Source organism: Pipistrellus kuhlii, unplaced genomic scaffold, assembly GCF_014108245.1.
Source record: "Pipistrellus kuhlii isolate mPipKuh1 unplaced genomic scaffold, mPipKuh1.p scaffold_m20_p_1, whole genome shotgun sequence".
NCBI lineage: Eukaryota > Metazoa > Chordata > Mammalia > Chiroptera > Vespertilionidae > Pipistrellus > Pipistrellus kuhlii.
The window spans coordinates 29,230,224-29,362,913 of record NW_023425404.1 but is presented as its reverse complement, the minus strand read 5'-3'; the positions used below and the strand labels follow the sequence as shown (position 1 = coordinate 29,362,913).

The 132,690-nt window shown below is 41.8% G+C and overlaps 1 protein-coding gene across 16 annotated transcripts; it reads right to left on the bottom strand.

Moving 5' to 3' along the window:
• Positions 1-24,389: 24,389 nt before the first annotated feature.
• On the bottom strand, positions 24,390-115,390 carry TRIM9 (tripartite motif containing 9). 16 transcript variants are annotated; one of them, XM_036437053.2, is made up of 14 exons: positions 114,277-115,385; positions 68,423-68,518; positions 66,367-66,489; positions 60,009-60,119; positions 59,024-59,177; positions 53,362-53,406; positions 50,237-50,394; positions 48,584-48,722; positions 36,276-36,464; positions 33,767-33,808; positions 33,328-33,351; positions 32,007-32,310; positions 29,503-29,665; positions 24,390-25,281 (listed from the first exon to the last, which is right to left on the bottom strand). In XM_036437053.2, the coding sequence occupies exons 1-14, from the start codon at positions 115,096-115,098 to the stop codon at positions 25,219-25,221; spliced, it is 2,433 nt and encodes an 810-aa protein (XP_036292946.1). In that variant the 5' UTR covers positions 115,099-115,385; the 3' UTR covers positions 24,390-25,218. The 16 variants fall into 16 exon arrangements, with proteins under 16 accessions (XP_036292946.1, XP_036292975.1, XP_036292988.1 ...); XM_036437082.2 differs by having other exon boundaries at positions 32,061-32,310; positions 114,277-115,383; XM_036437095.2 differs by lacking the exon at positions 36,276-36,464 and having other exon boundaries at positions 114,277-115,390.
• Positions 115,391-132,690: the final 17,300 nt, after the last annotated feature.

Here is a 132,690-nt window from a genome sequence, read left to right as displayed (position 1 = left end):
AGCGCGCTGCTGGCACCCTTGGGCTTACAGATGTGTGTTTGCTGAGCCACTGTTACTGCCGTTCTTTCTCACCTGGAAAGGAGATGCCATCAGCTTCGGAAGGGATGTTGGAGGGCCAGCGCGCCTTTACTTCAGGGGTCCCACCTCCCTGGTCAGGCCTTGGCATTGCCCCATCTTGGATCCCAGAGCTCAAGAGGAATTCCCGGCTCCCCCTTTTCTTTCCTTTGTTTTCTGAGACTCAGAGATTCGGGTTTCTTGGCTCCTCAGACCCCTGTTTGCCTTGTCCAAAGTGCCCTCCTATAGAGACAGCGTCAGGAGAATCAGAAGTTTTGAGCTGGACTTCGGGGTGATTGGGAGGCAGGCGCATTTACCTTGAAAGACTTTTGAAGTGGAGGGGGGGGGGGGAAGGAGCATAGAAAGAGTGTGTGTGTGTGTGTGTGTGTGTGTGTGGAAAATGAAGGGGTAACTCACAGAGCCAGTCACCTTGTTTACATGAAACAAAGCAGTCTGTGTTAACCCGCAGTACAGGCTGATCTTTGCACCGTTCACAAATACAGGCTTTATTTGTACATGTGGGTTTTCCTTTCTTTCTTTCTCCATACTTCTCTCCCCCCTCCCGTCCCCAAAACCTTGGAAAAGGAAAACTCATGGAATTTTAGAATGCCAGAGGCCTCTTCTTTTTCCATTAGTATTCATCTATTGTTTTAGAAAGAGTCCATTGTCAGGACTGAATTAAAAAAAAAATCTTAGTGGAATTGACAAATGGGCTTTACCTGTAATAATAAACCAAAGCTGATGATGGTATTGATAGTGGTGTTGGGGGGGGGGTATGGGGACGTTTGTGGGGGGCAGGATTACTTAGTCAGGCTCATTGCAACCCTCACCATAAGAATGAACATTCAGATCACATAGGTCTGGTAAGAGATCCAACCTCTTGTACCCCAAGCTTCAGGGGTTTAGATCCTCGGCCTTTGGGGCAGAACTAAGACTGATTTGGGCCTCATGCAATACCTGCAACACTGGTGACCCGCAAGGGAAAGCATTTATAGGAGACATGGGAAGAAGGTGTGGCCATCAGACGAGGCCAGAAAATGCACTGACTGAGTGGAACTGCATCAAAATTATCTTAAATATACTAGTCCTTGTGGTCATGTTTGGGGGTAAGGGGCTGCAAGAGAAGGCCCCTTGACAGATTAGAAATCTAAAAAAAAAGTGTTTTTAAAATCAGCTTTGAATACCTCTTTGATGGTCACAGCATTAAGCCAATTTTGAGTCATTTACATGCTGGTGTGAAAGTAACTGGATGGAAGAATAGGTTGGAGCAGTGGAATGAGTAGATCTTATTTCCAGGGAGACCCCCCAAGCAGCAAAAGGAAAATAATGTCCAGGCACTTGAATGGGGAGTACGGAATTAGGGGGTGCAAAGGAAGAGCTGGAAGACTCTAAAGGCAAATTTACTGTAATTTAGTTTTGCTTAGAACAGTTTCAAATACGTGGATCCTAAGAAATCTACTTAGATCGATGTACTAACTTCTTATAGGAAACACAAGAGGATAATGAGCTAATAGACACACTATTTACTTGGTTCAGTACCAGTTCAGTGAGCCACACTGAATCTTTGTAAGTTCCTTCCTAGAACAGTCTGAAATTTCTAGAATATTATTTTAAAGTGCCATACGAAGGCAGAAAACACATATAACATACAGACAAGTATGTGATGGCCATACACACGATTTAAATGATAATTTCTTTGCTTTTGATGACTTTTAAGGAAGCTAGAAAAAGGGGAGAGAAGTCCTCTATGCCAAACAGGAAGACCTGTTGAGGCTGTGAATGATAGTGTTGAGGACTGTGAATGAGCAGTGAAAGTAAATGTTGGCTCCAATCTAAGGATGTGAGCCACAGGAGAGAGCCGGGCGGGGTTGCTCTAGTTCACCAGGAGAAAAGGAGTCCCTTTGGACTTCAGGAGCCATCAGGACCCTGTCACCCAAGTGTCTCCTGGGCACGGTCATGTGGGTGGGTCACTCTGTGTCCAGAGGCTGGACAGGTACGTTTCTCCAACCCTGACAAAGGTAATTCTAGGCCTACCAGAGAGAAATTAGGTGGAGGAAGGGGTGTGTTCCTTTGACTGGTGTCTTCCTTTAAATTTAAAATTTTCACAACCTTTTTACAAATTTTACAAACTTTTCTATAATTTGCACAAGCCTTTTCCCCCATTCAGAAATGACCATCATTAGAATGACTCCATTTCAATAACTCTTAGCCAATGATAGCCAAAAGCAAACAAGGGTGATGTAAGTCTGTGGGGTCTTGTCAGGGCCTGGGCAGCTTCAGTCTTCAGTGGCCAGTCCCAGGAGGCCGGGGAGCTCCAAACCAGATCCAGAGGGTAGCCTTGCTGGACTGGCTGAGGTCCGACCTGGAGGGGCCAGACTACAGTCTGATTTCCAGTGCCTTCCCTTCTGCACCTTGGACAGGGTCCAGGTTGGGGTCTCAGGTCTGGGCAGGACTTGTCCCTGTGGCCTTCCTTGCTGCATTTGAAGCACGGGCCTGGAGGAGGCTTAGCCCCTGACTTTCCCTTGGTTAGAGGACCAGCACTTCATTTGGGGTTTGTGAGAGTGGTCAGTAGGAGCTAGAAGGCCTCCTACTGGTCCTCTTGCCTTTGTTTTTGAATTTGGGTCTCCTCGTCTCTATTAAAGGCCAGGCTAACGAGGTCTTTCTGAGATGTTTGTGGACCTGTGTCTATTTTTCGAAGTTTGTGGTGTATATCGGGGCTTATTGGGATATAAAAATGGTTCAGAAGAAGGGTTCCCTCTGGGGAGGAGGGGTCCAAGGTGGTACATTTTTGTAAGGCCTTCATGAGGCAGGAGAGGAAGAGAGCTGGGTTTTCATCGGGACTTTTATTTTATTAACTTTGTCATAATTGACTGCCTTATGGGAAGTCTTTTTGAGTCTGGCAATGAGACACATGATCATATGGCTAGGGAGCCAGCACCCTAGAGAATTAACCTGACAGTCACATCTCAGGTCTATTTGGGGGACTGAGTCAGTGCCAACCGAGTTGGCTGCTGTGTCCTGTTTATGAAGGACATCGGCATGGTCCTGAGCTGCTAGCCAGATGAACTGGGGTGAGAGAAGAGAGTAAGATGACATAGATGTCATACGAGGTCAGGACATAGGCCTCAATCAGGTACTCAAATTCCTTGGCAAAGTGGTTGGGTCGATGGAAAAAGAACCTAGTCTCTTTTCAATCTGGGAAATGGTGGACATGGAGAATGGAATATGGATTCAGACTATGCCCTCAGTTCCTGATATCTCCCTCAGGGTAGCATGGGCATGGGAATAGAACAGCTGCTGAGAAAAGCTGCCTTTGAGAAGGATAGGTAGCACAGGACTGACATAGAGAAGGTTGGGATCAAAGGGTGAGAAAGGCCTGGACTTATGGAATCTCTGACTATTTTCCATTGCAGGGATAGCAATTATCTAAATCACGCAATGTGTTAAAGTCAAAAGTGCCAGAGGCTCCTTGTACTATCTTCAACTTTCTGGATTCTCTTCTATTCTTGCTTCTCTCGAGGAGTGTTCTTTGCCTCTTCGTCTTCTAAATCTTTGACTTGATTCTTTGCGTTCCTCTAGTTATGTTTAATAACATCCTGGACAAGGGGGAAGTTATTGGTCTTAGCAAATGGAATGTGGTCTAAGCGAAAGGGAATGTTGGTTGCTAAATTATCTAAAGGCCAGTTTCCAAGGGGAGGCGGTAGTGATCTGATTATTTGATCAGACTTAACACTGGGGTTTGCCAAAAAGTGGAATATAAGTGTAACTGAAGTTTGGGAAACCCAGAGCTTATGGTCTCCCAGGTCTAGTGGAAATCTGACACCAGCTTGTTCTGTACACCTTTAGGATACCTCACAGGACAAGTCCGAGCTGCCCACTGTTGGAAAAGAACCTTTGGAAAGTGTGTTCGTCTGGATCTTCAGAGAAGCAGAGGAGAAGATAGGATTAAACATGCCAGGATTCTATTGTATTAGAGCAAATGTCTGTAGGAGAGGAAATGGGGAAGTTAGCCTGGGAGGGGATGTAAGTCTGACCCCAGGAAAGGGGAGAGGGAGGGAGGAGTGTGAGGGAGCATTTCAGACTGCAGTGCCATCCCAGGGAGACCCAGAAAGGCCACTGGGCAGTTATGGAACCAGTCAGTGGCAGAGGTGTCCCCAGGCTCTCTTAGTCACGGATGGGAGCAGCTCCTGGGAGGCGTGGCTTCTGCACAAACACAGTGAGGATATCTGAGGCCCCTAAATGTGCTCCCTGCCTTTGAAGGTCTGTGAGCCCATTCTAGTGACCGTCACAGAAAGATATTAGATTGACAAACATGGGTTAGCAGCCCCTATGTTTCAGAGTAGACCTAATTGTGTTGACATACTACTTTCAGGTTCATCAAAGCTGCAACGAGCACTTTCCGAGGGCTCTGGCTTGGGTCTTAAGATGCACTCCCTCAGTTAGTCTTCTCACCTCTCTGAGGCAAGCTCTGTTTTTCTCCCCATTTTACAGATGAAGAAACCAAGGCTTAGACACATTAAGTAGTTTGCTCAAGATCACTTCAAAAGGAAATGGCTGAAGAGGTTTTTCAAATCTTTGCGTATTGTTTTCCCTCCTCTGAAACAGGATTTGGGATCTGTTAAGTAAACCTGAATTCTGCCGGCACCTCTAATGACCTACTTACCTTCTCCAGTTGGCTTGTTTTGTACTGTTCTCTGGCCTTTTGACCTACTTTTAATTCGTCCTGAAATTCAGGGAAATTTCTGATGTCCAAAGTGGCTCCACAAACAGGTCCTTTGCATTCCAGAGATGGACAGTGTACAAAATGAGCTGAGCTTTCTGCTCAGTGAAGGGATTTCAGAACATCCCACACAGTGTATTTAATGTATGAGTCTGTCAACCAGGGTTACTACCTAGGTGCTGCTGTTATATTTAGTGAGATGACTGAGAGCCTGCATTCATTCTACAATTGAATACCCTGAGAATCTGTGGGCAGCACAGCTAACCACATTGCCATCTCTATAATTGGCTGTGGCTGTGACCATTCACTTGTTAGCTGAATATGTTTGGTTTCTCTTGAAGCAAGCAGGTGTTCCTGGCAACCTCAGGAACTGTCACATTTAATTTGCTCAATAACACAGTGGTTTGACTTGTTAGGTGTGGCCCAGGGGGAGCTCCTGAGACGCCAGAGATGTTTAACATCCCTTGCTCCTCAAATCACTTACAATTCTAACATGCCTGTTGTGGAATACGCTGAGACCAGGGAATCCCTTAGTGCCTCAATTCCGATGTCTGCAAAGTAAGGCTAATGCTCTCTGTCCTATTCCCTCCATAAGACAGCCCAGCTCGTAAAATAAGGATGATTGGAGAAGTGCTGGGGAATGTCGGCAGCATTATTTAGATGTCAAATTTTGGGTTGGGATTATATTTAGAAACATTTTGAGAAGTCAGTGTTTGACTTTTCTCTTGGGGGTTTACCTTTGCTCGATCTACCTTGAGGAGCCACTCTAGTGCTTGAGCTTTGAATCTCCGAGGAAGGATGTAAGCCTTCCTGGGCTTGCCTGCTGGCCTAGGTTCACATTTGGGAGAACCCTAAGGGTGGGGGCCAAGGGTCTGAGAACATGACACAGTGGATGCAGAGGGAGTAGAGAAGTCAGTGTTCTTGGCAGGAGGAGCCTGGATCCTGCTTCCCCAGAGAGACAACAGAAACCCCTGGAAGCTGGAGCATCTGAGGGCAGCCTGGGGCTTTGCTCTGCTTTCAGAGGTGTTCCAAGAAGCAGCAGGACCTCAAGGAAGACGCAGTTGGTTGGAGGCTCTCAGCAGTTGGGGCTTAGACATGTTCAGACTTCCCACCCTAAGTGAGGGGCAGCCCTGGGCTGAAGAGTGAGTGCCCAAGGCTGACTCAGAGAATACCCCAGAGGGGAGATGTCTAGGCCTGGGCTCCCCACCCCCGTCCCTCACCTCTTGTGCCTTGGTCCCCAGTGGAATGGACCAATGGACTGAGATCACATTTCCCCCCTTCCTGGAGAATGAACGTTCACATTAGAAATTGATTAGAAATTTATGTATGTATATAATAAAGGTGCACTTCTTGCACACCCAAGTCAATATACCATTTGTATTTGCTTCACCTTCTGGTACTCTTTTTAAAAAACATGTATTTTATTGATTTTTTTACAGAGAGGAAGGAAGAGGGATAGAGAGTTAGAAACATCAATGAGAGCGAAACATTGATCAGCTGCGTCCTGCACACCTCCCACTGGGATGTGCCCGCAACCAAGGTACATGCCTTTGACCAGAATCGAACCTAGGACCCCTCAGTCCACAGGCTGATACTCTGTCCACTGAGCCAAACCGGTTAGGGCTACCCTCTGGTATTCTTACTCATGCAACAAGACTTGTGTTTCAGAAAAGACTTTCAATGTGGGAATGAACAAGGACATAAATTCAGAGAAACCTTTGCAAAGAGCTATGACCAAATGCTGACAGAAGAAGGGATGTGCGAGATGTGCTAAGCATAGGGTTTCAGCAGATAATTCCCCTTCCTGGAGAATAAATGTTCAAATTAGAAATTGATTAGAAATTTATGCATGTATATAATAAAGGTGCACTTCTTGCACACCCAAGTCTATATACTGTTTGCATTTGCTTCACTCTCCGGTATTTTTACTCATGCAACAACACTTGTGTTTCAGAAAAGACTTTAAATTTGTTATGGGAATGAATGAGGACATTGATTCTGGGAAACTTTTGCAAAGAGATATGACCAAATGCTGACAGAGGAAGGGATGTGAGAGATGTGCTAAGTGTAAGGTTTCAGCAGATAATCATGATGTGTCATGCACTAGAGACAGCCTCCCTGTTACCTGTCTCTTTGTCATACTAACCCCTCATGAGGCCCGGTTTTGACTTGCCCTTTATGTGAGATTGATTGATTAACTTCAGGATTTACCATAGGAAAAGTATATAGCTCCCCTACAAGTATTTTTGGTTTTTAGAATTTTGTTCCCTGAAGAGGTAAACCTAAGGAATCACAAACACTAGCCTCCCAAATGTCAAGTACTTTAACTCCTCTTAGCTGTTTAATCACCTATCTTTAAAACTCTAAGCAGTAAAGTGATTAGAAAATGAGAGGTAACATTTTTTTTTTCCACTTAAGATATATAATTTAGAGAAAAATAGCTTCCTTTTCACTTAGTATTTTTCAACAGGGAACCTGGGAAACTGGGTGATATATTGAAAACTGTGGAGAGCAGCTACAGCGTTTTGGACAGGTTCAAGCCTCGGACTAATGAGAGGGCACGGTACTCTCTTTGCAAAGCCATGTGCAAGTCCCAGCTTGGAGGGCAAAACCTTTCCAGCACAATTATAGCCAAAGGCTATAGTTGTAAGCTTGACCTTATGGTTTGGACCTGTGGTCCCAGGTGACTAAGTGAGGTAGGCTCGGGAGGTGCAGCAAATGCTGCCAAAACAAGCTTGATAGAGTTCAGATGCATGTAATTGAGTAGATTTTAAACCTTCGAAAACATTATAAACATCTTGACCCCGCCCTTACTTTGCCTCTTGGAATCTGGCTATAAAATAAAGACTTGGCTTGCAGGCAGTGGCACTGTCCATCTGAGAACAGTGTCCTACCTAGCCCCAGCTTTATTCTCTTGTCTGTCTTCTTTAATCCTTCAACGCTGGTTCACCCTGGCAGAGCTAGACGCAGCACAGAAAACTGATCTCACTTAGAATGAGAGTGTTTTCTCTCTGCATTTCTTGTTGTCTTAGATGTATCATAGTTTATTAAACATAATTTTGCAGAACATTACCTATCTCTATTTTTCAAATTCAATGCTTTTGTTAATGAAAAACAACAACATTGAAACCTGTAAAGATTTTTTTAATGAGTTTACTTGAGTCAAAACTGTCGACATATGCCGGGAAGCAGAACCTCAACGGATTGAGATAATGCTTCAAAGAATGATGGGTTACATTTCTCTATTTATACACCGAAATCAAAGGAGGGACATAGGTGGGTGATGGAGTAAGGGGGCGGGAGAAGGCAAAGCGGTGGGAAACTCCTGGGATTGGATAAAAAGTAAAATGATGGAGGTGTACTCAGGTGAGTACAATTAACAATTAATTGGAACAATTAACATGATAAAGAAGGAATTTGAGGCATCTGTCCTGGTGCCCACCACATTTGGTTGTTCCCCAAGGGCTCCAGAAAAAGGGAAGTTACAAGTTACCCAGACATCTCATAGATATGTTATCTTAGAGGCAAAAAGGCAAACAGGCTCAGTAAAAAGGTCAAAGTTGATCTTTGGGAGAATATCTTGATGTCCTTCCTGATCAGGAATCAAACTGATGACCTCTTGGTTCATATAAGTCTATGCTCAACCACTGAGCCATGCCAGCTAAGCTACAAGAACTTTTAAACTAGGTCAAGGCAACCTGCTCATATGAAAATACAAGGCAGAATGTACTAGAGAAAAAACAAAACAAAACAAAAAACCAATTAGCCCAGATCTTAAAGTGCTATCTAAGTTCAAGGAAGGAAGGACAATTTTGTATTTGTCTTGAAGCCAATTGACAACAGATGTTTCTCTTTTCTTCCTGGAAGTCTTATTTATTCCTCTACCCTCTTGCAGGATAGTAACTTAGTTATTGAATCATTATACATTTCCAGTTTAAGATGAAAATATGACGATTACTTTCTTCATCATTTTTCGTGACAAATTGTCTTGTATTTCTGACAAAAAGATTCAGTTCGAGAACGGCAGAGACAGACTTACACAAGCAGGTGGAAGAATTTGCCATTTGAACTTGACATCTCAGGCTATTGAGTATTTCTGAAAAGGATGTGATTGCAATTTTAATTGCTGCTTTATTTCTTCCTTCGCTCCAGAGGTTTATGCACTAAAACAGTGTGAAAAAATTACCCATATTCTGAAGATAAATAAAAATTGATTATTCTCATCACTCTAGCTAGAGCATAAAGTAGATGGTACTCTCTCCCTTTCAAAATATAAATATAAATGTAAATATATTGAAATCTAAAATAATTTATTCTTATCTAGAACATTGACGCAAGCCTAATATATAAAAACTCTGGGTCGTAACAACCAGACCAGTAACGACCAGAGGCTGACCAGTGGGAAGTCAGTGCTACCCACCCCTCAATCAAGTGGTAAGGGGCTATCAGGCAGGCAGACAGAGGGGCTAGGGGTGATCAGGTAGGTAGACGGCCCCTTGCAGGGCTGGCCCTACCCCCCAGCAAAGAAAGAGGGAGGCCCACTAAGCCATTGCACCCCAGCCTGTCGCCTACAGAGGGAGGCCACGGGTGGCAGGAGAGAGGGGGGCAGAGCTGCACAGGTGGCAAGCAGTGGCAGCGGCGAGGGTGGGGCTGTGCCTGCAGCCCATGGAAGGAAAGTCCCGATAGGCCCTGATCTCAGGCCAGGCCTAGGGACCCTACCCGAGGGGTCCCAGGTGGTGAGAGGGTGCAGGCTATGCTGGGGGACCCCCCTCTGCCCCAAATGCATGGATTTTCATGCCCTGGGCCTCTAGTCTTAAAAATAAAAAGACATGGACCTTTACGCTCTTATGCCAGATTTGGCACACACAGAAGTTGGATCTGCTAGTGGCTTGGACTTGCCAGTGAACCATATGAGCTTACAGTAGCAGAGTACTGGACCTCTGCACTGCTCACTGGGGTCTATCCCAGGTTTTCAAGCTCACCGGGGCATGTCTGCAAAGTGGTGAGGCAGGCCTGAGTGAAGTCAGAGTGCCCTGGGCAGTTGGAGTCATGGGGAAAGAAAAGCCATGCCCATTGCTGGGCCTAAGGTACACATAGGCTTGTCTAGAACTGTGGGTGGCTAGCTAAGGCTGAGGAGCATCTTGGGTGAGAACTCACCCTAAGAGTAGAGAGTCTGTTGATTAGCTTGAGCCAGGAAGAAGCCCTCGTAGTCAGGGAAGCAGGAAGCCATGACCTAGAAGTATGAGCTCCATTGGACAAAGGCCAGTCAGTGAAAAAAAAAAGAATTTTCTTGCTTAGCTTTATAAAAAACGCTCAGATCCCAGAAACACTGTTTTATCTTTTAACACAAACAGGAGAGTTATCCTTGCATTTCACTTCCGCACAGTTTAGGGGAGGGTCTGGGGCAGTTCAGTGGGCTGAGGTGCTGCCAGCCGGATTGTGGGCCTGTGGAGACACCTTCTGGAGACTCCCAGAAGTACAGGACTTGGTGTGCAGGGGCGGGAGGGTTGGAAAGGCCCGTAGGAGCAATACCAGTGACATTTGCTGGATTCATGAGATGTCCCCTGATTTAAAAACAAACAAAAAAGTCTCCTAAGAACTAGAAAAGTAGGTATTCTGTTCATACTATTAGTCAGATTCTCAGAGATCGAAATTTACTAAAACAAGCATAACTGTTTCTCTTGGTGTGCAGGGAGGGGCAAAGTAGGTTTACAGATATGAGTATGCGAAATATAGAGTTTACTCTTGTATAACTTATTAATACCGTATTATTTGCCACATGAACAAATGTAAACCCACTTTTGTCCCATCCTGTATAAGCTCTTTGAAAACCCCCCTCTTTGGGTAATATTTTTATAGCAGTAAAACATACTTACAGACAGATATATCTTAAGTCTGTATTGCAATGAATTTTTACAAATGAGGAGCTTGTGTGCAACCCACCCAGACTGAGCCACAGACATTATGAGCAGCTGGAAGCCTCGCTGGTGCCCCTCCCAGTCACTATTCCATCCTAGAGGCAGTCATCATCCTGGTTTCCAGCACTGCCCCCCTCCTCTGGCTGTGTTAACCCTTGTGTAAATGGAATCGGGTGGTGCATCTCCATTTTGCCTGACTTCTTTTACTCAACATCATGTCTGTACGCTTCTTGTCCAACATCACAAGAAGCGTACAGACATGATGTTGAGTATGTTTTCATTGTTGTATTGGATTCCATTATACGAATACAACACAATTTTATTCAGAATACATCCTGGGCATTTTGCTTTACTCTCCAACCTCCAAATTGCTTGATCTCGAACATAGAGGCACTTTTCGCTTAACACAGGTCCTAGTTCTGTAAGATAAGGGAGCTTCTCTAAAGACTTGACAGTGTATGTGTGTGGTGGTAATAGAAGAGAAATAGCTCACAACACAGGAAGTATCTTGAAATCAGATACCAGGCATCACTGTGCCCGAAGACTATTAGGCAAACACTGTCAGAAGGAATTCCTTTCTGGCAGTTTCTTTCTCTGGGTCCTACTCTGATTCCGTGTTCCTGGAGACCACCCTTTTAGAGTGTTTTTACCCACCTTTTTGTTCTCTTGAGACCCTCAGCTACAATCTCTGGGCTGCCAGGAGGAAAAGGAAGTCCCTCAACAACAATAACAACAACAACAAAACACCAAAGAAACAAACAACAAACAAACCCCTGTGCCCACACACCATCCGCACAAAGAGGCAACACTCGTGTTACTGCATCAAAATAGTCATCTCCACATCCTCTCAGTCAGCCTGCTGGGCTGGGCTGGGCCCTTCCTTTCACAGAATCAGAGGTCCCTTTAAAGGCTTTTAACAAAAGAACAGAAAAAAAAAAAAAAAAAAAAAAAGCACTTCCCCAAAGCATTTGTCTATAGTGTCCTCCGTTCAGCAATGGCTGCAGTTTAAAAATTCTTACCTTCTAGCCATCCTGCTCCCAACTCCCTCTCTTTTGTTCTGCTTCACGGAGAAAAATAATTCTTGTCTTCAGCAATATCAGCAAAACACCCTTAGCGTGGCCGGCCTCTGAAGGTCTTCCCTCCTCAGCCCTCATGTGCCAGCACCCCTCTGCCTACAGTGGTGTGTGCCCTGAGAGGCATGGTCCTGAATGGGCACAACAGGAGGGGGTGGGTGCCCTCTTGGCTGCAGCAGGGCATAGCTCCCTGGGTATTGTTCTGTGCAGACCCTGCATTTCTGAGCTGAGTGCTGATGGGTAGGGTGACCCCAGCTTCTTTTTCTCTCCCTTCAAGGGGATCGTGCTGCTCTGCCCCAGAGCGTGGAGTCTTGGTTACTTCAACAAGTTCCCATAGCCTCTTGGTCATGATTACATTGTGCAGTTCAGCTTTCTTTATGTTGGCATTGGTGGTCTAGATTCTTTTTGGCACTGTCCAATAATGGGTAGGCTTTCCCATGCTGTTGAAATTTTTGTATTTTAAGAAGCTTGTATTGATAGATGCTGGCTGGGTTGGCTCAGTGGTTGAGCATCGACCCATGAACCAGGAGGACAGAGTTCGATTCCTGGTCAGGGCACATGCCCAGGGAGGGCTCTATCCTTACTGATATGCAGGAGGCAGCCAATCGATGATTCTCTCTCATCATTGATGTTTCTATTTCTCTCTCCCTTGCCCTTCCTCTTTGAAATTAATTAAAAAAAATTTTTTTTAAAGAAGCTTATAAGGATATCTTAGTGGGCAGTTGTAAGAAACTGTACTTGAGATTTTTACTCTGATATAGCAAAAAACTCGGAAATTGAAGACTGGAAAATTAATGAGGGAAATGGTAAAGAGATTGAGCTGAGTATGGCTCCTGAGGCATGGGGTGTGTTGTAGCTACTGGAAGCTTTCAGTGCCTTGGGTACTGTATCTGGGTGAAAAGTGGTGGGCACGGAAAGGAAAGTGAGAGGGCGCCAGAGAGACCCCATGTTTACTTTGGGGTTTCACCTGGGACTCTGTTCTCTGTCCTTGAGGATTCTCAATGGGCAATGAAACTTAGAGAAAAGAGCCTCTTTACCCCAGCTTGGTGATCCTCCAAGAGGGCAAAGGTCAAGGGCCAGGTCTCTATCAGAATTTCTCCAGGTCCTCGACACAATCCTTAAACATTTTATTATTATTATTATTGTGGCAAAAACACTTACATCAGAGCTACTCTTTTGGAAAAAGTTTAAGTGTGTAATTCAGTATTGTTAACTGTAAGTACAATGCTGATAGCAGATCTCTAGAACTTATTCATCTTGCTTAGCTGATGCTTTATGCTTATCGATTAGCAATTCCCCAATACCCTGTCCCCAGCTTCTGGCAACCATCATTCCATTCTTTGATTCTATGTGTTTTATCATCCTCATGTTCACTGCAGAATTATTCACAATGGCCAAGCTATGGACACAGCCTAATACCCATTTGTGGATGAATGGATAAAGAAAACATGGCTATATACAGACAATGGAATATTCTTCAGCTTTCAAAAAGAAATAAATTCTATAAGATGCAACAACACGGATGAATCTTGGGGGCATTATATTAAATGAAGTAAACCAGTCAGATAGGGCAAATACTGCATGATCTCACTTACATGAAATATCTTAAATAGTCAAATACAAGGACACAAACCATCTAAATTTATTCTAGAAAATGGGGAGAAGACTTATTTCTCTCTACTTCCAGACATCTTTTTCATGCCATGCATGCCACTCTAGTGAACAGAGGCGCTGAGAAGCTTGATCAGTACCAGGTGCCAAAGGACGGTTGTTTTGCGTCCATTTACTCAGAATAGCTTATAAGGGACAGAGGGCACGTGGGACAATATTGAAGCAGACATGTCTTCAAAAACCTCATATTCACATAAAGTACTTTTCTAACAAAATTTAAAACTTGCCAATTTTTTAAAGTCTAGTTTTGAAGAACTAACAAAACACATCATTTTAAAATTGGACTTTTCGTTTGTTGCTCCAAATCCCAAATGGACAACTTTGAATGCAAAGAGGGAAGTGGCACAGCCCTGGGGCTGCGGTGTGGGTGTGGATTAGTGCTGCTTTGCCCTTTGGAGAATAAAGCAGAATAGTTAGGAGTGAAGGATCTAGAACCAACATGTGGGAATTCAAATCCCAGCTGCGTCACGTACCGGCTATGTGAGCTGAGGCAAATGACATACACCTGATGTTTAAGATGAGGGAATCATAGTAATGCCACCTAACAGGGCTGTTGTGTATATTAAATGAGTTAATAAGAGTGAAGTATTTAGAATAGCACAGGACACACTGGGAGCCCTAAAGTAATAGTAGCGATTATTACTTGCCCTAAGAAACACTGGTGTGCCGAAACCAGTTTGGCTCAGTGGATAGAGCGTCGGCCTGTGGACTGAAGGTTCCAGGTTCGATTCCCGTCAAGGGCATGTACCTTGGTTGTGGGCACATCCCCAGTGGAGGATGTGCAGGAGGCAGCTGATCGATGTTTAAGTCTCATTGATGTTTCTAACTCTCTATCCCTCTCTCTTCCTCTCTGTAAAAAATCAATGGACTATATTCTTAAAAAAAAAAAAAAAAAAAAAAAGAAAGAAAGAAAGAAAGAAAGAAAAGAAAGAAACACTGGTGTGAACTTTTAAAATTATTCAAAGCCAAAACCTTTTGTAAATCTCACCCCTGCCCACATGCACTCTGCAAACATTCTAGTATTTAATTATATGCTGACCACTTTCCATTGCAAAGATCAACAAGAGCTTAATTAACAGGGATCCCAATGAGGTGCTGCATCAGGCACTTCGCCTATTTTCTAACTTACTCCTCATAGTCATCCTCTCCTGTAAGTATTAATTACTTCTGGTTTGTGACAAATTAAGGCTGATTAAGATTAGATTAACTTTTCTACACTTGTATCTAGTAAGTGGTTGACCTGGGCTGGGACTGACTCGGAAGTCCAGACATTGAGATCAGCAATACCCCAAGGATGATTTTTCTTTCTTTCTTATCAGCTGTGTGGATCTTTCTGCCCTGCCAAAAAATTCCCAGTTCAGTTTTGTGTAGCGTAGAGGCAGTAATTTCTTGTGTTTATTGCTTGGAAAAGATGTATTAGGTAATATTGGCTGTGGCTCCAGTTTCGACTGGGTGGTGGAAGCTCTGTTGTTTTTTGAACCAAATTCATTGTGAGCATTTGATATTCTGAGACATAAAGTCAATACTGAAGAGAATTTCCTCCTTCGCTGTGTATTCTCTGCATAGATTGAATTTGAGCCTCCTTGCTTCCTGCCATTTCTAAAACTTTGCTTTTGTAAAACGAAGAACACATGCCAGCGATGAAAGGCACAGACGTAAGCAGCACTCATTCATTCAAAGCATGACAGAGATAGGAGCTGTCACTTGGCTCATGTTGCTGCCAGCACCATGCCCTCTTGCCTGTCAGAGCAGATGCAGTGGTTGGGGTTCTAAGCCATGCTGTCCTGTCCTCCCTTCACCAAAGGCAGACACAGGGCACAGGCAAAATCAGACCCCGTATTTCTGGAGTCAAATCTTGAGCAGAGACAAAAAGATGAGAAAGACGGGGAGCTTTTGTGAGGTGGATGGGGGAAGGGTGGTGGTGGATTGGGGTTTGGAGAAGGCTATTTCTCCGTTCCTGCCCCTCAATTCCCGGAGCTGTCCAGGTTCCCATCATTCTGAGCTAACTTGTACCATTCTAGTGCCTTCCTTCTGTGCCTTTAGGTCAGCCAGAGTCAGGTTTGGGTCTTTGGTATCCAAAGCCTCCTAATGGGAGTACCTGGGCTGCGGAGCCCTGTGTTTTGGCCCTGCCCATCTGCCCACATTATCTGGCCCCCTCTCCTCTCTCATCCCACCTGTCAGGTGCACTGATTCTCAGTAGATCCTTGGACATAACTAGCTTGTTACTGCTTCCAGGTTTTTACCCCTGGCCCTTCAGCCTGTCACCTCCTCAGAGAGGCAATTGCTGACCACCCCAAACTTTCTATCTCATTAGCCTGTTTGATTTCCGTTATTTATTACTATTTGAAATTATCTTGAGCTTCCTTTCTTCTTCCTTCCTCTCTGTCCCTATCTTCCTCTTTATCCTCCCTTTCTCCCTTCCCTACCCTTCCCTTCTTCTTCTCCCTCCTTCCCCTCCCTCCTTCCCCTCTTCCTCCCCTTCCTCCCCTTCCTTCCTTCTTTCCTCTCCTCCTTCTTTCTTTCCCTTCCTTCCTTCCTTCCTTCCTTCCTTCCTTCCTTCCTTCCTTCCTTCCTTCCTTCCTTCCTTCCTTCCTTCCTTCCTTCCTTTGCATTTCCCTATTAGAATATCAGGTCTAAGAAGGTAGAGACCTTGTCTATTTTGCTCACTGCTCCCCCCGGTAGTTATAACTGTTTAGTACTAATATTTATTGACTGAATGAGTGTGGTGTATATGATACATCCTATGTGTAGCAATCACAATGTCCTGTAACCAAGTGGTTAAGAGCACAAATCCTAGGGTGAGGCTGATTGAGGTCAAATCCTGGCTCTAACACTTGCCTACTGTGTGACCTTGGGCAAGTTATTTAGCCCTTCCGTGCTTCAGTTTTCTCATTTCTAGAATGAGATAGAAATGCTAATAATGCTAATAATAAAAATGCATAAGCCACATGAGGATTAAGTGAAATGATTCACTTAAAGCCCTTCATATATTGCATGGAACACAATAAGATTCACCATATGGCTACTAATGTTATCAGAGTATTTCTCAATTGTAAGATGCCTTTGTCAGAGACTATAAAATGCACAACTGGCTTAATATTGGCTCTTTTGAAGACAAGCAGACAAATACAACATTAAATGTACACAACTTTTTAAAAACCTGGTTTGTAATAGAGTGCATTCATTCCCACAAATACATGGCATTTGCTTCTTCAGAGTGACCAGCACAGCTGAGGTATAAAACGCCTATCAAGTGTGGCCATAGGCAGTTACATGTGATATGATGGTAACACCTGCTCACGATCTGGACCTTGTTAGCAGATTTGTGATGCTGAAGAATAATTTTAACACATATCATAGAATACTGTGGGTTGTGTGGGGATTTTTGTTTGTATTTCCCTTTTGGCTGCTTGGTTTGTATCATTGCTTTCAATTGAGTTATAGACATAAAGTAAAGGTAGCTGGAAACTTTTGACAGATTTGGACATCTGAATGGTAGTTCATGACATGTCAGCTGGTACCAGCAAATAAAAATCTGTGATCTGTTTCCAGAATTTTGGCAATTATTACTTTCTTCAGTTGTATTATCCAGTGTATGAGTATTAATTTTGCACATATCCAAATTTTAAAAACTCTATCTTGTATTATAGTGGAATCTTTTAAAAGACGTTTTTAAGTGACAATCATGTGAATTTAAATTGATCAGCTACCAATGCAAATAACACAGAAGTAGCAGACTGATGAACTGCATCCTATTAATTTCTCAAATGTACAGGCAGTAACCAGCGCCTGACTACATGCCACCCACTCAGTCCTTACGTCTGCATTCTCACCCTTGGTGCAGGTTGAACTCACCGTGGGAACTTAAAAACCCCCGCATTCTCAGGCTGCATCCCAGACCAATGAAACTGGTAGCCTGGGAGCAGTATTTTTTAAAAAATATATATTTTATTGATTTATATATTTAAATAAATATATTTATTTAAATATATTTAAATATATTTTAAAATATATTTTATTGATTTTATTTAAAATATATTTTAAATATATATTTTTAAAAAGATATATTTTATTGTACAGAGAGGAAGGGGGAGAGATAGAGAGTTAGAAACATCGATGAGAGAGTCACTGATCAGCTGCCTCTTGCACACCCCCTACTGGGGACATGCCCTCAACCAAGGTACATGCCCTTGACCAGAATCGAACCTGGGACCCTTCAGTCCCCAAGCCCACGCTCTATCCATTGAACCAAACTGGTTTCGGCTGGGAGCAGTATTTTTAAAGTTCTCCAGATGATTTCCATATGCAGTGCAGGCCAAGAACCATCACTTTGCTAGTAACGGAGGCATTTCTTCCGACACACGTAAGATGTATCTTCATTGCAGAGCTGTTTAAGTGTGAAATACAAAAATCGAAATGCAAACTAGCCCGGCCGGGTGGCTCAGTTGGTTGAACGTCGTCTGTACACTAAAATGATTGCGTATTTGATTCCTGGTCAGGGCATATATACCCAGGTTTCAGGTTCAATCCCAGACCAGGTGTGTATGGGAGGCAACAGATGGATGTTTCTCTTGTAACAATGCTTCTCTCTCTCTTACCCTCTCTCTCTAACCAATAAAAATACCCTCTTTTATAGTGTCTTTGAAAGTTTCTACTAGAAATGCCCCAGGGATGATTAGGTTTCCTTTCGTTACTGCCACACACCTGCAAGAGGACTGAGGATGAAGCCTGAGACTTCTAAAGCGAAGAAGCACCTGTGAAATGCACTGGCCGTCATTGCACTGAGCCTGCCCCTGCGGGAGTCCCGTTTTCTCCTGTTTCTTCTGAGGCCCTGCTCTGACATCCCCGCTGCCCCTGGACTGGCCTCAGTGCTTCATCCGGTCCCCTGAGAGTCTCTGTCCATTCCCCAGGCATGGAGAGCAGGTGCTCAATTCTCTTAACACCAAGGGTCCCCTCAACTTGGTGATGGACAACTGGCTTCACACAGTGTATGTATCGTAGGCAGTAACTGCACCACATCTTAATCCTTGGTCTTAGTTGGAATCGTGAAGACCTAGAATTTAATAATGGCATCAAGTTTTGGCTGCTCCTTGAGGTTTCTAAGATTGATTTCTTTCTGATAGAAATTCGTAATTTTCTCTGCAGGTCTGTCAGGTCTGAGTGCGTCACTGTGCCTAGATAGTTAAGGTTCGCATATTCTGCAAAGCCTGAGTGGTATTGCCAACCATGAAGCCGGCCTCTTGAGAAGCTGCAATTAACCTTCACTTGCTTGTTATTTTAAACCTGCCCAACCTATACGATAGGAAACTTATTTCTTCATATCTGATAGCCACACAGCCTACCAGGCAATCAGGAAAATATCTGAAGTGGAGTGGTTTTCTCAGAGATCACATGTGGAAGTCATCATTACGAATAGAACCATGGGGGTCCTCACTCTCCTCAGATGACTGGTTCATTATAAACTCATTAACTATTAGGTTGAAAATACAGCCCAGAAACAGAGGGCAGAGTAGTTCATATTTAATATCTCAATCTTTCCTTAAAGGGAGCTTGTTAAATGGCAGCCTAACATTAAATCAATACACTCCATAAATCTTTAGTACTAGATGTGGGTTTAGACAGGGGAAAAAAATGGATCAAGTTAACTGAAGAAGAAAACAGATGGCTATGATGTATAGGCAAAGATAACAAAGAAAGGTTTGCAATGTAAAATGTAAGTTGGAGAGGATCCTAGAAAACCGGTAAACCATTTGCATAAAGTAATTTACAGTGACTTAGGACTCCTTGAGAGAGAGTAGATGAATATTAGCATTCTCTTCTGGTTTGTTATAGTTTTAAAAAATTTATGTTTAACACTTTACCATCTGGAAAATGTTGTGATTAAGGTTATAGTTTTGCTTTCCAAATAGTTAACCAATTTTCAAATAATATTTTTCAACATTTTAAAATAATTTTCATTTCCTCCATTGTAATTCTCTATTCAACATCTACTAAAATTTCTATGTCTGAGTTATCTTGTAGCTGAGTGTAGGAATATTACACCACTTTGATTATTGGGGATTTGAAATAGATTTTAATGTGTCCTACAAGTTAAGTTACTACCTTTTCTCAGAGTTTGCTTGCCTACATTCTTTCATTAATTTTTTGCAGGAGAATTTAACAAACATTTTGTCAAATTCCAAAAATAGGCATTGTCTCCCAAGAAGATGATGGTAAGAATTTTTATTGACACTCAAATGGGATCTTAGTAATAAAAAAGGGAGGGACCCTGGTCGGTGTGGTTTAGTGATTGGGGTGGCAGCTGGAGCAGGAAGGTGTCTCAGGTTCGATTCCTGGTCAAGGGCACATACCCTGTGGGTTCAATCCCTGGCTCCAGTCAGGGTATGTATGGGAGACAACCAACCCATGTGACTCTGTCACATCAATGTTTCTCTCTCTCTCACTCCCTCCTTCCTATCCTTCCTCCCTAAAAAAAAAAAATCAATGGAAAAAATATCCCGGAGTGAGGATTAATAAACAAAATGTGATGGTGGAAAGGGATAGAACTGTGGACTATTAATGAATCGCACACAAATAAAATACCATAGCACTCACTCATTATGGGCCAGGAATTGTTCAGACTGTTTTACATATATTATTTGATTTAACCCTTGGAAAAGTCTATGATTCTCTCCACTTTAAAGGTGTGGAAACTATACGAGTTTTCATTGCTTATTCCAGGGCACGCAGCTGGCACACCTTTGAGCCAGGGCCAGGGCCAGGGCCAAGGCCAGGGCCAGGAGTCAGTCACTGCTGGAAACTGCTCTCAGCCATTGCACTACTCCTTCCTCTCAGGCTTGTCTGCTATGCAGAGTGCAGAGGTTACAGCAATTAATCCTGTATTAACATGTCTTTCATCTTTATTGTGCAAAGCACTCTTACATGCTTTATCTCACGTTATGTCCCTCTCTTGGTGCAGGACATATATAAAATCATAGTTGAACTTATTGCACTTAGAGAATTTTAGCCATGGTAGAGAGCCCTGGTTTATAGCTTCATGAAGCTTCTCTCTTTAAGATGGTTTCTTTAGCTTTATAGTTTCCTTCATCAAACACATTAAAAATCATGGTCATACATCAAAAGATGGTTTGGTCCTGGCTGGGTGTCTCAGTTGATGGGAGCATTGTCCCATACACCAAAAGTTGGCAGGTGTAATTCCCATCCAGGGCACATGCCTAGGTTGCGGGTTCGATCCCTTGTTGGGGGCACTGCAGGAGGCAACTATCGGTGTTTCTCTCTCACATTGATGTTTTTCTCTCTCTCTCTCCCTTTCCCTTCTTCTCTTTCTAAAATCAACATTTCCTTGGGTGAGGGTAAAAAAAAAAAAAAGATGGTTTGTAAGTTGATAAGCAGGTAATTAACATTTTAACATTCAACCTTGCTTATTTATGAAATTATTTCCATTGTCTTCATTAATTATTAGAGAATTTAAGAAAAATTGTTGGGAGGAAAAAGGCAAGATTATCAACCACAATATTAACCCTTTTGGGTTTCATGGTATGTTTACTTTTATCTGTGGGAGAAGAAAAAATATGTGAACAAGATTCATAACCAGAGTATGTGAGCCAAGCATGTCAAACTCAAAGGCCATCACAAGCCAAATAATCAAGACATGCGGCCCGCAAGCCCAAAATTTGACATGCTTGATGTAAGCACTATTTTTAATTGCTTCCTTAATGATAGCCAGGTATTCTACTCTCTCCACAACAATGGCCCTCAGAAAAGGGGCAGGTTAAAGCCCCCGCTAGGAAGGTAGAGAGTGTGGGGAAGTGGGAAGGGAAAGAGAAGAAAGGGTCAGGGGTCAGCTGCTAGGTCCTCGTCACCCCTCCCCTTCTGCTTTGGGCTTTAGAGTGATGTTTCCCAAACTTCTCTCATGATGAGAATCACCTGGTGTTGTTAAAATACAGATTCCTGAATCCCAACTAAGAAGTGCTGAACTAGAATTTTTGGGAACATATAGGTAAAATTGTATACTTAACTAAGTGCATACTTAACCAGGTGATTCTCATCATGAGAGAAGTTTGGGAAACACTGCCTTAGAGGACAGGCTTGGTAAGATAGGAATGGACTGTTGGCTGTGGTGTGAGGGAGGCTGCAAGGAGAGTCCTGGTCATGTCCACATGGCCCTTCACTCAAAGTGTACAGTTCAGTGATTTTTACTGTATTCACAAGGTTATGCAGCCATCCCCACTTTCTAATTCTGTGATACCTAACTCTATCCCTGCAGCTTCTCTTAGCTTAGCACAGCTGCAGCAGAGTGGAGGAGATGATAAATGCAAAGGACCAGACTGATGTTTCTGTGCATTTATTTGTTTATCTTTTTGTTGTTAATCCTCACCCAAGAATAGGTTTTCCATTGATTTTTAGAGAGTGAAAGGGAAGAAGTGAAACAAAGAGGGAGAGACATCAAGGTGAGAGAGACATCGATTGGTTGCCTCCTACACATGCCCCGACCAGGGCCAGGTGTGGAACCTGCAACTCGGTGCCTTTGACTGGGAATCGAACCACGTCCCTTCAGTCCAAGGGCCGATGCTCTCACCACTGTGCAACTGGACAGGGCTGTTTCTGTGTATTTAATTAGGCGCTTCCATTGTTCAAAATACCCCACATTCTGCAGGCATCCCAAAAGTTGGCTCTTCAGATGAAGACAAGATGTAGGTAGCCTCAGTAATGTGTGATGTATGTCAGACCTAAGATTCCATAAACACCAATCTCAGTGGAAGCAGCTGGCACATATAGTTGAAGAATATATGCAGGTGTCTTTAGCATATGAATTACAAAAGTAATGTGATCTGAGAAGCTCTTTAGCCAAAGTTCCCTTGATTCATAATCAGAAATCCTGATTCAAAAGCAAGCCCTCCTGTCTTATCAATAGGTCGACTATTGATTAAAGCACACGTCAGAGGCAGAAAAAAACAGGATCTCATTTCCAGAAAATGAGATGATTTCTTGTAAATCACTTAATCGCTCCTCTGAGAAAATAGCAGGAATCAGAAGTTCCATTAACCTTAACACCATGAGAAGAGTAAAAAACCAGACAAAGTGTTCCATTAGGAAGTGAACAAAAGAGAGGAAAAAACAGAGGAGAGGTGGGGCCAACAGGAGAAGAAGAAAAAAACATTGGGGGAGGGGCAGATGATGAGAAAAGAGGGAGGGGCAGAAACCTGGCAGAGCCGCAGCTGCTGCCACCTGCCTGATGCCCCGCTCTGTGAGAGAAGCCTGGATCGTATCCCTTTAGGACCTAAAGTTTAGGTGATGCTTCTCTTTTCTCGAAGAACAACCGCAGTGTATTTTAAGAAGCTACTAACAATGCAAAGGAGACCAATAATGTTGCAATGACTTAAAAACAACCATATTGTTTAGCCATCCGAATGCACACAAAAACAATTGTGTTATTTAGCCACATAAACATTCAGAAGAATGTTGAAGGGACGAGGTTTGAAAAAGTCAGCGACACTGTGCTTTGCAGTATGCGTCTGTGGCTTCTTTAGGAGCAGCTTTGTTAAAGCCAGTCACCAGTGGTTGGAGGGAGACCCCACCCGCATCTAAACTATTAAAGTTTCACACTAAGTTAGGACTGAGGGACTGAGTGCTCCCGGGAGACAGTGCCAGCGCCCAGGAGAAAAAGGGGATAAATAACAGGTGCTTTCAAGAGCTCTGCGGGACTTTCCAGCTACACGTCCCTGAAGAAGCATTGCTTTGACCAAGGCGAGTTGTCATTCCCAAACAGGCAGGAAAAATAAGAGATTCCAAAGACACATATCATGTTCTCTCATAAAAATCATTTATTGGCACACCAGAAATGTCATTTTTTTCCTAGTACAGCAGCTTCTATTCTTGCAATTCTGTGTAAACTACATGTTACAAGTCACTAGAACTCTAATTAGCAGGATGGATTTCATAAAGGACAAGGTAACTATGAGTCTACAGCGGCCCAGCTATCGAGTCTCATTGGAGAGTAAATCAAATATCAGACTAGTGTTGCCCTGCAACGGAGATTTTCTGTAGCCGAGGGAAACCAGGACGGACAGACACGGGATAGCACCCATTCAATAAATTAGGTACACGTGACTAGAAAGCTGGAACTGAGAGAACGCATCTAAACCAGGTAAGCACAGAACTAAATCAGTAGCTATTTACATATATACTTTTTTTTTTGCCAAAACTTTAATTTGCTAGCTTTTCCATCCTACCTCTTCGCTTTTATTTGTTATTCTTGGTGTGTGTGTTGTTGTTGTTGTTTTCATGGTGAATTCCTTGGCTCACTGGAAAATATTTAGACCACTGATCAGAACATCCTTCCAGATCCTACATTTTCTAAAATGTCATATTCAGCTAAAGAATCTGAAGGGGAACTTACATGTCAGTCTCTCTCTCTCTCTCTAGAAGGAACAAGCGTTATTATTTTGCTATCACTCATAGCAACTGCATACAATTTCATTTTCTTCCAAACATTATTTGAACGACTCCAGGAAGTCAGGTTGAGCGTGGCAGCAGAGAGGATGGATTTTTCTCAACAGTCACAGGCACAGAGAGTACACGGGGGTGAGCATGTTTATCCTGAGAATGCGCTAAGATGGACTGAGACCGAAGTCCCCCACTGCTGAGGATGGGCCCACCTCCTTCTGGCCACTGTTCCTCCTCTCTGCCCCCCATACATTTTTAAGGCTTAGTATCGTTGCAGCATTAACAAATAAGAGTGTTGACATTGTTTCTACCAAAGAAGGGCTCTATGATGAATAGCAGCAGGTACCCTAATTAAAATAGCACGGTTGAAAAGGCATTGAGTTGGTGGGTTTCTGGTGCTATGACCAAAATACATGGATTTTTAGTATCATGGCAAGGGGTGTGAGAGACCTTGCCAATGAGCCTCTCTCTCTCCCTTATTTATTTTCTTTCTAGTTATAACAATTTGTTATCATTTTGTTTTTGGGTTGTTCTCCCTAGGAGGACAGAGACCACACCTGTGTACTCACCACTGTGTCCCGTGTCCCTAGAATAGTGCTCGGTCCATAATAAGCTCTCAATCAGAAATGTGTATTAAAGAAATGAACCAAATTGTTAAGTGCCTTGGTCTGCTCATGTCTGGAGACTTTTCAGTTTCATTCAATGACCAGGGGTCTGGCCTGTCCTAATGACCCAGCAATCCTAGCAATCCTATCCACAGTGTAGCTGATAGTTTTGTGCTTCAATGGATAGGAAAACTTTTCAAAGCTACCTTCACTCCGTCCACCTCCCAAAGATCAGCTATGCAGAGCTAACACTGCATGAGAGGTAGCAGGGCAAGAGCATTCTAGGCTCCAAGTTCAGTTCCTCCTTCCCTACCTCTCCCTACCACCTCTGACAGAAAGCTTAAGAAAACAATTTCCTCTTGGCAGGGCCAGTTCCATATGTCACTGATAGCATGATCAGCAGGGAAACACGAGGCAACTCACCCACATAGAAATGAAGTTAACTAAAAGCAAAGTCTGAAAGAGGAAATGAAGTGACATGTGGGTTGTCTGGGTCCTTCGCTGGTTGGAGTTGCTGAATATGGGAGCGAACGCAGGCATTACAGCAATGGAGAGGGTGGAAGCGAAGGGGCGGAACTGTGGGGTGTAAAGACCATAGAGGACCAGCTTTGCTCTCCTCCTTCTTCCTCTCCTTCCAGCTTTCTGGCATCTCACCAAGCTCCGGCTGAGCTCCTTGCAGTTGCTCCTCAGGCGGAGGTGGGAGCAGGCAGCTGGCGCCTCCACAGCCGTCCTTAGGCTATTGATGATCTGCTGGAGTAGAAGTCAGGGACTGGGAGTCCGGTGTGAAGTGTGACCTGCGGGGAGAGACTGTGAGTCTTGGAGGCATAGCAGGACCCCTGCCTCCCCTTCTCCCTGCACCCTCCTTCCCAGGGCACAGTGGGTGTGTTCCTAACTCAAAAGGGATCTGGTCACTCTTCTTTAATCCAAACTCTAGAGCACGTTGAAGAGAATTGCAGTAGAATTCTCCCCATGCTAGGAACCTGGTCATCATGGTGGGCTCCCAGATCCTGGAGACACTTGATACTATGGTTCTCATGTTAAGATTCTGGAGAGATTGTGTTCCTTATGACTAACGACCCAGGCATTGATCTGCAAAGCCTGTTGGCCACATTGTAGTGATCATTGCCAAATTCATGGTTAGAGAACAGATAAGCAGACAACCCTTCCGTTATTACTTGTTCACTTGCTATTCCAATTGGGGATTGCATAGGTGATTGTCAGGTGTAAGAAAAATGGGCCCTTAATGCAATTTCGCTGACTTCTGTCCAACCTCATACAGCAATGGACAAGGCTAGAATCATTTCGCACAGTACTGCCATGGTTCCAGTTCTTACCCTCCTCTTCCCCAGCCCAAGAGCCTTGATCTAAAGATACTCAGAGCAGCTAAAACTGTGGGAACTTTGGATTAGGTTTTCCAAAGCTCACTTCTAGGATATTTTATGGTTTCCTTTTTTCCAGTGTACAGGCTGAACTTGATAGATTAGATTTCAGCCTCCCAGGAAAACGCAACTAATTGCAGGAAGAGAGAAGAGCAGAGGTCACTGGGCTGGCATCACTTCTATAATACATCCTGATAAACAATGGATTTTTAAAATAGTTCCCAACATTGTGGTTCTGAGTAGAGCAAAAATTACCTGCAATGTTTTGATTCTCAAGTCCTATCCTTTTTTTAAAAAAATAATATATTTTATTGATTTTTTACAAAGAGGAAGAGAGAGGGACAGAGAGTTAGAAACATGGATGAGAGAGAATCATTGATTAGCTGCCTCTTGCACCTACTGGGGCTGTGCCTGCAACCAAGGTACATGCCCTTGACTGGAATCAAACCTGGGACCTTTCAGTCTGCAGGCTGACGCTCTTTCCACTGAGCCAAACTGGTTTCAGCTCAAGTCCTATCTTAACCTGTTAACCGAGAGGGACATATAAATACGTCAAACGTAAACAATATCGGGTACGGGTAGGACATATGAATACGTCCTTGAAATATATGTTGTGCCCTGAAACAGGCGGGACATATATTTCCGAACAACAAAGGTATTAGTCATCCATACATGTCTCGACATGAATTTAAGACACGGAGGGAATCAGTATAATTTCGCTATTGAGAGTGGTGGACGTGTTCTGGGTGAGCAGTGGCCGGTACGTACTTACACTTACCTACCTATTTTCATATTATATATTATTTACTTATATTTTTTATATCTCCAACCTTTATATAATAGAAAAACATATAAAATTGATCCAATCATCAATAATTTGTCAGAAAAGTTTAAAAGTTTTTATGTATGTGAATGAGAAATATGCGTAGATGAATCTCTTTTATTATGGAAAGGGAATTTATCTTGGAAACAATATATATCTACAAAAACAGCTAGATTTGGAATGAAGTTGTTTATTTTGAGTGAAAACCAATCTGGAAACATACAAAATATAATTTTATATACAGGCAAGGACACAAATTATGGTTCAAACTACCCACAAGAAAAACAATCAAGAATTGTTTTGGAGTTAACACATGACTTACTGAATAAAGGGTATAGAATTTACTTAGATAATTTATATATGTCAATTCATTTGGCTGAACTCTTGTGTCAAAACAATACAGACATTGTTGGAACAATGAGGATAAACAGAGTCAGAATCCCCAGTGAAATAAAAACAAAAAAATTACAGAAAAATGAACATACAGTAAGAATCAAAGATAAACTTATGGTTTTAAAATGGAAGGATAAAAAAGATATACTGATGCTCAGTTCTATTCATAATGATGAAAAGACAATGACTGAAAAGAGAGGAAGAAGGCAAGAAAAACCGAATGTTGTCCTGGATTATAACAAGAATTTGGGAGATGGGGTTATGGTGGCCTACACGGCTGCCCATAATAGGGTAAAAAAATTTTATAAAAAAATTTTTCTACAATTAATTGATATATGCTGCCTCAGTGCATATATTATATACAAAAAAGATAAAGGTTATTTGGATTGATTACACTTTTTGATAGAGTGTGTAGAGAAATTGGTAGATAACAACATAGTGAAAACCCACCCAAAGACATCAACAAGCAGCTCTACATCTAAACCATCATGCTTAGTTGAAAGGCATTTTCCAGAACAAATGAAAAGCGATATAGTAAAAACTAAATCCAGGAAATGCTAAGTTTGCTACAAAAAAGGTGTTAGGAAAGAATCTACATCCTGGTGTCTGGATTGTAAGGTAGCAAGCAATATGTATCAACAATTGTTTTAAAATATATCACACGGAAGTTGAGTTTTAAATTTTTACATCTATATTTCAATTTTTTAAACACAATATTTCTATTTTATTTGTGTGCTTTTATTTATTGTTCTGTAATTGTTAACTTTTTTATATTTTTTATTGTGTATAGAAATAAAAAATATATATTTTTGTAATCTTTATAATTGTTTGTAAAATTTATAATTTTTTAATTCAGTGTTTCCATTTTTTGTTGGTATTCTTTTCTATTTGTAATTTTGTATTTTCCTTTGTGCTTTATATATAAATAAACAAAAAAATATTTCATTTATTTTAATTAAGTATAAATAAAAAAAATAATAATATAAAATTACGTCCACTGGGCGTGACGTACTGACACGTCCTAGTGAAAGAGTATGTGCCCGTTGTACGTTGCGTAATTAAAAAGGGAACTCCCCGGTTAACAGGTTAAGGCAGCCATTTGCTGAGTGAGATTCACGCTGACAATGGGAGTTCCAGCTCAAGAGGGAAATGAAAGCCCAAGTCCTAGCTGTGGCTGGCAGGGCCCACCCCTTACTGATCATTTCTCCCACTGCCCCCAACCCCAGTGGCCTTTTCTTGCTTGTTGAGGCCCCTCAGGCCTTAGAAACTTTGCTCTGGCTGTTTCCTCTGCCTGGAAAGCACCACATAGCTCCCTCCCTCACCCCCTTCAAGGCTCAGCTCACCTGTGAGTGCATCAAGGCCTACCCACACTGACCACCCTGTTTAAGACGGCAATACCCTCCAACCCCAGCATTCTTGATCCCCTTCCCCTACCTCGGTTTTTGTTCCCTCTCACTGACTGCCTTCACACACATTCTATATTGAACATGGTAATTGTGCTTACTTGTCTGTCTCCTTCAACTGGAATGTGAGCTTTTGGAAGGGAAGATTTTTATCTGTTTTTGTTTTTGCTGATGATTAATACTTATAATAGTGCCTCACACAGTAAAGGCACTCAACAAATATTTGTTGAATGAATGAATGAGAAGGATCTGTTATTTTCCTATCTACACCCAACAGCCAATCAGGAGTGAGTATGCAAATTAACCCAACAAAAATGGCGGGTTAATTTGCATGTGAAGGCGCTGAGCAGCTGGGGTTCGGGCAGGACACAGGCATTCCGCACTGCCCCAGCCGCTCAGGGCCTCTGAGCAGTGTGGGAAGGGGGAAAGACAACTCCAGGCCAGAGCAAAGGTGGTGCCAGCAGCCAGGGGAAGAAAGACCCATTCTCGCATGAATCTTTGTGCACCAGGCCGCTAGTTCACAATAAATCAGAAATAACTACTTTTTTGTGTGTGTGTGCAGGGACTGTTTTCCATCCTCATACATCAAGTAAGAGTGCAGAGAAGATGCTCAAAATTTCTGGTAACAGTGCTAATAGCTTGGTCTTACATCCTCTCGTCTCAGGCACTCATGGGACTGCATGAGGCACTTGTTTCCATGCCAGATGGTTCAGGAGTCTCATTTCTACTAAAGATGAAATGAGGGCTCAGAGGGACAGCTATTAGTAAACCACGAATAGAATTCCAGCTTCCCACTTGCTGTTAACTAGACTGTGTCCAAGTAGAACGAAGGGGCTTAGGCTGGTTTGGGAGCATGTCAGTTGTAATGTTGACCCCTTTCCCTCCTCCTTTCCTGCCTGTCTGGATCTGGACCTGACACGGTCCGCTTCCCTCTCTCAGGGGTGGACTTGCCCGCCCACGGGCAGCTAGAAGCAGAGCGAGCAGAAGCTGCTTCTGCACCCACAGCGCGAGGCTGACCTGCACGTTCCTGTTCAGGCTGACGGCCGGGAAGAAGAGGCCCTCCATGTTCTCGAAGGCGATGGGCCCTTGCTGCTCGTCGTTGACAAAAAACGTCAAGGTTTTCCTGTTTAGGTCGAGGAGGACTCCGATGGTGGCCCCTTTTCCGATCCCTCCCTCAGTTCTGTGAAAACAACAACAAAAAGCAATTGGATTTCCCTTTCCTGTCACGGTGCTGGGGGCTCCCTGTTTGTATGGGTAAGTGTTCTTTGGATTGTTTACAGGTATCGCCTCCTCCCTCTCAGGAGCCTTTTAAGACAGCCCCCTCCTCCCTAATCGCTTCTCTTTACACGAAATGTTAATATCACAGATACATTGTGCATCTATGTATGTGTGGATGCATATCTGTGCTTTATATATTAAAAGGTAGGGTTTTTTGCTTACCTCCCCCTCTCCCCCCCAAACCAGTTTTCATGCACTTGGGGGAAATATGGCCCCTCCTGAGAGCGAATGGGTTCAACAGCACTGCTCTGCTGTTGCTGAGAGTGACCTCATTCACACAGTCACCAGCACCGAGACTCGGCTCCGCAAACAACGAATTGAAGACCAAGAAAGAGAGTAGCCGTTGGGCCGGCTGAGTTCTGCCCACAGCTGTGTCCTACATGCTGCACAGAGGGTGTGGATTCAATATCATTTAATCAAGAAGGACTTAATTTAAAAATCAAAATAGAGAAGAATTTAAGCCGAACTTAAACATATGCATGAAAAATTGGATTTGGGGGCCTTAGGCTACCCTTGAAATAGAAAAATTCATTCCAGGAAGATGGTAACTTTGCATGCTGCATGGGCATTGAGAAGTTGGAGGCTCTCCATGAAGTGACAACAGCGAGGAAGGAGGCGCTCCCCTGCAGGAGACTGAGTGATTTTAAAGAATCTGAACTTCACAGTGAATTGTGTCTTATGCTTCAATGGATGGTTTCACAAACACCGTTCAGCACGGATGAGCAGCTCTGCCACTTCCCCTGGTTGAGGGCTGGCAGTATTTAATTCCCTCCTCCTGTCCGCAGAGCACAGACATTTAAGAGTGCTGGTCTTTCCCTCTGACATGCAGAAAACGGACTACACACAGCTGTTAGAAGACAGGTTTACAAATTGTGACTTGTATTCACACCTTCAACAATGACAGCACAAGTGCCACGAATGTGCATGCAAGCAGGCGTGTTCAGCTTTAAGAATGTGTTTCTCTGCATAGTGTGACAGTGGCCATTATTCACCCCTTCACTTCAAAATGAAGAAGCTAAGAGGGAAAGGTAAGCATGGTACAGGGGTGGTGGATTCCGGGATCCAGTTACAGAGGGATCCCCCCAAATGTAGGTCACTGAAGAAAACAACTGAGCTCCACCTAATAGGGTTTGACAGCAGGCTGAAAGGGGATGCGTGCTCCCTTAAGGAGAGATTAATACATACCAGCCAGGGAACAGGAATTGGAGGCCCTTGGAGACCCTGGCTAGAGGCGGAGCAGCAATGAGCATGTAGCAAAGGCTGGAAAAGTGTAGGCCACTATCCTACCACTGACTCGCTCACTTTCCTTTTGATTGGACTGATTTATTATTATTATTATTATTATTATTATTGTTATTATTATTTTAAGAATCACCAATGAGAACGTATCCTGGGAAAATCATTGAGCATAAAGAGGACAGGGTCCATGAAAGATACTTATCTAAGAAATTCATAAAAAATACATTTGAGGAAGAAAACACAAACCAAATAGAAAGGAGTCAAGGAAAACTGTCACAGTGTGGGTGACAGCTGTCACCGTGTGGGCTACATTTTGGTGATAGAGGAAAACCTAAGGATAGTGCTATGTTCTCCTTCCCCACCACACTGGGTGCCCTGAATCTGTACAACTAGAAGAGACTTCTTCACGTACAAAGCTATCCAAATTGGCATCCACAAGATTTAGTTTATTAACTGGCCTCTCTGCTGAGCAGTGGTATTGGGAATAATCATAAGAAGAGAAACAAGAGCTTCTATTTTCAGATGCCTCTGATGTAGGCATGTTTGCACATTCCATTTAATCTTGGGAACATTCCTGCATGGAAAAATATTAATATCCTCATTTGGTGGATTTAAAAATTGAGGTTTGGAAAAACAAAATAACTTGTCCAACACGGCTTTTCTGCTAAGTGGAACTAGAGTTTTAGACTCCTGGAATGTTGTCCTCTAATGGGTGTGCCTGGGGATTCTTAGTGTCCAGCCAGGGGTGGGATATTACAATGAAGAGCCTAGGAAAGAGCTCAGGTCTCTGCTGTTACGTGATCAAACAAGCAAACACAATACCCACCAGGATGTCCTCAGTTAAGACTAGCAGGACTCCTCCTGTGCTACTTAACGAAGACCGCCTGCCCGACCTCCACCTCCACCTCCTTAACGTTGTCTATGTAACAGGTCTTTGAACTTGGGCTCTCGTTCTCGACCAGAAGCCAACGTGAAGAAGGCTCAGTGTGGGGGCTGCAGGGTACCTGTTGGTGTGCGAGTTGTTGTGCATGAACCAGCTCCGGTTATTGTCCACGTACATTGCCCAGGCTTTGTCGTCCTTTCCTAACATCACATCCTTCATCACGTCCATGCGGGCCACGCCGAAGGCAGGGTCGGGGTGGTTGTCGTAGCGATCCACGGTGATCTCCCAGTAGTGGACCCCCTTGGAGAAGCCGGTCTTCCCCAGGACCACCCGGTCGTCGTAGCTGCTGCAGGTCACAGTCAGGTTGTCGTTGGAGAAGATGATGTCCGAGTGTGCGGAGCCGGGGTCAAAAGCAAACCAGGCCACTGGGGACGAAAGGAAAGGAGTGGGGTTAGTGAGACGGATCCAGCGAACCCAATACTATACCAGCCTCCTGGGCGGCTGAGGGGCGCTGTGTCCCATTGTCATGCTGCCATGCAGGAGGGAGGTGTCCGGGGCCAGGAGGGGTCGTGAGTGGGTAGACAGGGGCCATCTCCTGGGAGCTGGTACTCTCTGTGCCCAGAAGCAGACGGAGGACACCCGACCGATTTAGCAGCGGTGGCCTGGCTCAGACCGCACTCCCAACCAGGGGATCCGGGAGTGCAGTAGCATCGATTTTGGAAGGTGCAAGTGCCTTCCCCCGGTGACTGGCAGACAGTACACCAGAGACATAAAGAGAGGGACGCCCTTAGATGCCTGTGTGACCCTGAGACAGGGAGGCTGGGATCTAAGAGTCCTAAATGGAGGAGGGACAAAACACACAGAGACCAGGAACTATTCCTTCGGCAGAACTGCTCAAATGTAGTCATTTTGAAAATGTCCTCGGGGCTAGTAAAAACTCAGAAAAGCTGCGATGCTGTCAGCGACATGAACGGGTTTTCATGAGTGTTTGTGATGTGGACACGGGACAGGTTGCATCCTTTATAACTCAAACATACAGTTTGTAGCAGGTGTTTGGGACATGAGGTGCAGACAGAACGATGTCTTTGTCCACCATGCTACGCCCCAAGTTCTAAATGCCGCCGGCCGATCACACACTCTAGAGCACATGTGTCAAACACAAGGCCCGCGGGCCAAATCCGTCCCGCCAGGCCTTGCAATGTGGCCCGCACCACGCTGTCATCACTGCACTTCGCTGCGTTTCCATCACAATGACAGTTTATGACTGTTCAGTAAACCATTCGGCCCGCGATTTAGGCTGGATTTTAGATTTTGGCCCCTTCTCTGATTGAGTTCGACACCCCTACTCTAGAGAGAGGTCACTGCTGACTTACGGAACCCGTGAGCCGCCTCACAGGCACTGTGGTCTTTGCTATTTGTAACAGAGTAAGTTTATTTCATACCTGCCAGCAGCTTTTTAATGTCAACTGTGGTCATTCCAAGTGAAAGGCATGGGAGAGAGAAATAGGAAGCAAAATGGACATTGATAAGAAAACAGAGCTCTTTTGATAGGCTAATACCCAAAAAATTGGCTCAATTTTAAACTCTAGGAACATAACTCAGTCTGACTACCTCTACCCACACTTAATGCTCTTAAAGAGTGCTTGGCATTGATGTATATGTAAGGAAACTGGCCAGAAAAAGTAATCTTTGATGTGCAAAATTAAAATACAGGTATCTTTTCCATTTTTCTAAGTATTTGAGAAGCTATTATAATGGTATTTGAATGACAATTAGACAATTTTATTGACATAAAAGAAGCTATTGCCATTTATTTTGTGAAGGAAATTGAGCATACCAATCACACAAGAAAAAGATAACAATTACAATAGGTATACTTGCCTAATTGAGAGTAAGGTGCAGATTGTGGCTCAAAATTGCATCCTAAAAAGAGATACTACACATCAAAGCTATGAAGCAACAACCACGTTGATAAAAATTATTTGTTTACACTTAAAAAGCACCTGCTGAATACAGTCACCAGAGGCTTGATTCATGAAAAACCAAAGCCCTTTCATGTTAGTTTATTTGATGAGTCAAAATGGCTTCTCTGCTTTTTTGAAACAAAAAGTACCTCTTTTTTCCCCCATTTCATAAATCCTCCTCTAATTTATTCTAAATTGGACAGCTTAAATTTTCTCCTTCTTCAAATTCAATTTTCTCCACTAAAGTTTCCATATTAAGAAGGATTACTGTTTAGAAATGAGAAAAATTCATCCCATTGAAATGGGAGAAAACATTGGATCTTGATAAAACTCCATTCTCCATCACTATTCCATGCACTTCTAACTCGGGTTAGGCCTTTGTTGTAACTGGGCCCAAGTGAAATGATATGCATGTAACTAAACGGGAAGTGTAATCTATGCTAATAAATACATCTGATAATTATTAATAACGACACGAGTGAAATGTAATAAAAATGGCCTCATCTTCTCCTCAGACTGTTTTACTACGTCCTTCACATCTAAGGAAGAGGAGGGGGATTTGGTGGACGGTGGGGGTGTGAGCGATCTCAGAGATAGTTTAGAGTTACCTGTGGAACTTTTCCAACTACCCCTTTCTTTAGGATTCGGTACCCCTCCCTGCCCCATGAGGAGTTGCATTGGGTGGAGTAAGCAGTCTTGTATTAACGTGTTCAAAGATGTGAGAACTATGATTTCAAGTGGTGCCAGACACTGCTTAGAAAACGTGCTTGTGATGAGCACTAGGGTATCCCCTAGAGAGAATAATTTTTTTTTCAACTCATAAGACCTTTAAAATATTAATTTGTAAAACAATTGAAGGATGATTTTCAAAAGAATTAGAAGGGAAGTTAGAAAGGACTAATAATTGAGTTAAAAGCAACATTTAAAGATTTTGAATTTACTTGTTTTTTTGGTTACTCTGGAATGAAATTGCATACAAAAGAATAATTTTCTCCTGAGAACACATGGAGTTTTAAAACCGAATTTCATATCCAGCTTTGAAGATAAACTTGTAAAATCTCAACAGGGCTTTTTACATGTTTAAATGAATCAGGCCTGTGTGCAAGTCTTTTTCAAAACAAGTTTTGTGAAATATTTTTACACTACTTTAAACACACTGTCAAACATTCAAGATTCAACGATACAACCAGAACAGTGCAAACAGCCATCAATTACCCCGAAACCCACATTTCATTTTATTCTTGAGACAATATACATTACAGAGACTATTACAATATTCCCGTACATTAGACACAAGGGAAAAAAAATTCCATAACAAAGCATGTCTGAAAACCAGTAGTGCACAGAAAAACAATAAGAAACGTAAAAGCACAAAGAAAAATGTCATTTTAAAAGAGAGCTTGAAGTCTCTGCATCCTTTTTGCACTGTCATGCTGTGGTCTTCATTCCAGGATGTGGGATGAGCAAAAAAGAATAAAATAATAAACAAAAGAAATCTTTGGAAATGTGAAAAGTGCATCATGGGTATCCATGATTACAATATAGTCCTGAAGAGATCAAATAGGTCTGCATCGTAGATGTTTAAAGTGTCTACTTGCTAGACAGTTCCCTGCATGGTAACACAGGTCTAGCTCCCCTGCAGTCAGCCTAGTGCCCTGTCACACCTGCTTGGCTGTGGGAAACCTCTGGGGAGGCCAGACTTTTCAATGACTCAGATCTTTGGGTCTCAAATTAGTTGAGGGCTTCTAATTCAACTAGTGGTGGTCCCTCCCCTTTGCTTGTTAAAAAACAAACAAACCCCAAACCCAGCCTTGAGCCCAACTGTTCCCACCAGCGAGCACAGGCTTTTGCAGAAAATGTTTTTACTTTCTGCCCTCTGGCTTGCTTGTTTGTATGATGCATTCTGCTGTTGGTGTGCTTTGTCTTTTTTTTTTTTTTTTCAATAAAGATCTCTTGAGTCTATGTTTAATCAGATCACTCCAGGGGGATGCACTGATCCAGTGCCCCAGACATAGCTGGTTTCCTGGATACAGCAGGGTTGCAAACCTCTGAGGCCTCCCCTCAGCCAGCTCCTGTGCCATGCTATGCCATTGCATACGATGACAGAGCAGGATGCCCATGGTGGTACCAGCTTGTGCAAAAAGAACAACTTCACTCATCGCTTTTCAATGCCATTGTATTGATACATTGACCACAACTCGATGTTGGGGAGGAGGGGGAGGAAAGAGGGGAACCCTCACACCACACAAACAAGACCACCACAAAGCTCCATGGTCCAAACGCCCCTCATATCAAAGCAGGCCACAAACATAGAGACTCGTTCATGGCCCGCTCCACGCACATGAATGGCAAATACAAAACAGCTATTTCAGAAATGCCTTCAAGGCACAGAGATCAAGAGGAAAGGTTAGAGGAGCTCAGCTCACCCGGTGCATTGAGAGACTGTAAGGAGGAATGCAAGCTCAGCTGGTGGGGTGAGGACCGGAAATCAAAGTAGGATCTCCCGGGAAAGCTGGGCTGTAGATTTAGGGTGGAGGAGAAAGGACTCATTCTACGGAGCGGCAATCTTTCCGAAGGCACTGGAAAAGGGGGTGTCTGTTCTTCTGAATCTGTGTCTAAACGTAAGATCAATGCAAACTACAGATCAGAAATCTGCCACCTGCCCACGCACAGTTCCCCAAGACCTGCCCTGCCAATGCATCTGTACAAAGCCTCTGTTGCCACAGGCTTTTCCTAACCCCAAATGGCTTGGGTGGGAGGGAATTCTAGGCAGGTCAGAACCCAAGACCAGGCAGAGGACATCACATACAGTTGTTTTCATTTCCCCCAAATTTTTCACGGTAGAGAAAGTTTCCTTTTAATTAAATATGTTTAGAGTCGAAATTAAAAACTTTAGAGGTAAACTTTATCCAGTAGTGACCAAGGTTTAATACTTCACCCTGTTCAGCTAGTTCCGAAGTTACTACCTCTTACAGGGTTTCTACTTAGGAGGTGATGATTTTTACCAACTTCCTGCTATTCCACATTTCCCCTCTTCTCTCCATATATAGGTTTTTTTTTTTTTTCCATCTCAAAATGGATGACTTTTCTATACCAGCACACTCGAGATGGGCTTTTTGGATAGGCGAGGAAAATGGGGCTGACCATTGTGGAAGGAGTCTTACCTTTGTTTTTGAGTTATGATCAGATCCTAGGGATGCCCCTTGAACATCTCTGTTTCTCTAATGATAAACACACTGTGGGCAATAGTGAGGTGAATTGGTGGCACAAAAAGGTCTTTATTTTCAGATAGTCAGGTCTGGTCTGAAGACCACTATTATACCAGGGAAAGGACTTATCAATTACTTGATCTGGCTTTAGAGGGCTTATCAGGTAGTTTCTCTAAATTCCTAAATTCACTCCTTTCTCTTTTGTCAATCAATAACTGGTTCTTTGCTGTCAGGTGGTCTGGGCAGAGATTGATGTTTTACCAAATGGGGGCTTCTTAGAACATAGTTTGATAGTCATAACTTAGCAACTACACATGACATGATGGTAAGAGTCAATGTCTAAAACCAACGAGGAACTTTCTTCCCATTGAAAAAGTAATTTTACTTCAATGGCCAGAGGGTGTTCGTGAGGATATTTTTCTGGTTTGAGACTGCTTTGAACACATCCTTTATCCTGTGAAAATGCTATTATGTTCAAGCAAAAATAACGGGAGTGCATGTTTGTGGAATATGATCTTCCTTGAAAGGCTTAGAAGAGGAGCCTTGGTGGGTTTTCATTTTAATATTGTCAAGAGTTGCCTCATTTTCATTTCTGATCCTAGAATATTAAAGTTAGCTTTTTAGGCTTTAGACTTATTCTTGAGGAGATTTTGTTTTAAAGAAAAGTATAAACCAGATTTTAGAGAAAAGGAATTGCTGTTTATAGACCTGAGGCATCATGGTCCCAATGAGAATATATTTAAACTTTCCTCTACCTAAACTTTATATGGTTTGGATGTTTTGACATATAGGATCATTTCTTTGTTTAGAAATAGTAAATCAGAATTAATTCCTGTTATAATTATCTCAGGGAGAAATTAGTCTTTTAGTTTAATGGGAAAATTAGAAAAACAACAATACAAACTGATGTGGACTTTTTTTAGGGAGAAAAGGCATTTACAGTGATATTCTTGTCAGTAAAAGATCTTTTATTGAAAAAAGGTCTGTGGTAACAATTGATTTATTATATTGAAAATAGTTGTTGCTTTAAAAATTAAGAGAAAGGGCATATATAGTAAAATTATTGTAATTCCAGAGTATATCAAAACCCCAAGTAATCATCTGAAAATCAGTGAAAAGATATGTACTGAATCCTGATTTTGGGAACATATATGAACCCATCATGGACTGTACTTACCTTTTTTATTCTTAGCACCAGGAAGAAAAACTTAGAGTACGTGAGGATACTGAGGGTATATATCATTATTTATGGGATTAATAACTCAACAATAAAATAGTACTGTCTTTTTATCCTTTTATGTGGATCTATTGTTTATTGATGACCCAGTTCTCCTTGACTCCTCTCATTCTTGAAGTATGCCCTCTATTCAGGCAAGATTATTTAATAACCACATTATCCAACTGTACATTTCTGTCTTTGAGTTTTTCCCACCTATGGCTACTCACACCCTACCAGCTGGGCTCTTACCCTATGTTCTCTAAGGAGCATCTCAAATGAATTACAAGAGAGAGAACACATTCCACATGAGTGTCTTTATGCCCAGCGCCATGAGCACACAGTGCAAATGTTTAATTGCTGCCTATGAGCCATCCCTGCCACTTGATATTAAGTTGCAGGAGTCTTTGAAGGAAGACACATTGTGGTAACATGTGAGGAGCAATCATCAGACTCCCCCTTGAAATCCCCTCCATTGAGAAACTCATCACCTCAGGGCAGCCCATTGGTGTGTAGTTATTGCTTATACTGGTTTGGAAATGCCCCTTTGGAAGCTCCAGTCATCATTTGTAGCATTACTACCTGAGACCACACAGAACAGATCACTAGTATTTGAAGGCAGTCACCAATCCCCTTTAATTCTTTCCTTTTTTTCTGGGATAAGTCAGAATCTATTTCTGATCTTTCTATGGTAAGGTTTTCAAATCTTTTATCTTGTCATGCCCTTCTGGACATGTGTAAAGACATGAACCAAAGACAATAAGACAATTTGGGGAACTGTATGCCACTCCCTTGTTTGGTCAAATCACATAACTCACATTGTGCATACACACAGCTAGTCATGTGTGTGTTTTGTATTGTAGCATGGGATACAGGAAGTATGTACATCTCCTTTACCACCCTCCCTTCAAAGCACAAATACTGAGACCTGAAGAATGCTTCTCAGCCATTAGTATTCTATTAGTCAAGACAAACAGGAATGAGATGATCTTTCCCTCCCTCCAGAATACATGATGCAAAGCCATGTTTTAGTTCATAGCTAATATCCAGGATGCTTATCATTGGTTTTTAGCATGTAGACCATTAGAGAAAGACAAGTAGATCTTTAAAAGGCTTGATGTCCCTGTCATGTTTCATCCCATGCAGTGATCCTGTCTGCTAAGTAAAAACAGGAAAGAGCAACGGAAAGCAGGAAAACACTATGGCAGCTGAATACCAGTGTGGTCACTCTAGGCCACATGTGTCAAACACAAGGCCCGAGGGCCAAATCCGTCCCGCCAGGCCTTGCAATGTGGCCCGCACCACGCTGTCATCACTGCACTCCGCTGCATTTCCATCACAATGACAGTTTATGACTGTTCAGTAAACCATTCGGCCCGCGATTTAGGCTGGATTTTAGATTTTGGCCCCTTCTCTGATTGAGTTCGACACCCCTACCTAGGCATATCCGTGACACTGGGACTAGGTCAGGCCACTTTCCATCAGCTCTGACATGGACCATCGTTTTCCTCTTGCCTTTGTCTGGACTGCTTTCCCTTCTCACCCAGGGTTTCGAGATCAAGCATTCTCAAAGCAAAGCTCAGCTGGTGGACCTCATTTATTGCCTATTGACTTTTGGTTTTGAGGTGAAAAAAGACTATCTGGGTGGTACTTCTGTTTGGCTAACCGTATATTTCTTTGATTCCTTAGCTAACATTTATTGAACACCTACCATGTGCCAAATATTGTATTAGAACTAAGCAGCTAGGGCACATGAACTGGCAGGAAAGCTGAGCATAGAAAAAGAATAATTTTTTTTAATGAAAAATGAAAGTCTGTTGTATAGTATTGATTCATTTTTCACTCTTCTGGGAGTAGAACTTCTTGACTGATTCTAACATATACAAAGTACTAAAGATTTCTATGGACATCGTAGACTGTGGAAGTGTACAGTACAGTATTGGAGGTGTGCTTTTTGAAATTCAAAGAGAAAAGGCAAACGGACAGGAGATCCTTTTGAGAGCGTGTGCTACTCCAGCTGCGTCTGTGTCCTGGTGGGTTCCTGGCTGTCTCCCTGTCTGCTAGTGAACAGGTTGGTGACTTTGGCAGCCCTTGGGCACCAGCCCAGAGAGATGGCTGCATTTCAGAGTGCAGTAAAGCAAGGAAGGTCACTAAGGATGGCACAGAAAGCATTAAAGGTGAGTTTCAGTTCAATTATAAGCCAGCTGGAAAAGAATTTGCATTTCTTGGGAAGACTTTAAAAGAGAGAAAGAAATGAATGAAGGAAGTCAAGTTTTCTTCAATGGCCTAAAGCTCATCCAGTCACAGTGATACCCACTGGTATATAATTTACAGTGGAAGGTGGTATTTTAAACTTTCGTAAGTGTGGCATTAATTGCAGTTGAGAAATGAGAAACAAATCTGTTTTTGAAACCTTTTATAGGAACAAATGGAACAACCTCTTACTGCCACTAGGACGGCTGCATACTCCAATTTACAATACCATGGCACTATCTATAAGGAACTGGCATCAGAAGAACCCAAAATTTCTACATTTAAACAGATTAAAAAAAAAAGGTTCTAAAGAACTAACCTGCTCCCCGGAGTGTCAACTGCAAAGCACATCCCTCAGAACAAAAAATAGGTCTTGGATCCAATTCAGCTCAATGGGAAACTTCAGGAAGTTCCCTGGGACACCATGCATGTTATCAGAATTAAAAGAACCAAGTGTCTCTCCTTCCTGGGCTCTGAGAAAACATCATGCCTTTCACCTTGGACGCTATAAAATCTACCCAAATTTGTTCAGATAGGATGCAGTTTCATGAGGATTTTGTCCTGAAAATGCATGTCTCCTAACTAAATTATGTTGGGAGAGGCTTTAGGAAAAGCAAAACAGAGGCATAGGAAAAGTATCTACAGTGAACCTGACTTTTCCTGATGTGATCCCTTACCAGCTGCCTTCCATGAGTGTTGAAATTTCAGTTTCACAGGCAGACCTCTAAGACCCAGGAAGACCCTCTGAGGGGGCGGGAGCTGTCTACACCTGTTCATCGTATTTTCTGAAGTAGTTAACAGCTCTCAGGAGTAATTTTGAAGAGAAAAGCCACAGGAAAAAAAAATCACAGAGGGTACTTATTATAGGTCATCTGCTCTCAGTCTGTAGACAAAAACAACAAACAAACAAACAAAACTCCCAAACACCCCAAGACAACAACAAACTGAAATCCCGAGAGATTAAAGGACACATCCAAGCCTATGACAGGACAGGAGAGGCACCCAGGCAGATCAATTCCTGGTGGATAAAATTTTGGGAGTGCCAATGCCATTGTTGCTTTTGGAAATAAATAAAAGGTTAGTTTATGCTACATGGGCACATACCAGTGGTCTCACTAGTGACTGAGGTTTGTGAATGTACTCAGTAAGTACATTCTCCAAACTCTGTCCTTACTGAGGGTTAATCTTCCTCCTCTAAATAGAATAATTCTCTGAACGGTTTGGAAGACAAACATACCACTCCTGTCTTTGGAATTTTGGCCATAGCGGGTGGGCAGGCCGGGGCATTCTCTGTGTTTGTTTCTGAGATCAGATGAGTTCTCCACCCCCCACCTAGATTACAGCTTCTCTAGCGGAGGGATCCCAGGACATCAGGTTTTGAGAGGGCAGTACTTATGCTGGCCCCAAATCACCACAAAATACCTATATATAAAGAGATTTAGGACCGATGCATTGGAGGCCATTCTGGGGCTACTCTCTGGGCTAGTTCCTGTGAGGTGTGGGAGGAGCTATCATCCTAGAAGGGGTTGTGTGATGCTGAGTCTAACGGGCCAAAGGCATTCTGATCTTTATGAATAATGCCTTCTCAGCCCTCTTTTAGAAAGCAGTCTCTATGATATAAGTTGAAGACGCCAGCCCTTTTATTTTCATTAGACAAAACAATCCCGGAAAGTGCTGGGGAGATGGCCCCTACGGACATTCAGCTAAGAAAATGCTTAAGAACACCTTCTCAGGGCTCGGAGCAGCTCTTTGCTGAAGTGCTGGGATTTACAGCCTTATCGGTAGTCTCCAAAGTGTGGCCCCAACATTCCTTTTCCTCCCCAGGCAGCACTGTCTCTGCGACCAAGAGCAGCAGCCGCTGGTACCAATGGTTGGAGGACCTGCCTCGAGGAATGCTCACTGGGGATGGGGTTGGAGACTAGCACAGAGATGTGATTAAGGACAGGCCCTGAGGGAGAGCTCAGATATTATCCCGGAAATGACCACCTCACACCTTCTTTTAAAAGCAGGAATGTTGTTCTTTAAAACAAAACAAAAAAAACCTCTCCGCATGACTCTTTGGAAGGGTTCAAGTCCTCTTCCTGCCTGGGGTTTCTGGATAAACACGTGAAGCAGCTACATAAAGCTGCTTTGTTTTGACAAGATGTTTCAAACACCTAGCAGACACACGTAGGAGTGCTTTTCTCTCTTGCCTTTCCTTTAGTTGAGAGCAAGTAGCGCTGTGCTAGTGTCAGACTTGGGATTGCTTTCTCCTCTTTCCTTCCCTGTAGCGGGAGCAAATAGCACTGTTCTGAGGTCAGACTGCACTGGGCTGCACATCGGAGGCCGCAAGGCCTGGGTCTGACAAGGTAGTAACCTTCCAGAGGCTGCACCTTCCCATAGGTAGAGTGGTGCATTAATGATAGTGATAGAGTGTGTGGTAGGTAGAATAATGGCTGCCCCAAAGTGTCCACATCCCAATCCTGGGAACCTGTGATTGTGTCACCTCACTTGGCAAACAGACATTGCAGGAAGATGTGATTAAGTGAAGGATCTTGACCTGGTGAGATTATCTGGAACTATCCAGGTGGGCCCAAGGTAAGCGCAAGAGTTCTTACAGAAGGGAAGCACAGTGGTCAGAAACCAGAGAGTGGAAGATGCTATGCTGCTGGTTTTGTAGATGGAGGAAGGAAAAGGAAAGACACTGGATTCTCCCCTGGGACCCCCTGAAGGAACGCAGCCCTGCTGATACCTCCCTCAAAGCCCAGTGAAGCCCATTTAAGATTCTGATCTCAGGAACTGCACGATGTTAAATGTGTTTTAAATTGTCAAGCTAGCGGTAACCTATTAAAGCAGCAATGGGAAAACAATACATAGGGTAAGTCTGGAATGTTGCAGCAACAGAGCCTGGGTGGGGGTGGGATGGGGTGGGGGAGAGATTAGACATTAGCAATGGGTACAGAGGTATAGTCTAAAGTCTATGTAGCTGTCATTTTTCATGGGATATTTTAATGAACAATAAAGAGGGTTCTTAAGAACACAAAATGAATCAGAGGTTGTTTTTTGGGGGGGGGGGTGGAGGGCTTATTTATATTATAATTCCATACCAGAGCCTTCTGAGGTATATCTAATACTTCATTACCAAAGATTCCAGATAATACATTAACTTTTAAATGTGTTAGTGGAAATATTTCTAAAATGCATTATGTAACTCCTCACCCAGAACATATGTCATAGAATGTTCTTTTAAAATTTTTTTTTTTTTGTCTATTCAGTTTTTCTAGTTATCTTTCCTGCTCGATGCTACCAATAGCCTCAACTCACTCCTCTTCCAAGTCCTTCTTCTCTCCTCTAATGTGATGCTTCTAGTGCTCTTCATAACTGGGTCAGGGCAGTCGGTGAACTGTGCGTAGACTAAGAGGAAGTGAGAACCGAGTGGGACCCAGGGCTCTGCTGTGAGAATAGCACAGGCGCTTCTATGCCTGAACCTTTTTTCCTCCCAATCAGAGATCATAGTGGCTTACTTCTTGGTTGTAAGATGACCATCCTGATTGCAGGGTAGACAGCTTAGCTTTAGAGAAGTCAGGTGGTGCCATGGTTTTTAGATGCTCTGAGTCAGGTGCCATGCGGTTCAGGAAGGAGGAGGAGTAAAACCCATACGTACTAGAGCGGGAGCATGCCTTATGCATCTCTGTGGTCCTGGGTCCCAGCCCAGTGTCAGACAGCATCGAGGTGCTCAGTTACTGCTTTTGAATGAATGAAGTTCTTTTCACAGTCGCCTTAATGCAGATTTTGAAGTTTTAGGCTTACACACAGTTATTCCCTTTGGATTTCTCTCTCCCTCTCTCTTCTCTGGGAAGTCTTCTCTTCCCTCTAGATCATGTGCATTTCCCTGCAATATGTTGTAATGTATTTCATGTGGTTCTAAGATGTAAAACAGCCAGAATATTATTCCCATGAAAATATACATTTGAAAAACCTTCTTTTAGTGCTAGCTGAAATAAGTCAGAGGAAGACCAAATATCATATGATTACACTTATCTGTTGAATTTAAAAAACAAAACAAAGAAAGAAAGAAACAGACTCATAGATACAGAGAACAGACTGATGATTACTAGAAAGGAGGAGGGAACTAGGTGAAAAATGTGAAGGAATTAAGAAGTACAAATTGGTAGTTACAAAAGTACAGCATAGGGAATACAGCCAATAATATTGTAATAACTCTGTATGGTGCCAGGTGGGTAAATATTATTGGGGTGCTCACTTTGCCAAGGATATGATTGTCTAACCCTATGCTGTACACCTGAATCTAATTCAAAATTATATTGAATGTAAATTGTATTTGGAAAATAAAATTGAAAAATTCAAATAAAAGAGCTAATCAGATAAAAAAATCATAAAGAAATATAACCCACTTGTAAAACCTTCCAAAACAAAACAAAACAAAACAAAACACACACACACAAAACAAAACAAAAACAAATAAACCCTCTTTTAGAAAAATTTTTACTTTAGAAGAGGCTGCTTGTAAGTCAAAATGAAACTCTAAGTAGTAGAATTAGTGTAAAAAGAAATAGTTCATACATGGCTAGTATAAAATCTATTTGAAAGGCAATTTGGAAACACAGATCAAGGGCCTTAAAAGTCCTTGGTCATAATGCCACTTCTAGGAAGTTGTCCAAAGAAAATAACCGTTTCACACAAAGAGTTGTGTTAAAATATTTATTATATAGCGTGCAACCCTTCCTGTTCTAATCCTGTAGGTGTGGTGAGCACAGCACCACCTCTGCGGAAAGGCTGTGGGGAGCAGCTCCCTGGCGCTGAGATCTGAGGCTGGCAGAGGGAGCTTCTCTTTTCAGCCAATTAACAAACAGTCTGCATAAAGGATGTGACCCTAGGAATACTGCCTTTGGTCTATTTCATTTTCTCTCCAGATTTATGAAATAGAAAAAAGTATAGACTACTTCGATAGGCAGAGGAGAAAGAGAAAAAAGTAAACACAAAATTTCCCTTTCTTCTTCTTCATGTTTATTTTAGGAGTAGTCTCCCAGACTGAGTCCAGAACTCTATGTATTAAGAAGACATTGTTACACAATGTCATATATGTATATATATCACCAGGGTTGTAGGCTGTATTTTAAAATATTGTTGACATTCTTAGTTGCTTGCAGTTCAATTTCTTCTTAAATCAGGGTAATTTGGTTTGGAATACAACTGACCTTATTTGTATGGCTGTTTTAGGTACATCCCCAAGAACTTTGTTTGTAGGGAACTACCCAAACATATATTTGCCTTTTCTCTGCTCTTTTAATAACACATTCTTTATTATTTCTATCAAATTAAATTATTTTTCATTGCTTTTCTGACCTTCCCTATACAAGTTATGTTTTCCCTTTCTCCTCTTTCACACTGTTTATCATAACTTGCAAATATGCAACTATTTGTGTATCTATTTCTTTAAGGCCTGTCTCTCTTCCTAGGCAACAGGGAGAGGTCTGCTGATACTCTATACCCACAGCCTACTACACGGTGGGTAGTTATCAAACACTGCCCAACAAATAGATAAATAAACACATCTGATTTTGAAAAAAATTATGAGAATTCATAACAGTGTGGGCATCTGATCTTCCCTAATGTTACCTTTAGATCAGCAGAAACTTTTCTGATCATTCAAAGGATATAAGTGAAGTGACTTAAACCTCAGACGAATGCATGTACATACAAGTTTGACTTGCAAGCACCTAGGAATTCTATTCTGTGACACAGACTTTTTTGATTTGAACTTTGGAAAGGGGTTAACTGTTGCTAAGAAGAATGCAAAAGATTTTTATTATATTAGAAAGCCAAAACCAACCACCCCTTCACCCCCAATAGCAGCAAAGAAAAAAAAAATCTCTGAAGCAAACTTTTCCAGGAATTATAGGAAATAATATTAGTAAAGCACAAGTTCAGTTAATATATCAACACTCCATTAATGGCATCTTTCTCACTGATTTCTAAAAAAACAAACAAAGAAGATATAATTTTTAATTCTATAGGCTTTCTGTATTGTTACAGATTAATTAAATTAAAAAAAACTATTCATTATATTTTTTCTTGCTTTCTAAATCTTGCCTCGCTGTTTGAATGGAGGGAGAAACAAAGAGAACAAACCAAAGTTATGGAGAAGGCATATGTGTGTGAACTTTATTTCATCATGAGAAAATCACTTCTGTGTGGTAACAGAGGATACTGGTTATCTACGCGACGCTAAGGTTGTCTTTGTAGTTAGATACATACCTTATATTTGTATACAATATATAAAATTCATGGAGGAAATTATGTCTACAGCACAGTCTCTTTGTTGGAAGAGGACTTGTTCCGTTAGTTTCTTTTAGAAAATGACCCCCAGTTCTGTGACTGTGGTACCAAGGATCGCAGTTCCGACTGTGTAATTTATTAGACACCACAACCTTACGGACATTAAGTGAAAGCTACAAACTACCTCCTCCTGCAGGATGAAAAGAGAGACGTGAGTGCTCAAGCTGCTAAGCTAATAATAACAGATTTTAGCGGAAGAGTATGATTTCCACGATGTATTAGGAGTAGAAGCAGTGTCCCAGTAAGTCTGAGACATGGGTTAGTAACATGAGTAGCAAATGGTCTCCCTGCTCCCACGGCATGCACCTTGCTCTTCAGTCACACATCCTGTACACATGGAAACCAGGCCGCCACCCTGCAGGGCCTGCTGCATTGCGTCTAAGAGGAACTCTCGGAGGGCACTGGCAGTGACCATGGGACCGTGGGGAAAGAGGCAGCTGCTCTCAGGCTGATAGGTCATCCCGGAGAGAGGATGCCAAAATGATCATCTCAGGGAGACTCTAGCTGCCACATCCCTGTCATCCAAACGGAAATAGACCACGTGGGCATCTTCCCTTGAAGAAATCCTTCTCTCTGAATAGCATCCCTCACAGACTCACGACTACGCCCCACCCATGGTTTTCATGGCCAGGGGCCTACCAACCGTGCTGTGGAATTTGAAGTTGTGCTTGTTTTTAACCATGTGAACCATTTTAGGGGTGACTGGCATGGGCTGAGATTTGTGGAAAGTGTATGTGTGTGTATGTGTGTGTGTGTGTGTGTGGGGGGGCTGGAAAACACACTACCATAGTTCTTTTAGCTAACATCTTGAATTTGACTCAAATCAACATGCTTAGTTCTGCAGAGGGAAGTTAGGCAGAATGCCAGTGGTGTGGGGGTCTTCCATGATTAAAACCACACCCAAAGGTATGATTAAAATCACAAACACCTCTTCATAGGCTGGAGTTCATGTGTTGCAATTGCTTTTTAAAATGAAAATGTTAAAAGCCTCAGAGATGATGCCTGGCCATCTGAGCTGGATGGCTTCCCTTTGATGACCCAACTATTCACAGACCAAAATACCTAGAAACTGACTTTCTACGGTGGCCTGACCACACCTAGAAGGACTGGCAAAGACGAAATGGCAAGGTAACGCGGAATTGCTGGTCCCGTCCTGTCTGGCGCCCATGGGCAGCCTCAGTCCTGGTGCTGCCGGCCTGGGCTCGAGTGCGAAATGGAAGCAGTCCATGCCGGGTGAGCCAGAGTGGCCGGCCGCCCTCTCTGAACCGCTCCAGCACCCCACCCCTGGGAACCACGGTGGGTCAGACACCTCCGCAGCTGGGAAGAGCCTCGGCCCACCCTCGGGAACCAGCAAGCACTAACAGGCCATTCAGAAGCATCTGGGCGACAGCGGCCCAGGATGTGGATGGCGGAGCATGGGAGCCTGCCCTAGAGCCTAGATATTATAGCATCCCTCACAGACTTAGGGCCTCATATGCTGGGGGGACAGTCAGGCCTTGGAGTTCCAGCTTCTTCAACGGCGGCTTACTTAGAGCGTTATCAAAGGGAGCCGCCGGCCCAAGCCATCTGAACTGCTGCTGTGGCCTCTTTGGTTTGACACATCCACACACCATGGGCCTGGGCCAGGGTGCAGAGCGAGTCACGGCCACCCCGCGGGGCTCTGTGGCTTAGATGCCTCGTAGCTCTCGCTCGGACGGACACTGCTGAAGGGCCTTACCCTCGGACGTTTGCAGGACCAGGGTCTTGCTGTACTGGCTGACGCCCGTCTTGTTGAAGGCCTTGACGCGCGCGTTGTACGTGCTGTTGAAGTGGAGGCCATCCACGGTGCACATGGTCTCCTTCCCAACATACACCTCCTGAGGGCCGACAGATAACGGGACGCCATTTAACTAACGGGAACCCTTGGGAGGCGCGTCAGGGGGTGGTGTTCCCAGTGCTTAGGGGGAAAAATGCTTTGGCCTCAGACCCGGATTTGACTCCTGGGAGCTCTCGGGCCATCTAATTGACCTCTTTGAGCCTCAGTTTCCTCATCTGGAAAATGGTTATAGGAATACTCAGCTTATGAGGGTTCGTGTGAGGATGGCATACGGTCACATAGGCCAACTGACGAGCATGGTGCCTTGTAGTTTGCACGGCAGCTTAAAGGATGGGACTCATTAGCACCGAGGGCTTAAAAAAATTAAAATTGTGTGTCATAGATAGCATTATGCTTGTGATGATTAGCACAGCATTTACACAGTGTTTTATACCTATGAGCTCTTTATCTACCATCAGTGTGATTTGTAAAACACAGATCTGAAGACGTGAGGGTGGTCTCCACACTGTGTTTATAACTCCAATAATGACTTCAGGACTGTGGCAAGGACCACCCACTGAAAGCCATAGGCGTAAAGGTTTTCACGGTACAGAATGAAGGGGGAGGAAACAGGGAAGGGAGAGAGAATGACATTTCAAAGGCTTAAAATAAACCCTAGCATTATGCATGGTTAGCATAGGTTAGGCGTCTACCTCCCTCTTTAGCTGCACACATTGCAACATTATGCTGATGTAATGAGTAAAAATAATTCACGTTCAAAGCACAGCCTTAAAACGTCAACTCTCTGGTGGGACTCTAAGAAGATTGGAGTCTGGGATGGCAGCGTGCTAAGGACTTTATATGGATGATCTAAATGACTCTTAAGAAGGCAGGGGTTACATGTTATTATTATCGTCCCCATTTTACAACTGAGGACATGAAGGCTCAACCAGGCGAGGAATGGGCAGCCACCAGCTCGTGTGGAGTTTGGACTTGAATGCAGGCATTCAGCTTCCAGAGCTCACAGCACTGCATGAACTTCCTCTTAAAAAGAGCAGGACCATGTCCAGCTGCCGTGGCTCAGCGGTTGAGCATTGACTGATCAATCAGGAGGTCATGGTTCGATTCCCGGTCAGGGCACATGCCTGTTGTGCAGGCTCGATCCCCAGTCAAGGGCGTGCAGGAGGCAGCCAATCAATGATTCTCTCTCATCACTGATGTCTCTCTCTTTTTTCACCCTCCCTTTGTCCCTCCCTCTTCCTTCTTCTCTGAAATTAATAAAAGAAGAAGAAGAAAAAGAAGAAGAAGGGGGAGGAAGGGGAGGAGGAAGAGGAGGTGAAGGAGGAGGAGAGAGAGGAGGGGGAGGAGGAGGAGGAGGAGGGCAGGACCATTTCTATTCAGATACTCCTTTCTTCATCTCTTATATGGTACTAGGAGAAAGCAGGCCTCAGTTGAGGGCAGACAGACCCTGCCAGACAGCATGTCCCCGGGAGAGGAGAGTGGGCCTGAGCCTGCACGGCGGGGCACTGAGGAAGTCACCGGTTTTGGTTAACCAGGAACAGGCTCTCTGCTTACCCGGAACTGACCACCACTGCCGTCATCCAGCTCCAGGATGTATCCCTCGGCGGGCACTGTGGACAGAGGCGGCTGCTTCCAGGACAGCGTAGCGCTGTTGTTGTGGGTGCAGCACTCCTCCAGCTGTAGGATGGGGGCTGCTGGGACTGGAGAGGAAGCTAAACAGAAATTAGTGTAACCCTGGTTTCTGTTGTACTGCAAACGTTTCAGTGTCTTGGAATGATAAACATTCCTCTGATAAAACAAGCGACAAGACAAAGTATGTGGCCTCCGGAGGGGGCGCGGGGGGCAGACCTGCCCAGGATTCCCTCCCTGCCTCCAGGAGTGGGGCTGCTTCCTGAGCCACTGTGCTGCCTTCTGCCAAGTCCAGGGGGTACTTCCTCCCTTAACTCAAGAGGAGACGAGTACTCTGTTCTCACTCCCTGAGCATCAGACACCACCTCTAAGAGAAATGGTTTGCATGGGGGAGAAATTTCCAGTCCAGCCCATAAAAGCCTTTCTAATCTATACCATGGCGGATAAATCTATCATAACATTTATTCTGAGCCCTACATCCCAAGTTTATAAACTTGGAATTGCCTATTCTGAGAAATATCTCTGAAATCACTATAGTTCTAAGGTCCTGTTCTTTTAAACCAGGGATTCTATGCAAGGCCTTGTGCATATACGGAGCTAAAACAGTATATTTTTGAAAATTTGGTATCAGTTGACACAAACAGTGACTTCTCAGTTTTGAAACTTCTGAGGAACTTGACATTCTTTCAAGGTAGCTCTACCTTGAAGACAGCACTAGCTCAAGTCCATTCTTTCTGCAGGTATAGAACTGTCAACTGGGAGCCTAGAGACCAATATGGGAGCGACAGAGCCTGTCAGGGAAGGTCAGGGTGTCCTTGTGACCTTGGGGGAATCTGTCACAGTGTTACTAGTCACAACATAGACCTGTCTTCATTTTGTGCTGAGTCTTCTGTGTTACTTAAAACTGATTTCAGACATTCAGACATAGAAATGTTAGGTAACAAATCATGAATCATTCAACTTCCTATATAAACTCGATATATATATATATCTGGGGACAATGTTTTTACCAACTGCTTAACAATTACTTTTCAGCACCAAAGTATGAATTTATTTTTGTAGCACTTTAAAATAGGAGATGAGCCCTGACTGTTTTGGCTCAGTTGATAGAGCGTCAGTTGGTGGACTAAAGGGTCCCAAGTTTGATTCAGGTCAAGGGCATGTACCTTGGTTGAGGGCACAACCCCAGTAGGGGATGTGCAAGAGGCACCTGATTAATGTTTCTCTCTCATTGATGTTTCTAACTCTCTAGCCCTCTCCCTTCCTCTCTGTAAAAAAAATAAATAAATAAATAAGAAAATAAAAAAAAATCAATAACATATATTTTAATAAGTAAATAAAATAAAATAGAAGACAACAGTTTGGCTCACATCCAGGGACATTTAGATGAAAAAAAAGCTAATTGTGGAAGAGGTATGCTGGACCCAAACTGGACTCTGAATGGCATGCATTGAATTAAGTCTGCTCCCTTTGCCAGTCACACCAACCCAGAGGACAGTTAACAGCAATATAGGAAACGGGTTCTATGTAACCTACGAAACAAAAGCAAAAGACTGTGATACATTATGAGAAAACCATGCCTGAGTTACTATAGCAAATGTAATTAAAGTAAAATTATGGTTAATTGGAGGTGATCAGTTTAGGAAGGGACATCATGTTTCAAGTGCCAATGGCACAGAGTGCAGGTGGAACTCATCAGAGAACAATGGCATCCGGAGCCCCAGAAATCCCAGAACATCTGGCCATGAAGAAAGGAGATACATTCATCACCTGTTCAATAGAAAGACTACGGGACTGGATGGAGGAAGGAAGAGAGAAAAGACATAACGCCCTCTAACGATTCTAATGACCAGCTACACACAAACAGGCATCACCTATGAGTTGTGATTAGAGGGTTAACTTTAGGTTATTATACACATTAGGAACTTACTTTGTCATTTAAATATTTTCCATGTAAAAGAAATATACTTTAGTATATTAACTGAGGAGTAAGATATAATACGTTCAAGCTAACCATTCTTCAAAGGGCTTCTAAAGACAAGAAATGATTCTTCTTGGGGATATTTGATCTCAACTGGCCATATTGCTTAGAACATCCATAAATCAACAATTCCTAAAGGACTCTCTTTATTTCATTAGCCCCCTATAGCAGTCTCATTTTACCTTTGTTCATGTTTCAAGAAAGTCTACATGTCATCGATTTTAAAATCAAAGAATAAGATCACAATAAGAAACCAATAAGATGGTTTCAACCTGAATATACAAATGCTTGTGATGACTGATAAGAAACTCAAATTTTCTATATGCACATAGGTATAGTAAAATGCTAATTGAAATACACAGTGTCATGTATAATTAAAGCATGTGAACATCATTTATAAGTCCTCAGTGGGTACACTTTAAAAGACCAAAAGAGTAGAAAAAAAAATCTAACAGCTCACTAGTTTTCAGATCTTAACATTGTCCCAGGTTTAAGCAAATAAGCAAACAAGAGAGAGAGAGAGAGAGGGAGAGAGAGAGAGAGACTAACTAGAGAAAGAAAGACTAAATGAAGAATCCAAGAAACATTTGTATATCTAAATCTATTTCTCAATGTGCTCAGAATTATTTTTTTCTTTTCTTTCTTTCTTTCTTTCTTTTTTTTTTTTTAATATATTTTATTGAATTTTCACAGAGAGGAAGAGAGAGGGATAGAGAGTTAGAAACATCGATGAGAGAGAATCATTGATTAGCTGCCTCTTGCACACCCCCTACTGGGGATGTGCCCACAACCAAGGTACATGTCCTTGACCGGAATCGAACCCGGGACCTTTTGGTCCACAGGCCGATGCTCTATCCACTGAGCCAAACCGGTTTCGGCAGAATTATTTTTTCTTTTTCATTATTTACCCCAAAGTGAAGTTGCAAATAAAAGGCAAATGTGACAACATTAAGGCTGACATTTTCAGAAAAGCATTTGACAGTGGGTGTTATATTACCCCGTTTAACTTTAATATTGGGTATAAAATAAATAGTCTACAAGAATCCAAAGTATTTCCAAATTAATTTACCTTTTGTGGTTTGACAATGGATAGCATCACACTTCCTGTGCTGAACTACAAGAAAAAAGGTTTTATTTTATTGAAACTCCTGTCACTGAAGCTACCATAGCTATCTTAATCTTGACACTTTTGTGATCATTCCCAGACAACCTTTTTTTTTTTTTTTTTTCTAAAGAACTAATTTCTCCTCTCTGATCAGAATTCTAGAACTTAGCATTCTTTGAGCCCATAAAATCCAGCTTCAGGCTAAAAGCCTCCCCTTAGAGAGAAAGGGGCAGCTGTTCTTACTAACGTCCTTGAAGGGGCCTGGTGGATCTATGGCTCGAAATTAAATTTTGCAACGGTGTCTTCTTATACCAAAATTTTCAAGTGTTTTAACTTTTTAAGTCCATTTCATTCAAATTCTTATCTCACATTTTTCATATTCATGTAATATTTCCCCCCTAATCCTTCAGAGAGTGAACAGTCACAGCCACTCAGAATTCCTCTGTGAAGGCAGCAGGAGTATGAGGACATGTGCAGAATGGAAGTGGGCCTCCCAGGATCGACATGAAACGTAAGGATAGGTGGTGGCCTTGAGCACATACTGAATGCAGGATGGTGTGGTGACGTTTTACGTGTATTCACTCATTGAGTTTCCACAACAACCCCACAGTAACTGGCACTGTTATTATCTCAGCTTTGTAGAGGAGGAAACTGAAACAGAAAGGCTTCATGGCTGTAAGTGGCAGGGCTGGGATTTAGAGCCAAGCTTACGTTGCATTCTACTGTCTCTCTAGTTGGCTGGTTAGTAACAGTGCACCAGAGGGAAGCCCCCACACCCAATTCCAAGGGGAAGTTTCTTTTTGGTTTCTATATGGGGACGATAAAGCCTCCCAAGACCCGATGGCATGGATTAATGCAATGTTTCACCGCGCAACCCATGGTGGTTGGAAATGCAATTTTGCCGAGTCACCTTGTCTGAAGGTTCCTTTGTGAACCCATTTCTTTTTATGGGGGCTGAACAATACAAATGGCATCTGAGGGCAAGTTTAGATTATAGAGCACATGCGTCAAACACAAGGCCCGCGGGCCAAATCCGTCCCGCCAGGCCTTGCAATGTGGCCCGCACCGCGCTGTCATCACTGCACTCCACTGCGTTTCCATCACAATGACAGTTTATGACTGTTCAGTAAACCATTCGGCCCGCGATTTAGGCTGGATTTTAGATTTTGGCCCCTTCTCTGATTGAGTTCGACACCCCTATTATAGAGGAATAATAAGCTTTTTCTGGCAAGCCATCACTACTACACTGTTAAGGCTACACATGAACACAGGTCTTGAGGACATGCCTTTTAGGCCCCCAAGCCAGGAACAGATTACATGCATGAATAGATTACATGCAAGTAATTGTGTGTGCTCATCTCCACTGCCAAACCTCTGGGTGCACTTTCTCCATGATTTATAGGAGGGTCTGTTAAGGTCACACTGTCTTTGCCCATGACCTTGGTGCCTACTCAGAGCTCTTACATTCAATATGAGTTTATAAAGTCAAATGTGTCTTAGGTGAGTAGAGGCAGTTAGGGGATTAGCAGCTGTTGGTATATGTGCTAAAAAGGTGAGAGGGAGTGTTAAATTACTTTAATCTGGTTCAGAATGAACACATTTCACCACCCAGACTAGTGAATCTTGAGATACTCTGTACACTTAGATAATTCTAGGGTAATATTTTTCTGGGAGGGCGTGGTATCTGAAATCTATTCTGAGCCAAGCAGCAAAGCCCTTAATAGATTAGGAAAATAATCTTAAAATTTCCTTTCTGTGACCTGGGAAAAGTTGACAATACCAACTTAGAATTAAGGAAAAACTAAACAACCAAACAACTCTCTTAAATACCCCCCAAAAACCAACCACACACACAAAAACGAATAAAAACAGAAAACAAAGCTTAATCTATTATTTTTTATAAAAGAAAAGTCTGAGATCAAACACCACTCCCAATAGTATAGAAAGAGGCTAAGATAATTTTTTAATCAAAATGCAACCAGAGAACATGTCATTAAAATCTAGGGATGTTTGAACAAAGCAGGTACCAGCAATCTCCACTTAGATCTCAATTGCTTGGGGGTGATATGAAATCAGAAAGAGAAGATTAGTTAAATCCTTAGTTAATAGAATAATTTTAGGCAGTACATTCTTGCTGAATAGTAGCTGGGCTAAATGGAAACATGTAAAAACCAACAACAGAACTATCTTCTTTCATATCAAGAACAAAAAAAGGCATCTGAGATGAAAAGCCAAAACCAGAGAAATGCTAAAATTTTTACTCAAGAAGAAGAAGAAGAAAAAAAAAGAAAAACAAAAGAAAAAGTAAACAGAAATTTTAGCTGATAGTTTGAGTCATAACTTTAAATGTATATTTTAAGTAATTTGGAAAATATTTTAATTTTCTACTATAATCCACAGTTAGAAGACAATTGGAACCATTAAAAAACACTCTCTTGCACATATTGTTAGTTTAAAAATGGTCAGATTCCTTAAAATGTTATTTAAATTTTGGTCATTTACACATGGATTTTGAGGTGCAGTTTCTTGAGATTTTTTTTCTTTTTTTTTTTTTACTGATAAGCTATGAAAATGCAGTTAAATGACTGCAAATACACTAAAAAATAAAATCTAAAGCTACACTGATACAGACGTGGAGATGTTAACAGATATCAAATAAGCCAGTCTTCACAACAGCCAATCAAGTTCCAGGGCATCATGAGCTTTGGCTTTTTCCTTCCGTCGCAAGCATCTGATGGATACAAATTATTCAGGTTCTAAAGAGGAATGGCTCTCACTGAATCAAACTTCAGGAGCACAAAACAAAGCATATAATGAGCTCTGCAGAGGGACACCAATCAGAAGTAAATTAAATTAAGATGAAGTGTCAAAAAGAAAAGGAAAAGGGAATAATCCAGCCTCCCACCCAATGACCTATTATTTCACCTTCATACACGACTGTTCTGCATAATTTCGTGTCCCGGGCGAACTTCGGCGGGTGTGTGTGCGTTTGGCCTTTAAGTGCCTGGCACCCCGCTGTGTGCACAGAATCATGGGCTGTACTCACAGCTGGGCCATGCTTCTCTCTGGCGCAGTCGGAACAGCCGAGGGACGATGCTTTAATAACGTGATCTGTGAGGCCTAGCCCATAAACCTGAAGTTCCCAGACCAGATGAAGGGCCTGTTCACTCCAACACAACGGTTACCATCCTACCAAGTGGCTGGACTCCATGGTGGGCAGAAGGACATGACTCAGAGTGACAGCGAATGGCGGAGGAGTGGCTCTGCCAGCAGATGGAAGCTCTTCAGAGTCCGGAGGCTCTTACCCTCCACCTGTCCCTCCTCTCCTGCCCATCACCAAGGCGAACTGGGTTGGCTCACTTTTTTCTCTCCCACCAGAAGCCCTTACATTGTCCTTTTGTGACCTATTTTCTCTTTTGAGCTGTGACATAAACCTTGAACGATTTTACCTCCTTGAAAGAATTGGGTACAGAGATGCTGATGGATGGGGATTACCTGGGACTCTAACCACTACTCAGATGGCTGTATTTCACAGGCCACTGCATAGATCTTAAAGGAAAAAAAATATTTTTATCTATTTAAAAATTTTTTTTTTTATTGATTTCAGAGAGGAAGGGAGAGGAAGAGATAGAAACGTCAATGATGAGAGAGAGGATTATTGACTGGTGGCCTCTTGCATGCCCTACTGGGGATGGAGCCTGCAACCTGGGCATGTGCCCTTGACTAGAATTGAACCCAGGACTCTTCAGTCCACAGGCTGATACTCTATCCATTAAGCCAAACTGGCTAGGGCATATTTATTTATTTTTAAATACGTTTTTATTTATATTTAGAGAGACAGGAAGAGAGAGGGAGAGAGGGAAATATCTGCCTCCGACACACCCCCATTGGAGATCTAGGTGGCAACCCAGACATGTGTCCTGATCAGGATTCAAACTGGTGACCTCTCAGTGCATGGGACAATGCACTGAGAGGTCACCCAACTAAGCCACATCAGCCAGGGAAGAGAAGAATATTTAAACAGCAAGAAAAAGTTGCTGCAACAAAACTAAGTTTCTTAAGTTTCAGAGAGGAAGTTAGTTATTCCTCGAAGAAGCTGCTTAGTAAGGCACTAGCTTTACAGTGCACACTGGAAGCTGAAGGTGTGGATTCCGGAGCCAGGCTCCCTGGCTTGAAACCTGGGCCTGGCACTCACTAGCTGTGTGAATCTCCACAAGTAACTCGGTTTCCTCAGCTGCCTAGTAGCACCGTGAGAATAAAGGAGTTAATCCATGGAAAGCACTTAGAAGAGTGGTTTGGGAAGCAGTCTATAAATGCTAAACATTCTTGTCACTGCAGCAAAGCATTTTTGTTTGCAATCTGTACTCTACTTCAATATGAATGAGGGCATTGTCCCGTAGCAATACATATTGGGCAACAAAATGAGAAAACTGAAAACTAAAAGAGGGTAAAGACCCATTAAGAAGCTAAGTTTCACTGCGTGATATGAGCCAGCAGTACATGGCCTACACCTTGCAGAGTTATATGGTTCTGTCTGTCTGATAAAGGAAGCATGTAGATTTTTGTTAAAGTCAGTGTCTTTTAAATCATTTATTATGTGGATGCTTAAATTGAGAGAAGCAAAGAGCAAATCAATTTCTTGCGGAAACATCAGAGAGTGATGAATCATGGAGAACAGATCATGGCTGCCAGGGGTTGGGGATGTGGAGGGAGGGGGTGACTGACTATAAGGGAGGCCCGAGGGAGATCTCTGTGGTGATGCAATACCTCCCTTGCAGTGATGGCTACACACCTGACAAAATGGCATAGGACCAGACACACACAGCGTGCCAATGTCCATTTCCTGATTTTACTGTTATTTGATAGTTAATATTTTTCAAATGGATATTACTTACTCTGCCATTAAAATATCATTGCATGATTGGTTTGAGTTTTTATTTTTATTTGAAAGAGTTAATTTTCTTACGATAATTTTAAGTATTTTTCCTTTCCCTTGGGCACACCTAAATCTCAGAGATCTGGCCATAGCATTTAATCACATAAATAAAAACATTAACATTTATTTCAAATTTTCATTTTCTTTCTCTATCCAGACTCAATTTTTCTGACCAGTACTGGCAGGGCCCTGATCCTCTCAACTTTCCACTAATCCATGTCCAATCATTTGCTCACTATTTAACCATGTGGAAGCAGTCATTGCAATTCTGAACTCTCTTGAGTTTTGTCAATATTTCTGGGTTACTTTTTGCAATAAGATAACATTTATGTACTGAGATGTGCTCTCTCTCTTTCCCTCCCTCTTTCTCCTCCCCCCACCCCAATTTTTTTGTTTTTGTTTTGTTTTTTTTGTTTGCCAGCTATTCTGATGCTGAGCCTCTGAAATCCCGAAGATTCTCAAACTGGCAAGCATTGAGTTTGTTCTGAGAGGTAGGTTACACAGCTTACAAACAACATGTCCATTACACCATAAGAAAGGAGCCCTTCAAGGTTTTGTAACATTAACCATAGGCATGTGTGTTTACCTTCCCGCCTCTCAGGTGATTTATAAACCCGGCAGCTGCCTTTCGTTTGCCTTGACCCTGCTTCGAGCACCAGTCTCTACGACTGGGAGGACGCAGGCACCCACCTTTCATCTGCACGAAGTCCAGCTGGTGAATGGACTGCAGCAGAGGGCTGTTGTCCAGACTCAGGTCGAAGTCTGTGGTCATCCTGGGAGTGAGCGTGCCTTTCCCCCACTGGTCCTCAGTCAGGTGCACTCTCCTTATGAGGGCGTCAGAAATCTAGTCACATCAAAGACCACAGCCTAAGAAGTACACCGCCACCGTGGCCAGAGAACACTGCCCGCAACCCGCCCCGCGTGTCACCAGCCACTTCCTTGGGACTCACACCCTCCTGACTCTGTGCAGGCAGCGAGGAGCCGGTTAGGCTGAGGGTGACCTGTGAGTTATCATGCAAATCTCGACGCTTTTGTGAGTCGAGATATAAAAATCAGCAGCCGTTAATGGGTCTAACAGACAAATCTGGATGGATGATCATGCTATGTGTGACCGATCAGCTTAAAGCCAGCAACACTAAATAAAGATATGCTGGTGACTGATGAATCCTACTAGACCCAACAAACCCTGATTCTCACCTGAGGTGTGGGTATCCTGTCAAGACTTGGAAATGAGCTTTACAAGTAGTTAAGAGAGGCTGCCTACGATAATCTATAAACTCTTTGGCAAAGAGCTCTTTTATTTCTTATATTTAATCTCTGTCATTCTCGGCCAGTTTGGCAGAAAGTGACTTGCAAGTGATCTAAGTATTCCTTAATGAAAGGTCCCTTACTCATTGGGATTTGAAAGTTAAATAAAATTCAACTGACATTCATAGCATCTCACTAAAACAACGAATTCTGAAGAAATCATGAGACATCCAAGAAATTGAAAAACTTCACTTTTTTTTTTTTTTTTTTTTTTTGTGGGAGGCGGGGAAATCACCGACATATTGACAAGTAGGAGGTGTCAAGAAGATGGACAGCTTTCATACTTAGAACCGGTGGGAATCTGGCCTTGGTAGAGTCAGTCTCATGGGACACTGAGACTCTGAGGCAGAAACGAACTGATGCTTACCTGCAAAAAGCCACTCGGGTCATTCTCCTTTATCACCTCCAGGCAGTACTCCATGAGGCCTGTGGTCTGGCGCAGTTTCACCGTGCAGTGAGAGATCTGATCTCGAACCACCTAGGATCGACGACAGAACAGAGTGGTCCAAAAAATGCCAGAGAGTAGAAAGGCATCAAACTGAGAAGGTGGAAAGCTGCCTCAAACCAGAATCCAAGAGCATCCTGGAGCAAAACTAAACGGATGAGACTATGTTGTGGCAGTGCCTGCTGTGGACAACGACCCCAGGGGACTGCGTGGGTAATGGCTCTTACAGGAACTTGTGACAACAGGACCCTCCAGACAGGCCTGCAGACTGAAATCATGAGGACCTGGCTAGCTTGGTCCCTCAGAGGACATCGTCCACCGGTCCCCCTTCCTCTCCTCTTCTGGGAAGCAGATGACCCTGAGCGGCTGGAAGTGGGGGGTCATGGAGAGTTTGTGAAGGAGCTGAGCCACCTGAGGTTCAGCTGCGGCTCCCGCTCTGGATCACAGTCCCCCCACCTTCTCCCACCACGGCTGGTCCTTCTAAACAGCAGACATCACCATCTGAACCCAGTTCCTTTCTCAGCCTGACTCTTCAGGTGGGGGTGGAGGTGGGACTTGCCAAAAGACCATGAACTGATGACCAGGAAGCCGGAGAGAGATGGCTGCGGAATTGAGTTTTAAGAATAACCCATTTAGAATCTGCTCCTTTTGGAAAGCAGTTTTAAAGGCTGTTGTCCTATTTGCCAAGCTGTGCGTCAGCTTTAACCTAGAAAGGCAGCTTCTGCCTCTGGGAAGTTGTCTCTGCCCGGTGTCAAACAGAGGACAGCCCCAGAAAAGTTTCTTTCTTCAGAGATGGTCATCCTGTGTGTCCTCTGCTCAGTGGCCCAAATCCTGAGGTCGTTTCTGAAGCTTGGAGTTGAACAAGGCTTTCCTAGGAATCGCACTCACTCACATGCGGATATTCATTCTACCTTGCAAAAGCCTCAAAAACAGCCAGCACTCCAGGTTTTATAGATAATAACTAAAAGGAGTTTAAATAACAATTATTTAATGTCTTTCCATTTGTCATAAATTACTTTAAAGGTTATTAGATATACTTTCTAAAACAATTGAAAAGGAGATAGGGAAAAAATCAAATCATCTCACCTCTCTTTATTTTTTCTGTTTAATAATTACTTTTTTCTCATAGTGTGCTCATCATAGCATCTGGAGGAATGTCACTAATGAATTTTTAGTCTAAGTAAATATTAACATTTTATTTCTCCTAGTTCAAGAAATTCTTTTAAAATATAATATATACTATCCCATCACAGTTTTAAACAAATTCCCGTAATTATGAGGTAATCTTTTTTTTTTCTATTTGAAGTACAAATACTTTAAAGATGCATGCTTAAATTTATTCTTCACAGGTCATTTTGGTCAGTGGGGGAGTTTCTATGAGTTCCATCATGTCTTAAAGCAGTGTTTCCCAACCTTCTCTCATGATGAGAATAGTTAGGTATGCAATTTTACCTATATGTTCCCAAAAATTCTAGTTTAGCACCTCTTAGTTGGGATTCAGGAATCTGTGTTTTAACAACTCCACCAGGTGATTCTCATCATGAGAGAAGGTTGGGAAACACTGTCTTAAAGCAAGATAACCTATTAATGCTTGGAACTGACTCATGTGTGAGTTACAGGTGACGCACCTTGGCCATTAGATTCATCCAATACAATAAAGACTCCTCCTGGTATTTTCCTAGAGTTCAATGTTATCTCCCATGCCACCAGACAGACCTTCTGTGATTTTTGCTCCTACATGGTGGGTGGCAGAGGACCACAGAATTTGCCAAATGAAACCGAAAGGAATTGCCCATAAATAACAAGCTTACAATCAATAATAATTGTGGCTTAATTCTTAGAGTTGGGCCCCTAATGAGTTCTGATGAGAGCTGCTGAAGGTTAAAAGTTGTTACCGTGTTACCTAATTTTTCCAAATGTCTTCATTGTAATAGATTAACTGAACTTCTAGCCAGTAGTAGTTTTATTGGGATTGAGCTAATTATTGACTTAAATTTGTTGTGTTTTCTTTCTAGCAATGGCTGTAGCCAGTCAAACGCTATATAATTATTTTAAGATTCTTTGTGAACTTGAGCAGATATTCCTTCTTCCCTCTTTTTTCCTCTTTCTTCTTTCTTCCCTTCTTCCTTCCCTCCCCAATCTCTCTCTCTCTTGCCTATTATGAATCAATGGTAAAATAGCTTAGATAAGCAGTTTGACAAGCCAATAATATAATTAGTGTAAATTTGTACTCAGTGATATGGCCATATAATTAGTTTTTAACAAACATAATGGGATCATACATAGTAAATAATAACAAAGTACATAGTAAATAATAACAAAGATAATGATGTAATAATAATAATGATTCTAATAAAATCCAACAATGTAGTAGGATTCAAAATTAAGCATTCTGCCAAAACCGGTTTGGCTCAACGGTAGAGCGTCGGTCTGCAGACTGAAAGGTCCCAGGTTTGATTCTGGTCAAAGGCATGTACATTGGTTTCGGGCACATTCCCAGTAGGGGGTGTGCAAGAGGCAGCTGGTCGATGTTTCTCTCTCATTGACGTTTCTAGCTCTCTATCTCTCTCCCTTCCTCTCTGTAAAAAATCAATAAAATATATTTAAAAAACAAAACAAAAACAAAACAAAAACAAAACAAAATTAAGCATTCTATAGATAATTACAATTGGGATATGGAGACCCTTTATAAATATGAAAAGCTCCATAAAACAGTAAGATTTATCAATATCCCTTGGCATTCTCACTGAGTAATTTAGTTGGTATGTTAGTTTACCAATCACATATGGAAATTAAAGATTATACTTTTCCAGAATATTTTTGAATAACTATAACTTTATTTTTCTAGAGGATCTTGGGGTTGAAAGGTAACTAAAACACCTATCACACACTATTCAACATATGAATTCATTAAAAATACTGGAGATAGAATACACTTAAGATAATTATTTCAAATTCTGAATATTATCGATACATAAATAACAATAATAATCATCAGATATGTCCTTGGGTTTAGCAAATGAAAAATAGCATTTGTAAAGTTCCTGAGAAAAGCATAGGTCTCATTAATGAGACGTTTTACTGTAAGTTGTCACAAATTCCTTGTGAGGATCGCACAGAGAGGACAATACTCAAGGCCTTGCTCAGTGAGGGCAGACCTGGGAAGGATGTTAACAAACATGCAGACAGGACAGGGAACCTGGGGTCCAGCCTATCCATTCGCCATGAGGATATTACCCAGGAGTCCCAAATATGACCTGGTAATGTTTCTTGAAAGCTCAAAAGCTTTTCTTCTCTCCAGTAGCTTCCTGACATTTGCTTTAGTTCACCACATATTGAAAACAGATATTTGGCTCCCAGTGCTTTTTTCAAACCACAAAATAGTATCAACTGTAATTTACATTTCAAAGTTTTCCTAAAATATGGCCACATCTGCATATGTCTCAAAGCCTCTTTTAAAAAAGCTTTAAAAACAGCTCACCCAACTTTGTGAACTATTTTGTAGGATGATCAATTATAAATTCAGCCCACTAAATGTCTGAGGTTCAGAGACAGTGATACCCATGTGTAGGCTAATTATACATTATAAAATACGAGAAGCCCAGTGCAGGGACTTGAGCATGGGTGAGGTTCTTTAGTCTGGCCTACAATGGGGGCTAATTGGGGCCAGCCGCAGAAAGTTGTCTGTGGGAGTGCACTGACCACCAGGGGGCTCCTGCGTTGAGTGTCTGCACCCTGGTGGTCAGTGCGTGTCAGTTGACCAGTTATTCAGTCAACAGGTCATAACAGTCGCTTAGGCTTATATATATATATATATATGGTTTATGAAGAGTAAGCCTATAGGAATCTTTCTTCAGTGTGCTGAGTGAAACCAGATTTCCAGTCATTCTTTCTTCTTCATAACATCAATAATAACAGTGAATATTTTTGGGTACAATGTTTTCCAATGTCAGATGAAGTGATGACTACTTATCTCACACACAGGAAAGAGAACTGGAGGCTTGTCTACGGCCATACCACCCTGAACGCGCCCGATCTTGGCTGATCTCGGAAGCTAAGCAGGGTCGGGCCTGGTTAGTACTTGGAAGGGAAGGAGAAATGGAGGCTTAACACTTGCTCACAGTTAGAGACCCAGTAAATGATAAAGGGTGTCCTCAAATCCCATTCTCTCTGACATGGAGACTGAGCTCTTCACCACTCAGCTCCATCTTGCCTCTGAACAAAACTGCTCAATGAGCTCCAGCCGTCAGTGCTCTCAGAGAGGGCCTGAGCAGACTGTAAAGGCTGTCTTTGTACACACTCACTTTCCAGCACCCCGAGCCTTTTGGATTGCTCAGGAAGAGAAAGTTGCCAGAACACACACACACACACACACACACACACACACACACACAACTCTCCTCTTTGTCAGCAAAAAGCTTTCCCAGAGAACTCGACCAAAGGAAGCGGAAGACCAAAAGATGATCCCTGCCAGACTGTGAGGGATGGGTTAGCCAACAAAGATAGAAAGAACTGTGCTTGGCAAGGGATGTCCCTAAAAGGCCAGTCTTTTCTCACAAATGCCAGTAGCAACAGAAGCGTCAAGAAAGGGAAAAGGCAGGAGGACAAAAACAGAGAGAGAGACAGGGAGGCTGGCATCGGTAGTCACGGTGTTGGCATTGCTGGCTGTTTTTAGAAGCAGTGACAGATACAATCAGCTGAAACAGCAGAGAAACAAATCACTCGAGACAGAAGACAGAACAGCTTTGCTGACGAGGGGGACACCCAGCCACCTGTCTCTGGTTTCCGTAGCCCTTTGGGATTTGGGGCAGGGAACTCCGCCCTGGGCAGAGTGAACTGAGGGCAGGCCCCTCTGCTCAGCAGCCTCCAGGAGCTTTAGTGCACCCTATGGGGCAGAGTCCCAGTGATGCGTTAAAACTGCTCCTGTGTGGTCCCCATCTGCACCCACAGCACAGCTTATAATGCATTTCCATCCAGTACCATCTGCAGAGGCAGCACTAAGGGGGGGAGGGGGGGAGACTGGGGAGCTTCATGACACCATTTGATATAAATAAATGACGCTTTCTTAATCTCTGATTTCCTCTTCCACCCAGATTCCTGCCCTTACATAGTCCCCAATAGGAAACTTGAAGTTGCCAAGATAATCACCATCCATATAATTGATTACAAACTGTTCTGTCTTATAATGCCAGGAAAGTGTCTACAATATTTCAGAAAAGGCATTTCCATTGAGAAAACATTACAATGTTATGGCTAGATACTAAAACCATTGGCCCATTATTTAGGGAAAACCCCAGCTGTACAGCTCATTTCCTGAAGATAACTGTGTTTTTATGTTAGCTCATGCTATGGGGTTGATTCAAAAGATATAAAGAGATCTGGATTTCTGAAGCATGTGAAAATGAAGGGCTAGAGTGGCGATCTGTTAATAATGTCAGAGCAGCAACAGAAACCGAACGCGTGCATCCGTCCCCATGACTACCTGGATAGAGCAAGGCCAGGGTGCAGTGTGCTGACCACCATCTTCCTCTCGCCAAGCTCTGCCGAATCCCACAGGCAAGAACATAAGCTGCCACACCTCCCAAAGTTTGGGCAACTCCAGGGCCAGCTCTCCCATGATTCCCTCTGTGATCCTTTCAACTGCAAGTAATTTTACCCTCCTCCATGGCACTGGCCCCCACCCCTCGGAAAGCTCACTCTCTACCTGTGTTGAAGTCTTCTGTGGGTATGATTTATCTCATCCTCTGAAATGTAGGCTCTGGAAAGGCGCATCTCATCCTGAGCCACCTTCTCCCCCCACTCCTGCCGCCCAGCACTCAGCTCCTAGCAGGTGTGCAGTAGGTGCTGGGGGACTGATGAGAGGGTGGGGTTGGGGACAAATCTTCTCTGTGCATTGTATTTCTACCAGCCAGAGGCAGGGCAGATTCTCAGCTCCGAAGCCAGGTTACCAGCACTGAAATCCTGGGTCCTTGGACCAGTTCCTAATATCGTGGAGCCATGGCTTCTCACCTCTAGAATGGGGGCAGGGATCTTTATTTATTTTATTAGGCCTGTACCCAAAGCAACTTCTGACCCAGAGGAGTCACTCAACAAATCCTGCTGAGTAAAATGAAGAAGTGAGTGGTGAATAAAGGGCTATGCCCACTCTTTGCCAGCCAGGCCACTCCCTGCCCTCCCAAGGCTGTGAGCATCCTGCTTCCCCCTCCCACCTAGCCTGTCTGTCACAGCCCAAGGAGCCCAGCTCCCTGGCTTTCTGGTCCCCCCACGGCCCAGCACTCACCTTCAGCTTGTGTTCGTGCTCCTTGTTGACGCGTGCAAGCAGCTGGGCTTTCCTCCTGTTGAGGGCATCAATAAGGGCATCACACTGGGCCACCAGGCAGGCCTCGAACTCCACGCTGTTCTCCTGTGTGAGAGAGCACACCTCTCAGCCATATGCTGCTGCCTGGGTGCCTTGGGCTGCCAGGGAAGACCTGCAGGGAACCTGGCACTAGCTGCACTGTTCTCCAGCTCTCAGCTCCCCTGAGCTTGCCCGTCCACTGTGGGATAGAGATCCCCACTGAAGGGAAGGAAGAGGAGCTCTGTCCACAATGAACATTCGCCATCTCAAAAACAAAAACAAAAAAAAACGGTGTTTTGCCCTAAATTTATATTTAAAAAAGGATGAATATCACTTAATCAACTTATTTTTAGCAAAAGGGAGTCATCTCCAAAGTCTGAATTATATTAAATAAAATCAAGCTTTGTTTGTAGAGTTGCACATGAATCCTTTTGACGGCTGGCATATGTTCAGCTGTGTTTGGTGGAAGGTGACATTCAGATAGGCTGGCTACCTGAGGGAGTGGGGATTGTTAAGGCAGGAGAGATGAAAGAGTCACTGAATTTGGGGGAAAAAATAAGAAAGAGAATGGCACCGGTCATCAATAGTACGCAATAATCAGACAACACCGGAAGTTTGTAAGAATGATCATGGGCAAAAGGGCTCCTTTCATTAAGGAAGGCAAAGTGAACATAAATGGGTAGGCTGCTAACGTCAGACAGGAACCAACAGCTTGTGGGGGAAGGTAACTACATTCTAAATGAATGGAAGCTTCTCCACGATGCTTACATTGAATCTTGGATCTACATTTTTTAAATTCATTACACATTCATTTTAAGCGATGCTTTCACTAAATTATAAGCAATGTTAAGTTTTGGTTTTCGTGGCACTTGCCTTGAGTTCTCAGAGGAGTCCCCTGGAAAGCATCATTGAAGAGCGTTCTCTGACCCATGCAGGGCAATATTGGGAGGGAGCGGGGAGCTTTCTATGATGGGCTCTGATTGGACCAGAAGGAAAGCTTTGTCTGATGAAGAGGTGAGGGTCGGAGGCAAGCCTGGGGCTGCATAGTTTATGGCAGCAAAAGCAAAGAAGAGGCTCTATCGCTTGGGGAACAGAAGGACGTGTACAACTGTTAGGTTGTTAAGGAATCAGAAGTTTTAACATGGGCATCTATGCCAAAAATAGGCAAAGAAATTAGTGTGATATGATTCAGAAAGAAGGCTGACTTACATTTAAAAAGCCATTTCTGCCTTGACATGGGTTAATTATTAGTTCAGAAAGACAATTTAATCGAGGGCAGAGCTCAGGTTACTTCTCTGAGGTAAATTTCAAGACACAAGAATGGTAAACAGTGAAGAAAGTCGTTATTTAGCATGGCATGCAATTTATGGCATCTCCCCTTTAGCTCTAGGGAAGAATTCACCAGCTTCCAGATGCTGGCTGATCTGTGGATCACTGTGTCCAGATAAAGCAATCTGAAATTATAGTCACCAGGAGACTGTGGTTGAAAAACATTCACGTATCTAAGTAGAGGAGAAGCATCCTATGGGGCAGAAAAGAAGCCAAGAGGAAGAAAAGGAAGGGAAAAAGGAAGAAAATAAGAGCAAGTGCGATTTGGTTGTTACCGTTAGAGAAGATATAATCATTGCAAGGTGCTTAGGGAACCTATAGAGTTTAACAAACTCAACAACAATGACTTTAAATTCATAAAGAAGTAGACCTCTTTCTAAATACACAGCCGCGGAGAATTAGGACCTCTGTGTGGAGGGAGGATAGGAACTACTTGGAAAACCGGGTTCTTTCTGGCTACTGGCAAATGTAACGCCTCAAGAAGGAATATGTCAGAAGCCGGTCTGTATGTGTATTTGTATGTAATGGAAGAGACAGAGCAGAAGAAAAGAAATAGGATTTTCCCCACAACACAAAGAAGTAAAAGAGAAGAAACAATCTCCCCCATCACATAGTTTCATCTTATCCTACGGGGTCTGCTCTCCGTCTCGGGTGCTGCCGCCTCAGGTACCTGGATCTGCTGGACCATGTTGCGGAGCTGCACCAGGAACTCCTTGGCTTCCTTGGCCCGGTCCGACAGCCCGTTCAGCGCCTGGGACAGCTGGCTCTGCAAGACAAAGAAGGAAGACATGGAGCTAAAATCACATGAAGTAACAACAAGGTCAAACAGAGCTGTGTTGACCCGAGACCCAAGAGTCCTCGGCCCCCTCAGATTGCTCTTGTCTGAGTCAGGCCACTTAGCCGACAGTGGTCCATGTGGATTCTGATATCAAGGGCCTCCGGATGCCTTCCACAGGCTCTGAGGAGCTTCTCTTCTAGTGAAGTGAGACCTTCTGGCCATGCAGTCCAAGGCCCTGGCCCGCTGATATTTGCCTGAAATGTTCTCATCTCATTAAGTATTAATTCAGAAATAAATTATTCAATGCCTATTATTTGCAAGAATTGAAAAAAAAAAAGCAGAGTCAGATGATCTGATATTGATCAACATTATTTAGCCCAAAGGCCTATGGGCGTGGGGTTCGGGCAGAAGGAGTGAAGAGTCAAGAACAGGATGAGGGAAGAAAGGAAGGATCTCAGTGTAATGCTCTGAGGCCATTTATTTTATTCAATTATTTTAAAAAGATATGTATTTTATTGATTTTTTACAGAGAGGAAGGGAGAGGGATAAAGATAGAGAGAGAGCTAGAAACATCGATGAGAGAGAAACACCGATCAGCTGCCTCCTACACTGTGCCTGCAACCAAGATACATGCCCTTGACAGAATCAACCTGGGACCTTTCAGTCTGCAGGCAGACACTCTATCAACTAAGTCACACGGGTTTCGGCACCTGAGGCCACTTAAATGGAAAGATAACCTCAAAGGGCACAAGGACATTTTCCTCATTAACTTCCTCCTTCTCCAAGTACAGCCCCGCTGCCAACTCTTCTCCACCCTGGCCTCCTAAACCACAGCGTGCTGTCCGTGAGATCCCACCCCACCCCGTCCATGTGGGGGAGCAGTTCTGCTGGGGGCGCGTGTCCGGGGAAGCACTGGCTCTCCCAGCCTCCCTGTCTGCTGGGGACACACTGCTGATGGATGAGACCTAAGAGGAAACCATGGGGGCAGGTAGAGTCTGAAGAAGCCTCTGCGTTTCTGCAAACAGGTGCCAGTGTCACAGGTGCATTCTTCTTCCCTTTTGTTCCTGACTTTATGACAGATTTCTTGTGATTCTCAAGAGGAGAGGGCCAGCCTGATAAGGGAGCAGGGGCAGAAAGAGAAAGAGCCCAAGCTCCAATGGCATCTGTGAACAGCTGAGCCAACGCTCGAGGTCTCCTACCAGGAGGCTTCTTGTTAAAACTCACTCCAGGTTAAGTCCGTGCGCTGGAGTTTCCCATCCCTTGCAACCATCACCATTGCACCTGCTACAAAATTCCATCACTGGGCAGCCCGGGCAGGTCCTTCCAGCCCTCCTGTAAACTACAGAGACAAACGCCCTTTCCCATATGTCCTCTCTGAAAAGGAAAGCCTGCTCCCCTCCTGGTCAACACAACGCCCCATCCACCTTTTCCCCGGTGAAGAGACAGACTCTTAAAATTCTATCTCTAGGTCCCGTGTCTGTTTTTCACTTATATTTGCCTTAATAAATACAAATTGGGCGCTAAATCTCTTTGAGAACATGCATGCCAAGTGCTTTGTGCTGGAAGCAATGTGTAGAAAGAACAAAGAAAGGCTTTGGAAGGGTTTACATTCTGGCCCTGTCCCTTCCTAAGAGTGACCCTGAGAAAGTTAACTTGTGGCTGAATTATTCCAATGGGCAAAATGGGAGTAATAATAATAATGGCACTTCGCAGTAGGATTATTGTGAGGGTTTAGTGTATTCACTAAGGTGAACATTCCTGCTAGTTAAGGGTAGTGGTTAAGGGAACTGTTCTGCATTCATAAATGCTGCCAGGTACTGGCTGTTCAGATGTTTACCCATCGTTTTACCTCATCCATAAAACGAGGAGAATACTGTTACTTTTGGATGTTGTGGGCATTGCATGATCTACAGTCCCTACAGCCACGCAGGTGCATGGTGCATGCTTAATAAACATGGACTGTTATCAGTTCTTATTTACCTTCTTCCCTCCTGCTCACAGGTGCCTGCTGACTGCCTGGGGACATTTGAAGGGGAGATTCCTGTAGAAAAATGTACTTTCTCACGTGTGCTTTGATTTATGTACCCAGACGCTGGGAGGCGAGACCAACAAACATACCAGAATAAGAAAAAGCATAAAATGAAACTACCCTTGCGGAAAGGGCTACTCAGTTCTTTATTGCTAGGCCCCAACTGCACTATCATTGGGGGTAAAGTTTTCTCCTCAAGAAGTTTTTCCAAGAGCCCCAGGGACGAAGGGAGAAAAGAGGGTCTCACTGGGAAGACCAAGCAACAAAATGAGAGACATATTCCGAAGGAGACGTTTTTCACTGTTTTTTTGAACTAACTCATAGCCCTTCTTTTTCTGAATGAGCAGAAGCTGGCTGGGCCACCCCAGTTTCCTCCCCGTTTTGACTGTGACCTTCACCTTAGTAACATTTGGAGGTTGGAGTACAGAAGCCAAATTCATTCAGCTATGCAGAACTGGAGCTGCCTGGTTCCTTGTATTCCAGCTTTGCAATTAATGGTCTGTATAAGGTAGGTCAGACCTCCCCTTCCCCCTAAAGAATTGTTGACCAAGTGCTGCTGCAAAATTATTCTGTAGTTGACAAAGAATGCTGCCCTCATCCATTCTCAGGATTTTATCTGGCAAAGCAATAAATGAACTGCAAAATCTATTTGCAGATTTCCTTTCTTTGTGTCTGTGTTAAGTGCCTAAGGATGCCTTCTACCTGGCAAATGAGTGTTCTGGAATTTGGGAAACAACTGAATTATAAGACAAAGATGTAGAAACCTCTCTCTGAAGCTTTGCTAACTTGCAGAAATTGAGCAGGAGACAATGAAAAACATTGGAAAATGCTCTTATTGTAAGGAATTATGTGTGTGTTGTTTTTACAGGATAGTCTTTTGATCATATTTATAAATTCCACCTGATAAAAAAGAACTTTATGATTGATGGATTTTGTTTCCCAGAAGCAATTAGATTCCTGCTCCGTGCTAACAGAGCTGTTCTGTATTCAGGACCACAGAGCAGCCCTGTAAATGTATACCCGCACAATCAAGATGCAAATATTTAGTGTATGTTTTCGTTACGGGAACACACCATTAGAAGCTGTTTATAATGCCTTGGCAATGACATTCTGATTTCTTGGGTATTTGTTTTCAAATTTGCTGAGAAAGTGGCATGATCAGAAAGTGAATGAGAGTGGGAAAATGATGTAGCCAAAGAGGCACTGACAAATTTCTGGTCAAGCGCTCAGAGCTGCTCTGAATAACCAAGATCTCCCCAAAGGATGCCAGTTGTCTGGAGCTTGAGGAGAGAAACAAAGAACTCTGCCTCCCCGCTTCCCTCCTCTCCTGACTTCCTCTCCAGTCTCTGCCAGGACTGGCTCCCCTGGCCTCCCAAAGGACAGAACATTGCAGGAGTGCGGGGGCTCAGCCTGGGAGGGCACAGGGAGGTGTCTCAAAGCCTGTTATTTAGGCTCAGCTGGCGGGTAAGGAAATTCCACGCATCCTGACCAACTCCGTTCTTGCCTGAACATCCACCCAGCCCAGCCCAGCTGCTAAGCAAGCACACACAGAAGACCGACCGGGTCTTCCTTTCCCTGCCATGAACATCACTCATGTGTCATCTCACCCCCCGCCTTCCTGCCCCAATTTATTAGGACTACTGGATGGAGACAAATTGGGGCAAATGAAAGGAAGCTTCCTGGCTGCCTGGGATCTGAAGGTACAGCACCCCTTGCTGCCTCCCCAGGGAAGCTTTGTCACATGCACGCTGCTCAGGACTGCAGACCCATCCACCTCCTTCTCAGGGACCTAGGCCAACACAAAACCCAGGGGCAAAGCCACAATGCAGGCAATGTGATCCGAAGGAAGTCCTCCCCCTCACACACACCCCATCTAGGGGAATAACAATTTTTTTTTTGAAGAAATACTGACTTTTGAGTCTTACTATATACTGACATTAGATAATTAAAAAGTAAAAGCAAGAAATTCTAATAGTTATTATATATTGGCCATTTACTTTAAACCAGGAATTCTGGTGGGCACCTTTAATACGTGCCCAATGTAATCCCATTCACCACCCTGCCATTTGGCAGAGGCTCGGGGGATACAGAGGCAGAAGCTTTGTTATTCCCCATGTCCCACTTTGGGGTTTGGTCAGTTACAATGATTCAGCGAGCGGGGTAGATTATAGTATTGTTCACGACCTTTTGTCCCCTCTCCCCCATTTTTGCCACATGACTCACAGGGGCTCCTGTAAATGGTGTCCCTGCCCCATTGTCATCCATGGTCATGTGATTTGCTTTGGTCTGAAGAGGCACTGTGATTTTCTGCCAGCTCCTTTGTCACAGGAAGCTGGTAGTGTGTTGATAAACTGGTTCTCAGAAAACAAAAACAAATTCTGACGTAAAGTGTTTGCCAATTTCCTCGGTGTAAAGGCAAAGTTGTTTTAGGCTGCCCAAACGATGTCACTGAACACGGAGCTGGGAAGAGATGCGCACCATCAACTCGAGCTGCGAGCTGGTAGGAGCCAGGCCCGCACAGCACTGGGCATGCCCACACAGTGTCTGCGGGCCTCAGAAAGAAGGCAAGCAGAACCGAACCTCCACTACCGCCTAGGAAACTCCTATGAATGAGAAACAAACCTTTGTCTTATAAGCCACTGAGATGTTGGCAGTTGTTAAGCCATAAAACTGACTAATACAGATAACAAGGTGATTTTTCCCTTCACAATTTACTAATTTAATCCCTCTTCATAGGGTTTCACCTTGGGCCAGGCCTCATGCTAGGAAAATAATAAAGAGAGTAAACACAGTGCCTCATACTAGGAAAATAATAAAGAAAGTAAACACAATCCCTTCCCTCGAGGAGCCATCTGCCCTGAAATGACCACTGATTGAGCTTAGCAATGCCCATGTAAGAACCCTCTCCCACAGGCTCTCTAATGAAGTGGGAGACTAGACTATTCTAACCACCAACAGAAATGTAGCTTCTTTACCCTCAGCGGAAAGTGCCACACACCTGCTTTCCTAGCAGGACACGGCCAGTGCGGGCCACAGCCTGAATTCCAGAGATACTTGGAACAGCTTTAAATCCATCCAACGGAAGATGTTTCTCTGCCTGAGACAGGAAACTCTCAACCTGGGGACGTGGGTCACCACGCAGGGTTTTTCAGCAATGAGACCTGGAGCCACTTTTGCCTCGCAGCACAGGCAATACTTAGACACGGCAAATCCATTTTCTCCTAAGAAACTGTGGCCTCACCCAATGCTCACAGTTTCTTAGGAGAAAATGGATTTGTCGCGTCTCCATGGCTTTTGCTTAGCGTGCTTGTGCTGGCAGCTGTAAACGAATTCATGCAGCAACTGTGATGGAAGGCATGAAACTTTAATAGAGCGGGAGGCATACAGGCTGCAAGGTCAACGCCACTCTGCCCGAGGCTCCGTCAGAGAGCATGGCTTTCCACGGGTATTCTAACCCACGGTAACTGTGTTGTTAGGCAGTTACCAAGTATTTACAGCCAAGGATAAAAAATGTGCCTTCCTTGGGCTAAGGCTTTGTGTAAATATTGGATTTCACATCCCGGAGATGGGCTACAGACAGATCTCCTTTGTGCAAACGCTGCCTTTCCTCTGGAGACTGGTAGGGCCCCCACCAGCAGACTCTGTGTCCCTTTCTGGAAAGCTGTTTGCTCCACGACCCCCTCCGGCTGCCTTCACCTCCACTCCTCTTGGCCCACCACGTTCTCCCAGGAGCCCTGGCCTTCTGCTTGGTCTGCTACCACCAGGCAGCAGTGGGAAGAAGGAAAACGGGTGTGAGATCTGTAAACGTCCAGTTCTCTATAGTTTGTATTTAGGTGCCCCAGGTAGAAACTCAGTCCTACAAGGGCTTTTTGTGAGCAGCACAGCAAATAAAACTGTGGCCTCACCCAATGCTCACAGTTTCTTAGGAGAAAATGGATTTGCCGTGTCTCTATGGCTTTTGCTTAGCATGCTGGCAGCTGTAAAAGAATTCATGCAGCAACTGTGATGAAAGGAATGAAACTTTAATAAAGCGGGAGGCTTAGAGGCTGCAAGGTCAACGCCACTCTGCCGGAGGTTCCATCCATCAGAGTGAGTTGGCTTTCCACGGGTCTTCTAATCCGCCGTATGTGTTAGTTTGGGGTCCCCAAGGCTTTCTTGGTAAACAAACACATGATGAGGCCAAAAACATGCTCTTATAAATACAGTTGATAACGTGAAAAATAACTGAGCTATTTTTCATATAGAAATGTGTTTCCTGTGCTCTTTTGGAGACTCAAGTGTTAAATGTTAAAGCAAAAATGACTTCTTATTCATTCTCCTCAAATTTCCAGGGAGGAGAACAAAAACAGTTGGTGGGAGCAAGACTTTTTAATTGTTTTAAGAAATATATATATTTTTTTACCCCTTATTTCAAAAGCAGAACATGCTTTTTTCAGAAAAGTCAGAAGATAAAAAGACTTAGAAGAAGAATTAAATAAAACTATCAATATCTCTAGAGACACACAGCTTCAATGATGAACTCTATGTTTATCCTTTGAAATCTTGTATACATTTACAAGCAGACTAGAGGCCTGGTGCACGAAATTCATGCATGTGGGCAGGGAGGTGTCCCTCAGCCCAGATTGCACCCTCTTCAATCTGGGACCCCTATCACAATCTAGGACTGCTGGCTCCCAACTGCTTACCAGCCTGCCTTCCTGATTGCTACTAACCACTTCTGCCTGCAAGCCTGATCACCCTAACCACTCCCATGCCAGCCTGATTGATGTCTAACTACTCCCCTGCCAGAATGTTTGGCCTCAACTTCCCTCCTCTGCAGGCCTGGTTATCCTAACTGCCCTCCCCTGCAGGGTTGATCACCTCCAACTGTCCTCCCTTGCAGGCCTGTTTCCTCCCAACTGCCCTCCCCTGCTGGCCATCTTGTGGTGGCCATCTTGTGTCCACATGGGGGTAGGGTCTTTGATCTTGTGTGTTGGAGTGATGGTCAATCTGCATATTACTCTTTTTTAGATAGGATAGAGGCTTGGTGCCCGGGTGGGGGCCAGCTGGTTTGCCCTGAAGGGTGTCCCAGATCAGGGTGGGGTTCCCTTGGGGCATGGAGCGGCCTGGATGAGGGGCCTGTGGCGGTTTGCAGGCCAGCCACGCCCCCTGGCGACCCAAGTGGAGGCCCTGGTATCTGGAATTTATTTACCTTCTACAATTAAAACTTTGTATCTTTGAGTGGAGGCCTGGGCCCCCAGAGTGTGTGGAAAGCTTGGCTTCCTCTATTGCCTGAGAAACCCAAGTCTCCTTTCTGGTAGCCATCTTGGTTGGGTTTATTTGCATACTCGCTCTGATTGGGTGGTGGGTGTGGCTGGTAGGTGTAGTGAAGTGATGGTTAATTTACATATTACTCTTTTATTAGATAGAATATGTATGTCTCTATATAAGGTAAATCAACAAAACTGAGATTATGTCATATGACCATTGCTCGCTTAAAATCCCTTCTTTTCCCTCAATACACTATAAGTATTTTCTCATCTGACTAAATATATGACTATAACCTTTTCAATAGCTGTATGACACTGATAAAATTTGCTAAGTGGCAGGCACTGCTTGCAATGTTTTACACATATATTAACTCATCTTTAAAACAAGTCAGCAAAGGGAGTACTATTATTACTCAATTTGTTTATAGTGACAGACTTAAGGCAAGGGAGGTTATGTAGTCCAAAGTCATAAGCAGTTAAAAAGCAGAGCAGGAATTCAAATCCAGAAAGTTTGTGGCCACAATCTATTCTCTTAACTGCTACCCTGTAGGGTAATGACTGTGTGGATGCCTCAATTAATCAAATTTATCAACCTCCTATTTTAGGACATTTAGTTTGTTTCCATCTTGTTGCAAAGAGCTGAAGTGAAATTCATGTAGTAAATATTTAAACATTTTTAAAATTATTTTCATTTCCAGAAATGAAATTGCTTGATCAACAAACTTTCAAAATTTAGAGGTTTTTAAAATTCATGTTATCAAAATGTCCCTCTGAGTGGGAGTTCAATTTACACTCCTGCTGTGGTGAGTGATGAGAGTAATACTTGCCTGTATATCTTACTCCAAATATATTAAATAATTATACTAGTGGCCTGGTGCATGAAATTCATACACATTAAAAGGGAATTAATTAGAGGAAATATTTTAATATTGCTATTTGCCCTTTCTCTGTAATAGAAGTGTCAGAGATGAAAGAAAATTAGTAAAATGTATATAAAATCTCCCTCCTCTCGGAGTCTGGGGTGCACCATGGGACCCAGGGTCAAGTCCCCACCCACCCGTGTGTGCATTGAAATCACAGGAGACCCAAACTCGGCTGCCCCACCCCCATCAAGCCTCACAGGGTGGGAGGGTGCAGCCTCAGGTCCCCCATCAAGCACCGCCAGGTGGGGGGCATGGCCTCAGGTCTTCCATCAAGCCCCACTGGGCAGGGGGCATGGCCCCTAGTCCCCTGTCAAGCCCTGTTGGGTAGGGGGGGCGTGGCCTCAGGTCACTGGCCCTGATGCAAGTGTGCAAGGGCATGATGACCATTTGCATATTAGCTTTTTATTATATAGGATTTTTTTGTTGTTGTTACCTGATAGGTAAAGAATGGAATCTCATTTATTAAATTTGCATTAAAAAATTACTAGGGTGGTGTGTGTTTTTAAGTTTCTTACTGATCTTTTCTTTGTAGATAAGGTGTAAGGTCTCATTGTTATTATTTGCAAAGCAATTGGAAGAGGTAATAGCCCTCAGTGTTTGTTAAATTAGTGTCTTTGCACTGCTGACAGCTATCAGGGAATAAGGCTGGCCTCATCACGTGTTTGTTTACCAAGAAAGCCTTGGGGACCCCAAAGTAAAACATGATCTGAAAATTTTAGGTAGTTTCTTAAAGAGGAAGTGAAAAGTCATGGATTACTCCTTAGAATTTATACTAGTATAATCATTATTTTGTGGACAGATGCATGTATATGGTAGCTTCCGGTAAATATTCAATGGGTGTAAGAGAAGAATATATTTTCTTCTTATACAAGAGGAGGATAGATGTATAAAGATAATATTCATGATATAAACCTTTGTAATACATTGGTAAACATAACTGAACTTGTTAATTGGGTTAATCAGAATTCTTGTATTCTTGTTCATTTTTGTCTCCTTGACTTATATTAATAGTATTTTAAAATATTGAATAGATAGGTGATAGCATTTCTCACAAGGACTGTGCTTTGATCATGTTTTCCTTTGTATCTAGTTTTTGCTTGATGTAATTTATGGCTTTGTTTGTTACATCTTCTTTGTACATTCATTACACCTTTAACATCAGATCAGATCTTTCTGTTTTACTTAGTTCTTTTGGTCTTAAACTCCATTTCACTTGATGCTATCATATATATACCCCTTGCTCTTTCTATCTCTCTAGTATAATAACTTTGCTTATCTTTTATTTTAAAGCTACATTTGTTTTAAATTCAAGTTGACATTTATTTTCTTTATCATAGGGATATTTGGGCTATTTACATTTATTGTATTAATTGACATAGTTGGTTTTTCCATCAATATTGTTTATAATATAACTATTAGTTATAACCCATTTTTCCTTTTTAAAATTTCAGTGGCTTTATTACATTTCTTTTAGTATCTTAATCCAACTCAACAATTAATTTGGATAGTTTGCTATGCTTTTTCATATTGCAGGCTGTCACCTTCTCATCTTTCATCACATGTAAATCTATACTTGTCCATTACTAAGTCAAAATTAACTAATAACTTTGATCCTCCTGCTCTACCACATTGCCCAAAATGCTTCACTTAATGCTTAGAATCTCTTGTATCTTAAGAATTAACATTCTAAGTAACCCCTGGATCAACAAGATATTAAAACTGAATCTTGCCGAAACCGGTTTGGCTCAATGGATAGAGCGTCGGCTTGGGGACTGAAGGGACCCGGGTTCGATTCCTGTCAAGGGCATGTACCTTGGTTGTGGGCATATCCCCAGTAGAGGGTGTGCAAGAGGCAGCTGATCGATGACTCTCTCTCATCCATGTTTCTAACTCTCTATCCCTCTCCCTTCCTCTCTGTACAAAATCAATAAAATATATTTAAAAACAAAAACAAGAAACTGAATCTATGAGTTATCTAGATACTGAGAAGGAATAGTTTACAAAAACATATTGCTTTTTAAAACATGATATTTAAACTAGCTAGGAAACCCAAATGCTCTTTACAACATTGTTCCCACTAGGAATACTGTTCTTAGATGAAACTAAAAAACCAGGAACAGTTTTTCCCCCTTTCCCCTATTCTGTACCTCCTAGACCCAGAATAGAATCCTTCCCACCTGTCCTATACTTTCAAAGCTATGAAATGGTGAGCAGATCATAAAAGAAAAAGGTGGCTTTTCTGCCCTTACGTGCTTACATCTAGGATGGCTCTTGCAGACTGTTCTTATGTTCTGAACATTCAATAATTTCAGAATACATTTTCTTCCAGCATTAACTTATGAGTTTCATTGCAAGATAAAATGGCTTCCCTCACTCTTCCTTTAAGAAATTATTGATACTATTCCAGATGTCTCCTCCACCACTTGTGGCTCCTCTCTCTTTATGAAATATTTTTTTCATAAGATCAAAGAATAGATAATAGCTAAGCAATGCTGCATCTGGAATTGACATCACAAGGTGCCATTAAACTTTACTGGGAGACAATTACAATTGGTGGCATTACCATCCGTCCCTCAGCCTTTGAGATTCCTTGGGAGGGATAAAAGCTACATTTGTGGCCCAACATCATTAAGGTGCATTAATTCCTATTCACTTCAATGGAGCACCGGTGCCTCAGCAGGATCGCTGGAACAGAGTCCAGCCACAGAATTGGAGTGTCTGGGTATTGATTCTGTTTCTTTGTAGAGTAGGCAAAATAATGGGCCCCAACGATGTCCGCACCTTAATCCTTGCACATGTGAATATGTTGTCTTACATAGACAAAGAAACTTTGCAAGTATGATTAAGGTTATGGATGTTGAAATGGGAAGATTCTTCTGGATTGTCTGGATGGGACCATTCTACTCACATTAGTTCTTAGAAAGGACTCTCCCCACCCCCACACCCCCCCGCCCCCACAAACACCCCAGAACATCCAGGAAGGACTCAGCTCTGTGTGTTGGAGTCACCACCTACAGAACTATAAGATTAAAAAAAAATTGTAATGTTTTAAGTCACAAAATCTATCGGGAGCCCTCCACTCAAAGGCTGTTTCTCTGGTAAGAGAAACCTAATGCACCCGAGAAGGCAGTCAGTTGAGCTGCATGCTTACTCCCTTTGGCAATGGTCAAATTGTTTCACTTCACAATTTATAAATTCGTTTAGAATGTGCATCTTTTGCTTTCCCTTTGGAGCTCAGAAGCTTTAGATGGAAAGCAATATGACCACAAAGAATAAAAAGAATCTGATCCATCACAACCTGTGGACACATTTCAGTGTGGAGCGAAGGACCAGGAACTGGGTCTTCAGGTCTTTTCACACACGTGTGAAGTGTTTGAGGCACCTGAGCTCCCGATAAACCGGAATTCTGTGGGAATGAGCTGGCTCATCAATCCTGTAGCTAATCATCAAAAGTGAAGCTTCCCATCAGGCTGGAGCCAACTACTGAATTTCACTGACTTCTTAAAAGTGGGAACAGAAATAGATTTTTGGTCTCTTTAGAGCAAGTGGCTATTGTTCGTTTAAGAAGCCTGAACTAATATGTGTTTTGAATACCAAAGTATTCCTTTTTAACTTAAAGCTGTTCTGGTCATCAGCTTATGGTTACCCCAAAATTTCAGCTTACTTGAACTTGTATTTATCTTTAAAAAGCTGCATTTTTTTCCAAGGGCATGGGGTCATTACGAGGCTGACAAATGTTAATCATAATATATGAATTTTAATTCTGACTTCTAGACCCCATCTACATTGATGCAGATATCAGCATAGCTTCCTTAAAAACAAAGGACACAACCTGTGGACTGAAGGGTCCCAGGTATGATTCTGGCCAAGGGCACCTGACTAAGTTATGGGCTCTATCCCTAGTAGGGGTCATGCAGAAGGCAGCCGATCGATGGTTCTCTCTCATCTCTCTATCTCTTTCTCTCTCCCTTCCTCTCTTAAATCAATAAAGAAATATATTTTAAGAACAAAGGACACACAAGGAGAGACTGCTACATACCCACTAGACTGACAACACTGAGTGCTGGTGAGAATGGGGAGAATCACACATTGCTACTGGGAGTTAAAATGATACAACCATTTCCCACTTGGGAAAACCGGAGCTTTCTAATAAAGTTAAATATACTCCTACCCTACATGACAGCATATGTCCACAAAAAACTTGATAAAATGTTCATAGCAGCTTTATTTATAATAGTCCCAAGTTGGAAACAGCCCAACATCTATCAATAATAACAGGGGTGAATAAATAATTTATATTCATACAATGGAATACTGCTTAATAGTAAGAAAGTACAAGCTAATGATATATGGAAAACAAGTGATTTCAAAAATATTATGCTAAGCAAAAGAAGCCACAAACAAAAAAAGTACCTATTGTATTTATGTAAAGTTCAAGAACAGGCAGAAGTAATCCATGATGATAGAAGTCAGAAAAATGGTGACTTTAGGAGGTGGATAGATTAGAAAGTCTTGTGAGGAAATTCTCTAAGGTAGAGAGGTTCTTTATCTTGTTCTGGGTGGAAATTGCATATCTATATGTACATACACAGGCAAATATATGTAAAAGTTTATAGAGCTATAAACGTAAGGTTTGTATATTTTGCTATAGATAATTTATGCTTTTAAAAAGTGGACTTTTTCCCCTAAGCATAAATACTCCTTATATAATTTAATTTCTATTTACTGAGAATTCAATGCTGTGTAGGAAAAAAGTTCTATTTTCAGATGGTTTTCTTTTATCCAATTGAATTTAAATAAATAGCCACAAAACCCTCAAGCCTCATATGCTCAATTTTGGGAGTCCTCCACTCAGAGGCTGTTTCTCTCTTGCCCTTCCCCTGGTTCTGCTGTCATTTCTGTTCTGTTGCAGATACCCAACAGACCTGAAATCTAGTCACACACCAACTGTCAACTCGGTTCTGTGCCCTCTCACAATAACGTAATTTTAAATATAAAGATGTGTCTGGCTGACGGTCCTTCAAGAGGAAATGTATACCTAATTTGAAAAGTGATAATTCTTCAAAGGGAGCAGGAATGATTGGATCCAAAGAGTAAGAAGTTAGATGACACACACCCACCACACCAGTACCTCTGCCCACACTCAAAATTGCCTCACTCTTTAGGAAGGCACAAATACCATAAGGCTTGTAATATATATGTGCTCTTCCTGGTCAACTCATGATGCTGTAAGTTTGTAGGAAGAACTTGTGGGCAGGGTTCCTTTACTTTGACTCTGAGTGTGAGAAGCATGTGCTCCTTTCATATCCTATATAGTAGACCTATCTAATAAAAGAGAAACATGCAAATTGACCATACCTCTGCTATGCCCACAAGCCACGCCCACAAGCTAATAAAGAGTGCGTATGCAAATTAGCCCACAAAGATGGCAGTTAATTTGCATATCCAGGCACAGAGCAAAGACTGAAGACAGCTTAGAAGGAAGCCAAGCACTGAAGAAGGGAACAAAGCTTCAGAGAAGCAAGCAAGTGGGGAGGGACGCAGGTTGGGCATGGGAGAAGGGAGGGAAGCAGGTGAGGCAGCAGAGAATCTTCCTACAATGGGCCCCTAGTCCTATATAATAATCTTATATAATAAAAGGCTAATATGCAAGTTGACTAAATGGCAGAATGACTAGCTGCTATGACATGCACTGACCATCAGGGGGTCAGACACCCAATGCAGGAGCTGCCCGTTGGTGGTCAGTGCACTCCCACAGGGGGAGCACTACTCAGCCAGAAGCCAGGCTCATGGCTGGCGAGCACAGTGGCAATGACAGGAGCCTCTCCCACCTCATGGCAGTGCTAAGGATGTCTGACTGCTGGCTTAGGCCCACTCCCTAAGCCATCAGTCAGACATCCCCCAAGGGCTCCCAGACTGCGAGAGGACACAGGCCGGGCTGAGGAAACTCCCTCCTCTCCCTCCCCCTACCCCAGTGCACGAATTTTGTGAACTGGGCTTCTAGTTGATAATAAACCCACATATTCTGCCTCTGACAGTCCTAACATTTAATTTATAAAGGCTGAATACAGTACAATTAAATTATCCTTACCATAACTCTCCCTCTCACTATCATGGCTTTAATTACTCTGAGAACAAACTGAACACAATCTTATTATTCTAATAAATGTCCCTCTTTATTGGCAAAACAGAGACCCTTTGGGATATGTTCAATGGCTTCTGAAACACATTTAGCAATCCCCACTCCATTCCCAGTGTGGAAAGGTTTTACTAGAGTCCAGTACTTATAGGCCAATTTCTATTACAAGTAAAATTAACAGTGATCATCAATATCGCTCAGAGAAATGGATTTCAGCCATGTCTGATTTCCTTTTACCCGTTCCCTCTGCATTAAGCCCCATCTCCATGCAAGTGAATTGCAGAGCCAGCCCAGCAAAATGGGAACGGTTGCCATGACAACAGGTCTTTACTCTGCTAGTTAGAATGTAAGATTTGACTCCTGCAGAAATAAATCTCACCATGGGAGTGGGTTGCTTTTGTAAACAACTTAATAACTGTTGCAATCATTTCCAAAGAAAAGCCCGTTACAAGCTTGCAGGAGCAAAGGTAGGTTATGCGAGGTGACTGGTGAATCTGCCGCTAACATCACATAGACAGCAATGTGCAGGAGATGCCTGTTTTGAGCTGCTGCGCTTGCTCTGTTCTACACCCGCCAAGTGTGGGCTGCACAGCCTGGACCTCCTGTGAATGTCAATGATGTTTTAACCTGAGGTGGAGGGAATAGGTTTTAGCGCATCTCATAGCAAATGACAAGTGTTCACCTCCAAATCCTTTCTTCTTATTTCCAGAAATGATTAGTTCCTTGAAGAGATGAGATTTCCAAAGCTGTTGTATGGTTTGGATTTAATTGCTTATTATATATTTCTCTGTTAAAACTGGGTTGCTGCTGTTGTACCTCTTTGCCATCATTTCCCCTTCTTAGTCATCTACCTTATTTTATTAATTAAAAATTGTATGGAAGCGTTTTCAGGTTTTTTATTTTCATTCAAAAGCCTAACATGATGTTGTTTCAAATAATGCTTTACAAACGTATTTTTGCCCACAACATTTATCATACAGATCATCACGGTTCATTAGACTTTTTAAGAAAACAAGTGCTATCGATATCGTGGTAGATAATTAGAGCAAATTCCATGAACTCAGTCCTGAATCCAGTAAGCCACGTTTCCTTCAGAGAAGTGGGACTCTCCACTGGAGCAGGAAATACTGCTAGAGTGAGGTTGTGTCCTCAGCAGAGATCTGAGGCGGGAATGAGTGTGCAGCTCTGAATAAGGATGCACATGCTCCAGATGTGATGATGAGCCTCTGCAAAATGCGAACCTGATAGCTAAATCATTCCCTCCCGCCCTGCCTTGTGATGCATTATGCTAAGAAAGCTGGTTTTCAAAAGCCACTGCAAGTATTAAAAAGCAATCTCTCAGTGCACTGCCTGTCATTGTCCCCACCCAGCAGAAGACAATTATGGCCAAATATGGCAAAGTGTTCATCTGTGTTGTTCACCATCTTGTCCCCTCAGCCTGCCCCCTCTCTCCCGGGCCAACTCTCCTTTCTTCTCTCAAAGCGTATGATCTGGTACCAGGGACTAAAGAATGATCTGCCCAATACCCCATCCATTATCCTGTCATTGAAATTCATCTAAACCAAAGATTTAAATTTTTATCTAAACCAAAGATTTCCCTTTTAAATCTTTTATTTCTGGTTGTGGAATGAAATACTTTGTCTTTAGCTAAGGACATTTTTGGTAATGTTGAGGAAAGTAAAATTAGGAACTTGGAATAAAATCAGTGAACTGTATCAGTGTCATGTAATGTTGTGATATTGTACTATAGTTTGTGCAAAATGTTATCTACCACTGGGGAAACTGGGAAGAGGGTAGAAGAATTTACCTATATTATTTCTTACAACTTCATGTGAATCTCAGTTAAAAAGGGAGGAAGAGAAACCACTTCAAGTGTGAAATACCTAGAAAATATTCTTGGTCTTCTGCCCTATGATAGAAAGGTAGGTTTTTTTGTGTTGTTGTTATTGTGGTTTTTTGGTTTTTTTTCCACTCTCACAGGAAAAACAAAGCGATTCTCATTAATGAAATAACTTTGAAAGCCAAGGAAAAAAATTCAGACTTTGGAACCAGACTGCCTGGGATTGAGTCCTGCCTCTCCCACTTACCTGTGAAACCTTGGACAAATTGAAAATTCGAGCCTTAGTTTCTTTCTTAATAAAATGGGGTAACAATTGTACCCACATCACTGAGTTGTTGTGAGGTCAAATTAGCTCGATATAAGCATAATGTTTATAACAGTGGCACAACTTAAGTGCCCAGTAAAGTGTTGGTTCTTATTATATAAAGATGATGATACGACTGACATAAAGTTTGAAAATAAGTGATACTAGAATAGGTATCTATATTGTGGAATAAGACTTTAAAAATGCATGAAAGTGGCAAATACAAATTCAGGACAGAATTACTTTTGATAATGAGAAAGGGACTGGGGAGAGACATAGAGGGAGTCCCATTTGTCTGCATAGTGTGTTTTTTCTCAAGTCCTGTGCTTCAGACATCACCTCTTCCAAGATGCTTCCTTGACTGTCTCATCCTAGTAGGGCCCTCTGTCCGCATCCAGACAACACCTTTATTTACTTTTTTAGCACCCATTTTTCCTACTGGAGCTCTTTGATGTCAAGGCCAATGCATTGAGCAATGGCTGACTATTGAGGACTGAAGATAATGCTCAGAAAACCATTCTGTAGGATGATGGAATTGTGAGACAGATTTGTTACCAGAGGTGGTGCCAAGTTAGGAAGCAAGAGAGGACAATAAACCATCTATATCAAGTTATTTGGTTGGTAATTCATTGAAATGTTTATGATGCACCTAACATGTGCAGAGCCCTGGTCTAGGCCCTGCTGATAAAAACCAACAGGAGCGGGGACATATGGCCTAATATAGGAAAGTCTCACACTTATGATCTGTATCTGATAAGAAAAATAGCTAAAGTAGGATACCAACCAAATGTTATGGGAAATATGAGAGATTATTTTTTTCCCCAAGTCAGAATAATGCAACACATCTTGGAGAACAGTAACAACACATCTTGGAGAACAGTAACAAAACTTTCCATTGAAATATATAGCTTTTAAATAATATTTTATATAAAAATATTTTCAATGGAAAAAGAGCTCTTAACAAAATTTTTTTATGTAATTCTAACTTTAAAAGACCTTAAGGAACAATCTACCTTAAGTATATATATTCTTATATAATTTATTCTTTAGAAATCCCCTTAGCAAATCTTATAAGTACACAGTACATGCCCTCACTCAAGCATTGAAGAGTAACATTTTTCTTCCTGATAACAGCTTGCTCTCAGATGCCTTTTCCTAAAGTTTACTCACCTAAGACTGTTGTTAATGATAGAATGATTACTGTACAACTAAACCAGATTAAATTGCCCCACTGTTTTGCAGTGCAGAGGTTTTCAGGGTTTAAATGGTTGTGTAGCACCTTAGGGGGAAATCATTGCATGGGCAATCTCTGCCTTGTACATGCTGGGCTGGCCAGACCCCATGTCATGCAGCTCTGTCCCAGAGGGTGGTTCTGAGAATTCTCATTTCACAGAACTTGCGAACAGGAGCCATATTCAATGTGACAGTCTAGGAAGAGAGCCACCAACCCTTTCCCCAGTGAGTATCATATCAGGATGCTGATGACTCAAGATCTTCCTTTAGATTTTTAAGAGCCCTTTTTAGTTGAGCACTGTTATGAAAGTTCATGCATGTGTCTGTCTGCTTGCCCATCCATCACATCGTCCCGTTGGGTGTGTCCCATGTAAAAACTATTGGTTTGTTAATAAGGCTACATGCTGGGCTACAAAGGCCAACATGACCCAGACTCTGCTCTCAAGAAGCTGGTGATTCAGAAGGCACACAGGCAAACTGCCCATTAGACACACAAAGAGGTGTGTGCACAGGGTATCATGGAGTTAACAGAAGAAGCACCAAAGTTCTACTTTGCGGTGAGAGGCCTCTGAGAGGAGGTGAAGCTCAAGAGCTGCAGGGAAGAGTTGGTGCCATAAGAAGGAGCATAGCTAGCGTAGGCCTGGAGGTGTAAGATGGCCTGGCCTGGCTGGAACAGTGAGCTGCTCAGTGTGCATGCAGAAGGGCAGTGGGAAAACATGACCCGGAGATGTTCTTCACGCTCTCTCTGTCTCCAGTAGTAAACACAGCCAACACTAACCAAGCTGCTCCTAACTTTCTTAACTTACCAGCCACAGGCATTATGCTTGGCTTTATTCTGCTGGCTTCCAGGAAAGGTCTGAACTATCATCTCATTAGCAGTATAATTTACCTTGTACCTAGTGTTATGCCTTTAAAATCCATTATAGCATCTATCTATCTTGAAATTTTTTTATCTGACATATCATTATTAAAATAGTGCCAGGCTGTTTCAAAAACCTCAAAGATGATTGATTTTGGCAAGAGCAATCAGCAAATTCAAAAGCAAATGGCTGGGTTAGATTTTGAATGCACAAATGAGAAGTCATTACACCTCAGTCTTATCATTTACATGAACATATTAATAGTTCAGTGTAGGCACCATTATGGGCTTTTATTTTTTCTTCAGGACTGAAGAGATTACACTGGGTCTCATTGTGAATGAAGTCATGTGAATGCTTCTTAGCACCAAGAATCTGCACATGCTGTGGACTTTTGCCCATTAGAATGTGTTCTTCCCAGACACATTCATTACAGTGTTGCCATCACTGGTCAGAGCAACTTGTAAATGACCTTCACAAAGAGTTACCATTCGTGTGCTGTTGTTTTTTATTCTCTTATCCAACACACACACACTCACACACTGAATACCCACTTTAGGGTAGACACTGTTCCTGCCCTCATAGAGCTCACAATTCTGATGGGAGGCAAAAGAAGAAAGATAGATATAGACATATAGATATATAATTTAAGGCTACATATATAATGTTAGATAGTGAGAGTTACCCTTGGACAAAAATAGAATGGGGTAAAAGGAGAAGTAGAGAGAGAGAGAAAGTGAGTGTGTCCATGAGAACCCTAGCGTGGAGTCTCAGGGAAGGTCTTTCTCAGTGAGTACCTTTTGAGCAGGGGCCCAAATTAAGTAAGGAAGAAAAACTATGTGGATATCTGGGAGAAAACCCATCCAGGCAGATGGAATGAGATAGGTATGTGTGAGAAGGGGCAAAAAAAATCAGCGTGCCTGAAGAGGGATGGGGTGGGTCAAGAGTGATAAGAATGAGGTTCAGAGTGAAGGACCAAGTCAGGTAGGCTTTGTAGGTAATGGACTTTGAATTTGATGGGAAGGTATTGGACACGTTGATATGATCTGATTGAGCAGTTTCATAAAAGTTATTATAACCATGTAACTACAGAAGATTATATTCTTCCAAAATGACCATATCTATATTTGTCTTCCCACATGTATTTCTAACAATGTGATCCATCAAGAGAAGGGTTCTATGTTCCCTCTCCTTGAATCTGGGGAGAAGTTTGGGGTTGTCCCAACCAGTGGAGTATGTTAGAAGTGACTGTATGTGTCCTCCAAGGCTAGGTAGTAAAAACAATAAAGTTTCTGTTTGGCTTCAAATCTCTATCTCTGTCTTCTTCTCTCCCTCCCCCCTTTTTTCCTGCCATCCTTTCTTCCTTCCCTCTTATTTTCCCATGGATACTCACAATTGGAAGGCAGCTGCCAGGCTGTGAGGAAGCCCAGACCTCTTGGGAAAATTGATGTACAGAGGAACTGAGGCTTCCCGCAGATGGCCAGCACCAACCTGCCAGCTGAGCGAGGCTCCTTGAAAATGGATTCTACAACCAAGCTTTCCTCCCTGAGCTTTCAGATGACTTTGACACCAGCTAACACATGACTAAAACCTCATGAACCACCAAGCCAAGCCACTCCTGATTTCTGACCCACAGACACTGTGCATCAATGAATTGTTTTTTTTTTTTTTTTTTTTTTTAATCTCTAAGTGGTATCTAAGAGCTAGAACATGTGAAGTTTTGTAGGTCATAGTAAGGATCTTGGATTTAATTCTAAGTGTGGTGGCAAGTCATTGGAGAGTTTAACAACAAATTGATATGCTGTGATTTACCAGTTACAAAAAAAATATTATCATAATCAGATAATCACAGGAAACCCTCTTTGTCCCTAAATTTTTTTTAAAAAAAATATATATTTTATTGATTTTTTTTTTTTACAGAGAGGAAGGGAGAGGGACAGAGAGTTAGAAACATCGATGAGAAAGAAACATTGATCAGCTGCCTCCTGCACACTTTCTACTGGGGATGTGCCCATACCCAAGGCACATGCCCTTCACTGGAATCAAACCTGGGACCTTTCAGTCCGCAGGCTGATGCTCTATCCACTGAGCCAAATCAGTCAATGCCCTAAAATTTTTATCTATCTTTTTTCCATCCTTGCTCTCTTTCTAATATCTCTCTCTAGCTCTCTTCCTACCCTGCCTTCACCCCAGTCCTCTTGCTTTCTTCCTTCCTCTCAGTTATTCTCATTTCTTCCCTGATTGGCCTGTCCAAGGCCATTCATAACAGCTGTGATTCTGTTAGCCAACCTATCCCTGTGAAGGAAGGGTTGAAGAGAAATTTGGAGTGGGTGGGAGGAAGGCAGTCTGGTCTTACTGGGAAAGCCTGTGCTGCATTGAGGTTGAGAGATGGGAAATTTTTTATACAAAATACCTAGGGAGAGATGCATTCATGTAAACTGCTAGTGTGGGTGTAATTATCAGAGAAGTATAACACAAATAGCTAAATGATCCTAAACTTAAATTGTTAGTGAGGTATAAATGTGGTCCCCCAAAGAAAAAGACACACAGTCTAGCAAACCATACTTAAGGTCTTTTATATGACAGGCATAATGATCTAACTACTAAGTAGTTTTATTAATGTCCTTATCTGGCTTGTCGTTAAATTAATTCTCTCAAAACACATTTTCCAATGGTGGAAAAAGTCCTCTGAGTGTTGTAAGCAAACTACCAACTCCCTACCACTTAATGAACTCCTTAACAAAAGAAACAGGTTCGCCAAGGAGATTAGCAATTATTTATTGGTTAATAATGACTCTTCAACATCTTTTTACCCCCATTGTGTCTGCTGGAACCCCTCTTCTCTTGGGAATTAAATTTGACCATTAACAGCCTTATTCCTTAGCACTATTTTGGCTATCTACCGTTGCTATTAGGAACACTTCATTTGTATTTAACCCCTATGGATTTAATTTAAAATGGAAAGAAGACAACAATTTTGATTGCTTGAAGCAGCACAGTAGATCTGACATACCATCCATCACTCTTCAATGGTATGAACCCTCTATTTCAAAGTAGGAGGTTTAATGTAGGCACAGAGGTTGCCAAGATTCTATAACATTCAGATTAGCTGCTGCCACTAGGTACTCAGACTTTATTACTGAAGCAGATTCTTCTTCAGCCATTTTTTAGACTCCAGGAGCAGACATCATTGTCTATAAATCTCTAGTTGTTGAGAGTGCGGGTACACAGGTCACAACACTTTATTGGAGTCCTATATGTATAAGCCCCATACCTCACTCCTGACATTGATGGAGATAAGTTGTCATTTTACTGTCTCTAGTGTCAAAACAAAACAAAACTCAGAATAAAAAAGAATCTCAAAAGATGATTTGTGCAAAACATTTATATTTCATATTTATGAAATGTTTTATTAATGATAATAAGATGAGCTTTATTTTTAGGTACTCCCATAACATTTATCAGAGAGCCCCAATAGGAGTCAAGTTCCAATTGTCCACTTCCTTCCATGGTCCTCAGGGAAATCCTGTGCTTCTTCTAGCACATTCTTTTAAAGTGCTGAGTCTTTATGGGGGGGGTGTCTCTGGTTGATGGGGAAAGGATGCACAGCACAGACTGACAATAGGGGTGCCTCAATTCAAAGGTCATTCCACACTCAGTGTGTAGTGTATGGTTCACACACTTTGGGAGTCTCAGAGACCCAGGCTCAACTGTAAAATTGATCAAAACAGGCATTGTTATGGATGGGAAGGGTTACAAAGTGTCACCCCAAGATAAAGACTACAAAGGAAAATATTTATGGGCAAGGATGAATCTACAAGGGTCTGCTGTCTTAAAATCTTGAATAAAGACAGTTGTCAGTTTAATCAGCTACCATCTCCAAAGATAGATGGTCAACCTGAATTTTAAAAATTCATTACCTTAAAATTTAATTATTAAGTCCAGAGACTATCACAGAATTAACTAATCTTTCTCTAGAAACCATTTTGACATCAGTTTGAAAGTATGATTTATGACTTACGTAGAAGAAAAAGGATTGGATCTTATACTCATTTGGCTTATTACTTTGAAGTTATGATGTTATTTCATCAAGTCTCAGTGCTATCAATTGTAAGATGCACCATTATTTTATGTTCCAATAAGGAAGAAAAGCATTGCCAATTAATATCACATTGATTGTAAGACATGTTCATATCACATGGATTGTAAGACATGTCCTGATGGCAAAGATGATAAAGTGTGGAAAAAATATGTGTGGTAGGCAGAATAACGGTCCCCAAACATGACCACATGCTGATCCCTGGAACCTATAAATCTGTTAGGTTATATGACAAAAGAGAATTAAGACGGGGGGATCATCCTGGGTTATAATCACAACGTCTTTAAAGTGGAAGATAGAGGCAGAAGTCAGAGGGGGATATGGTTACAGAAGGATGGTCAGAGAAAAACAAGGTGGCTGGCTTTGAAGATGGAGGAAGGGGCTATAAGTAAAGAAATGTGAGCAGCCTCCAGAAAAGATAAGGACATGAATTCTCATCTAGAGCCTCCAGAAAGGAATGCTGCCCTGCTGACACCTTATTTTAGCCTAGAGAGACTTGATCAAGACTTCTAATCTACAGAATTGTAAAGATAGTAATAAATTTGTGTTGGTTCAAGCCACTAAGTTTGCAGAACTTGTTATGGCAGGGATAGGAAGCTCATGTTAGATACATCTTAGAATCCACAAATGCAATATAACTTGCACAGATTTGAAATGATAATGTGTATATTTTACTAGGTATAAAAATTCATGAGAATTAGTCAACAATAATTCATAAATAAACAATTTTAAACAATCGTGAAATGATCAGTTATACACTCTTCTACCATAGGAAACAACCTTTATTAGGACATATAAATTCAGAAAAGTATGTCCAAAAACTAACCTCACTACTCAACATTCCACTCATGTCTCTGATGTTTCATCCACTTTTATTTATTATAGATGTGGAAAAGCCAACCTTTACAATGGGACAAAAATTATACCTATGCATTCATCAACATTGATCCAGCTAAAAAAAACTGGAGTATTTCAGAAGTATTATACTAGACCAGAAATTAGTTTACAGTCAGTGACTCTTTATCATGCAATGAAATGCAAAACATCAATTAATATTTACTTTCTTTAAAAAGTTTAAAAAATTCTTCTTTGTGTTAGCCCTAAATCCAGCACATAAATACATAAATTCTACACAAATATAGAGTTTGCATCTGTATTATCTAAATCCAAAGCTGAATTTCTAACAACAAAACAAAATGAATGAACTCATCATGAAATAATCCCTAATGCCAGATATGCTACACTCTAGATCCCAGATCTCTTAATCTCACATATAAAACCTCGACATGAAACAAATGAGCCCAGCATTTTTTTCAGGCAGTTTGAAAATGTCATCTCACATGTGCACAACAAACTATTCATCAAGAGGGCACAGCACTCTGAATATAAAATGAGTGACCCAGACAGTTGGTTTGGATCAAAAGCTTAGCAGACCATCAAAGAAAATTATTATTTTGTTATTCTTAGGCCATTGTCTTTCTTTCCAGTGTCACAATTCCAGGATCTCAATTTTAGCTGGTCCAAGTTCTTGATTTTTCTGGCAAGCAGTTTTTGTTTCTTTGTTCCTCTATCATTGCTGTCTTGACATACAGAATGCAATTTGCCCAAGACTTTCTCCTATCTCCTTCATATCAAAGGTCAGTGTTTTCAGCTCTTGGGATCAAGAAGAAAATATTTACTAAGGTGAAACAGGCATTTAAGGCAATATTTTGTACCTGTTAATTAATATTCATCTGGCTTGGCTTAGCTTCTGCCCATCAGATAAACAAACCCATCTCTTATTCATTAACAGAATCATTCTGGAGCCTTTTATTTTTTGAAGTATTTATTGAGAAGTCTCTTCACGTAGCCAGCATAAAACCTTAAACATATCTTCTTGCTCCTGATTTTTATTCTATCACCCTAAAACCCGATTGTCCTTTGACAGGAATTGCTGCTCACACTTCAAAGGGAAGCAAATTACTTGGGCAGCCTTGACAGCAAATGACTGAGCTAATGAATTATTCTATCACTGCTGTTAGCCTGATTATTAGTAGGAGTGTTGCTCTTTTGTCTTCTAAATTTATAGGTATTCCTGTAGTTGTATTCAAGAAAGTTATAATGGAAGTCTTATTATTATTATTTTCTACTATAGATCTATAGATCAAGAGATTTGTTTTCTGAAAAATCATCATAATTAATATTATTAAAATTTAAGTTCCCTATATTTTATAGTCATATTCTACCTGCTAAAGTAAAATATATTAAATTTTATATTAAAGCAATTTAATATATTCCTTTATCATATTTGAAATTTTTTCTTAGATTTTGCATCTTTAAAATATGCTTGTCAACTGTTCATAAAAATATGACATACATGGGCAGAACAGCATTCTATATTAGCAATTTTCAGAAGGTATAAAAAATCATGTTTTTATTTTTATTATAAAATTAAAATTGTGGTCTTTTAACCTGAATTTACTTATATTTTAGTAGAATAGTCTATTGATTAAAAAAAGGCCAAGCTTTTAAATCCACAAATAAAAAAAGATTCTTTTGAGATTAAAACATCTGTATAATACCAAACTATCTCTCTCGAATTCAAGTAGGAAAGAAGTTGATACCTCAATTTAAAGATGAATTAAATATAATTTACTCAAAGAAGAGAACTTTGGGGCCTGATTTCAAGCCAATTTATTATAATTTTAAACTAAATTCTAACAACCTTGATTATTTAATTAGTTTCCAAGTCTACAACTCATGGAAAGTAACACTCATATCAACATATTGTAGTTGGAGGTGAGAGCTGACAGCCTATCAGTGAAGAGACTGAAAAACAAGAGAAAATGAAAAAAAGTCCTGTGGTAATCTTAGGGGCCCGAACTAACACATTTCAACCCCCCATGGTAGAGTGGAGGGGGTCCTTGCATTAGAGCACAGCACAATCATGCACTGGAACCCAGAGCTGAAACTAGAATCTAGTCCAGACGTAACCACTTCTTGTCTGAGGGCCCTTGAGCTACTCAGCAGCTATGTGCGTCTCATCCACAGAACAGGGAGAGTTATTCCTGCTTTGCCTACTCTATCGACATTAGTGGTTGGGAAGACCAAAGGAGATCATGTATGTATGTTAGGCTGTTGATTCAGCTGCAAGTGAATTTGAATTCTCTCCACTAGAATAAAGACTACATTTCTTAGCTTCTCTTGCAGTGGGGTGTGGACCTAGAACTAATTTCTGGCCATTGGGAGAAATCATATGCATATCCCACAGGACATGCCCTCCCTTTGCCTTTCCCCATTGTGGTGGTACAATGCGGGTGTGGTGGGAAGCCACCCTGGGCCAGGAGGAGGATGGCAACAAGATCGAAGTGCTTAGACTCTGGGGACTGCTTCAGCAGAACAAATATGCTCAGTTCAGACTTTTATGTGAAATAAATTTCTATTTTGTTTTAGCCACTTCAATTCAGCTGCATTCAGCGTGTTTCTATCATAAGTTCAGAATGAAAAATGCCATGGAAATTCTGAATAGGATTTGTTATGAGATGTTTGAAAAAGAAGAAAAATATAGCTGATTCTTAAGCTTAAGAATTATATCTTTAGCTCTTTACACAGAAGTAAGAATTCTCATGTGATGGTTTGCATTTTTCTTCAGCGACTGTAGTAGGAAACAAGATTTTAGAACCCTTGGGCTGAGTACCCAGTTCTCCCAGGGCAGGACAGAATCTATGTTTATAAAGAGCTGATATGGAGGCTTAGTCAGCCAGGCCTAAGACCAACCCAATATCAGCACTCCTCCTTCCCCCTGCACAGCTCCCCCCGCCCCCCACCTTCCCGCCCCAATCTTCCTCATAATAGTTCTTGGGAAATCAGTTCTATCCTCAGAAAATCACAGAGCAGAGGAAGGGCAGAGATTTTTCATTTCTACTAAACACCACTTCCACAACTTTGCATCAGGTTACCATGGTTACCACAAGACTTATAAATTAACTTTTGCAGAAACAGCAATCTTGGAAGCCCAGCATAGCATTCGATCAGATAACTTCATTAATAATAGAAAATCCTACATGTAATCTACTAAAAATACAATGATGGGTAGTCTTTTCTTTCAACATTTACTTTTAATTGTTCATCAATATTCAAATTGGAGGAACAGAATTGGGGGCATAATGAAGAGAACATGAAAAAAAAAAATACAGCCCTACTAGATAATGTAATATTCCTCTACTATGGCTTTGGACATCTAGTTTTCAGTGTAGCTTCTTTAGAATATCAGTTCCTGCTATATTGACTGCTTCTGGTCTTGACCATGGGTCATATCTATTTTCTGGATTCTTCAAATGTTTCACAATTTTTGAATTTATATCAGATATCACATTGAAAAAAATAATTAAAGTGCCAGTTTTGCAAATGGTGGAGTGGATTTTATTGAAATAACCCTCATACTAGTATCAATTAGAAACCATGGGCAAAATATACATTTAATAAGTAAAGGAATTAAGGAACAACAAAAAAAGGGAGACATAAATTGAAAGAAATTACATGTAGACCTATGTTATAATGATTTTTCTTTGGGGGAAGGGCAGCTAGAATGAGCTGACATCTTACTGGCCTGTGGTTAGGGAAGACACATTCATCTGTGGCAGAGTGGCTGGAGATTGAAAGGGTGATATTATAAAGGAGAGTGCTACCAATAGCAGACCTCTAAAATCTGCATTTAAATCACTCCCCCTCCTGAAATGCTTGGCTAACTGTAGATATTTGGGAGAAACTCTGGGGAGTCTAGGAAAACCCACTAATGGTTATAAGAGTGAAATAAATGAGCAAAGATATTTGAGTGATGAAGAGGATCTAAGAGGAATCTGTCTGAGTCCTGTATTGTGGAGTAGTTGGTAAACACATTAAGCTTCTATAACATCAGAGTGATCACCGAGTAATTTATATGTGTACCAGGAAAAACACTCTTTAGAGAAATAACAGAAAGCATAATTTAAAAATATATATATATATATTATGTACAATGTCCGCTATATAATAAAACATTATGAGACATGTGGAGAAATAAGAAATGAGATCCATTGTTGAAAAGAAAAAAAAGGAATAAAAATCTGTCAGTAGAAACAAAACCTGAGACAAACCAGATGTTGGAATTAGCAGATAAAGACTTCAAAAACAACTATTATAAATAAGTTCAGTGCCTTAAATGAAAATATAGTCATTATATAAACAGATGGCAAATCTAAACAAAGAAGTAAAAGCTATAAAAAAATGAACCAAAAGTAGATATTGGAACAAAAAAGTGCAATATCTGTAATAAATATAATTTACAGGCTTAATATTATACTGAAGTATGCGGAATAATAGGTTCTGAAAAGAGATTAATAGCAATTGTTCAATCTGAAGGAAAAAGAGAAAAGGATAATAAATAAATATTAGGAATAGCTTTACAACAATGAATTCATCATGTGTTAGAGAAGCTTCATTTAGGCATGAGTTACAGTGCTACTGGTTGTAAGTTCGATGATAATGAAATGACAACATATATAAAATAAGGTACCTATAAACAGAAAGGTTATATATTGATCAGACAAGGTTATATATTGATCAGTTGATAAAATGTTGTGACCAGAGGACTGCAGGAACCTAACTGTATTTCCCCCTAAGATCAATGGTTCAGTATTTGTTAATCCAGTGTTTGCTGTTTATAGAACATAACTATCTTGAATAGTGAGAATCAGCTATATGCCTTTTTCAAAATTGGACAAATCAAAGATAGACCAAGGGTTGCATTTTATATGAAAAATGGACAGTGTATTTCTGTCTAAAGATGAAAACTATTGCTATTATTCCTATTCTATAGACTAAATATTAAATGTGCAAACCTTGCTACATTCTTTGTAGCATCTGGTCCCTGAAGGCATTTCTTGAACAATCATATGTGTATATTTAGGTGTGTGTGTGTGTGTGTGTGTGTGTGTGTGTGTGTGTGTGTGTCTGGAGCTGGAAAGTGGCCAGAATCGTGACAGAAAACAATGACTCAGAGATTCAGACAACGGGGACTGCCATAGAATATAATGTTCATAATCTTGGGGAAAGTAATATTTGACACTTTGGGGCTAATGGGAAAATATAGAATAAGAACCACATCACTTAAGAAAATGATGGTAAGTAAACACCATCTTAAATGCCCAATCTGAAGTTGGTGTTGGTTTCTCAAGGTGGCATGTTCAGAATTCTGAGCTGCATTTGGGTTATATCTGGGCTCACTGGGGGAAAGCGCCATGACTGGTGGTGACGGCTGCCATGCTGTCTATCTGCCAATCCCGGCCTCAGTGACTGAGGGAGTACCCAACAGAGAGACAAGGGGAGCAGAATGCATGGAAGGGGAACTTCCCCTTCTTCCCAGTTTTGCTCTGGGCAGTGAACAGGCACATACGGCTGGACAGGGCCAGCCTTGGCTTTGGGGAAAATACGCCCGTCCCTTCAGAAGGTTCTGGGAATGCCTCGATTTTGTCTGGAATGTTTCAGGAAATTTCTTTCTTCTTGGGGAGACTTAACTCTTGCTCCTGAAATAGCAGTCTTCATACGTTATCTTCTTTTATTACAGGAGAAAAAATACTGAAGAAGAGGAAAGCCATTAGGCTCTATGAAAGACCTGTTTGGTATATTTGACCCACCATTTACCTCTGAAATAATAAATCATTCTTTAAGTTGTTGTTGTAGTTTCTTGCCTTAGAATCAGTATGGATTAACAAATTGCACACCCCTGTCTAAATGAGGATTTAAAAATTTAAAGACCTCACACAATACATAGGAGAAATTCAATTTTTAGTGGACAAGGTTTAAATAAAAGACTGGTAGATAAGGAAGGAGGTCTTTCTACTGAAATAATGGGAAGGAAAAAGAAGGCTTACCTCTGGAAACTTTTTGAAATTCATATTTCATGTGAAAGCGGGCTTACCTTTTGAGGTTATTGAGGTTTCAAGTCATTTTTTTCTTCTTGCAGACTACTCTTTCTTACTTTCATTTAAAAAGAATTGAATAGCTTTTGCTTACTTTCATTTTAAAAAGAGTTGTTCTCTTTTGAAAATGTATTTGCCTTTGCACAATTTGCTCTTATAAAACCACTCTCTCTAAATTGCTTTATATTTCAAAGTGAAGGTATGAAATATTCACAAAATATGATCAACACTTGATGGAGAGCAATGCAAGGCATAGCAAAAGATCTGCATTGAGAAAATATTACAAGAGAAAGCAGGGGGGGAGGGGGGGAAAAAGGGGGAGAAGATAAATCTGTTCTAATTAGAACCTCTGGCCCACAAGGAAAAAGCAGCTTATTTCGGAATTAATTTTATTTGTTCGTTTTTAGTATTTGTGGATAAAAAAGAAATTTAAAAGACAAGTGAGTAAGAAAAAAACCTAATAACCCAATGGAAAAGAGGGCAAATGACTTATCAGACCATACAAAATGACCAACTTATGAAAACACTAGAGGCTCAGTGCATGAAATTTATGCACTTGTGGACGGGGGTGGGGGTCCCTCATCCAGGATTGCGAGAGGGTGCAGGCCAGACTCAGGGACCCCAATGGTGCACAATCAGGGCTAGGGAGGGATGAGGAAGGTTGGCCAACTGGGGAGGAGTTGTGGAAGGGCTCCAGGGCATGTCTGGCCCATCTCGCTCAGTTCCAATTTCCTGGACCCCAGCAGCAAGCTAACCTACTGGTTGGAGCGTTTGCCCCCTGGTGGTCAATGCATATCATAGTGAGCAGTGAGTGGCCTTAGCATATCATTAGTATATTACACTTTGATTGGTTTAGTGGTTGACCAGACAACTGGACACTTAACATATTAGGCTTTTATTATATAGGATGCTTACTTAATGCCTGTGGTTATCACAGCACTATGATACCACTAGAGTAGCTGGTATTCTACACACTAGAACAACTGAAATGAAAACCGAAAATATATTCTAGAAAGTGTTGATGAGAATGAGGAGTACTGCTGGTGGGAATGTACTATGGTACCATGACTCAGTGACACTGTTTGGCAGCATGTACTAATGCTAAGCTTATGCATATCTGGCCACCCAGGAATTCCCCTCCTTGGGGATACACCCAACGGAACTTGCTCCAAAGGACAAGTACTATGTTTATAGTTGCATTGCTCACAATAGCCAAAATCTGGAAACTGCCCAAATCCCGCCCATGGCAAAATGGATCAATGGTGGAATATTCCTAAAACAGAATACTATCAAATAATGAGAATGATCTAAACTATATGCAGCAACATGAATGAGTCCAACAAACATAAAAGTGAGTAAAAGAAGCCATGCACAAGAGTGCACACTGTATGACTGCCTTCATGTGAAGTGCAAAACCAGGCAAGATTCGCTTGCTGTTAGAAGGCAGGATGCTGCTGGTTACTCTTGGCTGGGGGCGGGGGGAGACTCTTGATTGGAAGGGAGCATGAGGAGGGCTTCCAGGGGCTGATAATATTCTGTTTCTTGATTTAGTGCTAATTACATGAGTGTGATCAGTTTGTGAAAATTCATTGCGCTGTACATTCATAGTGTCTACACTAAAAATTTCTGTAATTTTTTTTTCAGCTACAGCCTTAAAGAATTTTAGAAATTATTTTAGAAGACTTACAATATGGAAGTCCCTCCTATCTGACATAAAACAACAGGGAGAAACAAGCTTGGGGTGCTGGAGCTGGCTTGTCTTCACTCTCTTCCCAACCCCAAGGCCAGTGCCCTCACATCAGGTCGCTTGAATTCAGCCATGGCAAAATGCTAAAAATCAGAGCTTTCCATATTTCCCAGCACACCACTGAATAACAGCAGTAACAACAACAAAATCCTACCCATCCATTTCTTCTGTATAAATAATAATCACTCAAAATGGAAGGAATTTGACTTCAACATTAACATACATTACTCCTCTTAAAAGTTCAGCTCCGAACTGGGCTCTTGCCCTGAAATAGGGAACTCCAAGCCAGGTTCATAGCTCAACTCAAGCTTCAGAATCCCCAGGAGGGAGTGAGAAGGCATGAGCATACTTACCCCCTCATTTTTCACCTTTTATCTCTCTCAATCAAATGTCATTTTTCCTCTTAGAAAGTAAATGTCAAAAATGGCTTTTTCATGCCTTCTTGATCTCCCTCTACCCCACCCTTTTCTTTCTCTGCAAGTAAAAGACAAGGAGTGTCATCTGTGGACAAGGTCATTACAGACCCGCCAGTGGGTTCCACTGAGAGTTTGGAAGCAGAGCTCAAAGCTTGGCAGCCTGTGCTCTTCTCTCCCCTCTTAGCTGCCTCCTGAGCTGTCAGCCTCCCTCCTACATGGCTCTGGAGCCTCTGGGGCACTTCCAAGGTCGGGGTCAAATAAGGGGAATGAAAGATGCTGCAGCTACCTAGCCTATCTTCCTTTCATCACAAATTGTGAAAGCTCCAACCGAGAAACTTGAACCAGGAGGAAAATTAAAGTGTTTCTTACCAAGGCACAAGCAGCAGGTAGCAGACAGTTTTATCCAAGAAATTCTTGTCAGGAACTGGTCCAGAGAAACATCAATAAACCTAGGTCCCAATTAAACCTGCCACCGACAGGGACCTTAGTTCTCATCTAATTCTACATCCTTATTCTACACATGAGGCGGCGGCGGTCCTGAGGAGTCCAGTAGGTTGCCCAAGAGGCAGATAATCACCACAGGGGCCTCTAACTCCGCATCTCCTTCTTTTTCTATTATGCTTGGCCACCAGTAGTCTAAATTTCTTAATGGATGCTCCTTCTTCCCCCATGTTAATGTTTCTGAAATTGGGAAGGACCTTACAATACTTTTAAAAACTTATTTTCCTTGTGTGCGTGCGTGTGTGTGCGTGTGTGTGTGTGTGTGTATGTGTGTGTGTGTGTGTATGTGTTTTTTTTCTAGGAAAAAAAAATTAGAAACATGTTATTAACTTGTTGGCATCTGGGCAATGTGGATTTACAAGATTTTTACATTTGGAAACGCATACCAGTTTTTTCATATATTGAAAATATCTCCAGTACATGTAAAATACAATTGGTTTATGCAATGTTTTCAGGAACACATGCCCACATGGGGCTGCATTTTGGAAACATTTCTTAGCAGCTTGTTGCCTGTCACTCCCCCCTCCCCCCCATTTTTGCTGCTGTCCTTTAAGTCATGGCCTGAATTCCTTGCAAAAACCCAGAGGCGAGTGAGAGTCAGAAAGCCTTGGATCAGGCTCTGATGAGAAACAAATGGCACCACAGATGGCTGAGCTGTCCTAGCTCTCAAGACTGTGGCGGGGGGAGGTGGGAAGGGGTCTGATCTAGCTGAATTTCTCATTTCTCTTGGGCAACTTCTAACTCACCCAATGTGGTAGTTAATTTCATGTGTCAACCTGACTGAGTGCCCAGATATTTAACTAAATATTACTTCTGGATGTGTCTGAGAGGGTGTTTCTAGATGAGATTGGTATTTGAATTGGTAGACTGAGCAAAGCAGATTACACTCTCCGGAGTGGGCAGGCATCATCCTAAACAGAAGGCCTGAACAGGACACAAAGGTGGAGAAAGGTGGAATTTGTTCTCTGTGCCTGCCTGCGTGAGCTGGGACACTGGTCTTCTCCTGCCCTCAGACTTGGAATTACACCATAGGCTCTCCAGGTCCTGCTTGAATCTCCAGCTTGTAGATGGCAGATCATGGGACTTCTCAGACCCCAAGTGAATGAGCCAATTCCTTATAATAAATCCAGTCCTCATCACCACCCCAGGTCTAGGCAGAAATTATCAGTCCCATTTAACAGATAACACTAGCACACATGAATCAGACACTTATTCTGGCCAGGGTCTGTTCCAAGGGCTTTGTGTTCCATTCCTTTCATCCTCACAACAACCCTTGGGGTTGGTCTGATTATTATTTTTTTTTTATTATTATTTTTTAATATATATATATTTTATTGATTTTAGAGAGGAAGGAAGAGGGAGAGATAAAAACATCAATGAGAGAGAATCATTGATTGGCTGCCACCTGCATGCCCCCTACTGGGCACTGAGCCTTCAACCTAGGCCTGTGCCCTTGGCTGGAATCGAACCTGGGACCCTTCAGTCTGCAGGTCGACACTCTATCCATTGAGCCAAACCAGCTCGAGCCCTGGACTGATTATTATGTCCATTTTACAGATGAGAAAACCAAGGCACAGAGAGGTCAAGGGATTCACCCAAGTTCAACAGCTAAGTAATGGAAATGTCAGGGATTAAACCCAGGCATCTGCCTCAAGGCTCATGTCCTGAACCTTTCCACTGTGATGCCTGAATTATAGTAGACCCAGAAAGAGAACCCAGATTTTCTGATCCTATAGCTGTAAGCTACACAATACCATGCCAGCAGCAATCCTACCAAAGCTTTAAGAAAAGGCCTCTTCCACTGGGTTCCATTCCTTTGGCCCCCACTCTCATTTTAGTGCTTGCTATAAAACGGCTTTACCAGAGACTAGATTTTGCATTTCTGCCATGTTCATTCTATTTCCTGTTTCTCCTATTTTATTGTCTGTTCCTTGAATCCCTGCTATGCATCTCAGGTTCTCCTAGTTTATGTATGTGTCGAAATGCTGTTATCATTTGCTCTCAGCCAACAAAGCATTGATGTGGCAACTTTACAATGGCATACATGATCAGCTGCTTTTATGAGCAGGGAGGACGGAGTTGTGTCATGGTTACCTTGTTAGGTATTTTAAAGTTTGAGGTAAGGTGATCATGAGCTATCAGACTTAAGTCCTGGCCCTCAGTCTCAGCTTCAACATGGACACTGTGCTCCCAACTCACTTCTAATGATCCCCACTGTTAAGTCATAGAAAGAGTTCATGGTGGACAAGACACTGATAGGAAGTCACATCTCATAGCGCAGTTTACACAGAAAATCTCGTTCTAGCAACAGTTATTCCATGACCTTGGTTTTAATATGTTACAAGAACCAGTTCTTCTCAGAGGCTCTTGGGAATTAAAGTAGTCACACACCATTGTCTGTATAACCATTATTTAGTCTTCTTTTTGGGCATATAAAAGTGCTTTGTTTGTGTTATCAAACTGGAAGTCTCCCTAACTGTGTGATTTCCCCAGTTGAGCAGCTGGATAAAACCAAAGCTTAGTACCAGCTGAACAGCCAGTGGCCTAATGCTACACCATCTGTATCCTGAGTCTGAATCAACAGTAGGGGCCTCATCCAGCCCACACTGGACCTTGAGGTAGTTACAATGAGTTGAAGCTTTGAATACAGATCGTATAAATGCCTGGGAAGATTAAAGAACACTATGAGAGGAAGGAATGCAGTGGATTTAATATACTAATGATAAATATGATTTAATCCCTGAAGAAAATTAGATGATGTAAACAACTACTAAATGAAATTAATTTTCAAGTCTAATATTTATGCAAATTTTATACCAATCCCTTCATACATACTAGTTTTAAAATATCTCTAAAAAACACTGGGCTATTTTTTTATGGCTGTATCTCACAATAATTATCTTTTGTACATAAAATTTTAGAAAACTTAATAATTGACCATAACCCAAAAGCAGTAACAACATTCAAGTTAGTAATATAAATGGTGAATTGATCATTTTGTCCTCATAAAAGTAAATAGAAGCTTGCGGGACTAAAACTATAATATAATTGAACTATTTGGCTCCACTCAGAAGAGAGTAATTGATCAGTCTTTGGCTAGCCTCCAAATTGGGTAATAATCTTCTGCCTACTAAATCATTCCTTCCCTGTTTTGTAGATTAAATTTATAAATTCCTGCTCTCAACGTAAGCAGAGCTTCCAAGTTCGACTATAAATCCATCATCTTTCATTTCAGTGGTGACTTTTTGTCAATGGATTCTGTGTTTGTATTTAGTTAAATCATTTTATGGCATGTTTCAAAAGAGTTACCTGAGTGCCTTTTTATACAACCCAGATATGTGTATCATCTTATTTTAACATCACAGGTGACCAGCCAAACACATTACACTAAACTACTGTTGGAATCAGTGCCCACCCTGAAGTTGCTACCCTCAAGGTATGACTGGAGGAGCTGTCAGCACTGGGACCTTCCCTGGGAGGGAAGTCAGGGCTAGGAAAGCCAGTGTTAGGCTGGAGGCAGAAGGTGCACAAGCCAGGTGGACTGGGCAGTGACACTCCCCAGAAGTTGCAGGTCAAGGTTCCAGAGCTGGATGAGAAGACCAGACACACACTGGTCAGAGCAAGGCATGGAGATATTAGGAAAGAAGGCTCATACATTGGAACCAAATCTGGGCTCAAAGACAGAAGATTCACAGGAGACCACAGGCCAGAAGAGAAGAAGGGAATACCAGTGGTCAGTAAGGAGCCAACAAAGCTGGCACGTAGTTCCCCAGGAGGGCAGAGGAGTAGCAGGAGGCTCTCTTTTTCTTCATCCATAAACTTCCTTCGTACGTTTGGCTTGAGCAGGAGCCAGTCAGTCAGCCAACGCAAGGAGACAGCTGTGCTGCATTGCAGCAGTACCCTCTTGTAAGGGACAAAGCAAAACCTCATCTCTACAGATTTCTCCTTTTCCATCCTCGTGCTGTAACTCCTACCATTACAGGGATCCTTTGAGCGAAGGCACTATTAAAAGCCAATGTTAAAAAAGTAAGACCTTACTTATAACGAGGAACATTATGAACTCAATAGTATAGGACCCAGTGGTCGGCAAACTCATGTCAACAGAGCCAAATATCAACAGTACAACGATTGAAATTTCTTTTGAGAGCCAGATTTTTTAAACTTAAACTTCTTCTAACTAATGCCACTTCTTCAAAATAGACTCGCCCAGGCCATGGTATTTTGTGGAAGAGCCACACTCAAGGGGCCAAAGAGCTGTAGTTTGCCAACCATGGGTATAGGCATATATACTATACCCTTAAAGAGAGAATAACAAGGGAAAGGTAAACTTTGACAGTTGTGGTCAGGACTATAGAAGAAAACCTGTGATTATCATTGTCTGGAGGCATAGGAGAGCCCACAAAAGAGAGAATTAGTGTTTCAATTGAGTTTCATTGAACACACACACACACACACACACACACACACACACACACATGAAAATAGGTACTTGGATCTTCTTGATTCCTAATACAAGTTCTAAGAAATAAAAGTGTTTTTTTGATAATATATACGTGTGTCTTTGGTGATTTACTGAAGTGTTCTGGGATTTATATTTCTGACTTTGGAGGGGGTTGGCAAAATTACCTCAAAGATCCAATGTCCTTTCTATCCAATAATAACTCTTAAATGTAAGCAGAGAAACCACCATCTTGACACCCTACAATGACTTATTTGGATACCATATTAGTAGTAACAGAAATCATAGCCCCACAGGGACTTGATAATATTGTACTTCATTATCAAAGTCAGGAGAAGTGGAACTAGAGGGAAGGAGAAAGCTTCCTGCTTTTGGACTTTTCCGTGTTTTCTATCTGTCAGGAGCCAATCCTGGTAGGGCTTATGCAAGTTCTGCCCCAGAACTGGCTGACAAAGGTTTGTGAGCAAGGAATTAGCAGTAGGTGCTGGTGGGCCAGTCTTGACAAGTTTTCCCTCATGCTCAGCTCTATGTCTTTTTTATTTCCTTTAAGTATCTCCAAGGGATAAGAGGCTCACATCTCTGTCCCTTAAATTTTATAAATGAATAAGTACCCAGAATATAAAAATAATTATTACAACTCAACAATAAAAGAGAAGTAACCCAATTTAAAATGCGCAAAGGACTTGAACAGACATTTTTCTAATATATCCAACAAGCACATGAAAAGATGCTCCATATCACTCACTATTTATTGGAATCAAAGCCACAATGAGATACCACTTCACATCCATTAGGGTAACTCTAGTCAAAAAGACAGACAATAACAAGTATTGGGGAGGATATGGAGAAAATGGAACTCTCATACATTGCTGGCACAAACATAAGATTGACAGCCTTTTGGAAAACAAGAATCAAAGAAGTTCTCAATGTTGGAAGCATTAAAATTATCTTTGCTTTATGGTTTTAAAAATGCATGTAAAATATTTATGTGCTGATATGCCAATTAATACCAAAAGTCTTAGTAATATGTTTTCCCACAAAATTATTATATGCGGTGACCAGAGGAATCAGAAATCCATGTTTCAGTCCAGGAGTAAAGGTGCCACTTTTGAACTGTAAGGAAATGGTAGTTACATTCTATATCCTTATTGTGCTGGTTGAAGCCAGCTTGGAAATCAGTGCTTATATAAGTCTCCGTATACTACATTTCTTGATCCTCAAAAAGGAAAGTAGAGAAAAATGTATTTAATACTGAATAATGTTTTAAATCCCACCAATGTCAGATTCGCTTCCATAAGGGAGTAGATAGCCATATAGCACAAGTTGAATGTAAACATCTAGCTTCTTCACACTGCACTGATTGTGTGCTGAAAGTGTTTATCATATTTCTTTTCTAAGTCTTGGCCAGATGATTGATGGTCAATAAAATCAATACAACTGCTTGTAAAAAGCACCACATATTTCTCTGTGCCATGTAAGATTTATTAGATTGGATGGAAGTCCAGTTTTACACTTGATTTTATGTTACTAATGCTCTTTGGATAACATGGGAGGGGGGTGAGTGGGTTTGGCATATGTTACACTATTTCATCGATTTCATACATTGGTGTATCTGGGTGATGGCATGAATATCTCTATGCAAAAATTACTACACAGTGGACTACATACACCTACAGTAAAATCACTTGTTGGTTATTTGTACCTGGTGGAAAGAAACTGAAGTACTGATGATAAAAAAAATGATAGAATATGTTTTAGAGTCATTTCCCTTTGGCTTTTGATGAGTTGTAATTACAACTGAACCTGTGTTTATTTATTTTTATTGTTCTAAATATATATTTTATTGATTTTTTATAGAGAGGAAGGGAGAGGGATAGAGAGCTAGAAACAACGAGAGAGAAACATTGACCAGCTGCCTCTGCACACCCCCTACTGGGGATGTGCCCGCAACCAACGTACATGCCCTTGACTGGAATCGAGCCTGGAACCTTTCAGTCCGCAGACCGACACTATCCACTGAGCCAAACCGGTTTCGGCTGAACCTGTATTTATTTAACTTATCAAACATTTGATCCTTACAAAATAAAAAAGCTGCCCTAATCAGTTTGGCTCAGTGGATAGAGTGTTGGCCTGCGGACTGAGGGGTCCTGGGTTCAATTCTGGTCAGGGGCATGTGCCTTGGTTGCGGGCACGTCCCCACTAGGGGGGATGTAGGACGCAGCTGATTGATGTTTCTCTCTCATCAATGTTTCTGGCTCTCTATCCCTCTCCCTTCCTCTCTGTAAAAAATGAATAAAATATATTTTAAAATAAATAAATAAATAAATAAATAAATAAATAAGCAAGCCTTATTGGGTAGAAACTGTTTAACTTCTGATAATCACATTTGTTTCTCTCGGCAACCTGCCTTGTTCATAGACTAAATAATGGTTTAGAACTTTAGACTGATGACACCACAGGTTCAGAGGAGTATGGCCCTCCCACAGGCTGGTACTGGAACAGGAAAAGAGTGGTAAGTATTTGATGTCCAACAGTTGCTTCTAAAAATGCAAGCTGCAAGCAAAGGGTAAAAAGAGGATAAACAAAAATCTCAAAAAAAGTTGAAGTGATGCTCTCTGGCTGGAAAATCAGCTTCACATGCACAAATCAGCAGTAGAACGATAATTAACTGGCTAATGACAGGGGTGGCTATTCCCATGCCACACAACAATGTTGAGCATTCTACTTCCCATGCTAATTTTTAAAGAAATAGTTCCTTCTTTGATCAGAACTATGCAGGCTTTTAAGGATCAATGTTATCTGGGAGTGCTTAAGTTCATTTTTAAACAATAGGCTTTTCCAGTTCATAGATTCCTTTAAATATTATGGTAAAAGGCGGGTCAGGAATATATTCTTGTATTTTCTTTCAACCACCTTAGCAAAAGGTATAAGAGAAAAACTGAAAGTGAATATACAGCAGACACCTGCTGACAGGTTTAAACATCTTTTTATGTTTTTGCAGATAAACTTACCAAATGTTTTTGGTCCGCAGAGATAAAGATACTTAAAATGCCAAAAAACAAATACAACACATACAAAAAAGAACAATTCTCTACTTATTCTCTATCTTATTCTTTTGTCATCTCTGTCTAAGAAAAAAAAAACCCCAAACCTATAGTTTTTGGTGCCCTCTTAAGTCTTATACCTGTCTTCTGCACCCACCTAACCAAAGGGGCGGAGCCAGGACCCAGACGTCATCAGTAAACACCTGACTCAAGTTGAGCCAATTGGATTTTTTTCTCTAAACTTGAAAATGTGAACTAAGAGACACTTGTCAGTGCAGACTTGAACTGAAATGTCATGCTGAATTGGAGCTAGAGGAGTCATGTAGGACCTCATGCAAGTTAAGAAGGGAGAGAGGGAGAGGGAGGGGGAGGGAGAGGGGGAGGGGGAGGGGGAGGGGGAGGGGGTGGGAGAGGAGGAGGAGGAGGGGGAGGGGGAGGGGGAGGAGGAGGGGGAGGAGGAGGAGGAGGAGGAGAAGAAGAGAAAAGAAAAGAAGAAGAGGAGAGAGAATATTATTTGATCGAAGTATTCTCTGCCCACCTCTACAGAACTTTTCTCTTGAGCCTCTCTCTGTTAGAAGAGTGTGCTTCCTGCACCACAAACATCAGGTTGGGCCACATGACCTGTTTGAGCCAATGGACTCTAAGGAAAGTGCCATGTCACATCTGAGTAGGAGAGAAGGATCTTTAAGTGCCATTGAGTGGTTCCGCTTTGTTCTCTTTTCTCTGCCATAAGTTTGGCGTATCTCAAATACACTCTTTCAGCCTAAGTCCAAGAATAAGGAGGAGGGGGAGGAGGCCACAGCTGAGTCTCAGCGGGCATTGATATGAGTAAGAAATGACATGCTGTTGTAATTCACTGAGATTTGGAAATTGTTTGTGACTGCAGTGTAACTTAGTCCAAACTGATGAATATGGAAAGTGAACTTAGTTTCCAGCTTTCTAGTTCCATTCTCTCTGTGAGTTGATTTTGTTTCATTTCCCATGAATTCCTCCGAGATCACCTAAGTGAGTTTATAACCAACAATCCCTCATGAAACTGACAAAAATGATATTATTTAGAACTATTTCATTCTTAAACATCTGTCTTGCAATGAATCTTATCTGTGTGTCAAGGTTCAGTTATATGCATACACACACTTTGAGAAGTGTTTAGGGGAGAGAAGTGCAATTTATTATACTCATGGTAAAGGTAAATTTTGTCTGTGCATTATCTTATTACTTAACTAGAGGCTCGATGCATGAAAATTCATGCAAGAGTAGGCCTTGTCCCCCCCTGCCCCCTCACTCTGGCACCCGGGACCCAGGCTGGCTTCCCTCTATCCCCAGCTTCCTCAGGAAGGATGTTCAAAATGACGTCCAGAAGACGTCCAGTCTAATTAGCATATTATCATTTTGTTATTATAGATAACAGATGGCAGTTATCATTTTCTCTTACTTTATGCAAACTGTGATTTGACCCTGAATTCCAATTAATAGCATCTTTTTGTGGCATATATAGGAAGAACAATTTATAATACTTCAATATAATAACAATACCTTCACTAGAGAACCTGGGGAAAAAACCAAACCTGAGTCATGTCAGTTATCATTTTTAGCTTCATTATTGAAAAACAAGAAACCTTCGTTTAATATACAAATAAACCTTTATGTAGCATTCTTATTCCCTGAGCTTAACTGAGTTTTCTCTCTGGATCTATAATGATGTAGTTCACTCTTTTAGGCCACCATCCAGACTTTGTACCACACTCTGTATTCTGGAAGGAGCAAGCAAAGTACTCCAAGCTGGGGAGTGAGATTTTTATGTAGTAGTTGTTGACTAGTGAGACAATAACTTCTGTTTTATTAAAAAACCTTCTCTTGTGTCAAACTGAAATTAGTAAGTTATAAACATTTACTTTCTCCCCCCCCCCCCCCCCCAAATCCCTCCACAATATAGTTTTAGTTCCTTTGCATCCTTGTGGGTAGGAAGCCAAGAGAGGTTATGAGACTTGCTTTACATTACCGGCAAGGAAGTGGTAACATCAGATCTGGAACCTAGATCTCCTGTCATCTAGTTCTTTCCATTACATCTCAGTACAAGGAGGAACATTTTGTTTGTCTGTAACAGTCTCCTTAATGCCTAAGAATGTTTACATTGCACACAGAATGTTCTGACTGGACTGGAAGTAAACTTTTTAAAAATTAAAAAAACATGAACATATGCTACCTGTTACATTTACCACGGTAATGTCTTAGATAATATTGTGTTTACTGCTGATATATAGTTAACTGAATATCATTTTAGTTACATTAAGTAACACATTTTCCTACAGAAATACTTGATGAGGTGTCACCATACTGCAAAGCAGATATTTCCCCCCAAAATACTTTGAAAAGCAAAGCATAACAACTGACAGTTTATTTTAAAATGTTGTAAATTGCAAATCATCATCAACAACAACAAAAAAGAAGATAGGAATAACATTTGAGTCAAGATTCAGAATAAATGAGTAGTCAGTGTTTAGATGCAATGAAAAAGTAAATCCTTGCTCTATAGCATAAACACAAAACTGGTCACAAATATATCACTGATTCAATAATTGATAAAACACATCAGGAATTCAAGAATAATGTTAGATTTAGGAATGTGAATTGCTAAAAATTACAATGAAATAATAATGATCATAATGATCTATTTAAAAGTATCTACAAAATTATTTGTTTTGTGTGTGTAGCAATACTTTATAGCAACCTAAGTTGGATAAAGGAACATAACAAGTGCTGATACTAAATAAAAACTAATAGCAGATATTTATCTTATAATGTCTCTTCTTGCATTGCAGTTTTTCATGGATTTTGAAGATCATATATATCTGAAAAGTATTTTAATTTGGTCAATTGACAACTAATATATTTTAACTAGTTTTTAAAACTACTTAAAAATAACTTTAGTCATTTTTTCTTGAGTAAGAAATGACCTAGTGCCCAAGGAAAATATTTATTCACTAGAGGCCTGATGCACAAAATTCGTACAAGGGGCTTGGCCCTCTCAGCCCTGGCTTCACCTGGAAGGTCGTCCAAAGGACATCTGGAAGGTCATTTGTCCAATCTAATAAGCATATTATGCTTTTATTATTATAGATAAGATTTCTTTTGTCATTAGAAATGGCTAATTAACATGGTGGACTATTAATGAAAACTTTTGGGTCTAGTAATCACCTGTGTAGAGAACTAATTGTCCAAATTTGGGAGAATTAGCTAGTGTAAATCTTGCTCTTTTATGTCTTAAAGAGCATAAAAATTCCAGCCCATGAGCTTTTTGTGAGGATCGAGGTATTATTATATGAGAAAGATTGAGCATTAACACATTAACTACCCTATTATACCGATAACATGAGGGAGTAATGTTTGTTGTTCATCAACAGATGGTAAGTGAATGTTAAAATCTGTCATCCTTCTTTCTTATTTTTTCTTGGCAGTTTAATAATCCTGATATTGACTGACCAAATTTATACCTATTTACTATTTTGGAAAAAACCTGCATAAGAATAGATAAGAAATTATTTTTAAAAGCAAACAAACCAACATTCCCTTCTTAGCCTATATAAATCTCAAGGGCTTTAACATTATTCTTTTTTAGCAGGCATCTAAATTTCAATCCAGTCCATATCACAGTCTACTCACAGCTTCCCATTACTGATAAAACAGATGGCTTAACATTTCAAATCTGCACAGGGCTAGACAGATTTAAAGGTTTTGTGGTGTGTTTTTTTTAAGTCTTAATGAATAAAGTTCTTTAGGCTCTTGTTCACAGAAAAATAATGCTATTGTTTGACCATCCTAATTAGTGTGTGACTTGAAGTTCTTTTTTTCCAGATAGGGTTAATTTCTTAGTTCCAAGGATAGAAAGGCAATTCAACATAGCAGTTGAAGAGTGAATGCACAAAATTAAATAAAAACTGATTGTGAACTAAGTTTTCAAAAACACTCAAAACATTTAAAAACATTTAAATTGGAGCATTTTCAAAATAATGGCATGTGCCTAATGGAGCTCAAATTTGTGCTAAATTAGATCTCCAGCAAGACTAATATGGTTTAATAGGTTATACATGAGAACACAAATGACTGTAAATGTAGATTGCATGCAATTGAGTTGAGAAACCCTCCCTGATTGCTGAAAGTGGTGTGTGTGTGTGTGTTTTTTCATTCTGTAAATAAAATATCAATGGCCTCTCTCAAAGGCCAGTCCTCAGGAATGCTGGGAAATCCTGAGTAGGGGCATAGCTGAGGGGACTGACCACCATGTTTAGGCCCTGCCTTATTACTGGGCTTGTAATTAAATGATGTGAAGAAACCCTCCTACAACAATCTGGACCCCTGCCCTGCCCGTCACACCCCGACTGAATGGATTACTTAAAAAGTAGAAGTCAAATTTATGTATATCACAAGAATGGTTCCCTCTCTTCCAAGCTTTGTGGATATAACATAATAAAGATCTCTTTCATCTTTAATTTTTTTAATTGATTTCAGAGAGGAAGGGAGAGGGAGAGAGATAGAAACATCAACAAGAGAGAATCATTGATCTCCTGCACACCCCTCACTGGGATTGAGTCCACAACCTAGACATGTGCCCTTGACTGGAAAGCAAACTGGGACCCTTCAGTCTGCAGGCCAAACCGGCTAGGGCAGATCTCTTTCTCTTGAAGCTTATTCTCTAGTGTATAGGGATGGAGGGAGATGAGGGAAGCAATAGACATATAGAAAGAACATAATTAAAACATATAGCATGCCTGATAGTGATAATTTCTACTGAGAAAAATAAAGTAGGAAGGAAACTAAAGGATGTCTGAGATGGATGCCAGCAATTATGGTCAGGAAGATCTCCCAGCAAAGATGACATCTGAGCAAAGACCTGAAGGAGGCAAGAGAGTGAGCCACTCAGATATGGGTATAGCATTTTGGGGAAGGGCACCCTAGGCTGAGGTAGCATCAAATGCAAAGGCTCTGGGGCCAGAAGGTGCCTGGTGTTGGTTGAGGGACAGCATGAGGGACATGGTGGCTGGAGCAGAGGGAATGAGACTGATGAGGCAAGTCAAAGGAGAACAAGCCATGTAGGTCTTGGTGGAAGCGCCATCAAAAGAGACCAGAAAGGTAAATCCGGTAACAGGTGTCTCAAAGTTTACACAGAGGAAAGGGATAGAACCTTGGACAAATGGGTGTGTGGGAGGTTGGCAGGATTGGCTTACCCTGGGAGACACGCTCGCCCAGCCTTCAGGCCTTGACTGCACCTAACCTCAGGTCTGGCTACTACAGCCACAGGTCCCCCGGGGAGGGTGGGAATCTAAGCCTGCAGGCCCAGGTGCCAAGGCGACCGTATGATTTCCCCATCCCACTCCTTACTCCTCTGCCTCCCTACCGACCGCAAAGCACACCCCCCAAGGCAGCCCCTCCAGCAGGTTCGTGGCGTCTGGGCAAGCGCGGACTCATCAGTATTCCACCCGTGGCTCTCTCTCTCCCCCACGGAGGCTCGTGGCGCCTGCCAATCTAACAGCTCCAGCCCACCGAGGTCCTCACCACCCAACCACCCCCTCCTTCTCCCTAAGGACCATGGCTGGAGCCCAGCAGCCTGCTTTGCTCTGGAGCGGCTCTGGGCACTGGAGGGCTTTCCTGCATGCTGGCCTCAACCGCAAGCGGCGGGTCTGCAGCCGGAGGGGGCACCCTACGCCTGGATCACCCCAAATGCCCCCGGGAGACCCGCTCTAAGGCATCCCCGCAACAACTCTCTGGGGATCGTCAACTCCAGTGTGCTGGGTTTGAAGATCCGCCTGCGCTTCCTGCAATGCACCAGACGGGGGAGGCAAATGCTGTAGGCACCTGCATTGCGCCCCAGCCGGGATGCACTGAGCGCAAAAAGAGAGGGCTGTCTGCGAAAAACGGAAGGATCGGAGGCTAGGCGCGGGGAGTTCGGGTTGGGCTTCTTAGGACTCACCTTGTGCAGCTTCCACATGGCCCCCAGCGCCTTGACCTCGTGGCTGGAGTGCTTGCCCTCCTCCAGGCACTGGTAGCACACGGGCATCTTGCACTGCACGCAGTACATGCTGTGGTTCTCCAGCTCGTGGTCGGTGCAGGTGGAGACCTTGCGCGGGCTCAGCCGCCGGCTCACGCGGCCCTGGGCCGGCGGCACCAGGCGGTGCTTGGCCAGGGGGCCCCGGGGCGGGTGGCAGCGGAGGCGGCACGGGTCGCAGTAGAAGACGTCGCACTGTTCGCACATGACCGTGGCCTCCTTGGGCGCCTTCTCGCAGAGCTGGCACTTGAGGGCCGCGGCTTTGCTCTGCTGGTAGCGGTCGATGACCCCTTCCAGGACGCGGTTCTTGGGGAAGCCGCGAAGACCCCGGTCATCTAGGATGAGGCTGCGGTGGCACTGGGGGCAGGTGATGCAGGAGTTGCGGGGCACCGGGGCCAGGGCCGGGGACAGGTGGGCGGCCGGGGGCGGCATCGCCGGGGGGAACACGCGGACTCCGTTGGGGGACTTCTGGCACGGCGTCGTGGGGGCGCTGGCGAAACCCCCGTAGGAGCCGTAGCCGCTGTCCGCCTCGCTGTACAGGCTCATCTTGTCCAGGTCCAGGTAGTCATAGTCGGAGACCCCGGAGCCCGAGGCCCGGCGGCTCTGGGGGGACTCGGACTCCGGGGTTTGCACCAAGATGTTGCGGGCGCACGCCTGGCACAGATTGTGGGAGCAGGGCAGGATGATGGGCTCCCGGTAGAAGGACCCGCACACGGGGCATTTTAACTCTTCTTCCATCTCTTCCATGGGGACCAGGGGTGGGAGCGAGGAGGCAGCCGCGGCTGCAACCGGCGACGGAGCGGGCGAGGGCGTCTTCGGGGCGGCGGCGTTCAGCACCGTGGCCAGCGGCGGCGGCGGCGGCGCGTCCCGCGGCGCAGAGACGCGGACTAACCTGGAAGCCGCTCTCCCCGGGAGCAGCCTCTGCACCGCGGCGCCCCGCCAGCCGGGACCGCCCACTTCTGCCCTCCTGGTCCCGCCCCCGCCTGTAAACAGCGGCCTATTGGGCGGCAGGCAGGAGAGCGAGGCTGCGATTGGCCAGACGCGCCGTCCCTCCCCTCTCCTCCGCAGGCCCTGGCGGATTCGCGGAGGAGCTGAGGACGGGGGAAGTCTGCGCTCCCCGCTGCAGGATCTCGGGAGGGGGCCGGCGTGGGTGGGCGAGGGGACTCGGAAGGAGGAATGATTAGGCGCTATGACTCATCCCTCTTCGCCCCGCTTTCTTCCGACCTCCGGTGCCGTCAGTTACCCAGGAGCCGGGGGCGTGAGAAAGCCCTCCCCGCAGCGAGGAGGAGGCTGGCGGAGGGAGGGTGGGAGGGGGCTGGCGCTTGTCGCCCACAGTCTGTGTTTGGCTTCGGGCAGACGCCCCCTTCTTCTTCCGCCGCTGGCAGCTTCGGTAGGCAGCCAGGCTTTTGTCCCCCCGGTGAACCCGCCGGAGCCTGCCCTGCGCGCTCCCGCGTCCCGGGCGTCTGAGGGCGCCCGCCGGGAGCCAGGGCTATAGTCTCTGCCAGTCTCACCCCCAGTCCCCGGCGTCTAATAATAATCGGCTTCCTAGAGAGTTGAACGAGATGACCGATGTCAAGGCTCGTTGTATTCATTCAAATCGATGCCCCTTCACTTTCCGCTTTACATTTGGGCTGGGCACAGAGGCTTCTTAAGGTGTGAAACGTGCCTCTGTCCACCCCCCCTGTTCCCGCTCCTTGCCTCCCCATAGCTGTGTTCTCTCCCGCTCTCTGCCCTGAGCCAGAAGGACCTCTGGTTCCCTCGAGGCAGGAGTGGGTTGCCTGTTGTTGAGCTCCCATACATAGTTCAGCAGCTCCGGATAAATCCCTGTGTCGCTGTGGAGTCTCAGTATTGGGCTCCAATCAACATTACTCAATGTCACGTGGCCTGAGCATTTACCACAGCTCAGCTTCAGAATGGTGAGTTCTTTAAGTTTTCCTTAAGTGATGGTGACGCGGGAGAAGAAGATGAAGAGGGTTCTAGTATTGGTCCTCATATAATAAGCACCCTTCTTCCTCTCCCCACACATAGCTGGAGATACCTGGCCCTGCCCTTTGCCTGCAGAACTGTTGAGTTGATGATAGAGAACAAAGAAAGGGGGGAAGAAAAATAAAAAGCCCTAGCTGGTTTGGCTCAGTGGATAGGCTTCCGCCTGCAGGCTGAAGGATCCCTGGTTCAATTCTGGTCAAAGGCACATGCCCAGGTTGCGGGCTCCATCTCCAGTAGGGGGCATACAGGAGACAGCTGATCAGTGATTTTCATCATTGATGTTTCTATCTCTCTCTCCCAATCCCTTCTTTTCTGAAATTGATAAAAATGTATTTTTTTAGAAAAGGAAGAAAAATCTTTGAGTAAAATGACATAGTGACATGGCTGCCTTTTGCAAATGATTCATGAAATAAAAACTCTAAGTTCTAGGAAATGTTCCAATTTTCTATCTTCCAAAACAGAGATAATTTTATTACATATAGCTACATTTAAAACCATTTTACTGCCCAGAAAAAAAAAAAAGGAATTTTTATTACCACGCCCTTGGAGAAATAGTCCAATAAACTAGGTTATCTTACCACACCTTTTCCAATGAAAACAGCAGTTGATCACTGTTTGAGGAGAATGTTCTTATTGTTATTTAAAGTTACACTGGCCTGGCCAGTGTTCTCCAGTGGTTAGAATCTCAGTCTGCACACCAAAGGGTCCAGGGTTTGATTCCTGCTCAAAGGCACATACCTACGTTGTGGATTCCCTCCTGACTCCTATGGGCACCCGTGGGAGGCAACCCGTCTTTGTATCTCTCTCATATTGAAATTTTCTCTTTCTCTCTCCCCTCCCTTTCATTCTCTCTGAGAAAGCATGGGAAAATATACTCAGGTGAGGATTAACAAAAACAAAACAAACAACAAAAAGTTATACTGACCACAAATACTATATGATTTATTTTTAATCTGACTTTCAGAGCATTCAAAAGCTTATGTATTCTGTTTTCATAGAATTTCTTCATGTGGATTTGGAACATCAGTATCTATAGGATACATCTATTTTAGGGGTCCCAAGATAATTGCTAAAAACAAGAAGGTGATTATTAAGAAACTGTTAGAAGTGTTAGTTAGTACCACTCATATCTTAACAATCCTTTCCATGACTTTTGTATGCATTTGGCCAAAAGTCATAATAGCCTCAAGCCAGGGCTTTAGACATTTCAAGGTGAGCAGCTGTTACTCTTTTTATCCTTACCACAGGATACCATCTGCTATAGATTGAATGTCTATGTCTCCCCAAAATTCATACCTTGAAATCCTAACTCCCAAGATGATGGTATTAGGAGGTGGGGGCCTTTGGGAGGTGCTTAGGTCAGGAGGACAGAGCCTTCATGAATGGGATTAGTGTTCTGATAAAAGTGACATAAGAAAGCTCCCTTCCTTCCTTCCACCATATTCTCACCAGATACCAAAACTGCCAGTACCTCGATTTTGTATTTCCCAGCTTCCAGAACTGGGAGAAATAAAATTATGTTGCTTATAAGCTCCTCAGTCTATAGTATTCTGTTATCTTAGCCCAAACGAAGGAACCATCTGAGAGGTCTGCTTATTAGCAGAAAATGTATCTTAGTTCAAAATAAATGATGCCAGTAGTTGTAGGGAATGTCAGTAGTGTAATATGCTATTGGGTCCTAACTAGTTTGGCTCAGTGGATGGAGCATCACCCTGTGGACTGAAGAATCCCAGTTTCCATTCTGGTCAAGGGCATGTACCTTGGTTGCAGGAGACAGCTGATAGACGTTTCTCTCTCATTAATGTTTCTAACTCTCTATTCCTCTCCCTTCCTCTCTGTAAAAAATCAATAAAATATAAAACAACAACAACAACAACAACAACAACAACAAAAAAACGCTGAAGCTATAAAAAATTTGATATTGGTTTCACAAAGACTCAATAGAATACAGATTTGTAATAAAGGCAATGTAAGTATATTAGATCTATTATGAAATATATTGAGATGAGCCGAAACCGGTTTGGCTCAATGGATAGAGCGTCGGCTTGGGGACTGAAGGGACCCGGGTTCGATTCCGGTCAAAGGCATGTACCTTGGTTGCAGGCATATCCCCAGTAGGGGGTGTGCAAGAGGCAGTTGATCAATGACTCTCTCTCATCAATGTTTCTAACTCTCTATCTCTCTCCCTTCCTCTCTGTACAAAATCAATAAAACATATTTAAAAAAAGAAAAAAGAAAGAAATATATTGAGATGATTTAATTGTGAGTTCTAATTAGTCAAGAATTAGCTAAATCAGCTGAAACCGGTTTGGCTCTGTGGTAGAGCGTCGGTCTGCGGACTGAAAGGTCCGGGGTTCGATTCTGGTCAAGGGCATGTACGTTGGTTTTGGGCACATCCCCAGTGGGGGGTGTTGCAGGAGGCGGCTGGTCGATGTTTCTCTCTCAACGTTTCTGGCTCTTTATCTCTCTCCCTTCCTCTCTGTAAAAAATCAATAAAATATATTTAAAAAAAAAGAATGAACTGAATCAATTCCAGGAAAGCTCTTAAAATGACTGTTATTTGTTGATTGTTCGTTCTGCACTAGGCACTGGATTTTTTCACTTACACACATTATCTACTTCAATCCTGTAATAACAAGAAGAGGTGGGCACACTTATCCCCTTTTTTAAGATGAGTAAACTGAGGATAAGCAAATGACTCAAGGTCAATATTGGTGAGACTAGGCTTTGGACCCAGGCACAGGTAAGTGTGTTCATTCATCCATTTGTTCATTCATCCATTCATTCAACAAATTCTGAGTTCTATTCTATGCTATGTTCTGGGTGTGATAAAATATCCCCAAAATGACCTTTGTTCACTTCCATGCTATTCTGCTTACATTTCCTGGGGGTTTATTATTTTTCTTGAAATAATTTCTTTAAAATATTTTTGTAAATCTTTGAAGATTTTTACCTTCCTGTTGTGTTATTTGGCCATAATGGACTTTAAAGTCTCCCAATGAGTCTAAAGGAAAATAAACATCTGAATATAATTGATGATATTATAGAAATACTATAGGGAATATCTTCTCTCTTCCAGCTGGTCATCAGCCATGCTCTGAAGCACAGGGATTGTTATTTCATCACTCCTGGGGTGAGTGTAGATGTACCTATTTCTGTAAAGTGCCTGATGATTTCTATTCACCCACATGAGGTTCTTTTGCAATGAGTTGAACAAATTTAAAACGTCCTAACAAATTTTCTAATTTTTAAAAGAACAAAAGTTTACCAATGAAAGTTTTAGGGGGTTTCCTATTTGCTTTTGACTACAATGCTTAATTATTAACACAACAATTTCTTTAATTCTAAAGAATGGCACTCAGAAGAAAACATCTCCCTTCATTCTCTCCTGGAGTTACCAATTTTTAGTTGTAGGGGAGAAAAATCAATAAAAAGAGCTGATTGTAGACTCTGACACTTTAAGATTCTCTGACATAAAGATTAAAAAAATGCTGTATTTATTTTGCAATTAATGATATTGCTGAGTGTCTTTTGTACAATTTTGCATTATTTGGAAAGTAATAGGGATGATGTTCTATTTTAAAAGAGGTTCAGAGGAAAATTGTTTTTATTAGGTTATTTAGCCCATCAATACTTAATTTTATACTTGTTATATTTGTGCCATTCTTTAATAATTTCCATATTTATTTATTGTTGGTATTCCTTTGTCCTTTAAATTATGAAAGTTTCACAGTAAATTAAGAGTGTTTTTCTTATTTAGTACTACTGGACGATGGCCTTATTTAAATTTTATAGTATTTCCAACTATATTTAACATATTATTAGTATTTTTTAGAAAAGGTAGACAGGAGAATCTGGGAAGATGGAGGTTTCATGAGTCTTGTATTAGGGTAAGGAGAGTTGGCGGATAAATCCAGGTGCCCCAACTTGTGAATAATAGGAATCCCAGAAGGAGAAAAAGGCACAGATGGAAGAAAAATCACAATTGAAACAATCATTTTCCTGAATCCAAGAGAGAGATGAGATTACAGATTGAAAGGATTTTAGAATTACAGAAGATCTTGATGAAAAAGACCTAGGCATCTACAGATACAATTCTTGGACTCTGAGGAGAAAAAGAATATACTCAAGATGGAGAAGAAGAATTATTGGTATTGCAATTCCAGTAATTGCTCTTTCCTCAGAAGTTACTGCCCAACCTGTGAGAGGTTCATCCCACACATGCACACATCGTATTCAGTTAAAGACCCAAGTAAATCCCCAAGACATCTGAAATGTTGTCTAGTTCTTTCCTCTCTGCAAATTCTAGCTTCATTGGCCTTTCCTAAATCCAATATCTGTCTCCTCAAGTCAGGCAGATTGGTGGGGTTGGCTTATAGTCTGAAAATTGCCGTCGGGTAGAAAGCCTGATTGAAGGCAGGACTCACCTCTTTGTTTGTTTTCTCTCAGGAATTACAGTCCTAAACACATAGGACCAGGATCATCCATATCCCTTCAGCCAGAGTGGAGAAAACTTGTGGAATATGCAAAAATCAATTTTATCTATTTATACAAGCAACACACAATTTAGCAATTGATATTAAAAACTGTACCATTCACAACAGCATCAATGAACATGAAATTGAATTAAAATATGTATAAGATCTAAACACTGAAAATTGCAAAACATTGCAGAGAAATTGAAGGCAGGTTTAATAAATGGTGAAATGTGCCATGTTCATAGGTTGGCAGACTCAATGGTTAAGATGGAAATTTCCCCAATATTGATTTATAGATTCAAAGCAAGTCCAGTCAAAATTTTCAGAAGACATTTTTTTTTTTTTTTGGTGGGTGGGAGCGGCAGTATAGAAATTGACAAGCAGATTCTAAAAATCTACTTGAAAATGCAAAGAAGCTAGAACAGCCAAAAGTATTTTGAAAAAGATTCTATTTGAAAAATGTATACTGCTTTTAATACTTAATATAAAGCTATAGGAATTAATGTGTTTTGTTAGTGGCTTAAGGATACATATAGCTATCATAGACATATGTATCTATTTCTAGAATAGAGTCTAGAAATAGACTTACATATCTATGATCAATTAATTGTAAGTCAGGATTTCTAAGTAAGCTGTATGGAAACGTCTATTAAAGTTAACAATAAATATTTAATAAAACTAAAAATTTCAACTTACCAATTCCATTACTAATGCTAAAAAGCATTCATATGTAAAAATACTTACAGAAGAAGGTTCATGTTGTTTCTAAAGGAGAAAAAAAACAAACCAAAAATGTTTATTGACAGTGTGTGGTTGAATAAATTATATTGCATCTGTACCATAGGATATGATTAAGCCATTACAAAGAATGAGTTGGTTAGCATTTGACTTAGAGGGATTTCCATCAGGTATTAGTGATTTAGGAAAGGAAGATACACAGGATTGTACATAGTATTATTTTGTTTTTGGTAGGTTAAAAATGACCCTGCTCAGAGCACCTCTACACAAATATGCATATGATTATACGAACACACAGAAATTTATTTAGCATACACACCAACTTGTAAACGATAGTCACCTAGGAATTCTAGGTGGAGATGAAGGGGGAGTGTGGAAGTCATTAAAAATGCACCAATTCACCCAGCTGCCGGCAGGCCACTGTAGCTTATGGTTGAGTATCAACCTATGAACCAGAAGGTCATGGTTGGATTCCCCATCAGGGAACATGTCCAGGGTGCCAACTCAATCCCCAGTGTGGGGCGTGCAGGAGGCAGCCAATCAATGATTCTCTCTCATCATTGATGTTTCTATCTCTTTCTATCCTTATCTGAAATTGATAAAAACATATATATTTTAAAAGCACCAATTTTACTTTTCCAGCATATGGGATATCCCATTTATGTAAACTAAGTTTATGAGTATTTATATGTTTTACACACACACACACACACACACACGTATATTTGAAAAAAAATACCTAGATGCACAAATACTGATGAATATGATTAGCCTAATATCCTGCCAAATGAAAAAAAGAAAGTTGCAGGCTAATGTGTATATTATGATTCCCTTTTGTTAAATAGCAACCAAACAATCCACACACACCTTAGTATAAATATATTCACCTGAATATATATGTATGAACTAGAGGCCCTGAGCATAAAATTCATGCACGGGGTGTGTGTCCCTCAGCCTAGCCCAAACCCTTTCCAATCTGGGACCCCTCGAGGGATATCCGACTGCTCCTTTAGGATCGGGCCTAAACGGGCAGTCAGACATCCCTCTCACAATCCAGGACTGCTGGCTCCCAACTGCTCTCCTGATTGCCCCTAACCACTTCTGCCTGCCAACCTGATCATCCCTAATCACTCCCTTGCTAACCTGATTGATGCCTATCTGCTCCCCCTGCCAGCCTGTTTGCCCTTAACTGCCCTCCCCTGCAGACCTTGTCCCTCCCAACTGCCCTCACCTGCAGGCCTGGTTATCCTAACTGCCCTTCCCTGCAGACCTGGTCACCCTTAACTGCTCTCCCCTGCTGGCCATCTAGTGTCCACATGGGGGGTGGCCATCTTTAACCACATGGGAGTGGCTATCTTGTGTGCTGGAATGATGGTTATTATATAGGATAACATCTGGGAATTTATTCAGTGTTTAGGAACTCAGTATTACAAAATTTCCTGTAATTACATCATTAATAATGCACATATACCTATTAAGAAGTCTAGTGAAAATTGTTTAATCATTTTAGAGCAGTCAAAATACAACATTAAAGTGTCTTAGTATCTAAAAGCAATCATTTTGCCATATGCATCTTAATCTTTTATGTAATTAGTTAAAAAACTGAGATTTAATCAAAGTTGTTTTCAGACATTGTCATAATGTCACACTGAAGAGTTGCATCAATGGTACCAGCCATCGCTTCTCTCCTTTCCACTCTGCTCTCTCTTCCTTGCTAACTTATGGTCTTTGAAAAGCCAGAGTTTACTGTTCTCTTGAGCTTCCAATGACTGCTGGTGTTCTTTTTGTACTTCTCCAAGGCACTTGTTTTGTATCTTATTTGGGAAAGATTCTAAAGTGAAGCCAGGGTGCCTCTGATTTTCTTGAAATATTTTTGGTTTCTTTGTATCCTGTTCCAGATGTTTCTGTATTACTTCCTGTGTTCCAACTTTTTTTCCTTTTCTATTGCTGCTTTTCTAAATTGGTTGAAGAGCTCATCGGAAATCTTCAGATGAGCTCTTCAACCAATTTAGAAAAGCAGCAATGATGTGCTCACTTCTAAAATCCCAGAACCCAGAGGTTCAAAGTAGCTCTGTTCTTGCTTCCTGTTGGGATGGAGACAACATAACATATTTATGTGGACTATGTAGATGCCTGTGGGTAAACAGGTTTGTGATGTTTCACACCCATTGTGTAAAATTGTGAGGTAGGAGAAATGGTATCAGTTTTAATTTTGTTTGCTAGAGAAACCAATTATACTAAAAATAATTTAAATGTCAAAATTCAGAGTGTTAACTTAAATCTTACTATGCCTGACCAGGACCATAATTATTAGACATCTGTTCCCCAAGTGAAGACATTTACCTTAGAACATACATTTAAGAGGCACTCAGAAAATTAATTAGAAACAAGCTGCTTCCTTATTAGTATTAATGGTTGAATAAAGTATTTATTTAACCATAATCAATCATAGTTCTATAAGTTTAAAATGTATTTCATTTGTTGGTGCTGACCCTTCTCTGCCTCTCTTATTGCAACATGGACTTTGCTTATATTTTTCTATAATTCTTGTCTGTATTTTGGAGACCATGATCACACCTGTAGCTTCTGATGAAAATGTACGGTAATTGAGAGTATTATGTCATCTCTGTTTATTGTTGAGAAAAGAAATAAAGCTCAGAGAGTTAACAGTCAGAGGCTTCATAGTTACTGAATGGAAGAGTTGAGATTTTAACATAAATTTGATTGATTCAAAAGCTACTTGTATTAATCTGCTTGGATTGCCATACAAAATACCACAGATTGGGTGGTTTAAGAGAAATTTATTTCCTCATAAATTCTGGAGGCAAGAAGTCAAAGATTACTGCCTGTAGAGTTGGTTCCTTCCGAGGCCTCTCTGCTTAGTTTATAGATAATCATCTTCTGCTGTTGCCTTTACCTGGTGCTTCCTCTGTGCTTATCTCGGTTCTACTCACCTCTTATAAGGATATCAATAATATTGACTAAGGCCCACCTCAATTACCTCTAACTTTATGTTTTTGTTCTGAAAGTTTCCTTGTATCCATCCAATCTGGCAGACTCCTGAGCTCTTGGGTAAGCTCCTTGACTAATCCCGTTAGCATTTCTAAAACAGTCCCTTCCCCTTACCAAATAGTAATAATATGCTGGATTCTCTGTCATTTAAAAATGTTATTAAAATTTTAGACCCATGATGATATTGACTGGAATTCAGAAATTGTTAGGAGGTATTGTTAGGAGAAATTGTTGTTTGGAATGTTTAATAATAATTCAAATGAATCATGAGGGATGATTTTTTCCTGGTAAACTCCCAATTTCCATCTAAAGGGAGTAAATCACCTGCCTTCTAATAGTCTTGATTGTTATAATCTCTTGGGAGCCAAATCTAAGGGGAGGATGTAGGGCCTTCCCCTCTACTCTTATCTATCAAGAGCATTTTCTCCCAACACCTTCTCTTCTCCCATGCTAGTAAGTTTGTCCATGGATATCTACTGCTGAATTTGCCACTTGTCCAGAGGCAAAATTAACTACCAATTTACTCTTGGACACCAAGCTCAATGTTAATAATCCTCCTTGACAGCCTATTGAGAGCTTCCTGAATTAGGAAGAGCTAATAGATTTTCAATTGCTTGATTCTGAATAATTTATTGGTAGTGACTAAGTGAAGGTGGTGTTGTGAAGGTTGTGAGGCCATTTAAAAAAAAAGAAAGAATGATATCATCAATTAGTGAGGTCAACATGGGAGAGGGACTAGTGACACATATGCACATTTTCTTGTACCATTAATAAATGCAGAACTACAATTTATTGAGATCATACCTTGTGCCAGGCACTGGGTTCAGCCGGATGCTTTCACTATGTTAGTGAATCTTCACATATCCCCACTATAAGACTAAAGAAACAGGCATAGTATGCCAAAACCGGTTTGGCTCAGCGGTAGAGGGTCGGTCTGCGGACTGAAAGGTCCCGGGTTCGATTCTGGTCAAGGGCATGTACGTTGGCTGCGGGCACATCCCCGGTGGGGGATGTGCAGGAGGCAGCTGGTAGATGTTTCTCTCAAAGTTTCTTGCTCTCTATTTCTCTCCCTTCCTCTCTGTAAAATATCAATAAAAAATATATTTAAAAAAAGAAAGAAAGAAAGAAAAGAAACAGGCGTAGTGGAGTTAAATAACCAGCCCAATATCGCCCAGCTAGGAACAGAGCAGCAATTTAAACCCTGGCAGTCATGATACAGACTCCTTGCAACAATATACCAAGTGTGTGGATTAAGATTTGAGCTGAGACTGCCAGAGGCAGAGCTGAGGTACTCCCCTCAGCATGAGGCTTCAGGGAACCACCTTTCTGGCTTGGGGATGGGGTGTACGAGAGGTAGAAGCACCTGCTCTGTGCCAAGCATTTGAGGATGAAGCAGAGTTCCCAGCCCTCAAGGAGCTCAAATTAAGGGAGACAGACAATAAACACTTAAGATAATTTCAGGCCCAGATAAATGCTGTGGTGATGCTTAAAGAGGGTTACTGGGTGGGACTGAGTGGGGTGGGGCTAATAACCAGTGATACAAAAAGGCACTGAAAGATGGAAAAGAAATAGCTATGGGGAAATCTGGGGACAGAGCAGCAAATGCAAGGACCCTGCCCTATAGGGAACTTGTCACATTGGAAGGGAAAAGGCTCATTCGCCATTCATTACCTTGTTCAAGAGTGAAGACATGACCACGGTGCAGGGATTGTCTGGGGTTCTCCAGCACAAAACTACTTGGTGGGGAGATGGAGGCAAGTGATTTGTCCCCTTTCTTCTCTTTCCTCCCCTCTACTTTCCGAATGTGCCATGTCAATAAATCAGCAAGGGGGCCACACATGTCAAAATCTCCAGCTTTGGAAGGATTGAATTAATTTGCTTGGAGAAGAGTATGAATTACAGCATGTCTTTTATTTGTTTATTTTATTTTAAAAAAATCTTAACTGTTGGAAGTATTACATATGTCCCCATACCTCCCCATCAACCTCTTCTAGCCCGCCCCTGCCACTCACCCCAGGCCTTCAAACAGCATGCCTTTGAGAAAGTGTGCATTGATAACATCATGGTCACACACTGATCAAACTGGTAGTAGAGAGAATACCTTTTTTTTTTTTTTTTTTAACACTATTTAGAGAGTTTGTCTTTGTAAAGTAGAAAATACAGTTAGACAGTTCAAGTGAAGAGGGAGTTATTTCCTCTAGTCCTGATACGTTAATCACATATTTCCCCTTTGTTCTAGCTCTTTTGGAAAAGCTGTGAAGTTTTTAGACTTTTCTGGCATTGATTTGAGGTTGGTTAACTTAGTTTATGTATTGCTTTACAGTAAAAGATGTATTTGTATTTAATGATCATTTTATATATTGACTAAAGCCTGAATTAGCCTTTGTAAAATGGCTTAACCAAGCTTCCTCCCCAGATAGAACCTCTGGTATTGCTGTCCCAATTGCCTATGTTCATTTAAAAAACACTGATCAGGCCCTAACTATGTACATAACTTTATACCCAAATTCTGTAAGAGATGAAATTAAAAGCAGAGAAGTCATTGTTTGAACCCTTGAGAAACTTGCTTTTAGTTGAGGAATGTTTTTATAACTATTTGGAAGAGCTAAGGAGCAAATCTAGAACAAATCAGAAAGAAATGATAACTGAGATTATTTAGTACATTGTAGTTTGTGGATCATCTTCATATACCTTTCTTTGTTTCACCCTCACATAGGTCTTTTGTTAGTTATCACAGATGAGGACACCGTGGCTTAGAGAGGTCAAATATTTAAGATAACTAGTTAGGATCAGATGCAGGACCCTATAGTCGTTAAGACCATTGGCTCTGGGGTCAGATAGATTGCTTTTTCAATTTTGTCTCCAGTCTTATTAGTTTTGTAAACTTGGGCAAATTTCTACCCACTCCAAGCCTGAGTTAACTCATTAGTAAGGATAACAATAGTATTCACTTCCTGCAGGCATTGTATTAAATGAGAAATATATTGATGAAGTGCTGGGACTACTATAAGCACTTGATGAACGTAGTCTTTGCTGTGCTGTGGTGGTGAGCCAGGATCGAATCCTGGCATCGCTAGCCTCTTGAATACAAGGCTCCTTATAGGATGTGGACTCCAGAATCTTCCTCCTTAGGTTCAAAACATGGCCCAGCCACTTACAAGTATGACCATGGCCAAGTTACTTCTCTGCTCTGAGTCTCTGTTTCCCCACTTGTAAAATGTGGATGATATAGTGCGCACCTCAGAGGCTAAAGTGAAGATAAATTATTTATTAGAGATACAGTCTTCAGAAGAGTATTCAGATGAGAGATGGAGATGGGGTGAGTTCTGTTAGGAAGCCTTCTTCCCAGAAGCACCTGTCACTTACATCCTGATGGTACACATGAGGGCAGGAACTGAAATGGCACCTCCTGCTGATCATCCACCTCGCGCAGCTGGGGGAGGCATCAGGGCTAGCTTTGCAAACCTGCCTGCACCGCCTCTCTTGCACCTGTCAAAACTGCAGGGGCTGCTGAGCAACACGTAAAAAATCTAATTTACAGTAAAGCCATTTTCTTCCACATACATCTATCCACACTTGAAGGTGGCAAAACACATTTGGGAATTCGCCATTGTACGCAGAGGGCGTGAACTTGTCAGCTTGTTCTGTCAACAGGCTTGATGCCTGAGTATTGTTGTCATCACAGAGCTGCTTGTTATCCGCCAGGCTTGATTGTTTCCCTCTCAAGTGGGAATCCAAGTTTCTTTAACTGGAGAAGAAAGCTTTACCGAGTCGCAGATTTAATTAAAAGCCACAGCCCTTGACTTTGTAAAGTAGAAGGTTTGATCTCAGTGTGCTCAGCTGCTTTTGGTCCATGGTCCCAAGGCCCTTCGCCATTTCTTTCATCCCCTGCCTTCACTTTTTATTACCTTTTTCCTCTTCCAAGGCCTGTCTAATGGAGGCGGGAATAAGCTCAGCTCAAGAATTTAAACCATGATGCTTGCAAAGAGCTTACCTCTCTCTTGCACGTAAGTCACAGATGTTTTTGGTTTTGTAATAGGGTACTATAGTTTAATTATATTGCTTAGGTTTTGAACAGCTAAGAAGGGTCAAATATAAGCAAGTTATAGGTTTAATAATAAATAAATAAATAAATAAATAAATAGGAGAAGCTCTAGCCAGTTTGGCTCAGTGGCTAGAGCACTGGCCCCTGGACCAAAGGGTCTAGGGTTCAGTTCTGGTCAAGGGCATTTACCTCCATTGCAGGCTCCATCCCTGGACCTAGTCAGGGCTTGTGCAGGAGGTAACCAATCAATGTGTCTCTCTCACATTGATGTTTCTTCCCCGCCCCACCCCACTCTCTCTAAAAATCAATGGAAAAATATCCTCAGGTGAGGATTAACACACACAAAAAAAGAGGAGAAAATCATTCTAGATTCAGAAATTAAGTTAGACTCTTTAATAGATGAGATAACTTTCTTAAGACCACGTCTGGAGTCAGAATTTGATCTCACTCCAAAAGCCAGAGATCTATGCATTTCTTATTACCCAGTCAGATTTTAATAAAACCCATTTGAATGACATTTATAAGAAGCCACTGGGATTAAAGAGTCTTAATTTCCTTAACTATAAAACAGATAAAACACTTAAGTTATATTGTGGCTATGAAGAATAAATAAAATAACATATGTAAAGCACTTGGCTCATGGTTGCTTCTAAATTAGTTTATATTTCCCTCTCTGAATCATATTTCTCTTTAGTAGACCTAGGGGGGGGGGGGCATTTTTTAAAATCACACACAACATGAATCTGATTTTATTATGAAAGAAATAGCCCTAATTGGTTTGGCTCAATGGATAGAGCATTGGTCTGCGGACTCAAGGGTCCCAGGTTCAATTCTGGTCAAGGGCATGTACCTTAGTTGAGGGCACATATCCAGTAGGGAGTGTGCAGGAGGCAGCTGATTGATGTTTCTCTCTCATCAATGTTTCTAACTATCTTCCTTCCTCTCTGTAAAAAAATCAATAAAATATATTAAAGTAAAAAAGAAAGAATAGTCTTTCCCCGACCTGTCCAGAGAGGTAAGAATAAACTACTTTAAAATTAAAACAAAAGCGACTAGTGAGGCAATATATATAGTTGTGGCATCTTGCATTGAATAAGAGTTATTTTTGGCTGCCATTATAGCCTTTTAAATTAATTTTGGGGGAAGCCATTACCAAATAGCAAAGGAGATTAAATAAAATGAATAGACTTTTCAGCTTCTTAGAGGGCTCTCCATTGCTATACAATGTAATTGCCAGGAGAAATGAGGGTACACTTTGAATATGGGCAATGACCTTAGGAGACCCAGACTTAGAGAAAGCAGTTTGAACTTGGGTCATTTTGCTCAGGAGGATGTCAGTATCCTGTTTAACCAATGACGGTCAGTGTCAAGTTCTACTATCTTAGAAAACAAATGATGAAGATGTGGGCATCTTTCTGTTGTTTAGATGGGTACAAAAAGGGCATACAGCCATTCATTGGTAACCTAAAAACCATAAAATGTAACCTGGGAATGTTGCTTTTCCATAAGTTGGCTTTGGGGATATTTATTTTGAAAACAGCTCTCTTAAAGCTGTTTAATTGTGACAAAGGTCTAAGTGAAAATTTCAATCTCTTGGTAAAAACAGAATCACACTTTAAAACAAGTATATGTTTAATGAGGATTCAAGAACCCTTTTTCTTTCTTTAGAGACTCTGTTTATCACTCCCTCTTGGCAACTTCTGCCATATCAATTTTAGGAATAACATATGGAGAAATGATCAAGTTCCATCCATTAGGTAAATGTGATTTATCCTTTAGTTTTTTAACCCAAATGGCTCTGTGGTTTTCACAAAGCCATTTTTGGTTGTGTTAAATGACAAATGGTACACTTTGTTTTATATTTCAAAAAGGGAGAGTAATTGACTTGAGAGCTTGTTTGGAAAGGAGTTTTGAAGAAGCACTGTATCTTCCCAGAATGGGCACCTGAAGCTGTAATGGCGGTTATAATCAATCCTCTTTTGTTTCAGAAAATTGAAGGCTGTTTAAAAAAAATAGGATGCAAGGAAAAGACAGAGATTCTAGAAGAAGCAGAGCAGACAAAAAAGCTGACAGATTTAAAAGTTAAGGATTTAAAATGTTAATATTTTTATCTTTTTTGTAATATCTTCCCTAGGCTTTTAAAAGTATAAAAGTAAGGATAGCATGTTAAATCTATTAGTGTTATATATCATTGTAATAAATGCTTTATGTTTTTTTTCAAGATCAAAATTCATTTCAATCTGAAAGGCTCCTGATTCCCCCCTCCCCCTTACCATGGGTGATTGGTTGTGCGTACACATCTTTCTCCTGTATTTGAAATCAGTCCTGTGTTAACTGAGGCCCTGAGCCACTGATGAAACCGAAATAGGATAAAAGTAAAAAAGAAACCTCCAAAGTGGTGATTTTAGGAAATCCTCTCCAAAGATTTTTCTCTCCTTTGCTCATTGAAGATAATGTAGCTCGGTTAAAAAAAAAAAATTAATGGAGATTGATTTAAGAAGGATAAAAGAAACAACTAAATTTAAAAAAAAAATCTATGTCCATTAAACCACCATAAGGATGATAGAGTATCCTGAACTTGATGGATAGATTGCATTTAAAAAAATTTTTTAAGATGGTAAGTGTTAATTAATGCACCCAAGTAGCTTGGGAATGTATATTTTGGAAAAGGCAAATTGGCAGATATATCAGTTAGCTATTCCTCTATAACAAACAACTCCAAAATATAGTAGTTTAAAACAGCCACCACTTATAATTTCTCATGAATCTACATGTTGATGGGTGGTGTGCTGATCTTCATTTGGTTTGGCTGATTCTTTAATATTAACTGGGGCTTGACAATTAGCTGGCAGTTTGCTGGTCTGAGAGCTTCAGCTGGGATGACTAGCCTTCACTCCCAGATCTCATCCTCAACAGGTTAGCCTAATCATGTTGGTTTCTTGTTGTTGTTTTTTGCAACAAGAGGAGCCCAGCAGCAACTCTTTTTCAAGCCTCTGTGTGTTTATATGTCAAGTTTGCTATTTTTCTATTGGTCTAAACAGGTCATATGGCCAAGCCCAGATTCAAATTGGGCCAGAACTACAGAGTTACAAGGCAGAGAGCACACATACAGAGGACATTGATTGGGGCCATTAATGCAATGACCAAGAAAGCCACTGATTGGGACTTCAGGTACCCAAACTATTTCCAAAAACTACTTCTGAGTGGCAGTTCTGGGGATTTGAAAATTTATTGAGTGAAAATTTATGTGGTGGGTTATAGCTTAGCATCTACTAAATCATCATTAAGATATAGAATAACCTGAGAAGTCTTCCAGTAGGAGGAGAATGAGGGAAGCTCATTTCAGATGGGAGAAGGCTATTTTGTGGGAATGAGCAGTATTTAATGGAGATATAATCATTTATGTTACCAGTTCCCAATTGAAAGACATGTAGGTTGTTATATCATTCCTCTGTCTCAATCAGCGATGATCTATCTATGAATCTCCATATCTATCTATCTTGTTTATAAAGGTAAAGAGTATATTTATTCATATAAACCAAGCAAATATACTTATGATAGATTATTAAAAAATAGAATTAATTCAAGTAGCTTTATAAATTGCCAAAGTGCCATCTAACAGGTCACAGAAAAGAATATTTCTACTAACAATGTATGAGACCGTTTCCCTCGTGTTATCAAACTTTTAAACCTTTTGTAATCTACTATGCGAGAAACAGTATCTTGTGATTTTTATTATTAATTTTTTGGTTAAAAAGGAGACTAAGCTATAAGGTTTTCCATCTATATAGACCATCTGTGTTTCTTATAAACTGTCAGTTCATCTCTTCACGTATTTTTTTAAAAGCCTAATTTTATAATTCTTTGTCTTGACTTTAATTTTCAATGTTTCTTTTAACTTTTGACCTCTATTTACTTTAATATTTTACACTCTGTTCATGTTAATATTTTTCTTCTTTACTCTCAATAATCTCTTGGTTTTATTTCTATGTATTCTTTTTAAATTTCATTCTTTTTAATTTTCTTAGTTTATAGTTAACCTTTTGGTTTTAACCTTTCCCTAACCTACCACTGGGCTTT

What these genes read in the sequence shown, in the direction of transcription:
- TRIM9 (XM_036437053.2), bottom strand. Translation starts at nt 115,098, where the DNA reads ATGGAAGAGATGGAAGAAGAGTTAAAATGCCCCGTGTGCGGGTCCTTC. An exon ending in GGTCCTGCAAACGTCCGAGG is followed by an intron (nt 36,465 to 48,583) that starts GTAAGGCCCTTC and finishes TCTTACGTTTAG; the next exon opens with ACACAGATTCAGAAGAACAG. An exon ending in GCCTGAACAGGAACGTGCAG is followed by an intron (nt 25,282 to 29,502) that starts GTCAGCCTCGCG and finishes CTCTCCCCGCAG; the next exon opens with GTCACACTTCACACCGGACT.